This window comes from Lampris incognitus, chromosome 3, assembly GCF_029633865.1.
Source record: "Lampris incognitus isolate fLamInc1 chromosome 3, fLamInc1.hap2, whole genome shotgun sequence".
In the NCBI taxonomy this organism is placed as follows: Eukaryota; Metazoa; Chordata; class Actinopteri; order Lampriformes; family Lampridae; genus Lampris; species Lampris incognitus.
In genome coordinates, this window is record NC_079213.1 from 81,619,099 (window position 1) to 81,740,994 (window position 121,896).

The 121,896-nt window shown below is 43.9% G+C and overlaps 8 protein-coding genes and 2 long non-coding RNA genes across 12 annotated transcripts; 4 read left to right on the forward strand and 6 right to left on the reverse strand.

Annotated features, from left to right (window-relative positions):
* Positions 1 to 36,983: 36,983 nt before the first annotated feature.
* Positions 36,984 to 38,863, reverse strand: LOC130110829 (laminin subunit alpha-4-like). Its single transcript, XM_056278030.1, has 7 exons — positions 38,751 to 38,863; positions 38,358 to 38,507; positions 38,044 to 38,209; positions 37,797 to 37,924; positions 37,510 to 37,603; positions 37,242 to 37,364; positions 36,984 to 37,154 (listed from the first exon to the last, which is right to left on the reverse strand). Exons 1-7 carry the CDS (start codon positions 38,835 to 38,837, stop codon positions 37,009 to 37,011), a joined length of 894 nt encoding a protein of 297 aa, XP_056134005.1. The 5' UTR covers positions 38,838 to 38,863; the 3' UTR covers positions 36,984 to 37,008.
* Positions 38,864 to 40,977: 2,114 nt separating this feature from the next.
* Positions 40,978 to 43,304, reverse strand: LOC130108960 (uncharacterized). The gene is made up of 5 exons (XR_008809954.1): positions 43,206 to 43,304; positions 42,896 to 43,000; positions 41,307 to 41,440; positions 41,084 to 41,201; positions 40,978 to 40,991 (listed from the first exon to the last, which is right to left on the reverse strand). It is a non-coding gene; the product is annotated as an uncharacterized LOC130108960 (long non-coding RNA).
* Positions 43,305 to 51,074: 7,770 nt separating this feature from the next.
* LOC130109219 (uncharacterized) lies at positions 51,075 to 51,640 on the reverse strand. Its single transcript, XR_008809984.1, has 3 exons — positions 51,581 to 51,640; positions 51,294 to 51,448; positions 51,075 to 51,119 (listed from the first exon to the last, which is right to left on the reverse strand). It is a non-coding gene; the product is annotated as an uncharacterized LOC130109219 (long non-coding RNA).
* A 13,132-nt stretch (positions 51,641 to 64,772) lies between these two features.
* cts12 (cathepsin 12) lies at positions 64,773 to 68,246 on the reverse strand. The gene is made up of 8 exons (XM_056276828.1): positions 68,216 to 68,246; positions 67,287 to 67,432; positions 66,994 to 67,113; positions 65,801 to 65,965; positions 65,480 to 65,701; positions 65,222 to 65,390; positions 65,022 to 65,127; positions 64,773 to 64,872 (listed from the first exon to the last, which is right to left on the reverse strand). Exons 1-8 carry the CDS (start codon positions 68,244 to 68,246, stop codon positions 64,773 to 64,775), a joined length of 1,059 nt encoding a protein of 352 aa, XP_056132803.1.
* Positions 68,247 to 70,183: 1,937 nt separating this feature from the next.
* On the forward strand, positions 70,184 to 76,966 carry ankrd29 (ankyrin repeat domain 29). Its single transcript, XM_056276829.1, has 10 exons — positions 70,184 to 70,198; positions 71,250 to 71,360; positions 71,691 to 71,789; positions 72,546 to 72,644; positions 73,615 to 73,713; positions 74,207 to 74,305; positions 75,708 to 75,806; positions 76,430 to 76,525; positions 76,653 to 76,751; positions 76,880 to 76,966. The coding sequence occupies exons 1-10, from the start codon at positions 70,187 to 70,189 to the stop codon at positions 76,964 to 76,966; spliced, it is 900 nt and encodes a 299-aa protein (XP_056132804.1). The 5' UTR covers positions 70,184 to 70,186.
* Positions 76,967 to 77,986: 1,020 nt separating this feature from the next.
* LOC130110442 (vacuolar protein sorting-associated protein 4B-like) lies at positions 77,987 to 87,598 on the forward strand. Its single transcript, XM_056277547.1, has 11 exons — positions 77,987 to 78,118; positions 78,290 to 78,401; positions 78,701 to 78,851; positions 79,107 to 79,165; positions 79,255 to 79,374; positions 79,475 to 79,631; positions 79,754 to 79,902; positions 80,034 to 80,115; positions 81,851 to 82,070; positions 85,578 to 85,718; positions 87,439 to 87,598. The coding sequence occupies exons 1-11, from the start codon at positions 78,098 to 78,100 to the stop codon at positions 87,538 to 87,540; spliced, it is 1,314 nt and encodes a 437-aa protein (XP_056133522.1). The 5' UTR covers positions 77,987 to 78,097; the 3' UTR covers positions 87,541 to 87,598.
* Positions 87,599 to 91,315: 3,717 nt separating this feature from the next.
* plekhb2 (pleckstrin homology domain containing, family B (evectins) member 2) lies at positions 91,316 to 105,353 on the reverse strand. 3 transcript variants are annotated; one of them, XM_056276123.1, is made up of 8 exons: positions 105,237 to 105,353; positions 104,338 to 104,389; positions 102,756 to 102,908; positions 102,545 to 102,647; positions 102,290 to 102,329; positions 97,920 to 98,006; positions 94,605 to 94,719; positions 91,316 to 92,890 (listed from the first exon to the last, which is right to left on the reverse strand). In XM_056276123.1, the coding sequence occupies exons 2-8, from the start codon at positions 104,372 to 104,374 to the stop codon at positions 92,754 to 92,756; spliced, it is 672 nt and encodes a 223-aa protein (XP_056132098.1). In that variant the 5' UTR covers positions 104,375 to 104,389; positions 105,237 to 105,353; the 3' UTR covers positions 91,316 to 92,753. The 3 variants fall into 3 exon arrangements, with proteins under 3 accessions (XP_056132098.1, XP_056132097.1, XP_056132099.1); XM_056276122.1 differs by having other exon boundaries at positions 94,605 to 94,722; XM_056276124.1 differs by having other exon boundaries at positions 94,605 to 94,722; positions 102,756 to 102,926; positions 105,237 to 105,319.
* Positions 105,354 to 105,913: 560 nt separating this feature from the next.
* ing5a (inhibitor of growth family, member 5a) lies at positions 105,914 to 112,693 on the forward strand. Its single transcript, XM_056276151.1, has 8 exons — positions 105,914 to 106,146; positions 108,568 to 108,639; positions 108,841 to 109,007; positions 109,185 to 109,296; positions 109,394 to 109,493; positions 110,383 to 110,518; positions 110,654 to 110,715; positions 110,859 to 112,693. Exons 1-8 carry the CDS (start codon positions 106,110 to 106,112, stop codon positions 110,896 to 110,898), a joined length of 726 nt encoding a protein of 241 aa, XP_056132126.1. The 5' UTR covers positions 105,914 to 106,109; the 3' UTR covers positions 110,899 to 112,693.
* Positions 112,694 to 112,718: 25 nt separating this feature from the next.
* On the reverse strand, positions 112,719 to 113,978 carry cep19 (centrosomal protein 19). The gene is made up of 2 exons (XM_056276152.1): positions 113,689 to 113,978; positions 112,719 to 113,065 (listed from the first exon to the last, which is right to left on the reverse strand). The coding sequence occupies exons 1-2, from the start codon at positions 113,816 to 113,818 to the stop codon at positions 112,719 to 112,721; spliced, it is 477 nt and encodes a 158-aa protein (XP_056132127.1). The 5' UTR covers positions 113,819 to 113,978.
* Positions 113,979 to 114,267: 289 nt separating this feature from the next.
* Positions 114,268 to 121,657, forward strand: pigx (phosphatidylinositol glycan anchor biosynthesis, class X). The gene is made up of 6 exons (XM_056277454.1): positions 114,268 to 114,401; positions 114,689 to 114,779; positions 114,871 to 115,006; positions 115,171 to 115,384; positions 119,464 to 119,564; positions 121,499 to 121,657. Exons 1-6 carry the CDS (start codon positions 114,338 to 114,340, stop codon positions 121,643 to 121,645), a joined length of 753 nt encoding a protein of 250 aa, XP_056133429.1. The 5' UTR covers positions 114,268 to 114,337; the 3' UTR covers positions 121,646 to 121,657.
* Positions 121,658 to 121,896: the final 239 nt, after the last annotated feature.

Sequence of the window (121,896 nt, forward strand, 5' to 3'; positions counted from 1 at the left end):
CCACATTGTAGCTAAAGTTTGTCCTACAAAGTGACGACATGGCTGGGCCACTCCATACATTCACAATGCATGTACAAATGGATTTAGTGTTTTTAAAGCATCACAGAAAAATGGAAACAGCTTTGAAAGATTCAATTGTTTTGAAATTTTAGTAAGGGTCTTCAGCTCTCCCTGTTGACCTCTACGCTTGGGTTTCTGTCATGGATTCCAACAAATGACATAAGCAGTGTTTTCTTTCAAAAATGGTAGACAGAAATTGTCTATCACTGTACCAAAAACCATTTCAGTACTTGGTACCACAGGGTATTCAAATATGAAGAAATGACCATAAAACAAGATACACGCTGCTCTTCCCTCCACTCTGCATAGTGCATGTAAGATGGCAAGAAAAGCCAACTATGCATTAGGGCAACATTAGTGCACTCTCTATGAATAAATGATAGATGGATGAGCAGGGGGTTCAAGCTTAGTGAGTCAAACCACTGTAGTGCAGTCAGTCTCTACACCCTGACCACCACCACCGAAATCCCAAAACGGTTAAGTGTTTTCAGCAGCTTTTTGACTGTGGTTACTGTTATGCAGACATTTTCATCTGAGATGAAAATGGGTTTAAGGTTTATTTCATCGGGACAACTCAGATACTTTGACTCTAAGTTGTCCATCATAAAAAGCAACACTGATGTGACTAAATTTCTACTGCATGTATGGTGTTACAGCAACTTTCATGACTGATATTACTCATCTCGTACACCAGATAGTGGACGCAGACAGAACCAGAGTGCACTCAGTAGAGTGGAGATCTCCGCCACGCACACACTGACACAAAAAGTGTTTTTTTCTGCCGTTGTAAGACTTTTGCACAGCGCCCAAGTCGACTGAATGGGAAACATGGAAAATGTTTTTTTTTAAAAGTTGTTATTATGCAGTGCTCGGGCTAAAAAAAAATTTTTTTTTACCTAATAAAAACGTTTTACATGTCAGTCTGTAGATGTGCAGCCTCCTAAGTGGACCATCACAGGAAAGTGACCAACATGAAATGACAGAGATCATGCTATCGTAATTTCAAAGCTCCTATTAAAAGACTTCAAATGTGTTTAAGCACTGCTGTTTTCATGATATAAAAAGAATTGAGGCGTCCGGGTAGCGTGGCGGTCTATTTCGCTACCTACCAATACAGGGATTGCCTGTTCGAATCCCCGTGTTGCTTCCAGCTTGGTCGAGCATCCCTACAGACATCGTGTCTGCGGGTGGGAAGCTGGATGCAGGTATGTGTCCTGGTCGCTACACTAACGCCTCTCCTGGTCGGTCGGGGCACCTGTTCAGGGGGGAGGGGGGAATAGCGTGATCCTCCCGCGCGCGCGCGCTACGTCCCCCTGGTGAAACTCCTCACTGTCAGGTGAAAAGAAGCGGCTGGCGACTCCACATGTATCGGAAGAAGCATGTAGTCTGCAGCCCTCCACGGATCGGCAGAAGGGCTGGAGCAGCGACCGGGACTGTTATGTTATTCTCAATAATAACGAGGCAGATAGTGAGGTTGCTGTTAACAAGTTTACTTCCGAACAAAACCCACACACTTCTGTATAACCCCTTGACCTTGTATCAAATTGGCTACCACACTTAACTGTGGTTAACCCGTTATACAACATCTCCCCCTTTTAAGTAAGAAACATCTTTTTCTCTCTCTCTCTCTAGCATTGAACAATAACAAAATTCTTAGTCTTATTTTTTCACATCAATAATCCCATTCGTTTCTTTTGAACTAAAACTCCTTTAACTGAAATAGCAACACATGTAACACTAATGTTTCTAGCTAACGTGCAGCTTTATAAGTCCCATCTCTTGGGCGGGCGTGAGTGTCTGCCTGATCTTGTAACATAGTATGTGGTGTCTGGATCACCTGCCGTTTTGTCCACACTACCTGCGTCTGTGTCATCTTGGATGTTTGCATCAGATGTTGGCTGATGAGTTACATGCAGATGTGTGCGGTTTCTCCTCAACAGTCCATTCTCTGTTCTGACAAGGTAGGGCCTCGGGGCTGCTGTCTGTTGTATGACAGTCCCATGAGTGTTCTCCGTAGTGATCCATACACTCTGGCCTAGATGCAAGTCAGGTACGTAGTGTACTCTGTGATGTTTGTTGTAGAGTTGCTCTTGTTTTTTCTTGCCTTGTGCCTGTATACTCCGGAACTGCTTGATGTTGGGCCAGTGTGGAGAAAACGTTTTGGGCACTTGAGGCAGAGTGGTCCTTAGCTGTCTCCCCATGAGAAGCTGTGCTGGAGAATAACCGTTCTCCATTGGAATGGCTCGATAACTGAGTAGAGCTTTAGCATAATCTCCTCCCTCTCTCCACAAGCCTTTCACCATGGCCACAGCTCTCTCAGCCTCTCCATTGGCTTGTGGGTATCTTGAGCTGCTGGTTATGTGAGTGAATCCATACACTCTGGCAAAGTCTTTGGAAACATTACAGGCATACTGTGAACCATTGTCTGACATCAGCACATCTGGGACCCCATGCCGACCAAAGATGTTCTTCAGAGCTGATATGACTGTGTTAGCAGATGCAACATGGAGATGGGCAACTTCAATGTATCGGGAGAAATAGTCAACCACTATAAGGTAGGTGGTCTTATCCCAGATGAATATGTCTGTCCCCACACGTTGCCACTTTCACTCAGGTACAGGAGTCGTTGACAGGAGTTCCCTCTGTGCTGTTCTGTGTTTTGTGCATATGGGACAGTTTTCAACTTTCTGGCTAATGTTAGCTGAAAGCCCTGGCCACCAGGGCTGAAAGCCCAGGCCCTGGTTCGGCACTTCACTATCCCTTGGTGGCCCTGATGGAGAATGTTGATCATTTCTTAACGAGCTGGGGATGGCAATTCTTTGTCCTTTCAGGTGACGATCCCCAGTCAAGGACAGGTTCTGTTTCTCCCTCTAGTAAGATGCTATATCAGGTGGCAGGTGGGTTTTGTCAGGCCACTCAGTGCAACAGTAGTGAATTAGTGTAATGCAGATGAGGTCTTTTTTCTGTCTCTCTGCAAGCTGGTGCAGTCTAGCTTCAGTAGCTGGGAGAGACTGTCTGATTGAGTCCACGAATATTTGGACGTCTACTTTCTACTCCTTCTCTGCCTGAGTGACTGTGTACTCCACTGGTGCTCATGACAGTGTGTCTGTGATGATGAGCAGCTTTCCAGGCGCATGTACAATGTCATATGAGAATTTCAAGTCTCAGTCAGAATCTTAGGATTTGAGGAGAAAGCTCATCCAGTGCCTTAGTACTTAGTAGGGGCAGCAGAGGTTTGTGATCTGTATAAATTGTGAACCTCATGCCAAGCAGGTATGATTGCAGACGCTCACATGACTAGGTCACTGCTACTGCCTCCATCTCAATCTGAGGATAGTGTTTTTCAACATCAGACAAACCTCTGGAGATGAACATAACTGGCTTCCAGTCACTACTCTCTGTGACGCACTCTGGCTATAGTTTGGACTAATGTGCGCTCAGCTCTAACTGCAATGACTCAGACAGTTTTGCATCTCTTAAACCAACAACTATCCTGTCTCTGATCAGTTCTTCTCTTAGATCTCCAAATGCACAATGCTCTGCTAGGCTACGGACATCAGTAATAAATGCTTCAGCACTTTCCCCTGGCTCTTGCTTGCGCCTGTCGAACCGTGCACGTTCAAAAATAATGTTCCTTTTGCTCACACAGTGTGTCTCAAAAGCCTGCTTCACATCTTTATAAGATTTTCTCTGATCATGACTTGAGGGCAAGACATTCAATATGTCCTCAGCTTCGTCCCCTAGAGTGTACATCAATGTATTTACTTGATATACTTGTATCTGTTTATCCAGGCTTGACGCTATTCTGAAGCGCTCGAAACGTTGTATCCACTTTGGCCATTCGCTTGCATTATTAAACTCAAGCCTAGGTGTGTTGTGATCGTCGTGATGTACCTGCTGTCCGAGTGGAGCTCAAGCTGATGGTATCCAGCTGTCAGGTCAAGCTTGGAGAAGATTGTCGCTCCGTTCAGCTCGTGGATCACGTCATCCTTGGTCGGGGTGATGTGACATTCGCGCTGGATGGCGGTGTTGGCTTGTCACATGTCGACATATATTCTCACCCTGTCTGGATCTTTTGGCTTGGGTAGTGTAACAATGGGTGAGACCCATGGCGTAGGGCCTGTGACTGTTTTAATGATGTCATCATCTTCTAGCTTTTTCAATTCCTCTTCGACTTTCCCTGTGTGGCTGACAGATCAGCTGAATGTCGGTGTTGATGTGCAGCTTAACTTGAAAGTATTTTAACTTGCCAATGCCTTGAAACAGCCCTGGGTAGCTGTCTACCAATTCATCTGCTACTGTTCGGCTGCTTGGGGAGGTCACACTGTTCACGATTTTGACGAGGCCTAGCTCCTCAACTGTTTTGTAGCCTAGCAGAGAGCAGCTGTCACCAGTCATCACATAGAATTTGGCTTTATTCTTTTTCTCTCCTGCTTCTGTGTTGCATGTGAATGCACCGGCTATGGGCAGTGGTTTAGTGCAGCCATAAGGGAATATCCTAATGTCAACTGGGGTGAGTTGTGGGCATGGTCTCAGTGTACTGAGCACCTTTTCACAAATAATATTCACTGCAACCCCTGAGGCTATCAGTGCTGAACTCCTAACATCATTCAGTCTAATGAATGTCTGTGGTTGCATAGCGTTGTTGCTGCCACTGGCTGCAAACACATATGCCTCGTCACTGCTAGATGAATCTTGTGTCTTAACACTATGTGTTGTTGTGCTGTTGATGTTATACACTTTCTTGTGCGTTTTGAATTGCTTACTGTCTCTGGGTTTCATGTCAAAGTCTTTTCCAGATTGCGTTTGCTTTGACCTGCACTGCTTCGCGAAGTGATTCGACTTGCCGCATGCTTTACAGTCTTTCCCTTTTGCTGGCCATTCTCCATTGTGAGGGTATTTTCCACCGCAATTCCAGCACTGGTTGTTGGGTTTGGCTCTCTCGGTGCATGGGCTGGTAGCTGGTCACCCCTGTCTGATGCACTGCATTCACTGACGCAGCTACACTCTGTTCCATGCCTGCTGCTTGCTGCTGGGACAATTCCAGCGATCTCCCCGTACTCTAGGAGTTCATCGTCTGTGTAGCCTCGTTGAAGAGCAGCTTTGAATCATTTGCGCTTTAATCTCCTTGTCAACGTCGTTAAACTCACAATTTTGCTTTGCTAGCATACGTAGTGTTGTACAGTATGTGTCTAAATTTTCACCTGGCTGTTGCACTGCCTTTCTAAACATGTACACTTGGTATTACACATTCTTTTTAGGCTTGAAGTACTTTCCTAGCTTCTGCTTTGCCTCAGCAAACTTGTCTGTCTCTGCTGCTAGCATGTCATAAATGTCATGCACGCGCTCTCCTGCTAAGTGTAGCAGCAATGCTTTTCGCCTTGCATCGCCTGTAATGTTCATGGCAGTAGTATAATTTTCAAACTTCTGCACCCATTTGGTCCAGCATGGTCCTACTGAGCTTGGACCCGTTTCTGTGTCGAAAGCTGGCAAAGTGACGGTGTTTGCGAGTGACATTTTGAATTCAGTCTTTTGCTAGCCACTCATTCAGTCTCTTGTGTTTGCCACTCGTGGTCGTCCGTTGGTTAGCTTAGCACTTCGTTTTTGTTCGGTTTAGTTTTCCTATTTTTCTTTACTTGCGTGCAGAGTGTGTCATCTGTCGTCCTTTTGTTGTCCTTTTGTCCTCGTTGCCAATGTGATGTTCTCGTGTGTAATACAAATAGGCAGACAACTTATTAAACAAACGCGGAACTTTACTGGAGAAGCTCAGGTTCAATGCATACAGCTGTACCGTGAACTACTGACTACTTGATTTCCGGGTTCTGCCTCACGTAATGTATTGCACATGACGGCAATATGTCACTGTCGTAAATATTAATCACTGTAATGTTGTACATATCCGTGAACATTACGCGTGCGACTCCGCCTTCCTTTTCGGCCAGCTGTTCCTCCGTCAGCTCCCCTCGCACGTCCGTACTGCCTTGGCTAGCTCCAAGTTGTCCACCACCAACAACTTTCGGGAGCTGGCCGCTGTGATGTTCAGTATTAGGGGAATACACCTTTAAGGACACAGGGAATTATGGGATAGAAAACAGAGCAGCCACAGGGAGCGGCAAGGTAGACGAGAGCCAGTCGGATTATGTGCACGTTATGCATGGAGCGAAATAAACATGCCGAAGTTCCACGGCTAATTCAGAAACGGTGTTATCATCTGTGAGAGTGAAAAGTAGGTCATTACAGCCGCGGAGGCTGACAGGAGTTTTCTGGCCAGCCGACAGCAGTGTACAGTCTGTTCGAGTTCCTGAGGATGCCGTTTGGGCTCAAGGGGGCTGCGCAGCCACCTTTCAGCGGCTCATGGACTCTGTGGCTGCGGGATATGCCCATTGCCGGATTTAGATGAAGGGAGGCCCTAGCCTATTCCACTTGCGAGGCCCCTCCCAATCCCCCGCCCTCACGACTAGAGGAAGATCGAAGAGCGTTTTAAACAAAACCGAGTAAAACTGAGGTTAATGACGGCTAAAATTCCGCAATTCACAATTCCTCCTCTGAAGCAGCAACGGCTAGTTGGTTAGTCAGTAACCCACTGGTGGGCCGCAGAGCACCACCCAGTGGGCCGCGGAGGTACTGCTCAAATAGTTAGCCAGAATGAAAATATTTGTCTGTCAAGTAGTGATTTCACGTCTAATTACACAATACCTAAATGGGAAAATAACCGCACATGACTTGAACGTCATCAGTTAGAGACAAACGTTTTGTCGCTGTTAGTCCCGGTGTCTGAAGGAGAGCGCAAGCAAGCATTTATATTTTATTTCGACTACAGTAAAACGATGGATCGGTTTTTAAAGAGAAAAAGGTGATGAAGGCGAGATTTCTGCAACAGTTAAGATATCGAAGCGTGTGGTCAGAAAATACGACCCTGAATACATTGTTTGGATTCACAATGGCAGGTAGTGATGCGGAGCCGAAAGCACAGTGTGTCGAATGTGGTGAAGTCCTCTCAAATGAAGCATTAAAACCGTCAAAGCTGCAGAGACACTTAAACACAAAACACCCTGGATGTGTTGGAAACCCAAAAGAATATTTCCAAAGGAAGCGAGACGGGCTTCAAGCACAACAGAAGGCCATAAGTACGCTAACGACGCAATCAAAAGCTGTTCTGAAAGCGAGTTACCTGGTAGCTGCTCGTGTAGCTCGTAGCAAGCAAGCATTGACAGTCGCAGAGGATCTCATCTTGCCTAGCGCCGCAGGTATGTGCCGAGAGTTATTAGGGGAGGCAGCGGCAAGGAAAATCCAGACCTATCGAACGACGAGTAGGAGAATTGTTGATATGAGCGATGACACCGAAAGCCAACTTCTGGAGAGAAGAAAGGCAAGCCCACATTTTGCCATACAGTTGGACGAGTCCACTGACGTTAGCAACGCAGCTTTATTGCTGGTTTTTGTGAGATACAGCTGGGACGGTCATTTTCACGAAGATCTACTTTCTTTGCAAAGCGCTTCCCACCAGAACCACGGCAGGTGAATGCTTCCGCTGCCTTGATAATTACTTCACTGAAAAAGGACCAGATTGGAAACATTGTATCGGTGTCTGCACGGACGACGCTGCATCGATGACAGGAATACATCGTGGTGTTGTCAAGCAAATCCAGGAGAGGGCACCGGAGGCGAAGTGGACGCGTTGTTTCTTACATCGGGAAAATCTGGCTACGAAGAAGATGTCACCCGCGCTGCATGACGCCATGAATGTTGCTGCGAAAACTGTCAACTATAAAAAAAAAACGCAGTCAACTCGAGATGTTTTGCTGCTCTGTGTGAGAGAATGGATGCAGATCATGTGCAACTCTTGTATCACAGTGAAGTAAGGTGGCTTGTGTAACGGGGGCAGTCCTATGGTGTTCTATACTGGTCAGCCTGCTGCACATTCGTCACTCTCATCATTAGCTCTGCGTTGTGTTCTATTTTGGGTGGGGCCCCAGGTGTTGTGGGGGGCCCTCGGTCTCTCATCATCATCATCATCATCATGATCAAGGAATGAGGGGGGACACACAGGACTCTATTTGGCCCACCTTGCCATTTATTTTGGTTTCAAACCCTTCGACGAACGTCCAGTCCTCCAGCTGGAGCGGTGTTTCTTACGGACGTGGGGGTCGAAGCTCAACCACTGCCCGGACTTCACTCGTGTGCGTTAGAAGGAGAAACCGTCCACGGGACTCCGATGTAAGAAATGATTAACAAGTATTTTATCCCACAGCTTGCAGTATCTTCTTACAGGGATACTCAAGGTTACATTCTCCTCAACCAGCAAAACTGTGCTACGGTAAGAAACACGCGTGGCTCGGCTCGATCGCTGCTTGAGACTCCTCCCACAAAACAAAAATGGCCTCTTCCGTGTACCCACAAGACCTCTCTCTTAAAGCGACAGTACAAGTATATGACGGTCGTTATAAAACATACATAAAAGTTAATAATGACATAAAATAAAATGTAGTAAACACAAATAACAGCACACAGACAGGATTTGGTGATATTTCATACTCAAACAAAATAAAATAAAAACATTAATTTTAACCTGGTTACATTCACCCCTCCTGAAATTCACCAACATCCTGACAGCAGGATAAAAAGAGAAAGAGGAAAGGAAAAGCCCATCACTGACTACTGGCACAAGTGAAAAGAAGGACCTAGTCCTCCAGTCAACTTAGGAGCTACCTCGGTTACGAGGTCCAGAAAATAATGAGGTTGATCTAGTCTCAGAATTCCCTTAGATCAATGTGACGCCTGATACGCCACACCATGCACTTGGCCCAAAACAACCCTGTCTGATAGACACCTAATAACTCACATTAAACTAGTTTGAATGACTCCAACCTCCATCAAAGTTCAAACCCTCACACTCCGTAGAAATGGCATCTGAGCCATAGATTCTATTAACCTGTTCACTGACCTCACCACCCTCCCTGTGCGTGTCCTAACCCGACCATCGCTCTCTACTTGTGTGCGTGAGACAGTGCAAGCTGCAACATCTGTATCGAGTGAGGGTGGTGCCCCTGTGTGCGAATCAGTGTGAGATATAACACCTACTACATCGAGTGAGTGTGATGCCTCTATGTGTGGTGCATGTGTGTTGTGTGGTGCGTGTGTGTTGGGTGGAGACTGAGCAGTGGCCCCCATAGGACTGACTACCAGACTAGATGGAATGAACTCTTCCGCTTCTGCCCACTCAGATCTAGGCGAGTCTCCAAGTGATGAGACTGCTAGCCCCACTGCATCCCCTGAGACCGTCAGGCCATCTGCACTGTCCTCCTCATCGGACTCTGCGCAGTCAAGCAACTGACTGGTTGTATTGGACTCCTCACCCTGATCTAACTCAGGAAGGGGCAAGAAGTTGACCTCCAACAAATGGTTCCTGTGCACCACCCTGGTGTGCCCCTCTGCATCCTGAATCTTGTAGACGTGGATATTGGGGTTGACACCGACAACCGTGTACACTCCGTTCTCCCATTTGTCAGCCAACTTTCTCTTCCCTCGCTCACTCTGGTTCGCAACCAAAACACGATCCCCGACAGACAGGACAGTGCCCTTGGCGTGTCTGTTGTACTGTCGCGCCTGATGCTGCTGCTCAGCCGTGGAGTGCTTCTGAGCGATCTCCATTGCACTCCTTAGACAGGAAAGCAGAGACTGAGCATAAGAGTCATAGTCAACAACGTGAGGGTCACGCAAAACCTGCCTGAACATAAAATCCACCGGCAGTCTTGGGACACGCCCATACATCAGGAAGAAAGGCGCGTAACCCGTGGTCTCGTGAACAGTGGCATTGTACGCGAGCGTGAGAGAATGGATCTGCTGAGGCCACTGTTGCTTCTGCTGAAGCAGAAGGGAACGGAGCATATTCCCCATCGTGCGATTAAACCGCTCTGTCCCGCCATTACCCATAGGATAGTAGGCCGTCGTGTGGGACTTCGCTACACCCGCCAACCTGAGAAGCTCGGCAATCAGGTTGCTCTCAAAGTTTGTGCCCTGGTCAGAATGTATTCTCTCCGGAAACCCGTAAACACAGAATACATGATCCCAGAGTTTCTTGGCGACCTGCTTCGCTGTCTGATTGGCGCAGGGGAACGCGTGAGCAAGCTTAGTGAAGTGGTCAGTAACCACTAGGACATCGACCGACCGCTGCTTACTGTCCTCAGCGGACCAGAAATCCATACACACAAGCTGCATCGGTGCGGAGGTTTTAATGCTCTCCAGGGGCGCGCAAGCAGCTGGCTCTGGGGTCTTCCCAACCACACATCTCCGACAGCATCTGACATATGCTCTGATATCCCTCTCCATGTCAGGCCAATAAACACGCTGCCTTGCAAGAGAGAGAGTACGGTCCTGGCCCTGATGACCAGCGTGATCGTGGATGCCAGACAGTGCCTTGTCTTTCAGACTCAGAGGTAAAACATACTGAGACCTCCTCTGCTTGGACACTGGGTCCTTTGTCACCCTGTACAAGACACCATCATTGACCTCCAACTTCTCCCACTGTTTCAACAGCCTGAGGACCTTCTGGTCAGCACCATGCCTCTCACGTCTCGATGGCCGCTTCCGAACAGCGACAAAGGGCAACACCTTGGAGATGCAGGGGTCCTGCTCCTGACTCAACCTGAGTTCCTCGGTGGATAACATTGGCAGTGTATCCTGACCACCCGACAGATGCTGAACGTGCTGGACCAAACTGAGTGCTGTGAATACTGATGCATCAGGCCAGTCAAATTTGGCTTGACAAAAAGCCTTGACCTCAGCTGCATCACAAGCAAACCCAGATCGCGCACTACTCACTGTTTGGGACTGGCAACTGAGTCTGAAAACATCCTGCACAGAGTCCCCCTCAACCCCGTCGGCTTCCTGAACAAGGGCCGGGTAGGGCTCCCTAAGTAGCCTCTGACTGACGGGCTTGGAAAAAGGGTCGCGACTCAACGCATCCGCCACCACGTTTTTCTTCCCTGGCAGGTGTTTGAGATCGAAGGTGTAAGACGCCAACTTAGACACCCAGCGGATCTCACACGCGTCAAGCTTCGGCTTCGTTAGGAGATAAGTCAGCGGATTATTATCTGTCCAAACGGTGAAGCTTTGACCCTTCAGCCAGTGGCTGAACTTTTCACAAACACTCCACTTCAGCGCCATGAACTCCAGTCTATGAGCTGGATACTTCCGCTGTGAGGCACTGAGGGACTTACTCGCAAAACCAACAGGTCTGGCCTTGGACTCTCCTCGGGGCACTTGAGACAGCACCGCGCCGAGTCCGTCCAAAGACGCATCGACCGACAAAATGAAAGGCACCTCAAAGTCTGGATGGGCAAGCACCACACACTCCAGTAACATCGTCTTCAACAGATCAAATGCTTCCCCACATTCCGCCATCCAGTCTGCGGAGGTAAGCTTACGGAAGCTGCCATGGGGCTTCTTATCCTTAGCTGACCTCCCCCTCCTCTTTTGTCCAGCTGTAAGGGCGAACAGGGGGCTTAGCCACGGAGGAGCAGTTCGGGAGGAAATGCTGGTAGTAAAATACCATACCAAGGAAGGATTTGATCCTACGAACAGAAGGCGTGCACCCATCACCTTCCATGAGATCCTGCACTGTCATGTTGGAGATTACCTCTACTTTGGAGGGATCGACAGACACACCTCCGCCATCAACCACGTGGCCCAAAAACCGCACCTGCTTCTGCAGCAGATGACACTTTTTTGGAGCCAGTTTCAAGTTGTTCTCCCTCAACCTCTGAAACACAGTGCGGAGCCTCGACAGAGCCTCAACCTCTGACGGCGCGAAGACAAGAAGATCATCAAGATAGCACAAAAGCTTCGTGAAGTTCAGATCCCCAAAGATCCCAATCATCATTCTCATGAAGGCTGCAGGGCTATTACAAAGGCCCTGTGGCATGCGATTGTATTCATGCAGCCCAAGGGGAGTCGTGAAAGCAGTGTACTTCTTGTCATCTTCATGCATTGGGATGTTGAAGAAGCCAGAGGTGAGGTCCATCGTACTAAAGAGGCAGTTACCACCCAGCGCGGCAAGACAGTCCGACTGGTGTGGCAAGGGATGAGCGTCTTTCAAGGTCCGAGCATTCAGCCATCTGAAATCAGTGCAGATCCGAAGCCCGCCATCCTTCTTCCATACCATAACCAGCGGTGAAGCGTATGCGCTCGAGGACTTCCGGATAATCCCTTTCTCCTCCATATCAGTGAGAACCTGTCTCAACTTCTGATAGTGGGCTGGGGGAACCCTCCTGTAGGGCAAGCGAAAAGGGGCGCTCATCCACCAGATGGATGCGATGTGTGTATCCTGTGACCTCGCCACAGTCCAGAGAGTCCCTGGAGAAGATGTCGTGGTACTCGGTGAGCAGCTGAGTGAGCTGGGACTTGCATGCCTCACTAACCTGACAGGAGCTGAGGTCAATGTCACTGAGTCCGAGCTCCGACAAACTCCTAGCCGGCTGGACAGGGGGACAGGCACTACCTGTGGCGTTGGACTCGTGCCTCCCCGCAACTGATTGCAGTCCCTGGAAAACATTAAAGTCCTCAATCGCCAAGCATGGAAACACATCAGCCAACTTGCAGTTCCTTTTCAGCGTGATGGCTTTGTCAGATGGATTGACAACAGTCATGGGTACCCACCTATCACCCCAGAGTGGTGTGACAAGTCGACCTACGAGGACACCACGTGGCATGGCCTTGGAGTCTGTCGGCTCTACAACAACAGTGCTTCCAGCTGACATAGGCACCTTAGCAGGAAGTCTGCCCCAGACTAAGTGCTCATGCCTCGGTAAGAGTGTCACGGCCTGGGTGAGCTTAACAGTACCTATCTTCTCAGGAACTGCACCACCCCTCCAGCGCTCTACATTCGTGAACATGGACAAGAACTGTTCAACGTCAGGACTAGATGGATGTTCCTGTCTGGACGCGATGTCCCAGTACTCAGTACCACTCTTGAGTACATGGGCCACATGTTTAATGACGTTTGTGCCGACTATCAGATCATCATGCTGACCGGGCATGACCAGAGTGGGTATGACAAAGGAAACACCATAAAGCTGCATGTTGAGGTCATAAAAACCATCAGGCCTAGTCTCCAGACCACCGCAGCCAATCAAGACAATGTTCTCTTCAGGCTGCTGCTTCCCAGGTAAAACACCCCCAGAGCGGAGCTTCTCTACTGCATTTTCACTGATACTGCATGACATAGAGCCAGTATCCAACATGCCATTAAGCTGCACACTCTGGTTGACAAGAACAGGAGCATAGAACAAGTCACTGAAAGCCTGAATCCTCTGTGTCGCCTGAATGACCATACGCGAACCCTGAGGTGCTTTGGCACACTTGTCTACATACAAGTGAGCCAGGTCGGAGACATCAGTGAGGGATACATCTACATTACCCACACCATCCCTCTCTAGGTGTGGGTTTAGTAGTTTAACGGACGAGACTGATGACCAGCTCTTCCACCAGGCTGAGAACGGAGCTGGTTGGGTGGCTGAGGGTGAGGACAGTCCCTCTTCCAATGACCAGGAGACAAACAGTTTATACATCGGTTCTCCCGGCTGCAGTGGGAAAATGTGGAGTGATCCGGAGACTTACAAACCCTGCACAACCGCTGCGGTGCATCTGGCACCTGCCCTGCAGCGCTAGCTGGCGGTTGAGTCTGCGTCGGTGTCCGGACTGCAGCGCTAACTGGAACCTGAGTCTGCATTGTGACCAAACGGTCTAGCAAGCTCACCAAACTCCTCATATAGTCATCACCGCCAGAGACAGGTGCAGGAGACGGTGTAGGAGACCTTGCACAAAATGGTGTAGGAGATGATGCATGAACCGGGACGGGAGATGGCACCACCGGCACGGTCGTGTTCAAGACGGGAGCCACGTCGACTACAGGGACATGAACCTGTGAATGGAACCTACGCTCTACCGCACCTGCTTCACGTTGTCCACCTGCAGCAACACGGGACTTCCTCTCCAGCATGTGCTCATCAAGCCTCTCTTGGATCTCGCTAGCAGACCATTTCCCTGCGGACTTGAACTTAAAAACATTGGCAAGAGACTGATCTGGACAGTGTTTGATAAACATCATGCTTACCTCGTGGCTTGGCTCTTCAATACTACGGCCTTGCCGCTTCAAGCATTCGTCAGCCACCTCCACTGTCTTATTAAGCCTAATCCAATACTCCATAGCATCCTCACTTGGCTTGGGCAGCGTACTGTAAAAGTCCGCCAGGGGCATGCTCGAGTATGTGAGGTCACTAAAGTGTTGCTTCAGTACATCAAAAACAATGTGGGGGTTCGCTATGTGGTCAAAAGATGTGTTGCGCAGCTTTATCCTCACCACGTCCCCTGCTTTCCCCATAAGCTTAGCTAGAATCTCATGTGACTGCTCACTAACTGGAATGGCTCACTTCCTCAAATACAAAGTCATAAGGCTCTCCCACTCATGAACTGTAAACTTATCAGAGCTATCGCCCCTGAAAATAGGAGGCTCCCTAGCGTCTGTCTGCATTACTACTCTAACACTAGGCACTGTCTCCGAACACTGTTCAGCAGACCTAGCACTGTCTGTGTGTGTGTTTCTAAGCATTTGTGTTTCCTGCAGCTTAGCAGTGATTGACTCTCCTATCTTCTCTGCTAACCGAGTAATGAGCATGGCTAACTCACCCACTGGCTGCTCGCTGTTACCTAGCACAGCCCCTTCGCTGATACCTGGCCTGGCCCGTTCTACGTAGCGTGTGGAGGTGAACTGAGGAGTGCCAAATGTGGTCAGGTCTCTAGGTCCTGGTGCTCTGGTGTCTGGTTCCCCGCCCTCTAAGAGCTGCCTGAAACTCCTACCTACACCTAGCCGTAAACCCCCACCCACATCTAACTGGTACCCCCTCTCCATAGCACACTGGCGATCCAAAAGATCCTGATCAGCAATGTTACCCCCACCTACGTACGAACCACCCTCTGCCATGTTCCTACCTCTAACACTCAGATAAAATAAAAAATAAATAAAAAAGAGAAAAGCTCAATTAATTTAAATAATTGAATCTAGAAATAACTAAGAGATTGAAACAATCACACACAATCAAAAAATTCACCAATAGATTAATCACATATGCACATATCTAGTAGTTTACATCAATAGATTATTCACATGAGTCCTTCAATCACATCAACATTAACTTTTTTTCCTTTTTTTTCGTGTGTTTTTCTTCCTTCAATATATACAAATGTCCTGTTCACAAGCCCAGTCCATGGTAACCACAGCTATGACTGTCCAGTGTCCACACAACTCAACTCCAGTCCACTGTAACATGAGTGTACAGTCTATAGAAATACCTGAGGACGTCTGGGGCTTGATGACGACAGCAGCCTCCCGCGGCGAGCAACTGATGTCGCTCTTAGGATCCAGTAACGGGGGCAGTCCTATGGTGTTCTATGCTGGTCAGCCTGCTGCACGCCCGTCACTCTCATCATTAGCTCTGCGTTGTGTTCTATTTTGGGTGGGGCCCCAGGTGTTGTGGGGGGCCATCAGTCTCTCATCATCATCATCATCATCATGATCAAGGAAGGAGGGGGGACACACAGGACTCTATTTGGCCCACCTTGCCATTTATTTTGGTTTCAAACCCTTCGACGAACGTCCAGTCCTCCAGCTGGAGCGGTGTTTCTTACGGACGTGGGGGTCGAAGCTCAACCACTGCCCGGACTTCACTCGTGTGCGTTAGAAGGAGAAACCGTCCACGGGACTCCGATGTAAGAAATGATTAACAAGTATTTTATCCCACAGCTTGCAGTATCTTCTTACAGGGATACTCAAGGTTACATTCTCCTCAACCAGCAAAACTGTGCTAGGGTAAGAAACACGCGTGGCTCGGCTCGATCGCTGCTTGAGACTCCTCCCACAAAACAAAAATGGCCTCTTCCGCGTTCCCTCTTCCGTGTACCCACAAGACCTCTCTCTTAAAGCGACAGTACAAGTATATGACGGTCGTTATAAAACATACATAAAAGTAAATAATGACATAAAATAAAATGTAGTAAAAACAAATAACAGCACACAGACAGGATTTGGTGATATTTCATACTCAAACAAAATAAAATAAAAACATTAATTTTAACCTGGTTACACTTGCAAGAGGACATGTGCTTAATCGCCTGTTTGAACGGAGAAAAGTGCATGCTGTTACGTCTGCACACATCGACAGTGCTGCATTTGATTTGGTGCTGTTCTATTGTGCTGGGATCGATTGGTGATGCCTGCGGGCTCTGGATTGTTTGATCGGGCCTGCCTTTGATGCTGTGTCAGTCTAAATAAAGAATGCCACGGAGAGGTTGTGTCGAGCGACAGCGCTGTGTCCTGACGTGATTTCTAAATACAATATTGGCGACGAGGATGGCTGATATCTCTCTCCCACCACCTGCCCCCTTCCTGGCATTACCTGGCGAGCCTCCGGTACCATGGACTCGCTGGCTACATAGTTTTGAAAATTACATCATCGCCTCAGGGCTCGACGACTTGAGCCAGGCTAGGAAGACGGCTCTGTTGCTACACTGCTTGGGAGCAGAGGGTCATCGTGTGCTCGGGACTCTGGGGAACGTCACAAACTTTGACGAAGCTGTGGGACTTATGAGCACCCATTTCGCTGCTCCACAGAGTGCCCTCCTTCGGCGATTTATATTCCGTCAGTGACACCAACTGCCTGGTGAGTCTGTGCGGCAGTACGTAGCTAATTTGCGAGGGCTAGCTAGCTCATGCAAGTTTGGCGCGCTTCAGGACGAGATGGTTCGCGACCAGCTAATCGAACACACCAACAACGCAAAGGTGCGTGAGACTCTCCTGCTGGAAAAAGACGATCTGCTGCTGTCCAGAGCAATTACCATCGCACTACAGGTTGAGGGAGCAGCTGAGTGTGCTGCTATGCTAAATACACAGCAAGTGGCCACCTCCAGTCAAGCTGCCAACGACTCCTCCCTTTACTCACGGCTGCCCCTCGGGACGCAACCCAGCCAAAGCGGGGGAAGTCTTGCAACTGCAACGACGGCGTTCTCGGCCCCGCCCTCAACAGTCCTGTGGTAACTGTGGGTCTCGGTCTCATGTTTCAAGGGCTCAGAACTGCCCTGCCCGTGGCCAGACATGCCGTAGCTGCGGTAAGCACAATCACTTTGCCAACGTCTGTCGATCTTCCCCGGCTGGGTCAGAGGGCCACACCCCCCAGTCTTCAACCGCCGTCATTCACAAGGTGAGCTCTGGGCCAGTGTCATTCAAATCATGCACAGTCAACATTAATGATGTGTGCATCCCCCTGCTGTTGGACACCGGTGCAGGTGTGTCTCTCCTGAATGTTGATACCTACAGTCAATTTTTCGGTTCACTGCCACTGTCCGCACCCTCAGCTGTCCTCTGTGGGTATGGTGACTCCAAAATCGATCTGGTTGGCTCTCTCCAAGTGACTGTCCGCTATGGAACCAAGCTGGTGCCCAATGCAGTTTTTCATGTGGCACGCCATGGGGCCAACCTGATGGGCCTGGACCTGTTCTCCGCTCTGGGGTTCTCCCTCTTAGACACAAGGGGGGCAGCAATCCTGACTGTTGCCACACCTTGGCAGCAGAAGTGGCCATCGCTGTTTATGGGGCTGGGCTGCCTCTCCGCCTTCGCCCATCAACCTCTCCTCAACCCTGCTGTGAAATCTGTCATCCAACTACTGCGCCGCATCCCGTTGGCTCTCCGTGATGGGGTCTCCGCCGAGCTGCAACAACTGCTGGAAGCTGGCATAATTGAACCAGTGGACGCGTCACCTTGGGTCTCAAACCTCGTGGTGGCTAAGAAGAAGTCGGGGGGCCTGCGTGTCTGCGTCGATCTATGTGCAGTAAATAAGGCAGTGGTCCCTGATAAGTATCCACTGCCCACCTCAGAAGAACTCACTGCTCAGTTCTATGGCTCTGAGGTGTTCTCCAAGCTCGACCTCAGACAGGGGTATTTACAGGTGCCCCTCCACCCCAGCAGCCGAAACCTCACAGCCTTTGTGACACATGCAGGAGTGTTTCGCTACACCAGGATGCCTTTCGGTCTCAGCTCCGCCCCTAGCTGCTTCCAGAAAATCATGGTCTCCGTGCTGGCTGGCATACTGGGCGTGGCCATTTATCTGGACGATATAGTGGTACACGGGCCCACCAGTGAAATCCACGACAAGCGCCTCAACATGGTCTTCGCAGCCCTGTCCAAGCACAAGCTAACTCTCAATGCTGAGAAATGTGTCCTCTCTGTGCCAGCCATCGACTTCGTGGGGTTCCGGCTGTCAGCGAGCGGTGTAACTCCACTACAATCCAACGTGGACGCCATTCAGGCCATCCCTGAGCCCAGCTCGGCCGCCCAGGTCGCCTCCTTCCTGGGTATGACAAGTTACTACTTGAGGTTTCTTCCCCAGTACTCTGCAACCACAGCCCCCCTGCGCCAGCTGCTGCGTAAGGACGAGCCATGGGTGTGGTCAAAGGCATGCAGTGACGCTGTGCGTGATCTCAAGACTCAACTGACTTCACCACCAGTGTTGGCTCACTTCGACATCTCCAGCTCCACCTTTGTGACCTGTGATGCATCAGCCACAGCGATAGGGGCTGTGCTGTCTCAAACCCAGAACGGTGTGGAGAAGCCCATCGCCTTCGCCTCCTGTGCCCTCAACCTGACCGAGCAGCGGTACTCCGTGGGTGAGCGTGAGGCGTTAGCCTGTATCTGGGTTTGTGAAAGGTGGCACCTCTACCTCTATGGCCGCTCCTTCACCCTCAGGACAGATCACCAGGCCCTGACAGCGCTGCTGTCCACATCTGGGACAGGCCACAAACCCCTGAGGTTGCACCGCTGGTCTGACCGCCTCCACCAGTACAACTTCAGCCTGCAGTTCACCCCAGGCAGAGACAATGTTGTCGCCGACCTGCTCTCTCGCTCTGTCTCCACCCCAGCTCCACAGACGGACACTGACTGTGTGGAAAAGGACATTGTCCAAATGCTACACACACCCCTTCAGGCCACTGTCTCTCTGCAGGAGCTGAGGGCAGCCTCCAAACAGGACCCTTTCCTCTCCCAGCTCCGCACCTACATCCAGAACGGCTGGCCTCACAAGGTCCCAGAGGAGCTGGCTGCGTTCGCCCGAGTCAGACAGGAGCTCTCCTGCTGGAACGACACCTGCGTGGCACGTGGATTTTGCACAGTGGTCCCAGCTGCTCTCCGTGCACGTGTTTTGAATACGGCGCATGAAGGCCACCTGGGCATTGTGAAACTGAAACAGCGCTGCCGAGACCTGGTGTGGTGGCCGGGGATAGACGGAGATATTGAGGCTCTGGTGAAGGACTGTTCTGCCTGCCTTGTGAGTGGCAAGACTGGCCACCAGGCTCCCCCACCCCTGCAACCTCTCGCCTGGCCCTCTCAGCCCTGGGAACACCTACAGTTGGACATTTGTGGTGAGATCCATGGAGTTCCCCACCACCAACGCTTCATGGTGGTCGCCTATGATCTACACTCAAAATGGCCTGAACTCACCACTTCCGGCACTGTGACCTCACAGATCATCATCGACTTCCTGGACTCTCTTTTCTCTCGCTGGGGCCTCCCAAAGACCATCACCACTGACAACGGCCCTCAGCTGGTCTCTGCTGAGTTCACTGCTTATCTCGAAAGTAAGGGCATCCGTCATATACGCACTGCGTACTACCACCCCCAGGCCAATGGCGGCGTTGAACGTTTTCACCAGTCACTGAAGAACGGCCTCAGAGCACACATGGCCCAAGGGTGCTCTTTCACGCAGGCCATCCGTCACACTCTGCTGCACTATCGGGCCACACAGCACTCGACCACAGGCGTCTCCCCAGCCTCTCTCATGCTAGGCCGGGAACTTTGCATGCCCCTTGACAGGCTCCGCCCCTCCACACCCCAGGCACCTCCCTCTGGGGTCAGAGCCTCAGTCACTCGTCAGCAGACGCAGATGAAGCAACGGTTTGACCAGTCAAAACAAACCAGGGTGCCAGACATCAATGTGTCAGACTGGGTCAGGGTCCGCAGGCCCCAAAGGGACAATAAAATGGCTTCATACTGGTCCTCTCCTCTCCAAGTCACCCGTCAGCTGGGCCCAGCCACTTACCTCCTCAGCGATGGCACTCGGTGGCACTCCAGTCGTCTATGGAAGGTGTCAGCTCCGCCACACACAGCTGGTGACACAACCTTAGCCATTCCCTCAGCATGGCGAGACGCCCCGGGGCTTCATGCAGCTCCTACATGGGCCCCAGACATTCCTGGGCCTCAGCTTCCCCTGCCTTCTCCCTCCCCACCTCGGCCTGCCCAGCCTCAGGCCGCCCCGCAACCTGTTTGCACACGTTTACGCCCTGGCCACCTAGAGGACTTTGTGTCAACCTTTCATGTTTGAAATCCTGCCGGGGGGGGGGGATGTTATGTCTGCACACATCGACAGTGCTGCATTTGATTTGGTGCTGTTCTATTGTGCTGGGATCGATTGGTGATGCCTGCGGGCTCTGGGTTGTTTGATCGGGTCTGCCTTTGATGCTGTGTCAGTCTAAATAAAGAATGCCACGGAGAGGTTGTGTCGAGCGACAGCGCTGTGTCCTGACGTGATTTCTAAATACAATACATGCATTTCTTGATGGGAAGCAGTCCCCTCTGACAGAGCATTACATCGATGATGACTTTTGTGCAAAACTAGTCTATTTATCAGACATATTTGATCAGTTGAATCAGCTGAATATGTCAATGCAAGAAAGAAACCACTGTAGAGCCGATGGAACGGAGAAGACCGTAGGTTCACACTTTAGCCGTGTAGGCAACTTTCTTTAATCAACGGTAAATCAGAGAGACAACAAAACCACAGCTCGACTGAGCGGAGGCGGCAAGAATACCCAGAAAACTGGCTGAACAACCATAACTTAACCCTGCGTTAACCTGCCAGGGCAACCCTGACTTAACCCTTAGTTCCTGGGGTGAATTCTATCCCCAATACGTGTCTACCACATGAGCCCCCCCAGAATTTGCCCTAGTAATCGAAGTCAGGCAGCCGCGGACGGCCAGTCGTCCCCCCACGGCGGCTCCAGTTAACAGGGGCCGGAGTGTCTCTGGGAGGCATTGACACGGGCCTGTGGAGGTCGGCCTGAGGAGCAGAAGAGGCAGCGTGGGCCTCCACGGGGGGAGGAGGCGGAGCCGGGGGACGACCGCCACGAGGAGGTTGGGCTAACTCCAACGGCTGCGTCAAGTCCAGGTGTGCGGGTTTAACTCAGTCCACTGAAACATGCTCGGCCATGCCCCCAAAATCCACCACCAGGTGCTTAGTTCCCCGTTCCAGGACGCAGAAGGGGCCGTCATAAGGGTGTTGCAGAGGGGGGCGGTGTGCATCGTGACGGATGAACACGTAGTCCGCTGACTGCAGACCTGGGGGCACCTGGGACACCGGAGCGCCGTGTTGGCGGTAGGGATGGGTGTGAAAGCTCTGACCCCATCCAGCAAGGAGGCTCGTTGGTCCACAGCTGACCAGGGACACGTTGCGTTGGGCATGAAATCGCCTGGGACTCGCAGCGGCGTGCCGTACACCAGCTCCGCAGAGGAGGCTTGTAGGTCTTCCTTCAGGGCGGTCCGCAGGCCCAGCATGACCCATGGGAGCTTGTCGACCCAGTTGCAGTCCTTGAGAGTAGCCTGAAGCGCAGCCTTCATGGACCGGTGGAAGCGCTCACATAGGCCGTTCGCCTGAGGGTGGTAGGCGGTAGTGTGGTGAAGCTTGACGCCCAGAGCCTCACCCACAGCATTCCATAGCTCTGAGGTAAACTGTGGCCCGCGGTCAGATGAAAGGTCGGAAGGCGTACCAAAACGTGAGACCCACGACCCAATAAAAGCCCGGGCCACATCAGCAGACGTCGTGGATGCCAGGGGAACAGCTTCAGGCCAGCGCGTAGTCCTGTCCACCACAGTGAAGAGGTAGGTGAACCCATGGGAGGGGGGTAGGGGACCAACCAGGTCGACGTGGACATGGTCAAATCGTCTCTCCGGCACTGCGAAGCGTTCCAGGGGCGCCTTAATGTGGCGGTGTATCTTAGCCCGCTGACAGGCAACACACGAGTCGGCCCACTCTTTCACGTCTCTCTTAAGTCCCTCCCACACAAACTTAGCAGAGGTCAGGCGCACGGGTGGCTTACCGCCTGGATGAGAGAGGCCGTGCACAGCTTCAAACACGGGGCGTCTCCAGCTGTCCGGAACGATGGGCCTGGGCTGTCCTGTGGAGACGTCACACAGGAGGGTGACACCTGTGTCGCTGAAAGGAACGTCCTGCAGTCGGAGCCCCGTGCCGGAGGTCCAGAGACGGAGGATGCTCGGGTCCGTGGCCTGGTCAGCGGCCATCTGTGCATAGTCCAGGCCTAGGTGGACCGCTCCAATCACTGCCCTAGAGAGGCAGTCAGCTACCTGGTTAGACTTACCAGCGACGTGCTGGGTGTCGGTAGTGAATTCCGAAATGTAGGAGAGTTGTCGCTGCTGGCGAGCGGACCATGGCTCGGCCGTCTTGGACATGGCAAACGTGAAGGTCTTGTGGTCCACGTACGCAGTAAACTCGCGGCCCTCTAGCAGCAACCGGAAATGCCGGACGGCGAGCCAGAGACTGAGGAGTTCCCTGTCAAAAGTACTATACTTGCGCTCTCGGGGTGTAAGCTGGCGACTGAAAAAGGCCAAAGGCTGCCAAGCCCCCCCCCCCACCCACCCACTGCTCGTGAACCGCACCAACAGCATAGTCCGATGCATCCGTGGTTATGGAAATAGGCGCTGTAGGTGAAGGATGCGCTAGGAGGGTAGCCTTGGAGAGCGCAGCTTTAGTCTCGGTGAACGCACGGTCCCGCTCCGCTGTCCAGTCGACCGCCTGGTTGGGGACTTGCCTTTAAGTGCCTCGTACAGTGGCCGGATGATAAAGGCTGCTCGGGGAATGAAGCGGTGGTAGAATGTCACCATCCCGATGAATTCCCTGAGCGCACGAGCTGTTTGGGGGCGCGGAAAGGCCGCCACCACTTCCACCTTTGAGGGCAGGGGGACCGCCCCGTCCCCAGTGATGCAGTGCCCGAGGAAATCAATGGCCGTCAGCCCGAACGGCACTTCGCCGGGTTGACGATCAGCCCATGCTGGCTGAGGCGTGTGAAGAGGGCGTGAAGATGGGACAGGTGTTCTTCCTCGGAGGCGCTGGCGATGAGTATGTCGTCCAAACAGACGAAGATGAAAGGAAGGCCACGGAGCACTGAATCCATCAGCCGCTGAAAGGACTGGGCCACGTTTTTGAGTCCAAATGGCATTCGTAGGAATTCAAATAGGCCGAATGGGGTAGTCACCGCTGTCTTGGGGATGTCCGAGGGGTGCACGGTAACTTGATGATAACCACGGACCAGGTCGAATTTTGAGAAGACGCGTTTGCCAGACAGGTTTGCAGAAAAGTCCTGGATATGCGGGACAGGATAGCGGTCGGGCGTGGTGGCGTCATTTAGTCGGCGGTAGTCCCCGCATGGGCGCCAACCTCCATCAGGCTTAGCGACGATGTGGAGTGGGGACGCCCACGGGCTGTCAGAGCGGCGGATGATCCCCATGCGTTCCAGGTGCTCGAACTCAGACTTGGCAATGGCGAGTTTGGCGGGGTCGAGACGCCTGGCTCTGGCGTAGACCGGGGGCCCCTTCGTAGCAATGTGATGCTCCACCCCATGCTTAGCGGTGGGTGCAGAGAAGGTAGGCTGGGTGAGGTCAGGGAACTCAGAGAGGAGGCGGTTGAACTTGTCTGCCTCTGAGAGAGAGTTGGCTAGACCTGTATAGGCCGCTCCCCCCCGCGTAGATGCGAAGGAGGAGAAGGTTAAGGCGTCGACCAGACGGCTGTTCTGAATGTCCACTAGCAAACCGTAAGCGCACAAAAATCAGCTCCGAGGAGGGGAAGCGTTACATTGGCCATGACGAACTCCCACGTGAAACGTTGTCCACCTGTTAGAAGACTAGACTAATACTTTATGTCTATCTCTGCGCAGATGAAGTGGATTATTAAACCGTTATAAAGAATCGTACTGACTACCGAACTTCTGCTGGAGGGAAAAATGCAGCCTCCGTTTATTCAGTAGTTTTGGGAGAAGAAGAAAATGAACAGCGTCTCAGTGACGTAATCAATCCGCGCATGCAAGCGCAACACCGCCCACTTGGGGACAAACAAAGTCGTAAACAAAATAATAGTACACAGTAACACATAGTCATACAAATACACTGGTGTCATATCTCAACACTCCCACTTATGAATCATGAGCTTACTGTATACCTTTTCATATTCATAGAAAAAAAAACTTGGTATAACCCATACCACTCACATTTCACACACCAAACATTGCCTTAGCAAATGTCTTCAGTTTTACCTTGGATGCGGGCTTCGTCATTACATCCATCTGGTGTAAAATCAAGTCATATTGAGCCGCCTTCTGTAGAAGCACTCGAACACTTGTTAGGTTGGCTGTCAGCGAAAATATCTCCCCATAATCCACCCTAGCTCTCTGGCTATATCCCTTTGCTACAAATCTAGCCTTGTACTTGTCGTGTCCGTCTATATGTGTCTTTATCGCATACACCCACCTTCCTCCCACTGTTTTCTTGCCCTCTGGCAATTTTGTAAGGGTGAATGTTTTGTTGTCTCTTAGAGACTCCATTTCCTCGTCCATTGCCCTGGACCACTTTTCTGATTCTGGCGATTCCATGGCCTCTTTAAAGGTCAGAGGGACACCGCACATTGCCCTGTATGCATAATCTATAGTAGTGAGTGAGCTGTCATCACTGTCGCCCTGACTATAGTCAATCAGGTATCTCGGAGGGTTGCGTTCCCTTTGGGGGTACCTCCCACTGGCTGAGGGTTGTGATGTCACCCTTGGGTGCTCCTCGTCATCATCCTCGGGTGCTGACTGTGTACCGTCAGTCTGTACATTTTTCTGTACTCTAAGCTGAGTTGCAGCTGTCTCAACAGACTTTCTCTCTCTTACCCAGTCTTCTGGGTGCAGACCTGGTGTCTGAGTATAATTTTCACTAGTTGCCTTGTGTATAAACTTAACTAGTCTGTGTTTCTGTACTTTCTCTTGGTCAGGGTAGTAGACTAGGTAGGCCGGGCTGTTCTTGTCGTGTCCTACAAAACGCCCCCTCTCACATCTAGAATCTAACTTTCCCTTGTCCTGCTGGTAAGCATAGCATTCTGTCCCGAACTTTTGCATTCTAGCCATGTTGCACTTTTTTCCTGTCATTGCCGTGTATGGCGTAGTGCCTGTGTGCTTGTTGAAGCATCTGTTTCTGGTGTGGGCTGCCTCCTGTACAGCATAATGCCAGAGGCTCTTTGGTAGACCACTATCTATTAGCATACACCTTGCCATCTCGAATAGTGTGCGTCCTTCTCTCTCTGCAACGCCATTTTGATGCGGAGAGTATGGGCAGGACGTCTCATGTCTTATTTTGTTCCGTCTCAACAGGGTTTGAAACTCCTTGCCTGTAAACTCAGTTCCATTATCCGACCTTATGCATTTCACTGTCCCATAGGGAGCTACATCTGCCAGAAATTTCTCGGTCGCTTGCACTGTGTCACTCTTTGTTTTTAAGAAATAAACACACACAGCCCCTGTGCACACATCTGTAAATGATTGCATGTACCTGAAACCATTAATGGACTCGTTTGCCACAGGACCGGCTAAATCAGTGTTTACCAACTCTAGTGGTGTCTTGGCTTTGTCTGTAGATTTCCTGTTCCTGTTTTGGGTAAACTTCCCTTCTATGCATACTGCACACTCTTTGTCAGGTTTACACACTTTACCCTTTATATGCATACCATCAGTGATATCCTGTAGCTTTATGATATCGTCATAGTTGCAGTGGCCCATTATCTCATGCCAAGTTTCTATATCATGGCTCACATGGCACTTTTCAACAACATATTCAGTTTGCAAATAGTACATTTTCCCCTGTACAAAAATGTCAAACCTGGTACCATCCGGTGACATCAGGGCACCTCTGCCCTCTTCGAAGAACACACTGGCTCCGTGTGCTGTCGCAGACTTCACAGAGAAGAGCTCTTGGGGGTACGATGGAATATATAGTGCGTTCCGCAGTGTCACTCTACACCGTCGCCCCTCACTGTCGAGCAGACATACCGTAGCATCTCCCCTGCCCTGCACCACACCAAAGGTGCGCTTACCGTCCGCCAGCTCCATGCAGTGTTTCTCTGGCTCGAACGAGCTGTCAAAGCTCTTGAACTTCTTCTTATCATTGACTATGTGGGAAGAAGCCCCACAGTCCACAATCAATCCTGGTTTGAACTGTTGCCGTCGTCCTGGTCCTGCTGAGTTGGTCTCTCCAGCCTGCACTCTGAAGATGTAGTTCTCTTCTTCCGCAGCATTCCCCGGTCCCTGACGTCGACCTGCTCCGTGACCACCACCGCCGCCGCCTTGCTCGCATGCACACCTGGCTCCATCAACGCGGTCCTTCTTCTTGCACACTTTGTCCGTGTGACCCTTGACCCGGCAGAAGCTGCACCACACGCTGCGTGAACAGTCCGATTTCCGATGGCCTTTGTCACCGCATCGCCAGCACACCGTTTGTTCATCATCTCCCTCACAGCGTTTCACTGGCTTTTTCTTAGGCGCTGCGTGGGCCTTCATCACCCTCTCGGACGTCTCGTCCGATGCTGTAGCATTAGCTACATCTTCTGCCGCCTCAAAGTTTCTCAATTTGGCCTTAAATTGTCCCAATGTCAACTCACTGTCGCCATGTGTCACCATTAGAGTGAATGGCTTATATCTCTCAGGTAACCCCCTCATCACCATGGCCGTCATTAGTCCCTCACTCGGTGCTTCTCCCGCCCCTTTGAGAGCCGTAATGATTTGTTCAGCTCGGATAATGTATTCGGTTATCGTCTCATTATCAGCTTTCTTTAGCCCAGTCAATGTTACATACAGAGTGACAATCCGGGGTCTGCCCTTACCAATGTAATGTTCCCGCAACACCCGTAGACTCTCTCTACCTTTGTTCTTAATTTCTCTGAAGATCAGTCCCAAGCTTGTGTTGTCCAATAAAGGCGCCAATGCGCAGTAGGCGTCCGCGTTCCGCTCTTCGTCTAGGGCCTGCTCTTCCACTGTCAAAGGTCCCACGGGCTCGGTAAGAATGGTGATTTTCAGCCCCACACCATGCATGCAACAGAGCATTCGCTCTTCCCACAGTTCATACTCATCGGCCTGTCCGTTGAATGTGGGCCACCTGCTCTTCTTTCGCTCCATCTCCCTAGGTAGCGTTAGCTTAGCTTAGCGTTCCGTTAGCTTCCCGATAGCCTCTCTCGATGCTAACTAGCTTCACACTTGCTAACTTGCTACTCCGTGCTAACCTGCGCGCATCCCGCCATCCGAGGTTATCACACTTTGTGTACATCTTTTATCAAGCTACTAAATAATCCAACGTTATCTGGGCCCATAACCTGTTAGAAGACTAGACTAATACTTTATGTCTATCTCTGCGCAGATGAAGTGGATTATTAAACCGTTATAAAGAATCGTACTGACTACCGAACCTCTGCTGGAGGGAAAAATGCAGCCTCCGTTTATTCGGTAGTTTTGGGAGAAGAAGAAAATGAACAGCGTCTCAGTGACGTAATCAATCCGCGCATGCAAGCGCAACACCGCCCACTTGGGGACAAACAAAGTCGTAAACAAAATAATAGTACACAGTAACACATAGTCATACAAATACACTGGTGTCATATCTCAACACCACCAAAACACAGTTCTACAGACCGCACGCTGTAGGTGTGGATAGGGCTGCCGTCAGCCGTCGCCAACTGGGGCCCCGCTCCCCGCCCATGATGTCGACGTCAGTAGCAGGGAGCACGCTTCTCTGTGCGCCCGTGTCACAGAGAAATCGCCGACCGGAGATAGTCCATGGGCCAGACGATATTTCGGTACACTCAAGGTGGCAAAACTTACTTATAATTTTTGAAAGGATCCATGTCTGTAGATGATATTTTGGTATGATAACCATTCCTGAGTGGCAGCTGTATCACAGTTATCAGCTCATGAAGTTAACCACCCGCTAAACTAAATTGCATTTTAGACGCTGGTGCATATCCTGGTTTAGCCTCATGGTCAGGACATTTTTCAATGTTCTATAATATTGTCTTTGGTATCATTTTAAAGGGGACCTTCTTAGCTTTCATTCAAGCCCTGTTGTGGATATTTCTCACAAATATAGAGGTCACTTGAGCTCTTCAACCCGTCAATAACACACATCTTTCTGCAATGTTCGCCTAAACTATATACTTTCTTTTAGCCCTGTGGCATCTAGGAATATCAGGGACACAAAACACAAAAACTGGAATACTCACAGGACTGTAAAGATTCAGGAAATGTATAATATACCCATACTATTTCATTGTGTGAGGTGATTGTGAGCCTTAAATGAGAACTAGACCAAAGCCAGTTAGGTCACAAACTGGTCTCTATACATTTGTTTAAATACACAATCAAAATACATGATAAAAAGGAATACCATAGTGAGGTAATGAACTATTTCAATATTTTAAACAACATTGACATTTACATATACTTAGTCAATGATACATGTAATCCCATATCATTAGTGGGTATATGTAATGGTAATGGGTAGGGTAATGGGTATATGTGAATATGGTTACATTATTGTTATCAAGCTCTGGGTAACCAAGTCCAGAATCAACATCCTGTGCATCAATAGACTACTACCACAGTAATACCATCAGAATCATCACACTGTCATTCATCAAACTGCTCGTTTCTCTCATCATCTGACTCCCCAAGTTCAAAGTCCAGTTCTGGACCATCCTGCTGTTTTTGGTTACTGCAGGTCTGTAACTTGCACATGTTTGTGCATGGAAGTCCATTTGACAGGCACATGCAGCTTGGCATTTTGCATGAATGCACACACTTGCATGTTAGCATTTCCAAGACCACATCTGGTGCAGGTGGGGAGCGCATCCAGTAAATGGCCAGCTTGCCTTCATCGTCTGTCCATCCATACTCAGTAGGGCTTGGCACCACAGGGTTAGCCTGCAGACAGCACTTCCATATTGCTGCCTGATAGTTGGCTCGTTGAACATGCATAAAGAGACAGTCTCTACATGGTGGCAGCTGGCTGGACTCAACCTCTCCCCTTTTGGTGCAGAAGAGCTGGTAACGCAGTTTGTTCACCTCAGCAGTGCTGCTATTAGCAACATACATCCGACAGGTGAACTGCTCAATTTTCTGGAACAGCTCATCACTCACATTCCATGTCTGTCCCAGTTGACTAAAAGTCTCTTGGCAGGAAGTGTGCTTTCTCACTATCTTCAGGGCATTCAGCTTCCCTCGACCAGCGAATGCACTGACAGTGTCGCAGCCTGTGAAGGCATGTAAGCCAATTAGGCTGTCACAGATGCTGTCTCCAAGTGAACTTGCCAGTTTGGTGATGTCGACAAACCGTGTGCGATTCTGAGTCCCACACTTCTGGTAGATGGGACAGGTGATGTCCCTCTGGAAGCCAAGACAAAGCACCATGACATCAGTGTCCTCAGCTGTGATGATAACTGACTTTGAGCCCGCATTTGCTGCATGCAATGCATGCTGGAGCAGACGGGTGTCAGCTTCTTCATGTGTGGAGTGCAGTTCTGCTGCTTCCTCACACCCATCTTCTGTCAACTTGTAGCAGGTTTCCTCACAGGTCATGTACAACACCTTGCCATGCAGCATAGCTCTGTATCGTGGGAGTTTCCACTCTTCCACCAGAAACTTGATGAGACTGGTCTTGTTGGAGGAACTGCACAGAAATTTTCTCCACTGCTGGACGTGGTGTCCCCCTGCAAGATTCTTGTACTGGAGAGTGATGTCTCCACCCCGGTTCAGTCGTTCAGCATCTTTGATCGAAGTCTGGTGATAGACATCAAAAACAACATCAATCCTCCCACTCTGTGCTCCCTCATGGAGGACCTGGGTCAAGGCTGACTCTGCCACCTGTGCAAAGGTTTTGTTGTTGCCATTCATTTTTTGGACCAGGCTCATCCCATCAATGATGGAAGTAGATGGGATTGGGATGTCTTCTGCAGGAGATACATTCTTTTCAAGCTCTCTGGCAAGTGCAGCCTTGTTTGTTTTTCGTAAGGACCCATCAGCATTTGCCAGTGCCCATGGTAGTGGGCCCAATGGGTAGGCAAGGACATCCTTCAGATTCACATTCCTGCTTTCAGCCACCAGGATCATGTGACTGAAAAGGTTTCTATCTGCCTTCAGAACCACATCCTGTGCTTTCTTTCCATGAGCTTGTTTTGTGCTGACATTGGAGAATGTTTTCAGACTTTGCTTGGTCATCTTGTCGTGGAATTTCACAGGTGGTGGGTCTGCATCTAACCTTGTTTGCTGGAATGCTTGGTAGGCCTCTTCTCCTTTCTCAAGAGCTCTCAAGAGATCTATGGTCACATCAGGTGGAGCCATGTTGCCAGTGGAGAGGCTAACCAAATCAATCTCATCAGGGGACATAGGATTGAGCCAGTTATTCTCCATAAGGTCCATGAGAGACTGGACATCTGCTTCATCTCTCTTGATCCTTGGACTCTGTAGATCTGGATGAGACCATTTGCACCTGCCTTGACCTGTCAGGTCTCTCAGCTGTCTGAGGTACATGCTTCTATACTCAGCTGTGAGATAATATGTGGTCACAGCTCCTGGCTTCAAGCTGAATCCCTTTGTCCCTCCAGCTGTTTGGGTGTCTTTGTTCACCGTTTCTTCTATAGCTTGGTCAACAGGGATTCGGCCAAAGGGATTGGTGGAGCCCAGTTGGACTGAGAAGCCTCCTTCCATGAATTCTGTGTACACATCTGGGTGTGTGATGGGCAGCTCAGACATCTGGGCGTAGTAGTGTGGGAGGTAGCGTGCATAATTCATCCTGTCATAAGCAAAGCACCATGGGATCATTGCTCGAATGCTAGCCAAGTGTAGCATCCAGTCTCCTTCTCTGGATGCTCGGATGAGCCCCAACAAGATTTCAACCATGTCCAAATAGGACATCCAGAAGTTTGAGAGGCTGCCGTTTCCACCTCTAAGGAACTCACGGTAGACTTCAAATAGATCCATGATGCGTGTACAAGAGCTGTTCTCGAGGACCTCCTTCAAAGCATGTTGTGAGACTTCTTTCCCAAGGCTGTCAATGGTCTTCAGTGTCTCATTCAGGTGAACCATGTCATTCCTGTGAGTTTCTTCCAACCAGGACAGGAAACCATTCAAGGTCAGTCGCATGAGAGCCTCATACAGGAGCTTGTGTAGTCGCACTGCCCTGTTGTACTTGCGGCCATCCATAACACCAGCAATTGAGCCTTCTGCAATCATGCCAGACTCAATGCAGAGGTCTTTGAGTCCAGCATCTTGGAAACGCTTTCCTATTATTGCCAGCAGTGTGCAGATGGTGTGGAATACCCCAAGCCTAACGATGATATCATGGAACTTGTCATGGTGTTTCCATGTGATCTCGACAGCCTTCGCATACAGGGCTTGGTCAAAGACACAGACAATCTTCCTCAGGCCTAAGCACTGCATGATGCTCAGTGACTGGTTAAGCACCTCGTTGACAGTAGACATTTGTGTCGCTGGAGCATTGATGGTAGGCAGATAGCCTATATTGTCGGGGATGACCGTCATCTCTCCTCGAGTCAGGATGTTGAAGCCTGTCCAGCTGCTGACTGACTGTTCTTCTTGTTGTGACATGCGTGCTAGAACCCAAAGAAGGTTTTTCTCTCTGGCAAGCTTAGTATTGGCTGCAGTATCGGCATCTGACTTTTTGCTTTGTGGTGGCCCTACCCGTTGTCCAGCATTGTAAGTTGGTAACATTGGTGGGGGTCCATCAATGCTTCTCTTCTTTGTTTTGGGAACAGTGGGCATGGGTTGGACAGGAAGTGGGTTGACTGGCTTTGCTTGCACAGCAATCCCATTGACTCTGTGAGATGTTCCCTCACCACTGACAGTTTCTTCAAGACGGTCGATATTGTCCCAGGCTAAAGTTGTGAATATGCCAGGATGGATGTTAGCTGGAAGGGCAATGCCACTCCCTGATGATGAGAGTTTCTGGAGACACAGGGCAGTGTTGATCTCTTCCATCTGTGAATAGGACACACTGTGACCAAGTCGGTTGAGGATGTTTATCAACTCTACATTTCCTGTCAACGATTTGACACTGAATGGCAGAACAATGTGCTTGGAAGGCTTGGTATTTCCACATGTCACTGCATATACTATGTCATGGCCAAATGACTGCAGAAGGCACTGCACTCTCTGGGATGCATGGTCAGGATCATTTGAGCCTGTGAGTAGAGAGTACAGGAAGATAATGAGCGACTCTGGAATGGTAGGACTTTCTGCTTCTGGTTTGACTTCAGGCGGCCAGGTTTGAGGAACATCTTGACTTTTAATGTCTGCTCTCAATTTGATGGCTGCTTTGGCTATAACATCTTGTGCACTGACACTTTTTAGGGTCTGCAGCTCCCTTTTGAGAGACTGATTTTCTTTGGCAAGTTCCCTCATGGACAAGTTATCGGGATAGAGGAGGAATTTTCCTTTCTCATCAGGGAATATCTGCAAGGCTCCAGCAAACTCACTCTCCAGGTTTCGCCTTATGTGCTTCTTGGTTGATTCCTTGACTTGGGCAATGCCTTGGGAGTTCATTGAAGCTACCAGTCTAGAAGAGAGATCAGTCATTGTCATCACTTGAGGATTGCCAAAAAGCTCCATCCTGATGAAGAGGAACAGCTCATTGTATGCCTTATTCACAGCAGCTTCATACTGGGCTGCAGCATCATCATCTTCATTGCTGGCAACCTCTCCTTTGGAAACCTCTTCTTTGGTGTAAAGTCTATAGCATGACCTGTGGTAGTGCCCTTCAGCTGCTACAAGGTCTCTACTCACAATGGCAAGGATTCTGCTGTCCCTTTTCTTTGTGGCTGCACTCCTGATCTTTGCATCAGCTCGCAGTTCTCGACACTGCACCAGTACTTCTCTCGTATTCTGTCTCTTGGAATATTTGCTGTTTTTCTGACAAAATATGCACTCTGCATCATAAGTCCTAGATGTACTTGGAGCATGTCGAGCTACTCTCTTAGATTGTTTCTCTTCAGCAGAGACACAACTTTTCTTTTCTTTTGCAAGGAGGCCATCAAGAATTTGCTTCATAGTGAAGATACTGCGACACTTTCTGTGGTAGTAGATTGCTGGAATCTGTCCCTCAGGAATGTCTTTTGCCAGTTTCAAAACTGGTGCATGATTTTGTATCTGAGCTGCCCTGAGCAGAGTTCTCCATGAGTCGACACTTTGTAGTGAAACCAGCTTATCTGTATCATCAGAACAGTGGATAATGCACTCCACCCGTGGGCGCTTTGGTATTGGGTAAAAACTTGCTTGTTCACCAGTGGCCATATTCAGTCAGTTTTCACCTGCCACATACAAACAAATACATGTAACTTAGGTGTATGAACACTACTAAAACAAAGTTTACTTTGCTTCACCAGCGTCATATTACCATTATTTATCTTACATAGCCACAAATAGATACATTACCTAGTTGCTATGCAACAGCTGTATTTTGTCCACATGAGGCCGCTAAAATCAACACAAGATGAAAGTTCCTCGTAGCCACTTTAACTAATCATATTAACATATACATTAAAAGAACATGCTAACATTATGGGAAATTAGCTTACAATCTTCTCCAGAGTGAGACAAGAAGATAGATACCAGTTTCCTCTATATGTGTTTAGTAGAAAGCTATCTGGTTGCACGTTAGCCTAGCTTAGCACAATGAATGGAAGTACACAGTACTGGTTATCCTTGGTTGTTGGCCAACTAAGAACTGTCCCTGAGTTTAAGCTAGGCTAATCAGTACAAGGGGTGTTGAAATGCTATATTTGTAAAAATCTGGGCAAATACACAATCGTGAGAGGCACAGAAACAGGTTTCCTGAAAGAAAAATGAAATAGCTGCTCATTTGGAAAGGTTATCATGTATTATTTTACTTCTGTTAGTGTACCAAATAAAATGGCACCAGTGAAGTTGTGTCACCTTGGGTGATATCGATATCTGGTCCGACCCATGGACTAACTGGCTTTGGTCTAGTTAGTTTCTTAGTAATAATGCCCTTCTAATTTAAGGTTCACAATCACCTCACACAATGAAATAGTATGGGTATATTATACATTTCCTGAATCTTTACAGTCCTGTGAGTATTCCAGTTTTTGTGTTTTGTGTCCCTGATATTCCTAGATGCCACAGGGCTAAAAGAAAGTATATAGTTTAGGCGAACATTGCAGAAAGATATGTGTTATTGACGGGTTGAAGAGCTCAAGTGACCTCTATTTTTGTGAGAAATATCCACAACAGGGCTTGAATGAAAGCTAAGAAGGTCCCCTTTAAAATGATACCAAAGACAATATTATAGAACATTGAAAAATGTCCTGACCATGAGGCTAAACCAGGATATGCACCAGCGTCTAAAATGCAATTTACTTTAGGGGGTGGTTAACTTCATGAGCTGATAACTGTGATACAGCTGCCACTCAGGAATGGTTATCATACCAAAATATCATCTACAGACATGGATCCTTTCAAAAATTATAAGTAAGTTTTGCCACCTTGAGTGTACCGAAATAGGAAATTTTGGGCTCTGGCCCATGGACTAAGATGGTGTCGAGGATGAAGAGTAGCCTGCTCGTATCGCCAACACTCATGGCCACTACTGAGTGTTGGCCACTACTGAGTGTTGGCCCTCTCGTTTCCCGTCGGCCTGTAGTTGCAGGGGGAACGGCACCGTTTAACTTTCGCACCAAATCGAGCGTGGTACATACAGAGTCCAGAGGGTTTGTAGCGGTCTGACGCTGTGGCGCCACCGTCGGGCCACGCCCGTGATGTCGGCGGGGGGCAGTGAAGGTAGGAGCCAGTACCCCGGCATGGGAGGAACGTTGTGTAGCGACGAAGAATCGGTCAGCCTCCTTTGCCAGCTCACGGGGATCAGTGATGGTGGAGTTAGCGAGCGCAGTCTGGACGTGGGGCGGCATGTTGCGCAGAAACAGCTCCATAAACAGGAAACATGGCTTTTCTTGACCCAGTAGATTTAACATCCTGCTCATTAGCTCCGATGGTTTGCCATCTCCCAAGCCCTGAATTGCGAAGAGGCGACGTGCTTTTTCCGTTGTTGACAGTTCAAAAGTTTCAAGGAGGAGATTTTTAAGTGCTGCGTATTTACCATCGGCCGGTGGGTTGGTTATGAAACCGCTTATCCTGGAAGCCGTAGCACACCCCATTGCTGCCACTACGTAGTAGTACCTGGTCTCGTCTGCTGTTATGTCTCTGAGCGCGAACTGTGCCTCAGCCTGCGCGAACCATGTAGCCGCGGAAGACTCCCCAAACTCCGGCAGTTTAATTGCAACGGCGTTCGTAGCCATAATGTGTGTGGTTTCAGAAAACTTATCCGAAAACCGACGTCGGGGTCACCAGTGTAGAGCCGAAGGAACGGAGAAGACCGTAGGTTCACACTTTAGCCGTGTAGGCAACTTTCTTTAATCAATGGTAAATCGGAGAGACAACAAAACCACAGCTCGACTGAGCGGAGGCGGCAAGAATAATCAGAAAATTGGCTGAACAACCATGACTTAACCCTGCGTTAACCTGCCAGGGCAACCCTGACTTAACCCTTAGTTCCTGGGGTGAATTCTATCCCCAATACGTGTCCACCACACCACCGTATTTTTGGTTTCAGACAAAAATGAGGGGTTCGAGAAAAAAATCAACCATTGGAACAGGAGACGTACTCAAAGAGGGACGAATGGATATGTTCCCACTCCTGAGTGAAACTTTGGAAGATTATCCTCCTGTTAACATTTCCAATGTTGTCACCCAGCATTTAACTCAGTTGTCAAATAAATTTTCAGATTACTTCCCAGAAGACCCCCGGAATGGAAATCTTTGGGTATTAGACTTGTTCTCAGTGGATCCTGCATCTGAAGACATGTCTTGTTAGTGTAACCGGTTATTTTCTTGCCCGGTGCGGGATTCGATATGGGATGTACTGTACCACAAGGCGACATCACTAACCGCTCGGCTAAAGGGTCAGACCCGTTACCTAGGGGCTAACGTGTGTTATTAGTAGTTTACATTAGCTAGGGATCTGACGTTGCCCATGACGAGAGAAGGTGCATACGGTTTATATCTCCTTCTCTCTCTCCGTGCATCGACGGAAAAAAAGGATTTTATCCTAAATTTATCTCTTGAAGAGAGTTAATCTTTTTTTTACCCCCCCCCCCTTTTCCCCAATTGTGCTTGGCCAATTACCCTACTCTTTACAACCGGCTTTCCACCCTCCCACCCTTAGATTGGTTGGGCAGCGACGGAGAGCAGCTAGAGTGAATGGAGAGAGGGAGCGACGATAGTGAGAACAAACGTTTTTCGAAGGTTTTCAGTCACCACAGCCACGAGAGGGTCATATAGTCACAACTGTGCACAACATTTTTTAGCTTTACAAAGCCCAGTACTTTGCGAGATTAGCCGCGGACAGACAGACAGACAGACAGACAGACACGCGCGCGCAGACATGCACATGCGCGTGACTAAACGTATAATCCCTTCAAGGCTGCCTCCTAGTGGAGATAAATATTTGCAAACCCTATTTGACCCTGGTCTGTTGTTATGTCCATGAGGTGGAGGGTTTGATACATTACTTTGTTGTAAGTTGTCTACACAAAAATGGTTTGGGAACTTGTCATTTAACATAACTACATCAATGCTGATCCAAGTTATGAGTTCTTTCTGATACATTACACACAACCCCCAAAAAAGAGTAGTACAGAGAACTAGTTTATTTGGTTTGCCGCTTATTATGTACATCTAGTACACTGGACATGTATTTATGGTCACAGGGTCAACAACTCTGGTGGCCGCATCAAATACAACAGGTTTCCCCTTGACCCTCACATTTCGCAAGCAGCCGACAAATGATGAGGACACCGAGACTCTGTTTGGCTTTATTGCACCTGAATGGAGGAGATAGAAATAGAATTATTATTTTTTCATTGTTGATTGTAAAATACAATATTTAATAAAATGTTAGACGGATTTACCAGATATGCCTCCAACGTAAAGGGAATCCAGTGTTGTGTAGTGTGGGTTTGTTGGGGAAGGGCCCACCTTCTGCTCTGATACAGAGTCCACCTCCAGTTGAATGAAATCATTCCCTCTGGACACTAAGGAATGAAAATCAATAATAGGCAATTTATTCTATATTCATAAGGCCATATGCAAGAGCATGCACACACACACACACACACATATGCATATGTATATATCACACAAAGTGTTTTAGTCTTTGGTTAGGAGGAAAATGTATACCTGTTACTGCATGAAATTTGCCATCACACAGGTTTCGTGGAGGAGTCACTGAGGTGCTGAGAGCGGTCTCACCATCATTCAATTCTACACCCACCTGCCACAAAGGTGAAGATGTCAATTCTTGATGGCAATTATACTGTCAAACATGACTCTCCCTGTCATGGTTTGTGGTAGTTATTACAGTTGTCTGTTGGGTCCGTGTCATAAGTGTCAACCGCAATATAGCTATTATTGTGAAATACTTTAACTTAACTTTTCATAACATCCGAATGTTTTAGAGGCCTCACCTTGTTTCCCATTAAGAACACAGTAAAGCTGGTCTTGTGACTTCTACAGTGGAAGAGAAGGCCTGTCAGATGCGTTGGTCGCAGCTCGAAAGCCAGCTCAAAATGAGAGCCCACAGTGAAGTACTTATCTAGATTACAAATACACGTTGGCAGATTTCAGTCAATGTTTTGCCCTAGTGGGCAATGAGTTCACAATCCAACAAGTATTGCAAAACACTGGTATTTTTGAAATAATGTATCATCAAACCTATTACAACATGGCCGCCATTGCCCCCAAAGTATGTGCCAGTCTCTGACAGACCATTAAAACAGGATGACACTCCATATGTGGCCCCTGCTTCTCCAATTACTATCTCGTTCAGTCTGAAATCCCGTATACATCCGACAACACTTTCCTTGGGGATGAAACGTTTCTAAGAAATACATTTCAGCTTTTAGTGTACAGTGGATAACAACAGCATGACATCAAGCAAAGACAAAAAAAATATCTGGTTTATGCAGTCAAAGGGAGACAAATGCTGATAAATATGGAAATGAAAAAGGGATTTCATAAATACACACTTCTGAAGTTTTGTGCGTTGGATCACTTCCTAAATATACAGGATTTTGCAGCTTTAAAAATGATCCCTCATTATTAGATAAGTAGCCATCAGTCACACGAAACCCATCCACGACCAGATGGAAAGTGTTTCTCTCCACACTGAACACAACCTGCACACACAGGAAGATTCCCAGTCAGCACAGTAAGTTATTTCAAAACTGTAATAACATTTACAACTACAGCTACAACTTGCCCCAGGCAGACCACAGTATCCATGAAACCGATATGCTTAAGGTCCCATAAATCAGCTTATTGGAAATCAAATTATCGGCGATCTATATCGGATTGAGAAGATACGGTCATGACTGTGCAAGACTTATCCTTTCTGTGAGTGCACTCAAAATTATAATTACTCTGTGCCAGTTTCCATCATTGCTCTTCTTCTTATGGTAGATGACTCTGTTGTGCCCCAGTGAGAGCTTAATCTTGCCATTGGTCATGTACAGAGCAACCAGAGAAATGTCTCCCTCCCCTGCCACATGCAGCAGTAGTCCTTTAGATGACTTGGTTCTGATCTCAAATGAGAAGTGAGGCCTAAAATGTGCAAGAAGAAAAGACAGAGTAGTTCATAATTCAACTGGACTTGTCGAATTTTATATGGTTAACTTTTTTTTTAAATTAATATGAGTATAATCATCCACTTTATAAAATATATCTTTTATTACATTTCTGGCTAAGCAGACAACATAAAGTGAAAAGATGAAAAACCTCATGTGGTAGGGGAAAAGCAGATGCAACCTACAAGTTCCAAGTGTTTTGCTCCAGAAACCTAACATTTGATTATTTGGATGAAGCAAGATCGCTCCAGCTGAAAACAAAAGATTGATCATCTCCGCCAATTAAAGGACTTTTAATATATTTCAGTGTTTGACCTGACTTACATTACCTGTAATTGAGATCTTCAGGAGAGACATTGTAAGTAAGCCAGCTGTCAAGTCTGGAGAGGTGATATTCACCATATTGTGCAGTGGGCTGCCGACACTGGCTGTCTGTTGGACTCAGCTGGACCTGGACCTGACCCAGAGTAGAGAGAAATGGGCCTGTTTCACCATCTAATTACGAATATCATCAAAATATAACTGATTGAGGGGGCATCTGGGTAGCGTAGCGGTCTAATCCATTGCCTCCCAACACGGGTATCCCTACAGACACAATTGGCCGTGTCTGCGGGTGGGAAGCTGGATGTGGGCATGTGTCCTGGTCACTGCACTAGTGCCGCCTCTGGTTGATCAGGGTGCCTGTTCAGAGGGGAGGGGAACTGGGGGGAATAGCATGATCCTCCCATGCACTACGTCCCCCTGGTGAAACTCCTCACTGTCAGGTGAAAAGAAGCGGCTAGTGACTCCACATGTATTGGAGGAGGCATGTGGTAGTCTGCAGCCCTCCTTGGCTTGGCAGCGGGGGTGGAGCAGCAACTGGGATGGCTTGAAAGAGTAGGGTAATTGGCCAAGTACAATTGGGGAGAAAAAGGGGGAAAAATTAAAAGTAAAAAAAAGAATAAATAACTGATTGATACCTAATATCCAAAGAATTTAAAATGATTTCAAGTTGATTTGAAGCTGATTTCTTTTCTCCACATTGAAACATTTCAATGTTGTGCTTACATTTTTACTTTTCTTTGGTATCTGTCTGAGGGCTGCTGGCAAAAGCATGGCATTATCTGAATGACTTGGACGGTACACGCCGAGGACTACATCGCCCCTCTGTGATGAGGAGCTCAGGTCAGCCGGTATGAAGCTCATTGTTGGCCTGCATTAGATTCAAGACGTTTACTGAACAAGGAAATCATAAGGAAAAAATGCTATTTTCAGTATTTAATTACATCTTTGCAATGTGAAAATCATTAAAAGCAAAATTACAAGGTAGCCGAACCTCCTGGTGTAAAGGTTAGCAATGCAGCCTTTGAAGGTCTTGCCCCCCAGTATTAGCTCCGCTGTCCTAGACTTTGTATTGTGAGGATGTGCGTGGCCCATATCGAAATTATCCACCCTCAGCTCCATCCTGAGAAAATCACAAGAGGTTTGATCATAAACAGTATGTCTAGGAAGGAAAATATGGTATATCATACGAATGCGATATTTATCACCGAGAAGATAGCATAGCAATATATTTTATTAAAGCTACAACGGTAAAAAAAAAGAAAAGGGAAGACTACTTACACTGAGGTATTTTTCATAGCTGTCACGTAGTGCCAACTACCATCGTTGTATGGTTTTTGTGACTTCAAGCCATGGTTATCACAAATAAATACCACAAAACCATCAGCCAAAAACAACTGAAAGTCCTGAATAGAAGCAGACCCCTGAGAGAGAAACGAAATTACGTACAACTTCTTAATTCGCCAGTTCTTGTCATCTCTACACTACATATTGCACTGTGGTAAATCATCTTGCTCTTGCACTTTAGCCCGAAATAAGTATTTGAATCTGGATCTGAGATATTTGGGGTCTGACCTGGTAGCTGGTCCTGAGAAAAGCTCCAGATTGTTCTGTGGTCCTGAATCCAAGAGAGACCATGATGGGCGGTTTCTCCCACAGACTCACAGATGTCAGAGAGAGAGAGCTTCCCAAATTAAAAGTGGCCATACGAACACCCTGCAAAACACAAAATGGGATTTTGTCTGTCCAAATGATACACATTTAAAATCTAATTCTCAAACCATGGTGATTTCTTTGATATAACTTACTAGTAAGGATTCTGGACATCCGTCACTAACACCGGTGGTCCAGCTATATTCCACATCCCTGCTATCAGCGTTCAGCTTATCCACACATCCTCTCAATGGTGGAGCTGTGATGTTATCTCTTAATTGGCCAAAGTGATAACCAGGAAGATACAGAGGATGCATACTTATCCTGTGTTAATGTCTGACTACTGCATTTTTGTTCTATCACGTTAAGTTTCAGTACCTTTCTCTGAGTTGCGTTGGCAGACCCCCAATATAAAAACTCCTGTAGCTTGTTTTAACATAGTCTGTAGAGATCGTCTTTTGTTCGTAGGCCACGGTGAAGTCGTCATCCAGTAAGATTATGAAACGTTTGTTCTGAAATTACAATGTGTTTTCTTTTGGTAGTGGAACAACAACGTGAAGGAAAAGTATATATATACACTACCGTTCAAAAGTTTGGGATCACCCAAACAATTTTGTGTTTTCCATGAAAAGTCACACTTATTCACCACCATATGTTGTGAAATGAATAGAAAATAGAGTCAAGACATTGACAAGGTTAGAAATAATGATTTGTATTTGAAATAAGATTTTTTTTACATCAAACTTTGCTTTCGTCAAAGAATCCTCCATTTGCAGCAATTACAGCATTGCAGACCTTTGGCATTCTAGCTGTTAATTTGTTGAGGTAATCTGGAGAAATTGCACCCCACGCTTCCAGAAGCAGCTCCCACAAGTTGGATTGGTTGGATGGGCACTTCTTTGAGCAGATTGAGTTTCTGGAGCATCACATTTGTGGGGTCAATTAAACGCTCAAAATGGCCAGAAAAAGAGAACTTTCATCTGAAACTCGACAGTCTATTCTTGTTCTTAGAAATGAAGGCTATTCCATGCGAGAAATTGCTAAGAAATTGAAGATTTCCTACACCGGTGTGTACTACTCCCTTCAGAGGACAGCACAAACAGGCTCTAACAGGTACTATTTAATGAAGATGCCAGTTGGGGACCTGTGAGGCGTCTGTTTCTCAAACTAGAGACTCTAATGTACTTATCTTCTTGCTCAGTTGTGCAACGCGGCCTCCCACTTCTTTTTCTACTCTGGTTAGAGCCTGTTTGTGCTGTCCTCTGAAGGGAGTAGTACACACCGGTGTAGGAAATCTTCAATTTCTTAGCAATTTCTCGCATGGAATAGCCTTCATTTCTAAGAACAAGAATAGACTGTCGAGTTTCAGATGAAAGTTCTCTTTTTCTGGCCATTTTGAGCGTTTAATTGACCCCACAAATGTGATGCTCCAGAAACTCAATCTGCTCAAAGAAGTGCCCATCCAACCAATCCAACTTGTGGGAGCTGCTTCTGGAAGCGTGGGGTGCAATTTCTCCAGATTACCTCAACAAATTAACAGCTAGAATGCCAAAGGTCTGCAATGCTGTAATTGCTGCAAATGGAGGATTCTTTGACGAAAGCAAAGTTTGATGTAAAAAAAATCTTATTTCAAATACAAATCATTATTTCTAACCTTGTCAATGTCTTGACTCTATTTTCTATTCATTTCACAACATATGGTGGTGAATAAGTGTGACTTTTCATGGAAAACACAAAATTGTTTGGGTGATCCCAAACTTTTGAACGGTAGTGTATATATATATATACATTTTTTAACATGTGCCTGCACATTGTTTTTAATGACAATAAATTGAACACATACATATATATACACACACACACACACACACACACACACACACACACACACACACACACACACACACACACACACACACACACACACACACACACACACACACACACACGTTACAGCGTGGTCTTACAAAAAGAGACACTTTTTCGTCGCTCTGAGCTCTGAGTTCCCGACCACCTTGTCTTCCTCGCAGCACAAGGTGACCTCGCTCCACGAAAACACAGAAGTAGGAATTCTGCAAAGGACAACAAGAAAAAAAAAGAGTTAAAAAACAATGTAGTGTTTTGGCATAGAGTGTCCATATGTGCTGGTGGTTAAACAGACACACTTGTTCCAGCTAATTGTTTGCATTCATGAATCTGCAATCAATATTAACTGAACAAGTGCTAGGCTTCGACTTTCTTTGTGCATGTGGTCAGGCTTGTCAGAGGACATCCTACTTCATTTGCAATGTAGAATAACAGGGCATTTGTCTCTCGGCTGTTGGTGTGAAACTTGAACAGTCTTCTCTTTATGTGGTCTGGGTTACTGATGAGTGCCATGCCGTAACCAGTTCCTTCATAATAAGAGCAGAACTCTGACTGGCGAACCCTAAACAAACCGAGAACATCTTCATCACTCATCCATTTATCACTTGCATAGACATAACCATACTGTTTTGTTTGGTTGTGGTTCTGTCCATGTTATCACAGGATGCTGTCACAACTAACTCTAAAACGGTCAAATGCACTAACAATACACACCACAACACTAGATAGCTGTATTAATATGCTGTATGTGGTTTTATTTTTGATTTTTTGGAATTTTCCCCATTTTTCTCCCCAGTTGTATCTGGCCAATTACCCCCTCTTCCAGGCCGTCCCGGTCACTGCTCCACCCCCTCTGCTGATCCAGGGAGGGCTGCAGACTACCACATGTCTCCTTTCATACATGTGGAGTCTCCAGCCGCTTCTTTTCACCTGACAGTGAGAAGTTTCACCAGGGAAGTGTAGCGCATGGGAGGATCATGCTATTACCCCCAGTCCCCCCCCCCCTTCCTCCGAACAGGAGCCCCAACTGACCAGAGGAGGCGCTAGTGCAGCGACCAGGACACATACCCACATCCAGTTTCCCACCCGGAGACACAGCCAATTGTGTCTGTCGGGATGCCCGACCAAGTCAGAGGTAACATGGGGATTCGAACCGGCGATCCCTGTGTTGGTAGGCAATGGAAGAGTCTGCTACACTACCCGGATGCCCTGCTGTATGTGTTTGGCTCTATGATTGTTGGCCTTATACATCAAGAGTTTAGTCCCATTTTTAGTGTTACTTACTTCACATATGGTTGCTTTTCACTGATATTGACTGCATGCTTGTAGTTGAATAGGCAAAAAGGGTTATCATTGAGAAAAGAGAGTTTGATGGCTCCATGGTATTTGGGATGGCGAAGCTCCACTGGAGGCTGGACAAAAGAAGTTGCAAATTTACAGTGTTGTGAATATAATGTGAACATAAGGGAGCTAAATCTGTTGATTCTGCTGACAGCTTTCAAATGATGTGAAAATGGACATTGTAAGAGAGAGGTGGCTGAAACAACAGCGTTAAGCCTTACGGTGAAACTGTCAGGATAGCCACCCACATAGATGACCACACTTTGTGGATCCAGATTGAGGACACCGATAGCCGTGTTTGGAAGTTCGTGCTTTAGAGACCGGCTGACGGGCTTCGACGATGTGAAGTTCTGAGTGATGTTAACTTCAGCATCTTGGTAAACCCTGCAGGAATTGTCAGCACACAAAGATACAATGTGTTAATTATGCTCCACCAGAGCGCTAATTAAAATCCCATTGCTGTTTCATTAAGAGTAACTCATGAAAAATACTTAAGATCTAATGAGGCAGTTTAGATCACTGCTATCATGTGCCATCCAGATAAATTGAAAATGAGCACATGCTTCATTCAGCACACCAGATCTTCACTGACAAAGTGTTTGGGGATACCTGTGGAAGATGACCCTGTCAAAAATTGCAGAGTCAGCAGCAGTTGTGGTTATCCGGCTGGTTTCTATCTTATGGACCACTCCACCCAGTTTATAGACACAGACAAAAATGTTATTTTTGATAGCCATTCCAATGTAGTCTCCAGAGGACTAAAAATGAAACAGAGTAAGAAGCCAGATAAGACAAACAAATGAGCAGATATCTAAATTGTTCACTAGAATTTTGTTGCATTTAAGTCATGTAATGTAAAGAATACTGGACAGCCACCGTGCATGACCGGTATTGACACTGTATTTCTACTGATAGCAGTGTGAGATTTCTGTTTATCTTTTATATGTGATCTTTTGGATAGGATGCTCTGATGCCGGCCACTCACGTTCTTGTTGCCCAGATAGAAAACGAAGAGGTTAGCATTGTTCTGTTTGTCCTGGCGTCGTTTACGTCTGCTATCAGCACTGGAAGGTGTCTTTTGGTGGCGGTTGAGAAATAGGTCAACAGCTGTGAACGCTTTCAAATCTTCAAGGTTTCTTGGAGTGTGAAGCTCAATATGACCTTTCCCGTTGAAAATAGTCGCACTTGAAAGCTGGTGGAGAAAGGACCAAAGATTATCAATCTATAAATTTTTAGATCTACTATCTTTATCCATGTATCGATGTAGTATTTATGTGTCTGTGTGTTTATGTATGTATGTATGTATGTATGTATGTATGTATGTATGTATGTATGTATGTATGTATGTATGTATGTATGTATGTATGTATGTATGTATGTATCTGTCCATCTGTCTGTCCATCTGTCTGTCTATCTAACTGTCTATTTGTACATATATATATATATATATATACACTACCGTTCAAAAGTTTGGGATCACCCAAACAATTTTGTGTTTTCCATGAAAAGTCACACTTATTCACCACCATATGTTGTGAAATGAATAGAAAATAGAGTCAAGACATTGACAAGGTTAGAAATAATGATTTGTATTTGAAATAAGATTTTTTTTACATCAAACTTTGCTTTCGTCAAAGAATCCTCCATTTGCAGCAATTACAGCATTGCAGACCTTTGGCATTCTAGCTGTTAATTTGTTGAGGTAATCTGGAGAAATTGCACCCCACGCTTCCAGAAGCAGCTCCCACAAGTTGGATTGGTTGGATGGGCACTTCTTTGAGCAGATTGAGTTTCTGGAGCATCACATTTGTGGGGTCAATTAAACGCTCAAAATGGCCAGAAAAAGAGAACTTTCATCTGAAACTCGACAGTCTATTCTTGTTCTTAGAAATGAAGGCTATTCAATGCGAGAAATTGCTAAGAAATTGAAGATTTCCTACACCGGTGTATACTACTCCCTTCAGAGGACAGCACAAACAGGCTCTAACAGGTACTATTTAATGAAGATGCCAGTTGGGGACCTGTGAGGCGTCTGTTTCTCAAACTAGAGACTCTAATGTACTTATCTTCTTGCTCAGTTGTGCAACGCGGCCTCCCACTTCTTTTTCTACTCTGGTTAGAGCCTGTTTGTGCTGTCCTCTGAAGGGAGTAGTACACACCGGTGTAGGAAATCTTCAATTTCTTAGCAATTTCTCGCATGGAATAGCCTTCATTTCTAAGAACAAGAATAGACTGTCGAGTTTCAGATGAAAGTTCTCTTTTTCTGGCCATTTTGAGCGTTTAATTGACCCCACAAATGTGATGCTCCAGAAACTCAATCTGCTCAAAGAAGTGCCCATCCAACCAATCCAACTTGTGGGAGCTGCTTCTGGAAGCGTGGGGTGCAATTTCTCCAGATTACCTCAACAAATTAACAGCTAGAATGCCAAAGGTCTGCAATGCTGTAATTGCTGCAAATGGAGGATTCTTTGACGAAAGCAAAGTTTGATGTAAAAAAAATCTTATTTCAAATACAAATCATTATTTCTAACCTTGTCAATGTCTTGACTCTATTTTCTATTCATTTCACAACATATGGTGGTGAATAAGTGTGACTTTTCATGGAAAACACAAAATTGTTTGGGTGATCCCAAACTTTTGAACGGTAGTGTATATATATATATATATATATATATATATATATATATATATATATATATATATATATATATATATATATATATATATATATATAGGGGTGGCACGGTGGTGCAGTGATTAACGCGGTCGCCTCACAGCAAGAAGGTTCTAGGTTCGAGCCCTGGGGTGGTCCAACCTTGGTGGGGTCATTCCGGGTTGTCCTCTGTGTGGAGTTTGCATGTTTTCCCCGTGTCTGCGTGGGTTTCCTCTGGGGGCTTCGATTTCCTCCCACAGTCCAAAGACATGTAGGTCAGGTGAATCGGCCATACTAAATTGCCCCTAGGTATGAATGTGTGTGAGGGTCCTGTGACGGCCTGGCGGCCTGTCCAGGGTGTCCTGCCGCCCAATGACTGCTGGAATAGGCTCCAGCATCCCCGCGACCTGCGACAACTTTGTTTAAAGAAACACTCAACGGTTGGGAAAGTGCTCAACAAATAAGGAGCAAAATAATCCGATTGACAGCTGATGATTGCTTATGGCATGAAACAGGCTTGTAATGTCTCATAAAGAATTTACTTGACTCACTGGATATATATATATATGTATATATAGATGTAGGAAAAAACTTTTAATACATAGCAGTACAAGCTTGTTTTGTAGCAGCAGCTGATGAGTGCGTGACACACGAAACAAGCTTGTACTGCTATGTATTATAGTTTTTTTTCTCCTACATCTATCATAATATTCCGCTACTCATTTGTTGAGCACTTTTATCAACACCATTGATGGTTTCCAAAAAAAGAAAGTTTTATATATATATATATATAACTTTTAACCCAGCCTCAGTGGAATGGTGAGGATACAAGGAGTAGAGGTGATGAAGACGTATGAGTTTAAATACTTGGGGTCAACTGTCCAAAGTAATGGGGAGTGCTGAAGAGAGGTGAAGAAGACCGTGCAGGCAGGGTGAAGTGGGTGGAGAAGAGTGTCAGGAGTGATTTGCAACAGAAGGGTACCAGCAAGAGTTAAAGGAAAGGTTTACAAGATGGTTGTGAGACCAGCTATGTTATATGGTTTGGAGACCGTGGCACTGACAAAAAGACAGGAGGCGGAGCTGGAGGTGGCAGAATTGAAGATGCTAAGATTTTCACTGGGAGTGACGGGGAAGGACAGGATTAGGAACGATGATATTAAAGGGACAGCTCAGGTTGGATGGTCTGGAGACAACGCAAGAGAGGCACAATTGAGATGGCTTGGACATGTATGGAGGAGAGATGGTGGGTATATTGGGAGAAGGACTCACTGGATTATATATATATATATATATATATAACTTTGTTAAAAGAAACACTCAACGGTAGGGATAGTGCTCAACAAATAAGGAGCAAAATAATCCAGTTAGTCAAGTAAATTCTCTATGAGACAGTACAAGCCTGTTTCATGCTATAAGCAATCATCAGCTGCACATCTTCCTTCCCCATTGGACAATGTGCATGTGATGTGCATGACGAGGCAGTAGATGGTATGTCCTTCCTCGAGTAGTTTTATTGACAGCTGATGATTGCTTACAGCATGAAACGGGCTTGTACTGTCTCATAGAGAATTTACTTGACTAACTGGATTTTATATATATATATACACTACCGTTCAAAAGTTTGGGATCACCCAAACAATTTTGTGTTTTCCATGAAAAGTCACACTTATTCACCACCATATGTTGTGAAATGAATAGAAAATAGAGTCAAGACATTGACAAGGTTAGAAATAATGATTTGTATTTGAAATAAGATTTTTTTTACATCAAACTTTGCTTTCGTCAAAGAATCCTCCATTTGCAGCAATTACAGCATTGCAGACCTTTGGCATTCTAGCTGTTAATTTGTTGAGGTAATCTGGAGAAATTGCACCCCACGCTTCCAGAAGCAGCTCCCACAAGTTGGATTGGTTGGATGGGCACTTCTTTGAGCAGATTGAGTTTCTGGAGCATCACATTTGTGGGGTCAATTAAACGCTCAAAATGGCCAGAAAAAGAGAACTTTCATCTGAAACTCGACAGTCTATTCTTGTTCTTAGAAATGAAGGCTATTCCATGCGAGAAATTGCTAAGAAATTGAAGATTTCCTACACCGGTGTGTACTACTCCCTTCAGAGGACAGCACAAACAGGCTCTAACCAGAGTAGAAAAAGAAGTGGGAGGCCGCGTTGCACAACTGAGCAAGAAGATAAGTACATTAGAGTCTCTAGTTTGAGAAACAGACGCCTCACAGGTCCCCAACTGGCATCTTCATTAAATAGTACCTGTTAGAGCCTGTTTGTGCTGTCCTCTGAAGGGAGTAGTACACACCGGTGTAGGAAATCTTCAATTTCTTAGCAATTTCTCGCATGGAATAGCCTTCATTTCTAAGAACAAGAATAGACTGTCGAGTTTCAGATGAAAGTTCTCTTTTTCTGGCCATTTTGAGCGTTTAATTGACCCCACAAATGTGATGCTCCAGAAACCCAATCTGCTCAAAGAAGTGCCCATCCAACCAATCCAACTTGTGGGAGCTGCTTCTGGAAGCGTGGGGTGCAATTTCTCCAGATTACCTCAACAAATTAACAGCTAGAATGCCAAAGGTCTGCAATGCTGTAATTGCTGCAAATGGAGGATTCTTTGACGAAAGCAAAGTTTGATGTAAAAAAAATCTTATTTCAAATACAAATCATTATTTCTAACCTTGTCAATGTCTTGACTCTATTTTCTATTCATTTCACAACATATGGTGGTGAATAAGTGTGACTTTTCATGGAAAACACGAAATTGTTTGGGTGATCCCAAACTTTTGAACGGTAGTGTATATGCATATATACAACTTAAAACTATTATAGATGGTATTGTATATTTATACACATAGATAGATAGATAGATAGATAGATATAGATAGATAGATAGATAGATAGATAGATAGATAGATAGATAGATAGATAGATAGATAGATAGATAGATAGATAGATAGATAGATAGATAGATAGATAGATAGATAGATAGATAGATAGATAGATAGATAGATAGATAGATGGATATTTTACTCTGTTAACAAAGTTCCTTGTCTCTTTTATCACATCCTTTATTCTTCTGATGCTGTCTGACATATTGGCACTAGGGGGCGCCTTATTGTGGAGATTGTGAATCTGAGTAAGGTTATCTGTCAAGGTAGGTAGCATGGTGTTCAAACTCTTCACTGAAATATAGATAGGAAACAAAAACACCCACTTATTAACAAATTCAGAGATGAAAGGAAATTTGCATCTGATATTAGTTTGGTGAAAAGGTCACAGCTGGCAGAAGATGGTTAAAGAAGACTGTTGTTTTATACAGCCTATGTTTGAATACTCACATGCCATTTCTGCATCACCCAACATACCATCTATATTTGCAGTGGCATCAGTAAGATTTAGTTTGTCCACTTTCTGAATGAGATTCCTCAGTCTGTCTGTTACATTGGTGACAGTGTTATTTGAAGCAGAGGTGGCTTCCTTGGCAGAGTCGAGGAGAAGCCCTATATCATCTGAAATGGAAAGGCAAAGTGTTTGGGTGAAGATGTTGTGGACTTACTAAACACAGGGAGAATGCATTTAACAGCCCAGAATGTTTTGTCGCCTCAAACTTCAATATGTAGCATGCACTTTATAATTTAACTGTATGAAAATGATACTGTACATAATCAAAACATCAACAAGTTTAGAATCAGATTAACAAACCTCTTCTGATCCTTTTGATATTGTCATTGATTGGTAGAATGTCCTTTCTTAGCAATTCTGCCTTTGTCCTTCTTTCATTGACATGGTCTTGGTAGGAGTCTACTTTATCTGATATGACTGAATAAAAGAAGAATTTAAACATAAAATTCATTAGCTCTTAAATTGTTGTAATTCTAAACTTAATGCGGTAAATGTTTGATGTAGTAAGAAAGCTAAATTGCTCTAAACAGTTGTCTCTACACACTTTGAAGGGAAGCCCGAGTGTCATTGGCGTCTGTCTCTAAATGGCTCGCACTTTCTGTGAGTCCTTCTGTCACATTGGCCACATCTTCTCCCTCGACATCCTACTTGACAATAATGGATGGATGGACTGCATTTTTATATTTTGCTTTTCAAGTTTACCAACCACTCAAAGCGCTTTATGGGAGGTATTTAAAACAAATTGCGTTTGGAATTAGTTTATTTCAAAATTGCACCAGCACTGAAGAAAGAATAATTACCTCAAAAGCTTGATCAACAGTTGCTTTGGATTGATTTGCTGCCACCTCGGCCTTTTCTATGGCATTTATAATGTTATCAGCTCCAGTTCCCACTATGACACTGAGCAGGCCAGAGGATGTATTGCTAACATTATGAAACAAACATTGTGAAACACAATTAATTAGCTGTGTGAACACTTAACAAGACTGAATTATATACAAAATGTAAAAGTAAACAATGTTTTTCTTAACGTTATTTACAATCATGTCTAATCACTTCTGTCCATCATCTTCTTTGTTTTGTTTTTTTCACACTCACAGTTGAAAATCTCTTGCCAGTTTGGCCAGCTCTGCTGCATGCTCCTCAGCCCTGATGAGGACATCAACTTTTGCTATATCTTGGGAGATATTATTGACCTTCTCAAAGAGATACAGCCTGGCACCATCTAGCTGAGTCGAGAGTTGCTTAAATTCCTGCAGGTTGCACATAATAAATTCAACTGGGAAAGCATACCTTTGTTTTATCAAAGTCAAAACTACAGCTCTAAAATACAAATATGCTTGTATCTCCTGAAGCACTCCAAAGAGGTCTTCAATGTTCCTTACCTGATCTTTAGTCATTTCAACTTCACGGTGGATCACATTTTGTTCCTTTTCCAGTAGAGCTCTACGTTCCTGGCAGATGATCAACAAGGTGGAGAATGCATATACGTTCTCAAACTGCATTGAGCCATGCATCAGAAACATACTGGCACAATAGAGTCACTGTTGTGTGATATTGCAACTGTGTTTCATGTTACCAGCAGGTCTTTTAGGGTAGCATCACTTTGCAGGTTAAAGCCCTGAACCCTAGCCACCGTGTCCTCTGCATTCGTCAATGCTTCAGCCAGTTGTGGCAGAGAAGAGCCAGAGGTCATCAGAGAGACTGCTGTGTGGTTAGTTAAAGCCTGGTTGGTGTTAAGGGGAACTGTCATGTTGTCCCTCATTGAATCCAATACTGAGGAGAACGCAGATTTCAGTTTTCATACAGATGATTTTGAATACGCCTATTATGATATTAAGCAATCGCCCGGTTACCTTCTAAACAGTACACTGTGGAGTTAGAAAACAACGAGACAGGAGACGTGAGAGTAGACGTAGTCGAGGTAGTTTACTAGCTCCAACTTTTCATGTCATACGTTCGACAACGACACTGAACTGTGTACCGGAAGCGGAAGCGCATTATCTCTTAGGTGAATGTCTCTAGTTATATAGATGTGGGTCACCACACAGGCCCCCCCAGAATTCACCTACACAAAACAATGCAAAACAGCAAAAGCGCAGGTCATGAACATAAAAATAGACTCTACAACAGAACAGTCAATGACATAGTGCAAAGTCACGGGGAAAACAAGTGACGAGTCGGGGGGCGGACCCTGCGGCCATAACGGCTGCGCTTCACAGGAGGGGAAACAGATGGGGCCGAAACCCGGGCCATAGGCAGGGCCGAAGCAGGAACAGAGGCAGGTGCCGGGGCCGACCTAGGAGGGCGTCCCCGCCGCGGGGGTAGGGCCAATTGCATTGGCTCCCCAATGTCCAAGTGAGCGGGCTTGAGACGGTCTATAGCAACCCGCTCCGGCCTGCCCCCCATGTCCACCACAAAGTTCTTATCCCCCGCCTCCAGGACGCGGAAGGGCCCGTCGTATGGGGGCTGCAGCGGGGACCGATGGCTGTCGTGCCTAATGAAGACGTACCTCGCCGATGGCAGATCCTTGGGGACGTAGGACCGGGGGAGGCAGTGTTGAGACATCGGAACGGGAGCGAAGGCACTGGCAGCGCTCCGGGACGCACTGAGGTGAGAGGCGGCTGACCAGGGAGCCGTAGCATCCGGAAGAAACTCCCCCGGAACTCGCAGGGGCTGGCCATACACCAGCTCAGCGGAGGAGGTCTGGAGGTCTTCCTTCGGGGCCGAACGCAGGCCGAGCATGACCCATGGGAGCCGGTCCATCCAGCCGCAGCCAGTGAGGCTTGCCCGCAGAGCGGCTTTCATGTCCCGATGGAACCGCTCACAAAGTCCGTTGCTCTGCGGGTTGTACGCCGTAGTGCGGTGGATCTTCATCCCCAGGTGCTCAGCAACCGCCGTCCAGAGCTCCGAGGTAAACTGGGAGCCCCGGTCGCTCGTGATGTCACCCGGTGTGCCGAAACGGGCCACCCAGCAGCCGATGAACGCCCGTGCTACCTCTGCTGCCGTCGTGGAGTACAAGGGAATAGCCTCTGGCCACCTGGTGGCCCTGTCCACAATAGTGAGGAGGAACGTATAACCACGGGAGGGGGGCAGGGGACCCACCAGGTCAACATTGACGTGGTCAAACCGCCTCTCTGGAACCACAAACGGCGCCAAAGGGGCCTTGGTATGGCGGTGCACCTTGGCGCGTTGGCACGCCACACACGAGCCGGCCCAGGCTCTAACATCCTTACGGAGCCCAGGCCAAACAAACTTGACGCTCACCAGCTTGGTCGAGGCCTTCACTCCCGGGTGGGAAAGGCCGTGGACGGTGTCGAAAACTCGGCGCCGCCAGGAAGTAGGCACCAGGGGGCGCGGTTGACCGGTGGAGATGTGACAGAGGAGGGTGGTGTTGGCCGCGTCGAACGTCACGTCCTCCAGCCGTAGCGCCGTAGGGGTCGACCGGTAGTCTTGAACGGTCGCGTCCTTGGCTTGGTCCGCTGCCATAGCGGCGTAGTCGAGTCCCAAGTGAACGGCGTTAACAACCGCCCGTGAAAGGCAGTCGGCGACGAAGTTATCCTTGCCCAACACGTGTTGTATGTCCGTGGTAAACTCGGAAACCGCCGCGAGATGGCGCTGCTGACGCCCAGACCACGGTTCTGAGGTTTTGGCCATACAGAACGTCAGCGGTTTGTGGTCCACGAAAGCGGTGAACTGTCGGCCCTCCAATAGGAACCTAAAGTGTCTGGTTGCGAGGAAGAGACCCAGTAGTTCCCTATCAAAGGTGCTGTATTTGCGCTCGCTCTCACGGAGTTGTTTACTGAAGAACACCAACGGCTGCCAGCCCCCCCCCCCCCACCCACTGCTCACACACGGCCCCCACGGCATAGTCGGAGGCGTCCGTTGTAAGGGCTATGGGGGCGGCAGCCGACGGGTGAGCTAGCAGCGCAGCGTTGGCCAGCGCGGTCTTGGCGGCCACAAAAGCCTCGTCCATCCCCGAAGACCAGTCCAGTTCGTCCTTAGACTTCTTACCCCGCTGGGCCTCATACAGGGGACGCATGATGTGGGCGGCACGGGACAGGAAACGGTTATAAAAGTTCACCATGCCCAGGAATTCCTGCAGCGACTGTACAGTGCGGGGGCGGGGGAACATGGTGACAGCCTCAACCCTGGCAGGGAGGGGAACGGCCCCCTGTGGAGTGATGTGGTGCCCGAGGAAGGTGATGGATGACTCCCCGAACTGACACTTAGCTGGGTTGATGATGAGGCCGTGTTCGCTGAACCTGTCAAACAGCTGTCTGAGGTGCGTCATGTGTTCCTCCGCCAACGCGCTGGCCACGAGGATGTCGTCTAAGTACACAAACAAAAATGGCATGTCGCGGAGCACAGAATCCATAAGGCGCTGAAACATCTGTGCCGCCCCTTTAAGGCCGAAAGGCATACGTAAAAACTCAAAGAGCCCAAAGGGTGTGATGACAGCCGTTTTTGGGACATCCAGTGGGTGGACCGGCACTTGGTGATACCCCCGCACTAAGTAGATTTTGGAATAGATGGCAGCGCCCGCCAGGTGGGTAGAGAAATCTTGTATGTGCGGTATGGGGTACCGGTCGGGGGTCGTGGCATTGTTTAGGCGACGGTAGTCCCCGCACAGGCGCCAACCCCCGTTGGCCTTAGTAACCATGTGAAGAGGGGAAGCCCACGGGCTGTCAGAACGGCGGACAATGCCGAGGCGCTCCATAGTCGAAAACTCCTCCCTGGCTATTGCGAGCTTGGCCGAGTCGAGGCGTCGGGCCCGGGCGTAAACTGGGGGGCCCACTGTGGTGATATGATGTTCCACGCCGTGCTTGGCCACCGCCGAGGAGAAGGTGGGTGTGGTGAGCTCGGGGAAATTTGCGAGCAGGCGTTGGTATGGATCCCCGGTGGAGAGTGCGTTAGCGAGGCACAGCGCTCCAGCGCCCCCAAGCGTGCAGGGGTATGACGCAAAAGAGACGGCATCAATCACGCGACAGTTTTTAACATCCACCAGCAGGTTGAAAGCACAGAGGAAATCCGCACCTAGGAGCGGGGTGGATACAGCAGCCATCACAAAGTCCCAGCCGAAACGTCGGCCGCCAAAACACACGTCCACATGTCTGATACCGTACGTCCGAATGGACGTGCCGTTGGCGGCGTCCATCTGGGGGCCGTGACTGTCGGTCATCGTGTCCACAGCTTGTGCTGGTAGTATGCTGCGTTGAGCGCCAGAGTCAACCAGCAGCCGCCGGCCCGACAAGGAGTCTCTGATGAACAACAGCTTGCAGTCACGGCCGGCGCCCATAGCCGTTAACGAGCGCCGGCCTTGGCGTTTCCCTGAACCCTGTAACTGCAGGCTTTGCGACACCGTTTTGCTTTTGCCCCAAACCTGGCATGGTAATAACAGAGCCCGTCGTCAGGTTGGCGGCGGGCTGTCACCGCAGCCGCGGTGTCCATATAGTCGTACACAGGTGGTGGTGGGGCGGTCTGGTGGGGTAGCAGGGCATGCACAAACTGTTGCCGGTTGGCCAGGAAAACCCTGTCTGCTTCAGCAGCCAGAGAACGGTAGTCCTTGGAGGCGGCGAGAGGAGAACTGGCCAGTGCTGTGCGTACAGGTGCGGGGAGCTGCCTCAGAAAAATGTGTGTGAAAAGAAAGGCCGGATCAGCCGATCCCAGCACAGACAGCATTTTTTCCATTAACTCAGACGGTTTGCCGTCGCCGAGGCCATTCGGGGACAGTAAACGGTCTGCCTTCTCCAGCTCCGACAGTTCAAATAGTTTCAGGAGGAATGTCTTTATAGTATCGTACTTGCCAGCAGCTGGCGGAGCTTCCAACAGCGTCATTGCTCGCGCCGTTGTCGATGCGTCTAACGCCGCCACTACGTGGAAGTACTGCGTTGCATCCTGCGTTATCCCTCTCAGCTGGAACTGGGCTTCCACATGTTGAAACCACGGCCGCGGATTATGCTGCCAAAAGTCGGGTAGCTTCACAGTAGCGGTGTAAATGCTAGCGTTAGCAATAGCCATGTTGTTAGCACCGGCGTCGTCGTTGTCAGACATACTCGTATTAGTAGTTCGATCACGTCGGGGTCACCAATGTGGAGTTAGAAAACAACGAGACAGGAGACGCGAGAGTAGACGTAGTCGAGGTAGTTTACTAGCTCCAACTTTTCATGTCATACGTTCGACAACGACACTGAACTGTGTACCGGAAGCGGAAGTGCATTATCTCTTAGGTGAATGTCCAGAGTTATATAGATGTGGGTCACCACAATACTGTATTTTCTGGACAAAACTATGCAAAAACTAAGACACTCAACCACCAAGTGTACCTCCCAGGTTATTTTCTCAAAATATCTCAGTTATGGGGTGCCCTGGTGGCTCGCCTGGTAGAGTGTGTACCATATAAGGCTGAGTCCTTACCACAGCGGCCTGGGTTTGAAGTCGACTCGGGCCCTTTGCTGCATGTCATCCCCTCTCTCTCAACAGTCACTATAAGAAAAATAAATAAAGGCAGAAAATGCCCCAAAAAAAGAATCTCAGTAATGCCATCCATTCCTTGTTTTAAAACATAATCTTTGTGCCAGAGTGAATCACAACACAAAACAGTAAAAACCTATCTCTCACATATGTGTGCTTCCTCTTGCTCTTTGCCAGCATGTTCTCTCTGAGTGGGGCATCCTGCCTTTCTCATTCCCTGAACAATGCGCTGAGCCTTCTCCGTCATTCTGGCCACTTCCCACTCAGGAGCAGTATTTGATTCACCAGGTTTCACCTCACTCAGCTGCTTTATGAGATCTGATAAAGTGTGTTGAGAGATACGACACTGGTACCAGTGCTTCAGCAAACAGCAACAACAAAAGAATATTGTGGGGCAGCAATATGCACAATGACTGTTAGGATTATTAAGAGGGTACAGTAATCAATGGTTAGATTTTGCCCAAGTTGCAGTTATTTGGTGGAAATTAAAGAACCTAATAATATCTGTTTATTTGACGTTAATGGACTAAATGCATGATTTTTGCCTGAAATCGATTTTTCAGACATTTGAGTAAAATCCCAAAGTACACCTCCAGAGCAGTTTGCACTACAACACCATCTGAGGACAGGACTGTTGTGTCATGCAAAGATACATTTCATTCAGCTCTTACTGTTCAATATGTTGCATACATTTTATTGCTGTGAAGAGAGCTTGAACTTCTGAGAAAATATCCCCTGCTTTCAGATTTGTTTCCTCCACTTTCTCCAAGACTTTCTCATAGTCTGATAAAGTTTTATGAACCTGTAAAGAAAGATGAAAGCAGTTGTAAAAAACTGCCAAGAACAGTTGTGTGCAGTTTCTTTACATTACTGACTTTTAGGTTCTCTATTCTCAAAAGGAAGCCTTGAGTGTCTGAGATTATGTTCACACCCATTATTTCAGCAGTAAACCTGAGCTGCAGGTTGGTTAGTGAAGTCATCTAGAGGGAAATGGTTGAAATGGCTTAAGCCCTGGTGTCAACAACACCCAAAGATACTGAAGGGGCCACTGAGCAAGGACAGCGAACTACAATATGCATGTGTGCTAAGCTACCTCAAAGACGGGTTTGGAAACTATCTAACATTAGCCAGAAATGTTACAAATTTAAATGCACAGCTGCTGCAACTTGTAGTTATCTTACTATTGTATTAGTCCTTTTAGAATTAAAACCATTCATACATGCATATACACTGCTCCCAGTGTACTATGAATGCCCATAGTGATTCATTTAATGTGTAATTACACCCTAACGTCCATTTTCAGTTGTGCTTCGCACATAATAATAATAATAATAATGCATTTTATTTGTGGGCACCTTTCAGAGCACTCAAGTACACCTTACAGAACACAGTAAAAAAAAAACAAGCAGCACTGTATCAGACAGCATAAAATCAAAACAAAGCAGGGTAGACAATAAAAAATTAACACAACAGATAAGTATAAAATCAACATCTGCACAAAACTCAATGAGTGTGGATCAGACTGAATATGCCACTTTGAAAAGGTATGGTTTGAGAAGGGATTTGAAGGTTGAAAGAGAGTCAATGTTGCAAATGTCTTGTGGGAGAGAGTCCATAGGTGGGGGCCAGAACGACTGAAGGCTCTAGTCCCCATGGTAGTCAAGCAGGCTGATGGTGTAGTGAGTTGGAGAGCAGAAGAGGATCTGTGAGTGCGGGAGGGCATGTGGATATGAAGGAGTTTGGAAAGATATGAAGGAGCTAAGTTATTAAAGGCCTTAAAGGTGAGGAGCAGGAGCTTGAAGTCAATACGGTATTTAACAGGCAGCCAATGGAAATGCTGAAGAACAGGAGTGATATGATCTATGGAAGGAGTTCTGGTAATGATACAAGGCAGCTGAATTCTGGACCAATTGAAGCTTATGAAGACGCTTGAGGGGAAGACCGAAGAGGATAGAATTACAGTAGTCAATACAGGATGTAACCAGGGTGTGAGTGAGTATGGCTGTGCTTTTAGGTGTAAGTGACAGCCAAAGACGATTAATATTGTGTAGTATGCAGACCGAGTAACATCGCTGATGTGGGCTTCAAAAGATAATGTGCTGCCCAGGATGACACCCAGACTCTTAACCTGAGGTTATGGGGGAACTATAGAATTGTCAATAGTAAGAGAAAAACTATCAGTTTTGGCCAAAGCAGATTTAGTGACAACTAGGAGGATCTCAGTTTTATCACTATTAAGTTTGAGGAAGTGGTATGAAAACCAGGATTTAATTTCTAGTAAGCAGTCAGAAAGGGAAGTGGGCAGAAGTGGGTGGAAGAGTGGAGGTAGGTTTGGTGGATAGATAAAGCTGGGTGTCATCCATGTAGCAGAGAAATTGAATGCCAAATTTCCTGAAAATGTGGCCAAGAGGTAGTAGGCAAATAATAAATAGGAGGGGTCCCAATATAGAGCCCTGGGGAACACCGGTAGTAACAGGAAAGGACTGAGATCTCACATTTTTAAGTTGCACAGGTTTCTTGAGAGTACTGGAGTTAATGCAGATGTTTTGAGAGATGAGGGAACAAGACCAGAGGTAAGGGAGAAATGTATGATATCAGTTATTAAAGAGGATAAAGAAGGTAGTTGACTGGTTTAGATATGATCTAAACCAGTCAAGAGAAGTGCCAGTTATTCCAATGGAAGCTAATCTTTCTAGGAGGGTGTTGTGTGAGATGATATCAAAGGCTGCACTCAGATCAAGGAGGACAAGTATGGTTAAGAGCCCAGAGTCAGCTGCCATCAAATGATCATTAGTGATTTTCACCAATGCTGTCTCCGTACTGTGCATGGAGCGAAAACCAGACTGGAATTGTTCAAACAGATTGTTGTTAGTCAAGTGAGTGTGTACCTGGGACGCGACTGTTCTTTCAAGTGTTTTAGAAAGAAATGGTAAATTTGAGATTGGGCGACAATTATTCAAATTGTTGGGGTCTGCACCAGGTTTCTTGAAAGTATTGGAGTTATTGCAGCTGTTTTGAGAGATGAGAGAACAAGACCAGAGGTAAGACAGAAATGTATGATATCAGTTCTTAAAAAGGATAGAGAAGGTAGGCAGCTTTTACTAAATGAGTAGGAAGGGGGTCTAACTGACAGGTAGATGATTTGGATTTGCGAATGAGACCATAAATTTCTGCACCCTTTCACTGCTCTGTTTGCTAGAGAGTTACTTTCCCTATGTATACTGTTATTAATGCTTTTAATATGCAATATGTGTATTATGGCCTTTGTACCGTGGCTTTATCTAGGCCAATTTGTGTTGATAATGTATTGATGCATGCACAATAATCCAGGTAAGAAAATCAAAGGAAGGTGAATCAGTTCATCTGGATACAACGTTTACTGACAGTTTATTGACGTTGTATCCAGATGAACTGATTCAACCTTCTTTGGTGTTGATAATAGCATCCCATTCTATTCTGTTCTATTCTATTCTATTCTATTCTATTCTATTCTATTCTAAAGTTCATATCAGTGCAATGCAGCATTATTTGAATCTTATCTGTTCAACTATATGCACTGCTTGTCTAATACTAATTTTTAAAGTGAGGAAAACTACTTACAAGTACGGTGTCTATCACTTGGCCTATGTCTTCCCTGACAATGTCCGCATCCGCTTCAAAGTGTCCAATCTTTGATACCTGACCATTCACAGTAGTAATATAACTCTCCACCAGAATCTGCAAGAGAAAACCAGAGGTGGCGGTGGTCCTGGACAAGAGCAGCCCTTAAGATTTTTCATCCTAAGAGTCCTAATGATACATTTTTGGTAAGGATTCTGATCATCTACCTCATAAATAAAGCTTTGATTGGTGCTTTGTTGGCATTAATATCTGTATAAATCAATACCTTAGTTTTAGAGATGCCAGCCTCCAGTCTCTTTAGCAGGGTTTGTGGGATATTGGCTTGACTGGTTTTCTGCACTTTCTCGCTCAACCGAGCTAGCTTATCATCATCCATGCTCTCCAAGTCATTTAGTAAGGCCTGGTTACAGCTATCACACTCTGTGCACAAATACAGTTAGAGGACGAAGCAAAGTATCTGGATAGTTTTATCAGCATGCATTGCAGTGGTGATTTAGCAAAGACCAAAGTCACTCCTGCATCAACATCAGAAGGTTTTTTTTCTAGTTTAGGATCTACCCTTGAGTGTCATAACATGAGTGCAGAAGTTTTGTAGGCAGACAAACCGTAGCAATGGTCACCAGCATCAGCATCAGCAAATAATAGGCACTCTGTTGAGAGAGAAAGAAAACTGAGACTGTAAGAAACATTTATTATTAGGGTTAACGCGTTAGGCAAATAAAACAGAACCTGCAATCTGACACAGAGTTTTCCATTAGGGTAGGAGGACCATTTGCATTAAAGCAGGTATTACTCTATTCTTGTGAGATTAGATTTACCTCCAGTCAGGGAATCACAAATGTTTAAGGAGCTCTCATCATTGCAGTTGCAAGGTCGACAGCCGCTTCCATATTTCATTGGATCACCATAGTAACCAGAAGCACATCTTACAGAGACAAGACACCACAGAAGAAGAAGGCTTTAGGGTACTCATAGTGCCCGACCTACGTTTTGTAATAAAACATGTCATTTATATTCATATTCTGTTCAGCGGTCCATGATGGAGTACAGTACACGAGTACACTCTACTGATGGCCATGATTTGACAAAGTAAATGATACTGGTGTTTATTTTATCACAGTATAAATTGCTGACGCACCTCTCACACCTGGTTCCACCATAACCCAATTTACAGATGCATTCAACTGCTCCAGAGCTGATGTTCAGACAGGCCAATGAAAAACTACAATAAGAAAATCAGCCATTAACCATCAGCATTCATCTTTTATTGAACATTTTACAGCTTTCCAACAATGAGGTTGTTAAGTAAATATCACTTTACTTTGAGAAAATCAAGAAGCTGGTCAGATACTGACTTGTTCCAGGTAAAGGGGCATGGACAGGGATGGCAGGTCTTCTGAGCCGCATTGCCAAAGTAACCTTCTTTACATCTCTCACACTGATCGCCATCAGTGTTAAACTGACAGTTCTGGAGGGCAGTCAGATGAAACATAAAATCCAAGTATTGCATCTGGCTTTGCATTGTGTCCACAAATACCAGTGTCTTTCAATGTTATGAGAAATCGCTTGGTGATTACATGTGTGGGATAGGGTTAGATGTGAGTAGGAGTCTGTACGTTTGTAGTGTGTGTGTGTGTGTGTGTGTGTGTGTGTGTGTGTGTATATATATATATACACTCTTGTACTTTTATCTTTGTGAGGGCCGATTTCAGTTTTTAACCATCAGTTTGAGGACATTTTGGTCTGTCCTCACTTCTTTAAGGGTCTATTCCAGGGTTTGGATTTGGGTTTAGGATTAGGGCTAGAATTAGGATTAGGTTAAAGTTAAAGTCAGGGTCAGGGTAACAGTTAAGGGCCAGGAAATTAATATAGTCAATGAGGTGTCCTCACATAGATAGAAGTACAAGAACACGTGTGTGTGTGTGTGTGTGTGTGTGTGTGTGTGTGTGTGTGTGTGTGTGTGTGTGGAGGAGAGAGAAAGTAAGAAAAAAAGAGAACCCATTACACATTTTCCTGTATATGGATTACATTCATTGGAGAGGCCATTACAGCTACAAGGCACACATCGCCCCCTGTGTGGTCCAGTCAGCTCTCTGTAGAAACCAACACTGCACTTCTGTAAGGACACAGATTAGCGACAGGTCTCACTTCCTGTCGTTGTAGACTAACAAATATTAACACCTGTAGTTCAGTTGTTGACCAGTTCAGGTGCTTGCCAAACAGATATTAACTTCTTGTAAATGTTCAATCAATTGCACTGTTTCAACTCATCTAAGAGTGTGTCAGGCTTTAGATAGACAGGGAACACTAACTCGTGCATACCTTCAAAAGCATGTCAGTAACAAAACATATTACTATAGACTTCAATTTTCTTTCTCTAATAATTAAGAATGGCAAACATGTATTTAGATTGTCTAATATAGCCCTCTTTTTTATGTAACATGTAACATTTCATGTAACAAGCACTAACCCTGAACCTTCGCCACTATCCATCTTCAAAACAATGGCTGTGTCACAATAGATACAGATACATCTTTGAAATGGAAATTTGAACATTTTGGTGTCCATTTGAAGTAAATGGAACATTTTTGACAAAGTCATGGCTATGAAATGATTTTGACCTTTTTTTGTGTGACTTTAACCATGACCTCGACCCAATTATCTCCAAAATTTAATAAGGTCATGCAGGGACCTTTGTCCACCTTTACATGTGATTTGCTTTCTGTTTTATCTGAACAGTTATTAGCAGATAAACAAGCAGATAGACAGACAGACAGATAGATAGACACATAGTTAGACAGACAGACAGACAGACAGACAGACAGAACCAAAAACAATTCCCTTTGGGGTAATAAAAAAGATTATCTCTTAATTAACAATAAATAAAAACAAGACAGTTGTCAAGAAAGAAACAACAAATAACGTCTGTAGAGCTGCTGTACCTGAGTGATGGCACCTGGGGGCTGGTTGCAGTATTTTTTAGGGTTGTGTGGCATTTGATGGTTCTGGCTGTGAAAGTCATGCAAACCCTTGCCATGTTTCTGCGTTGCCCTCCGTCCAGTTGCACCTGTGCAGTGTAACACACAGCAGACCCCAAAGAGCCAGAGTGCCCGGCAAAGCCACCAAGTATCCTTGCTGTACATTTTAAGCTAATCAATGAGCTTAAGACTCGTCTTAGCCTAGCGGTGGACGATCTGGATGCAAACTGCGGACAATTCCTCCCTGACACGTGTAAAACTTTGGTAGTAGAAAGGTGGGATTTTCTTTTCTATCTCCGTTGTGGTGTGCAGAGGTAGACATGCAGCAAAGCTGGACTGTGTGGAGTTCAATGTAATGGTACGAAGAGGAATCTCATCATAAGGTTCAAAGTTTAGCTAGGTGTGGCTGCACCTGCACCCCTTGGTGCTTTCAAAGGCAGCAGACTTGTCTTGCGTAGGAGGAGAGCTGTAAAGCTGCTCGAAAACATGACGCAACTGTTCGTTCACACGTTTCCGTTTTAATAAGATCCCTTACCCAGCGCTTATGTGAGGGAGTTGGGTTTTGACACGGCTGGTTGAAGAAATGTGCCAAACCGAGTTACAAATTAATTACAAAGCAGCCTTTTATTTTGCTCTCAGGTCATTTCAATTGGACCGGCAAAGGTAAAGACATGCTGAGATAAACCAACAGACGTATGAAACGTAGTAATGACAATGTGACCCGGACAAAATGATTTCAATGGGATTTATAGCAAACTTGAAAAAAATTCGGCAGCATTCTCTACCAAAGAACAACTGCAACAACAATGGGTTATTGTAAGAAAAATGCACAAAATATTTTAGTCTCCAGACAAACGAGAGAAAAAAAACGAGATCACAGATAAAATCAAATTTGGTAATAGAGATGCCCTGACAGACGGTGATTTGTTTGAAAATATCAAAAGATGGACACCTACTGACACCAATGATGAGTGAGGCGTTGTTGCCACTATCAAATCAAACAGGTTTCATTGCAAATATTTTGCTCAGAGGCAAAGTGAAATCCCCACAACCACACCACAAACTGTGTTGTAATAACACATGACAGGACATAACAGCTGTTCCAGAATTGGTGATTTATCAACCAAAACAATCAATGTAACTTGTGTTTACATAGGTTATCTATATATTTTCATATACATGGTATCTACTTGAGAATAGAAATGTTTCTGTTGTGACAGATTAGCAATTGTGCTAGCTAAAGAACATTATAAATTGTATGCAGTCTTATTATATTATAAAACATTATGTTATATAATAATGGATAACATTATAGGGAGTCTTTTCAAAAAATCAATATAAAAAAAATGGCAAAACCCTGTTCTCTGGGGATGGGGGTACTTTTGAAATTATGAAATGTGACCTAGGTAAGACATAAATGCTATTATTTTCTTAAACGTCAAGCACACAAACCATGAAAACATACACCCCCAAGAAATTGCGTGAGTCTTTGGCATCATATCCCTCACAGGATAGGGTACAGGGCGTAGCTCGCGATGCCACAGGTGTTGCTGCCATCCCGGATCATTCGCATATAGCCCCCCTCCCCCCAACTGGTACCCCAACTAGGGAGACAGACACAAGAACAACCTCACATCAGTGAAACAGCTATGAAGGAAATACCCAAACAAGTGATCTCTGGATGAAATATTAGCATGAAATCTAAAACCTGCAACATAACCAATATCACTGACAGGTTCATTTGAGTCTTTACCTGTTCTTGATTAGCCAGTAGTCTTGGCCTTTTTCGGAGCCGTAGCCAACGAGCAGAACAGCGTGGCTCAGATTGTTTGGGTTACAGTTGGGCTCCTCATATATTCCTGTTGATGATTACATGACATAAATTGCCCACTGCCCAGTGTATTCATTCATTGTAACAAATGATATACAGTATGTTATCTGAAGGCAATAAACCTGAGCTGTAGAACAGGAAACTTGAATGATATGCATCTATCGCGACTGTGACTGGACCAATTGTTGCCACAGCATCGGCCAGGGCCTGCTCATCTCCTTTTGGTATGAACCTGTAGTCTGTGATACGGGCGACTGAAAGACTGCTATCATAGAAACAAGGTTGGGTGTCCTATGGAGAGAAATGCGAAAGTGAAATTTGAGGCAATTCTCAGGGCTGCTGTAGCAAATCTGGGAAGGAGCCTTCAGACAGGGCTTTACCACTGAGGTGTATGGATAGGTGCTTGTAGCCTGCAGCCCGTTGTGGATCACATAGTCGTAGGCATTTGCCATCCAGGCACCATTACAGCCATAGGTGCCATAAGGCCTGGAACAGTCTACCAGGTTTTGCTCACTCAGGGATATTAGCTGACCAGTTGTCTTATACATTTGTCCCTCGATAGCTCCCGTAGTGCTAAATGCCCAGCAGGAGCCACAATACCCCTGTGAGGAAAAATGAGACACAATGCATCTATGGTGTTCAATATGATGGCTTTATGCATGTGCTTAAACTTATATAAAAATCAAGTAGGAGTTTCTTACCTGATCTTTGACCTCGGTGACAAAACCCATAGCCCTATAGTCAACAGCCACCGCCCCTAACATCTCAGCATTTTCACGCAGTATTTGAGCCGAAACATTTTTCCCTCTCTTCACAAATTGGGCATTTATGATAGCACCTTGCAAAGTCTGGTATTCTTGTCTGGTCTGCAAAGAGCAGAGAAACCGATTGCTCAGCAAATATGGTGGTGTCATGTAGGTTATTTCTAGAGTTGGACCATCCAATTCATTTAAACAACAAATATGATTAATTCAGTAAACTTATCTAGTACACCATTAGTTAGTACAACAACTCAAAGTAATAACTAGAAAGAACAAGATCACAGATCAAGTTCAGATAAATGGAGATGGCCGATCTCTGTTTGTGATGGCTGCCAATTTTAATTTTAGGGAGTTGCAGTCCACATCATATGGAAATTAATAATGTAATTACTGATAGGCAACTTGGCCATATGTGATGTATAAATACATTATACGAATTAACTTGACGAGCCACTTAATCACATAGGACATAAATAAAATCAGTGGGCCTCATTCATCAATCATTCATGTATACAAATTTGTTCTTACACACTCATGGATTTCTTTTTTTACCCTGAATTTGTCTGACAGGCAAAGGCAAAGCCTGGTGGTTTATTTGTCTTTATGCATGCTCAATAATGATGGTTATTTGTAATTCCTTCCCCCTAACATCTATTGTCTACCTGTTGCAATGAGCCATCCCCCAGGCTTGCAAAGACATCAGTGTTAGCCAACTGGTGTCTAAATTCAGGGGTTACCCGGGTTCTATACCAACCTCTGAGACAATGTTCTGGGCTAAAAATTCCCATGCGTGTGAAGGAACGCGTTTGTATGTACGAACAATTGATGAATGAGGCCTGTTTTCTAGTTTCTTAAAACCACAGCCTAAAATCAATGTTGTAAAGGGAATACAAGTTAACTTTGTAAGCATACATGAGAAATAAGAATTAATGGCATCTTAATCGTGTGTTTCTTAGTACATATGGTGCCTCAGGAACTTCAAGAATTTAACTTCAGGAAACTATTTCTCCATTTTTTTCCAACAACTTTCCAAGTGCATAGTTAATGACACTGAAATTTGTCAGTGGACCAACTTGAAATACCCAACACAGCTGCATTAGTTGTGCTTGTACATGGCAGTAAACAATAATTACCAGGTCTCCATATCTATTCATTGCCATAGTGAACTGCTTTGTCCCAAAGAAACCCCCTTGATTGTTTTCATCGATCAGCCTCAGGTTTTCCTCCCAAATGCCTCTCCTCTCAACGTCGTCCTGCTAAAAAAAAAAAAAAAAAAAAAAAAAGACCCACAGATAAAATCAGTGTCAAACATATTGTAAAGGCACGAGCCTTTGCTGGAGAAATGTAAGTGTTTGCCAAGATGTTTGTGAATGAGAACGCACAATGACATATTGTGGGTGTTTGGATTTGAGAAAGAGAGATAAACCTTTTCATCGTAGGATATGCCATGGGTGCTCTTCCATATCTGCCACTCAGACAACACCTCCTCATCTGAGTCTGCTGCCACGTGCAGTGGTCCACAGAGGAGGGCAAAGAGGAGAACCATTCTCACCATGCAACTGGCCCATTGCACTGGATGGACCAGAGGATCAGACCATGTCACACTATATCAAGTAGTTTGTGCATTTGATATTGCGCTAACACTAATGAATCACTCTATCAGTGGCAAAAGGATTGGAATAGTTATGTGACATTATTGAAAATAGTTCTTCTGATTATTTATTCGCATACAATTTCGTTAACTTGTTAGAGAAGTGTCAGTGGTTGCAATAAATATCCAGCCTCCAACCTGTGCTCAAGAATTAGTTAGGTCCAAGCAAACTAGACTAGAAGTTACCACTTGTGCACTAACTTGTTATATGCATTAATGGCACAAGGTTTGCAACCCAGGCAGTTGTGTAAGACTGGTGAAGGTCTGTCGAGCCTGAAATCCTTTGAAAATGGTATAACAAGCCCAAAACGCACCATTTCACATGCAAGTAAACCGCATTTTATTGAGATTTTAGGTGAGGAATTAACTCTATTCCATACGGTGTATTAGTGTATGCTATTAGGAGGGAAGCTAGCTCAGGGTAGTCAGCCCCAGAGTCATCTCCGTATTGTTCATATTGAAGTAAGAGAGACCATCTCACAAACAGAAATCATACCGAGATGCAAAAGGTACATTTGGAGTTTACCAAAGCATAATGTGGCGGTATATCTTCAAATTACTTCAATTTTTCATCAAAGCTTGACTATGCACAAATAGCAAACAGTCTAATCAGAAATACAATAAGATCCCATGTCACAAATCTGTCCCCTTTCGCTTGCCTCCTGCTGTATTTTGTATTGAATGAAAGTGCCTGTCCTACTCACCTGCAGAGATGGGAGGCTGTTTGGTCCACATGTCGTGAGGGTAAGTCTGTACTGTGACACAGCCATACTATCAGGCTGTCTTTTATAGCTGTGCACAAGGTGTATTTTCCCACTGTAATTTTCTTAATCCTCTAAACAACCATGCAAACGCCTGAGAGGGTCATTAGTCAACAAAAATGAGATGCTTTCCCTGCTCCTCCCCGGCAACACCTCTATGATTATTATACTGTGAGTAAAAACTACTATAACGCACATCCCCCAATCACCAGCTTACATCTGAACACAACACCTGACATCAGTTCCCTGCAACCTTATCTTTTCAAATGTAAAGGACAATAACCAGTGTTTTTGCAAGTTTCAGCCCATTTACTCCAAATGGAATATAATTAACATTATGCTTGACGAACACCGTATAGTTGTTTAAGATTTTTAAGATATTACCTGATTTCATTTGATTCAAACGTTTAGATGATAAACCTTTAAAATGTCACACACACAAACACACACACACACAAGCACATATACATACAAACGCACATGTGCGTGCACACACACACACATACACATAAACACACACAAGCACATATATACACACACATACATACAAACGCACATGCGTGCGCACACACACACACGTACACATACACACAAGCACATATACACACACATACATACAAACGCACATGCGCGCGCACACACACACACACACATACACATAAACACACACAAGCACATATACACACACATACATACAAACGCACATGCGCACACGCACACACAGCATTCCCAATCTTCTTGTTGCTTTTTGTGAGTACACAGGTTATGGGCAAATGAATTGTGTTTATAAACCAATCTTTTTTCCTTTTTTTTCCCCAAGGACTTATTTTGATGACTTTCAACTTTTGTTTCTCTCATCCATCCCAAAGACAAGAACCTGTGCTTTCACCTTCACTCAAAAAAGACTGAAAACACATTTTCCCCTTGGCCTTTGCTTCTAATGGGCACTTTACTGTCTAGCTTCTAGCTAAATAGTTCATTTGATTTGTGCATGTTTTGTGATTTTACTCCTCAATTTATGTAGTTTTGACTTTCTGATTTCATCCCTCAATCTTGTTATTGGATTTCAGGTTTTATTTATTTATTTATTTATTTATTTATGTTTGCCTTGTCTGCTTTTATTTCTTTCTAAAGCACTTTGTAACATTAATTTAGAAACGTGCTATATATATAAAATTATTATTATTATTATTATTATTATTATTATTATTATTATTATCCTGCGACCCTGAGAGCAGAAAAACCACTTATCCTGCTCTCAGGGTAGCGGGGATGCTGGAGCCTATTATTTATTTTTCTTTTCTTTTTTTGTCAGTGTAAAGCACATTTTGATGTTTTGAATTGTAGTAAGTGTGCTGTAGTATATAAATAATGATCGCTCGATCGATTGCTTGCTTGCTTGATTGATTGATTGATTGATTGATTGATTGATTGATTGATTGATTGATTGATTGATTGATTGATTGGTTGGTTGGTTGGTTGGTTGGTTGGTTGGTTGGTTGGTTGGTCGGTTGATTGGTTGGTTGGTTGATTGTGCCAGCAACGCGAAGCTACATTCCTTGTGCATGTAATGGAAATGGCAATAAAATAATTTCTGATTGTGATTATGTGCGCTAAAAACCCGTTAACCAACTAGAAAACAGCGGTATGGTCCTTTAAAAAGGAGCCGCGACCGATTGACTCAACAGCGGCCACCAGCGGCCAGACATGTGTACACCGCGCTGCACTGCAGTGGAGGACTCGGCCGACTCGTCCGGTGTGTCGTTATCATGTCAGCGGTCGGGGCGCCGCCAACACCCAAACACGGTGCGGCAAAATAGGCGAGGACCAGCCATCACTGCCTCTGTTATTTTCACTTATTTTAAATGCATGACTGCGCAAGAAGACACATGACTCACGAATGAGGTCTGCAAAATGTCTTTCAAGGTAAATCAACGTTGTGCGTTTTCCTGCACACATTTTTGGCCTAAGTATGAAAAAAAAGAGATCATACCAAAGACCAGCCTGCCTCCTTTGAAAGTATAGGCTGTATTTCCATTTACCTAGTGAGATTACTTTAACAACGAGGCGGATCTGTCTTTAACCCTCAGTCAGGCTGTCGATGTAATCTCGAATTAGACTGGATCGCCCTTCATTGAGTTTATAGCAACTCTTAACTGGGAGTTGTGTATGGTGATGCCTTCCGGTGTGCGCGGGGGGGGGGTACATGGGTACCTGTGTGTGTGTGTGCGCGCGCGCGTGTGTGTTGGCCTATCGTGTGTGTTGGCCTATCGTGTGTGATCCTGTCGTATCTCATATGGCCTTGTATTCTCAAATTTCTCCTAGATAATATCAGACCAGAGGTGTTTTTTGCGTGTGCATTTATTAAGGCGCTGCAGGACTTCACAGAAACCCCCTTCATATATGGATTACCCTGTAAAAGACGTGTGTCTGTCTGTCTGCTGGGGGCGCTGAATTAGTTTTTACTGACTGGCCTGCCCAGGAGGTTTTCATTCCTGAGCCACCATTCAGAATCACATTCTGCTTTCTTTGACCATACTTGGAATTGGAAATGTGACTTGTTAGGTTGCTAAGTGGTCTGCTTAGATCTAACCGATTTTAGAATTGGTTTTAATTGGCCAGTAATACAAATATATGCATAAACATTAGTGTGGTTTTCTCTGTATATTGAAAATTTGGACTTCTCTATGTTGGTTAGATTAGCACAAGCATACCATAAAGTCTATGTATTACATATGTGAGGTGGGATCTAATGTTTACATTTGAAAAGAAATGCCACTCTATGATTAAGAGGGCTTTGTATGACATTATGAAAGTCATGACCGTACCACTGGGGTCAACGACATTTCATACCTTTAATTAAAAAAACAAAAACAAAAAAGACACCATTTCAGGTACCATTGTTGCTTGTTTAAAGTGCTATAAATGTCTATAATACTTGGTGTCATGTCAGTGGTTGCCTGTATTTATCCCACAGAAGGAGACGCCCCTGGCTAATGCTGTGTTTTGGGCAGCGAGGAAGGGGAACTTGGCCCTACTTCAACTGCTGCTTAACAGTGGGCGCGTGGATGCAGACTGCAGAGACAGTGTACGGACAATACATGCCCCGGCTCAGCCACACACTTTAACCATAACCCACCTGTGGTAGTGTGTGTGTGTGTGTGTGTGTGTGTGTGTGTGTGTGTGTGTGTGTACCCATACCACAGTTTTAAGAGTATTTTTTCCATTTGTCTGTAATCATTGTATTTTTCATACAGAGGCCGTATTAGTTAATTGAGAATATGATGAGTATATTGGCACGCTAAGCATCATAGCTCTGATTGTGTATTCATTGTGTGTTTCTGTTTAATGCGCCATCTAAGGATGCAGCTCAACCTGGCCAAGTCTTTCACTCACTGGTTGCCATGTTTTCTTTCAGTATGGAACCACAGCACTGATGGTGGCTTCATACAGTGGCCACTATGAGTGTGTCAAAGAGTTAATCATGCAAGGAGCTGATATTAACTACCAGAGAGAGGTATGATGGTATGATGTGAAATTTGGCTGAAACAACAGAGGACTTTGGGCACATTGTTTTTGCACTTTTCTGAATCAACACTGAAATCCACAGTGAAGTCAAAATGCATCTGTAAGTGGGTATTGTACATGGTAACATTTACTGAATACGTTAAAATGTCTTGGATGCCCTTGAAAGTATCATCGAATCGGTGTGTGTGTGTGTGTGTGTGTGTGTGTGTGTGTGTGTGTGTATATGTATGTATATATATATATATATATATATATATATATATATATATATACATACATACATACATACATACATATATACTTGGTAATGGCAGCCAATAATCAGAGTAAATTGGCAAAGACTGTGAACATGGACAGTAATTTTTTTGGAGAAAAAAACAATTAGTTCTTACCCGGAGTCTGGAGGAAGTAATTTTTCTGAATTCAAAATGTCATTTCCATGTTGACTTTTAGCTTGACTGAATGCTTTTCTCTCCATCTGAACTGTGAGGTGTTCTTATGCTGCCCTTGTCTCTCTTTGTTGTGTTTATTCATTGTATGTGCTTGCTTGTGATTTAAACCAAGTGTAGATAGTCAAATTTCTGTGAATAGACAGCAAACATATTCTATTCTATTCTATCCAGTAGATTACATCCAGGGCAACTCAAATACTTAGTTACTGTGGCAAGTTGTTATTTCATTTTAATGACTATTATTTTAGAAGTGAAGCTAGAAGAAATAAAAACGTGTAAATCTGTGTCCTCAGACAGGCTCTACAGCCCTGTTCTTCGCCTCCCAGCAGGGTCACAATGACATCGTGAAGCTTCTCTTTGAATTTGGTGCCTCTACAGAAATCCAGACAAAGGTAAGACACTGACTTGTCTTATGGTCAGTGTAGTGAACAGGGCTGATATTTTTGCCGTCTCTTACACCATCATTATGAGGGTTATGGAGAAACAAGGACAATATGATGATACACAGAGTATGCCATGCAGTTTGTTTGTAGTATTACATGTTATCTGCTGCTATGGCCCTCTCCCCATCATCTTTTGTATAGGTTCCTAGCTCAGTGTGTGTAGCTCACTTCTATCACAATTTCTTCGTTTGACTACATTTCTTAATGTATTTTAGAGTTAGACTGAAATTGAAACGGTAATATTTTCTACCATCACTTTATTGCTTTATTGCGTTAATCATCATACACTTTCTATTGTCTCTTTCTAAGTATAAATGGTAGAAATCATTTTTTCTATTTTCTCTTTTTTTTAGGGCTATCCCCAGTTCAGTTTCTCCCAGCCAATCATATTTCGGATGCTCATGATGTCATCAGAAGTCAAACCAAACTCAGTAATCAGACTCAAGTTTTCATGTTTAAAAACCTTGAACACGGTAATAAAACAATTTATAAATGACTAATATTGTTGGGGCGGTGGGGTGGGGGGGGTTGGCACTTATTACATACAGCCTGTCAGATCAAATCGTCAAATTATGAAACCCCGCCCATTCATACTGCCAACCCTTGCTTGTGCCTGTCACTCAAAGGTCAGCTCATAAATGTTAATGAGGATTAAACCACTCCTTCACAGTTCATGAGACAACTGAGAAGAGTTGTGGATAAAGGTGCCAACCCCCCCCCCCCCCCACCGCCCCAACAATATTAGTCATTTATAAATTGTTTTATTACCGTGTTCAAGGTTTTTAAACATGAAAACTTGAGTCTGATTACTGAGTTTGGTTTGACCTCTGCATTTTATATGGTGCTCTTTGCTCTGAAATAAACTACAGCTGCAGCAGTGACCCAGCTTCTTCTTTTGCTCTCTGGCATGTGTTGGCAGGACGGAGGCTCATCTCTCACTGTTGCTTGTCAGTACGGCCGTTCTGAGGTGGTGGACACACTCTTGAAGAATGGTGCCAATGTCCATGACCAGCTGAATGTGAGCCCCCATATGCATCCACATCCACAGCATGTACTCTGTCCATCCCCACATACTGGTCTGAAAGCCTCATTGGGGCTCACAAATATGATGGTCAGTTGAGCGCAATTTCCTGGTGACTGGAGTCTAACTTGTCAGGTTTCTGTCAGCTGCTGAGTCAAACACCATAGACATTTGCAGGATAAGAGTCTCTCTCATTTTGGGAATAGGAAAGAGTCCATAAAAATGACCTGACTTCTCTTATGGATGCATGCAATGAAAAAGCTCTTCTGGGTCTTATTAGTGTCATATTAGTTTTAATTGTCAGTGATGCATTTCTTGTTGTGAACATGTTTCATTTTCCTTTTGGGGCTTTCTTTTATAATTGGGCATACTATATTAAAACAAAATTTTGGACTCATACATTTCAAATGAGCAGCTCAGTTCTGGTTCATTGTTTGAAAACTGGCACGTTGAACTGCTGAACTGAGTTGGCTGTCATGTAATGTTTCAGGATGGGGCCACTGCTCTTTTCCTCGCTGCCCAGGAAGGTCATGTGAACATAATACGTCAACTGCTGTCATCTGGAGCCAAAGTTAACCAGACGAGGGAGGTGTGGTATTCACTAAATATTATAGTAATTTGGAAAATGATCCTGAGGGATACAATAACTGGTTAACTCAAAAGAAGGTCACGTGCAGCTGCGTATGGAGTTTGCATGTTCTCAGTGGCGCCCCCAGAAATTATTCATAGGGGTGGCCAAATGGGGCCACTGAAAATCTTGGGGTGGTACACCAAAACCAAAAGCCATGACTGAATTTCAGGAAATCTATTATGCTGTTGTAGTATACTGTATAGGCTAGCTGAAAACTGCCAATATGAGAGCTAAGGAATCGCATACTGAATACTTTGGTTTCTTATTTTTTTTTACAGTTAATGTTACTAAATATCTGGTGTGCATAGAGTAATACCGGTAGAGTTAACATTTTGAGTTCCACAACAATTCTGTTTTAATGTGTTATGTATCTGTACATATTGTAATGTGTTAGACGACTCATTGTTATGTTGTATATGTCCAAAAATGAAAAACAAAACAAAAAAGCATAATCATGGTCAACAATATACATTTTATTATAGCCTGCTCACAACCTATTCATATCCCTGCTTTATTAGGCTACATTAATTTCAATACAGCTTTAGTCACCCGTTGCTTTGTTTTTGTAAACAAACATATTATAGGCTATGTGCAAAAATGAAAAAATACAAAGCTTGAAACAGAAGCTGCTCGGCTGCTGTCAGAGGCAGACTGTGCACGAGGGAGGGAGTGTGCCACAGTGACGGACGATCAAAAGCGGCTGACTGCCTGGCTATGCGTTTGTTATTTTCTTTGACATGAATTATAATGAAAAATATACATTATTGATTTAAATGAACAGCACCTAATGTAAAATATCAGATAGAAGCATATTATGCATAATCAGAAGCATATTCTGCATATGCGACTCATGGCTGTGGGGGCCAGGGATAGATAGTATCAGGGTGGCCCTGGCCACCCCTTGGGGGCGCCACTGCATGTTCTCCCAGTGTCTGTGTGGGTTCCCTCCAGGTACTCCGGTTTCCTCTCACCATCAAACAGACATGCATGTTAGGGTTAATACTTCTGCCTGTGCCCCTGAGCAAGGCAATGGAAAGAAGAACTGGAGTTGGTCCCTTGGCGCTGCGGCTGCCCACTGCTGCTATACAATAGGATGGGTTCAATGCAGAGAACAAAATTTCATTGTAACCATACAATGACAAAATAAAGTGGCTTTCTTCTTTCTTCTTCATATGTTCAATAGTCTCTCTTCTCTCTTTCACTTACACTCTCTCTTCCAACTGCTCTTTCATGTCTTTCAATGCCGTCTCCTGCCTGCTTTGGACCCCTTACTTGTTGTCCTACATTCTCCTTCTCCTTCTTCTTTGCTGCGTCCTTCTCCATCACCTTTCCTCTCGCCTCCCCTCCATCTTCTCTCCAGGATGGCACTGCCCCCCTGTGGATGGCAGCCCAGATGGGTCACAGTGAGGTAGTGAAGGTGCTGCTCTTGCGTGGTGCAGACCGGGATGCCGACAGACAAGTATGTCACACTTTAACACTTAATTCTTGGAGGCTGACAATAGACCAGGTGCATAAAGATGTCTTTCTCCTGGATCGACACCATTCAGTCCTCCTGTCCCTTTCCAAAGTTGTATATTAGGGCTGAACAATACTGGGGGGGAAAAAACATTGCAATACTTTTTTTTCTGTGATAAGCTTTATAGTCACATGATTTCACCAGAGATATGCGGTTTTTAACTTTCAAAGCTCCTTTTGTAAAGAATTTGGCACTCCAGTGAGGGTTAAGGTGGTTTTTAGAGAGGAAAATTGGGCAGTTATAAAGAAGAAGAAGTCATAAAATCAGATTAGTATATTTATTTGTCAGATATGCCAGAATATTTTTGTTCGGGAGTATCTAGATTTGGTTTTCAGTCTGCCCCAAGTTGCCATACATTGCATCCCTTGTATTGTGATTCCTATGTGTATTGCGATGCTGATTCTGAAATGATATATTGTTTAAATGGGACAAAGTAATGATCCTGAGCCAGGAGGTCACCACCTTTACTTACCTAGTTGAGTTTAAAATGCTGTCAAATTACTTTGAAAGGCGGTGTAAGAGACTTTTGTTTCTTGTCCAATGTCACTGCTACGCTCTCCCTTAAGGATGGATCCACACCCCTGTTCAAAGCAGCCTTCAAGGGAAACAACGGTGTCATCGAGGAACTCCTCAAGTTTTCTCCTTCACTTGGCCTTCTCAAGGTAGAAGCTGCAGCGATGTTTGGTCTTCATTTCTTGTTTTTATTTTTTACATTTGATCATATAATTTCAATACAGTAGTTGACGGAAAGCATTAGCAGGTTTTTTTCTGGATGTCTGATATTTTCAGAATGGTTCCACAGCCCTCCATGCTGCTGTTATGGGTGGAAATCTTAAAACCATATCACTTCTCCTGGACGCCAGCGCAAACCCCACACTACCCAACAAGGTGCGTCAGCTGCATTTGAGTTAGAGCATGATGATGAAGTAACAACTAAGTATATCTACCAGGATTTTGTTCAATAATGACTCAAATGTGTTTTTGTTATGTTTGTTTTTTGTTGTTTTTTTTCCCAGAACAATGAACTGCCCGCAGATCTCACAAAGAACGATCGCATCCGAAGGGCTCTACGTCCACAGCTTGTAAACGGAGGCAGCACATGACAGCCCCACATCTTAACCATTAATTCACTACAGGCGAATTCCTGTGTATGGAGGAAACCAAAACAACACATCAATGTAATCCATCTAGATATACATGGTGCTTGCTTTTGATTGCGGTGGAAACGAGATCGAGTACAACCTTGACTACAGAGAGTGGAGGCGTAGAGATTAAGATAACGTGCAACCAAAATGCCATGAGCATCATTTCCTGTGTGCTGTTGTTCGATATGCATTTTCTCTATTTATTTACGTGTTTTTATTTGCTTAAAACTTTTAAAGGTGTTGCAATATTTATATATATTTTGCAAAGTATAATTTGCCTTTTTGATTAATGTAATAAAAAGTGTAAATTTGCTAATTAATGGAGATGTGGCAATTTGAAATGACATTTGACATGGGTGTGACTAACTCTTGTGTGAGCACATATTCAATGTCCTAGTAGTGCGTGTGGGTATATATATATACGCCAAGCTTCACTAGACGTCAGTGTTGAGTCAGGAGAGAGAGAGACAGACAGATAGTAGCTACTTAACGTCGTGCTGGGAGTTCTCGTGTCAGCCGTATGCCCCACCTAATCCAACTCCCCTCACATCATACACGGATCTGCAGGGCTGTTTACGAAAACGTGTGAATGACATCAATTCTTTAAGTACGTACAAATGTTGTGTTTGTGTTTGACGAGAGATGTATGAAGCGTCTTGGTGATGACGTGCGGTGGCTGACGGCCGAGCAGAGAAATAAAAGGTATGATGGGACCAATAACATTATCACGTGGACACCACGGAAGCGGCGCTCAATATGCGGAAGAGAGAATTGAGGATTTTTAGGAGAGCGAGAGAGAGAGAGAGAGAGAGAGAGAGAGAGAGAGAGAGAGAGAGAGAGAGAGAGAGAGAGAGAGAGAGAGAGAGAGAGAGAGAGAGAGAGAGAGAGAGAGAGAGAGAGAGAGAGAGAGAGAGAGAGAGAGAGAGAGAGAGAGAGAGAGAGAGAGAGAGAGAGAGAGAGAGAGAGAGAGAGAGAGAGAGAGACCAAAATGACCCATCATCCACAGCGGTAATTATTCAAAGATTACGTGAAGGCTTCTTCGGAGTTTAGAGTGGGCTGTCAAAGCCGACCAACACCACAGAAGCACACATGGCCGGGGGTAATTTACAGGTGAGTGGCGGAAGACTGTGGTGAAAGAGTTGAATTTCGCAACGCCGAACTGGCAACGCGAGTTAATAAATTTGGTTAAGGGCCGTTTGGTTTGTTTTCGCCGAAGAAGAACTTTTTAACTCTCTGTAAATGAATCTCTTCCTGTTCCCGACGGCTCAAATGTGTTCGCAGAAAGCAATAGATCTTGCGAGCAAAGCTGCAGAGGAGGACAAAGCCAAAAACTATGAGGAAGCCCTTCGACTGTACGAGCATTCAGTGCAATACTTCCTTCACGTTGTCAAGTGTAAGTAACCCTCTTTTGCTAATGAGTCAACCCGCCAGGTTTGATCAATAGAGATACACTTTGCAGATAAAGCAATTTGAAAATAAAAAAGGAAAAGCTACTATAATAACAGTTTTATAGCTTTTATATATGATAAGAAATTAAATGCACCAAATTAAAACAAGAGAAAAACACAAGATACAGTGAGAACAGTAAGCAAAGTGCAGTATAGAGCTAAAAACGACGGTAGATTAAAAGTAAAGCTTGACCAAAAAGTTGGATTTTGAGATTTAGATTTTAAAATAATGTTTTTGTGTCAGATGAGGCCCAAGGGGAGCGAGCAAAGAAGAGTATCAGGGAAAAGTGTGCAGACTACCTGGACCGAGCAGAGCAGCTGAAGGAATACCTGAAGAAGAAGGACAAGACACCTCCTCCCAAGCCTGTCAAAGAGTCCCAGTCCAATGACAAAGGGTGAGAGGGACTGATGGGTCTGTGTAACAGATGAAGGTGGAGCTCGACTGTTTTGGGCACTTTTTTTTTTAGCTCTAGTTTGATGTCATCGCTCTGTAACCTCCCTTCCTCCGTCTCATTTCTGGCCACGAAGGGGTTATGCAAGTATAATTTCAATAGGGATCCTGTTTAAAACGTGATTACCCTTCATCCCGTTAAAATGTTCATAATCCCTTGCAATGTTTCTTGCCGGATGCTGTTACGGTTTTGTTTCAGGGGTGAAGGTGAGGACAGTGATGAATCGGAGAAGAAGAAATTCCAAGATCAGCTGTCAGGTGAATTGTATAGTAATAGTATAGTATAATTGTATAGTAACAACAGTGAACTGACACAGTTAAACAGAAAATCCATCTCTCTTTTGTAGGCGCTATTGTCATGGAAAAGCCAAACATCAAGTGGGATGATGTAGCGGGACTTGATGGGGCCAAAGAAGCCTTAAAAGAAGCTGTCATATTGCCCATTAAATTCCCTCATCTCTTCACAGGTAAGGAAATCGAGGCAACACTAAATATATTAACACTGAAGTGGCATGTACCTGTGATTACACAGTTCAGAGCAATATCTTAATGCGTTTGTTTTTCCAGGAAAGCGGACTCCTTGGCGGGGGATCCTACTGTTTGGTCCTCCAGGAACAGGAAAGTCCTACCTGGCTAAGGCAGTGGCCACAGAGGCCAACAACTCTACCTTTTTCTCCATCTCCTCTTCTGACTTGGTGTCAAAGTGGTTGGGAGAAAGTGAAAAGTGAGACCTGTGTTCCACACATGACGATAACACTTGCAGAGTAGGCAGGCTGTGACGCAAACACATCTCATTTCATTTGGTTCTTATCATGCTGTTACTTTAACTGCCTGTTCATGTTTCAGGTTGGTGAAGAGCCTGTTCAGTTTAGCTAGAGAGCATAGGCCATCTATCATTTTCATTGATGAGATTGACTCTCTGTGTGGCTCTCGGAGCGAGAATGAGAGTGAAGCCGCCCGCAGAATCAAGACGGAGTTCCTTGTGCAGATGCAGGGTGAGAAAGAGGAGCTTCTGAACATATTTGCTAAACGTCTGAACTGACTCTTATTGCATTTTTACTGTAGACTTAGTACAGCATCAGCTCTCTGTTATGTGTGGAAAGTATCATTCCTGTCATTCTCTCAGGTGTTGGAAATGACAATGAAGGAATCCTGGTCCTGGGAGCCACAAATATCCCATGGACCCTCGACTCCGCTATCAGGAGGAGGTCAGTCCAGTGATCAATCAATAGCTTGGTAGGCTTTAGGAGTGTAAATCATAAGTTTCATCACGATACGATATTACATGAATTCTTTGGACAACGATATAATAATTGCTAATATCACAGTCTGCCACAATATGATTTCAATTCGATTCAATTCAGGGGCCTGTGATCGATATGAGACAATGTCATATGCCCAGTTAACACAATCAGTTACATTTATATCAACTCACAAAAGGCAACTACAATATGATTTGATAATTTTATTACTGAGCTCTTCTAGACATGTAAATGAAAAACAATCTTTTTTTTCTTATTGATTTTTTTTTTTGCCCCCTTTCTCTCCCCAATTGTATCTGGCCAATAACCCCACCCTTCCGCGCTGACCCGGAGGTTGCTCCACCCCCTCTGTCGATCCGGGGAGGGCTGCAGACTACCACATGCCTCCCCCAATACATGTGGAGTCGCTAGCTGCTGCTTTTCACCTGACAGTGACGAGATTCGCTAGGGGGATGTAGCACGTGAGAGAATCACTCTATTCCCCCCAGTTCCCCCTCCCCCCTGAACAAGCGGCCCAACCGACCAGAGCAGGTGCTAGTGCAGCGACCAGGACACATACCCACAACACATACCCACAACACATACCCACATCCGTCTTCCCGCTCACAGACACGGCCAGTTGATCCTTCGCTAAGGCCCGCCCCCCTTAGTTACTGTTGCTAAGTCCATCAAGCTTTAACATTATTTTACGGTTAATAAAAGTAATTACTTACCTTGGAGCAGACAAAGCTGTGCTTGTTGATTTTTGAGGGGTTCAACTGGATTTGAGGACGTCCACATAGCTTTATCCACAGCCTACACTTTTCAGGGTGCGGGTTTGGTTTTGGAAAGGGGAAAAAAACGTACATTTCCTTCCAACCTCTCCGGGTAACGAGTGTCACTGTTACAAGTGCCCCAGGCACAACGTTTAACCATAACTAGAAGTCCACAAAACCAGCTCGAAAATGAAGAAAATCTGAAACTTTTGCATCGGAGTCAACGGAGCGCCGCCATGAAAGTGTCGGACCTCTGTCCTATGCTGTGCTGTGACTAGCCAGTCTGCATTTAGGGGCATGGCTTAGCGAAGGGTCAATTGTGTCTGTAGGGATGCCCGACCAAGCTGGAGGTAACACGGAGATTCGACCCGACGATCCCCATGTTGGTAGGCAACAGACTCAGAATCAGAATACTTTATTCATCCCTGAGGGGAAATTGGGTAGACCACTATGTTCCCCGGACACCCACAATCTATTCTTTTTAATAAAAAGAATGAAAATGTACCTCCTGTTGACTATAAAGTGCCACATTTCTCATGTTTAAGTGCAAATAGTTTTTATCAGTTAACTTAAAAGAGCCCTTGACGACCTTTCAATTATGAACGTCATAAACCACGCACATCTATGCATCATCACCTTGGATTTACAAGGTTCTGTCTGTGTGCTCAGTAGTTTAGAGAGATTGAGCTTTAAAATGTAATGGATGGATGTTTTTACTTTGCAGCAATGACATTGGATCGTTGATCATTGAATTGATACCTCGATCCAGATCGATGGATTGTTACATCACCAGTAGGCCTAGAGTAACTCCTACCTTATGTTCCTCACCTCAGACACCGTGACTCAAAAGCTCCCTTTAATCTCACACAGAGTTGACTGAAATTTAACACTTGTGAGCTGCCATGAGAGTCTTCTCTCTGTCTTAGGTTTGAGAAGCGGATTTACATTCCTCTGCCTGAGCAAAACGCACGTGCCCTCATGTTCAAGCTGCATCTAGGCTCAACGCCCAATGACCTTACTGAGTCAGACTTTGGGACTCTGGGTGAAAGGTCAGAGGGGTACTCTGGGGCCGATGTCAGTGTTATTGTCAGGGATGCTCTCATGCAACCTGTCAGGAAGGTTCAGACAGCCACTCACTTCAAAAAGGTAAGCGGAGGGTTTGAAAGGCTATGATAAGTCATCCCTAAAGTGTCAGCCATATTAGTCTTTTAGGAATCCAGCTAGAAAAGTTGATAAGACATGTTGAAAAGTAGGACAGAATGCAGTGATCATCTGTATTTTGCTGCAAATTCCTCAAATTTCAGCTCAACTATGCTTACGTTTTGTTTGAGCCTTTAAAGGTCCCATGAAACAGCATTTAGAGCACTGCAAACTTTGCTGATTTGACGTATATATGAATCAAACGAAATGGTTGGGTAGGAGTTTGTGAGGGGAGGGAGTTTAATTTGACTAACAGTCAATAACTGATGGTCTTTTTTTTTTCAAGAATGTGGGCAACGTCGATGTGATTTGGGCTAGTTTCAATTTGGTGGCAGACGATCACTCGTCTTCTCTCAACTTCACTCCAATTCATTGGCCACTTTGTTAAGTGCAAGTTGGCATAACTAAATGTATAGATGTATTACCGGGAAAAAACATTATGAACAAAAAATAAAGTCTTTATGCTCAATAATCCAGGTAAGAAAATCACTGAAAGGTGAATCAGTTCATCTGGACACAACGTTTATTGAGAGAAACGTTTCATCACTCATCTAAGTGATCTCTTCATTCTCAACTGACTGCAGGTATCCCCACCCTTATAAACAATACAGTGGCACAGTGTTGTACTACTCGAGTCCAGGACTCAGACTTGAGTCCGACTCGAGTCCTGAAAGACTCGTGATGCGACTTGGACTTGAGCACTGATGACTCGGACTTGGACTCGAGCATTGACTGTATTCGGACTGGGAAGTTGGAGAAGAGGACTTGGACCTTGGACTTGTTAATTGATAAAGACTTTTTTTTGTTAGGTTTTTTTTGCAATAGGCCCTAATAATTTGGCATAAGATATTGATAGCTATATTAATACCATAACATTGATCACCACATTTGAATAGAATGTGGTGATCAATAGCTTTTTTACAGTGCCAGAGTGGCGCACTGGAACCCATCTTGGAACTCGACTCAGACTCAATCTTGATGACTCGGACTCAGGTAATGGGGACTTGACTCGGACTTGACTCGTACTCTTCTTTGGGGACTCGGGCTCGAACACTGGGGACTCGAGACTCAACTCGGAATTGAGGTTTAGTGACTCGACTACAACACTGCAGTGACATAATGACCGAAAACAACAATAAATGTCATATGCAAATTGCCATGACCATTAGCTAGAGTTAAAATGGCCATGTGTACTATTCACAGAGAATTTGAGAATAGTTGCAGTCACAGCATTGTAAGATGGCAACAGATGTACTCTTAGCCCCCCTCGGTTCAGGGATGGCCGTGGATTCCTGGAGTGCAACTATTCCCAAATCCTCTGTGAATAGTACACATTGCCTTTGTAACGCTAGTTAATGGTCACGCCAATTTGCTTATTAAACCAATTGTTTTCAGCCGTTATTCCACTGTATTATTTATAAGGGTGGGGATACCTGCAGTTAGTTGAGACTGAAGATGTCAATTAGATGAGCGATGAAACATATCTGTCAATAATGTTGTGCCCAGATGAACTGATTCAAATTTCTGGTAAAAAATAAAGTCAAATAATTTTTGAAATTTCCTATAAAATAGTTTTAAATAGATATAAATTAAGTACAGATAAGAAGTAACGAGACTGAAAATACACTTTTCAGTTCATGGGACCTTTTAAGAAAGAGAAGGCCTAAAATGGCTTTGGCATTAATCAAACTAACATAGGGCCTCTGTTCTAAGTGCAGCTAACTCCAGCAATGTGGGCAGAATGCCATTTGTTTGGCTCCAAAGCTTTATATTTACCAGTCCTAAGAAGATGTTTGACATGTAAACTATAATTTCTAATGCCTTTAACACCTTTACTGTGACCTTTGTAGAGTAAATTTTCTCCTTTCCTTAATGGTCTGTTTTTTTTGGGGGGTTTTTTGGCAGTGACATTATACTGATCATACTGGAACCGATTTTCAAGAATAAGGGTGATGTGCAAAACTGTAGTAACTACAGAGGTATAAAGTTGATCAGCCACAGCATGAAGATATGGGAAAGAGTAATAGAAGCTAGGTTAAGAGGAGAGGTGATGATTAGCGAGCAACAGTATGATTTCATGCCACAAAAGAGCACTACGGATGTGATGTTTGCTTTGAGAATGTTGATGGAGAAGTATAGAGACACACTGTAACTCCAGAAGGAGTTACATTGTGTCTTTGTGGATTTAGAGAAAGCATATGACAGGGTGCCGAGAGAGGAGGTGTCGTATTGTATGAGGAAGTCGGGAGTTGCAGAGAAGTATGTAGGAGTGGTGCAGGATATGAATGAGGGAAGTGTGACAGTAGTGAGGTGTGTGGTAGGAATGACAGATGGGTTCAAGGTGGAGGTCGGATTACATCAAGGATCGGCTCTGAGCCCTTTCTTGTTTGCAATGGTGATGGACAGGTTGATGGACGAGATCAGGCAGGAGTCTCCGTAGACTATTATGTTCATGGGTGGTAACATTGTGATCTGTAGTGAGAGTAGGGTGCAGGTTGAGGAGAGCCTGGAGAGGTGGATGTATACACTGGAGAGAAGAGGAATGAACGTCAGTAGGAGCAAGACGCAATACATATGCGTGAATGAGGGGGAGGACAGTGGAATGGTGAGGATGCAAGTAGAGGTGACGAAGGTATATGAGTTTAAATACTGGAGGTCAACTGTCCAAAGTAATGGGGAGTGCGGAAGAGAGGTGAAGAAGAGAGTGCAGGCAGGGTGGAGTGGGTGGAGAAAAGTGTCAGGAGTGATTTGTGACAGAAGGGTACCAGCAAGAGGAAAAGGGAAGGTTTACCAGATGGTAGTCAGACTAGCTATGTTGTATGGTTTGGAGACAGTGGCACTGTCGAAAAGACATAAGGTGGAGCTGGAGGTGGCAGAGTTGAAGATTCTAAGATCTTTGTTGGGAGTGATGAAGAAGGACGGGATTAGGAACAAGTATATTAGGGGGACAGCTCAGGTTGGATGACTTGGAGACAAAGCAAAAGAGGTAAGGTTGAGATGGTTTGGACATGTGCGGATTAGAGATGCTGGGTATATTGGGAGAAGGATGCTGAATATGGAGCTGCCAGGGAAGAGGAAAAGAGGAAGGCCAAAGAGGAGGTTTATGGATGTGGTGAGGGAGGACATGCAGGTGGTTGGTGTGACAGGAAGATGCAGAGGACAGGAAGAGATGGAAACGGATTCTGCTTTGGCGACCCCTAACGGGAGCAGCCAAAAGTAGTAGTAGTGGTAGTAGTAGTAGTGACATTAGACTGATAACACATAGGCATGTTGGACCTTTCTTACTGAAATATTGGATTTCTGAAGGTTGTTGATGCACACTCATTGGTTGTCTAGTGTTATTTTTCCTTACTTGAAGAAGTGTCACTGAACTTTTCATTATATTTCATTACACAATCCTCGTGCCTTGGTCAGGACCAACGTGTCACTGTGTCTCTACTCTCAAATACATAGGTCCGAGGGTCATTGTGGAACAGTCCCGATGTGGTGGTAGAAGACCTCCTGACTCCATGTTCCCCAGGTGACCCCAACGCCATAGAGATGAACTGGATGGAAGTTCCTGGTGACAAACTACTGGAACCAGTTGTTTGTATGGTAAGAATATAGTTTGTTCCAGTGGTGGCTAGCGGAAAAAAATATAGCTGGGGCTGTGCCAGTATGCAATGTGAAGTAATGTATGGTAGGTGCCTGGGACTTGGGTAAGAGGAAAATTAAATTTATGAAAATGAATGTGGGAGAAGGGCGGGAAGATTTTTATGGTTAGGTTTTGCAATATACACCAGCAGCCACTGCTTTGGTCTCTGCATGCAAAATTGAATACAGGTAGTGCCCAGGTTATGAACGCCCGACTTATGAATGCCCGTACTCATGAACCGACCTCCGTAAAGCCTATTATTTAAAAAAATTGAGTTGCACACAATGGTTCCCACTAACGAATAGACGGACTACTTTGCGCGATGCTCAAAACACTGTGCATTTTAGGCAGTTCATTGGCCCGAGAGAGAACAACGCCACGCAGTCATCACCATTTTTTTTTTTTTTGATTTGCTCCCCATTTCTCTCCCCAAATTATCCGGCCAATTACCTCCACTATTCCGAGCCGTCCCAATCGCTGCTTCACCCCCTCTGCCGATCTGGGGAGTGCTACAGACTACCACATGCCTCCTCGAATACATGTGGAGTCGCCAGCCGCTTCTTTTCACCTGACAGAGAGGAGTTTCACCAGGGGGACGTAGTGCGTGGGAGGATCACACTATTCCTCCCAGTTCCCCCTCCGCCCCAAATAGGCGCCTCAACCGATCAGAAGAGGTGCTAGTGCAGCGACCAGGACACATACCCACATCCAGCTTCCCATCCGCAGACACGGCCAATTGTGTCTGTAGTGACGCCCAATCAAGCCGGAGGTAACACGGGGATTCAAACCAGCGATCCCCATGTTGATAGGCAACGGAATGGACCACCACACCACCCAGACGCCCAGATCATCGCCATTTTAAGTCGGATCGCATAAACATTGTTGTGTGCGTTGTGTTTTCACTAGATTTTTTGTGTGTTTACCCTCGTAATCGTGGCTTCAAAGCATAAATCTGATGCAAGTGATGGTGAAGCACCGAAGAAAAGGAAAATGATCACGATTGAAATGAAAGTGGAAATAAGAAAGCATTCAGAGAGAGGTGAAACGCATCATTTTTTCACTTACTCGGCGAGGCGGGGAGGCGAGCCCCAAGCGGGCTCTTGTTTCTGGTGTCAAACCAGCCGATCCCGACCCGCTCTGGGGACAGTGGCAGGTGGGGAGTTTGAAATGTAAGAAATGCTTCTTTAATCAAAGAAAGTTGAATCAGTTCATCTGGATACAACGCTGTATGTTGATTTTCTTACCTGGATTATTGAGCATGCATAAAGACATGCTTTAATGTGTTTTGTACCTATACACACATTCTCTCTCTCAATTATACATACTGTACTGTAGTTACATTTATTATTATTATTATACATTTATTATTATTACTGAATTATTATGTTTATGATGTTTTAGGTCAAATATATACTATGTACTAAGACAAACATTTGACTAATTGATGCTAGCTGTGAACTGTACGTAACTGTTCCAATTTACATACAAATTCAACTTGTGAACAGACTCAAAAACGGAACTCGTTCGTAACCTGGGGACTTCCACTTCCTGTGTTCTATCCACGAGAAGGAAATTGAAAGTCAGCTATTAATCAATCAATAGTTTTATTCACGATGGCTTATGGACCATTATAGTGGTGAGAATGTGCTTTCTGACACCTCTTTAACCCTCTGTGTGCAGTCTGACATGCTGAGGTCATTGTCCAACACCAGGCCGACTGTGAATGATCAGGACTTGGAGAAGCTGCAGAAGTTTACTGAAGACTTTGGTCAGGAAGGCTAACAATACTAAACCTTAACTAATACTAAATGGATCTGCTGCTGTCCATGTCCTTTTCTACATCCACTCAGGCTCAAATTTACTTCTTTATTTCCTATTTGCAATGTTACACGTTTCTTTTACCTGCTGCTCGTATTGCACTTGTTGATTTTAGACTTTTCGTTGAAGGACTGGTGACATTTAACAAAACATCTGTTCTTAAAACCACAAAGATCGTAACTGTTTCAGTGGGTGAATACATAGTATTTTTATACATGCCTTACAACACTCAGTACTGCTTACCTTTACCTTTTAAGGAGGTTGGTGGGACTCCATTCATTGTGTTTATAAACGTCTCCTGGGTATGGCAATGCAGGACGATGGGTGGATCCAAGTCAACTTAAAAAAAAAGACCTTACCAAAGCCCCTTCATAAAAGCAGCATGGTGTTCCATGAAATCGAGGGTTAATTCATATTCGTAGTATAATGCATTGAAAATACTGTGTGTGCTTAGACTTGTCTATAGATGGCAGGCTGAAGGCTGAAAAGAAGTTGTAACATTACGCGTTCAAGTGTTCCATGTCCGCGATTCTTAAAATAAATGCCGACCAGAAAATATTAATTCTTTTAATAAAAATAATCGCTTCTCTCATAACTTATCAGTTAAAAGTTTAGAGAGACTGGAATTTTTAGTACAGATGGTTTTACATATCTTATTTCAATGATTTTGGCCCTTTTTCATCCTATTCACTCACTCGTTTCCAAAGAGAATGTAAAATGCTGTAAAAGGCCCTAAGTGTGCTATGGGCTTGTTTTAACAATTCCCGGTTTTAGTCAGTCAGAGATGGCAATTTTAGTGACATTAAACATTCTCAAGTAAATAATAGCTTGGACCCTTTTAAATCTAACCGTCTGTGTCCTTAGTCTTCCTACATATGAGAAATGAGTTTTGTATGTTGTCCAGCAAAAAAAAGATCCCACACAGAAATGGAAGAATATCTTAACACTCAAAATGGAAGTATTTTACTCAAAGCTACCCAAAGTGATATTTTGTGTAATATTCTTAATTAATCTAATAAGATATAGTGTATACAACAAGATAAGACCTCTGACGCTTCTACACGGCTTAATTCCACCGCTATCACCTCCTTATCGGTTTTTTTGTGGGTTTTTTTTTTGGTCCTTCAGCAATGGCTTGGTGGTAAGGGTTACAGCAAAATGTATGGTCCATTGCTTGAACGAGAAAAAAAATCGTGCATACATTTTTATCATGCCTCGTAGCAAGTGTCATTTCCTGTGCGCAAAGAAACATCTCATTCGCTAAATTAATAAATTACCCAGTGTCGTTTCAGTGCATCACCTAAACAGGAGTGTTGCAGCTTGTCTCAAAAGTAGAATTTTGTGTGCGTGTGTGTGTACAAGCACGTGATTGTCTTGAATGGTAAGAGGAGGGGTTGTGAGGGTGTGACAGTACCACAGGCCAGGGAGGTCTCCCCACTCTCTCACTATCCCTCCCCTCTCCCTATTCAACTGGATCACACACACACACACACATCAGACCAATGTAAGCAAGGTGCAGTCACCAATAATAATGGATTATATTTATATAGCAATTCATCTTGACACCCAGAGCACTTCACAGAGAAGGGGTAAAATCCATCACAACCACCACCAGTGTGTAGCACCCACCACGTGAGGTTCATTTGCCTAGAGGCCGCTGTCCAGCACCGTCACAAATTGTGCCCTTAAAACTGCGTTAAGCACTATTTTTTTATGTTAAAAATGAATCAGATGACTCCCTGTAATGTGAAAGGTTGCCAGTACTGCTGAACCCACTGAGAATTGACACCCTAGTCTATCGTTTTTCTTTTACTTTCAGTCCATTGTTAAGTTTTTCTCAACTCTCCAGTTGGGAATGCGGTGCAGGGTGAAGCTTGCAGAGAGGAGAGGATGCAAGCACGATAACATAGAAATATGTACAAAGTTAACAAGTTCTTAGGCTAACATGTTGCTGAACAACTCCGCACTTCCACATCCAGAGGGAATAGAGCAACATCTGCGTTACTTTTGTGTCCTCAGCTGACAAAATGGATAGCGAGCATGTTGTTTTGTCTCATGTCTGCCACCATAATGACAGGGTGTTTTTTTTGTTTTTGTTTTTTTGTATTATTTTGTAAAGGAAGGGAGGGATGAGAAGTGGCTTAGCTATGAGTGTCTGTTTTGTAATTGTCACCATAACATCTGCCTTCTAGTGGTCAGAAATTGCTTAGTGCCCGTTTACAGTTTTTCTCAGTTGCTTAAATGCAAACCTCAAATGATTATCTAAATTCACTGTTGAAACTCCACACCATTTACTCATTTGCCCATAACACTAAACAATGACTGTTTTCACATAACCAAGCACATTTTTGCAACCCTGTAAGTACAAATGTCATGCAATGGACACAGGTCGACGAAGTCTTGCTAATCAAAATCATTGTTCTCAGTTGGATGCTGTCATTCGCACGTGCATGCATACCGATGTATGCTCATTGCGCAAATCCTTACATGCACAATACTAAAAACTACAGTCAAGTCACGGACACTGATGTGGATGAAATGTTCTGGGCAGAGAGGAGAGACTGGATGGCCAGCGAGATGCTACAGTCAAATTAATAGTATTTCTCTCAGTATTTCCTATTACTTTTTGTGTGCAGGACAATCTGATAGCAAAATTTGACACTGTAGTCTATAGACTAATTACAGTTTTTACAATTTGGTGATCCTCAGGTCAAAATACAGTACATTAGGTAAGTAAGACACATTCAGGGTTAACCATGTCATATGGATGCTGATATTTCCTGTTTTTGTTTATGCATTGACAAGACAATTTCATTTGGTGTCAGTGATGTACTAATTGACAAATTTATTGGACTGTGAAAAATAAATTCAACATTCTGAATGCATTAGGGACTTTTGCAGTAGTGTTGCAACACTACTGTTCCTAACACTAACTGTTGTGGGGATTGCACTTAACAGTTTTGAGAATGTAGAGAATTGAGAAAAACTGTAAAGCATACCTGGGTACATATTAACATTTGTATTATACAGAAACATGCACATATAGATTATTAATGGCAAAAGGTGATGGTAAAATTTGGTTTACTGATTATTTTAGTATTGTAAGATGCAAAAAGAGTTAGTCTGCATAGCATTGTATAATAACTGAACATTCTTGTCTTGAATTAGCTTTATCAAATGACAGCTCAAGCAAAAATGACAAATTTGTTAATGACCTTAAGATGACAGTTGTGCAATAATGCTCATTTAAGCATTTATCTATCTGCCTCGTGTAAGCTGTATTTCTTACGTTTTGCCAAATTAGAAATACTCGTCAGAAATAATGAATTAACCTTTCAATAAATTCCTACATGGTGTTTTCTTTGGGTCTTTTTAAAGATTTTATATATTTCATTTCCCATAACTCCTTTGTGATAAGCGGTATGTGTTCTTCTTATTCTTAAAAGCTATATTGCCTAAATCTCCATTGTATTTAGCAGTATTCATGATGGCGCTGTTCCGAGTACCCTATGGACCAGATCAATACAATTTTGTCCTTTGTGCTCAATTGAAATGTATGTATTTCCAGTCAATATTTCCTTTTGGGATCTCAAATGTTTACATGGTTAAATAAATAGTTCATATGACTGATGAGATACCACGTGGAGCTTTTGTCATATGTCACCCCATGTCTATTCTGGAAATAGAAATTTGCAGGTTTTGTTAGAGTCACAACAATAAAGACATGACACACTTGTGGCTTGTGAATACATTTAGTAGTTAAAATACACTTCTTAATGGTCAGATATTTTTACTTCAAATGTTGGGTAAATTTTTAATATGATTAATGTTCTAAATGATGACAATGGGTTTTTAACTTCATTTCACATCTTTTAAACAAGCTTAAGATCACTGGAGAATGGATCAGCACAAGATAGTTGGTTTTTGATTTGAAATGAAACAGAGAGGTACAAATGTCTTACGAGTTTTGAATCAAAACACATTATTGGAGTCATGAACTATTCAGCTAGAAAAGCCGACGTAGATTTCCCTTCTACAGTATGCCTTAGCTAAGCAGCACAAAGTGGATATTAGAGTGTTTAGGTAAAACTATAAATAACAAGAACAATGGCAACATATGAGTAAAGTCATATTTTGCCATTATTAAGTTGGAGTGGGGTGTCAAAGTCAAATTCAGGTCAATTAAATGTAATGTAAATCTAAAGAGACCACCGATATACCATGATAAACCTGATGCCTGTTTGCTTCAACCAGAATGAACCTCTACGAATCCATCCACACATTTCAAAAGTCAAAGAATCAACAGCTGCCAGTGGAGAAGAAATAAATGGCATGCAAATATAAGTGATGAAAAGAGTGAAGTCCCTTTTTTACCCCCAAGCTCAGCCTATGTCAGTGTTTTCAACACACAACAGTTGTAGTGATGAGGTGGCCTCACATTCAGACAGGCCCAGCATGTCACTGTCCATCACAATGCAAAATAAAGCTCATGAGATTATTGTATTGCATGTGCACACTTCCTGACACTGCATGTCTCCTTACCCGCTCCCATCACAAATGAGCTGCGAATGTACAAAAATTCAGTATCTCAGTATCTGGCTTATTGCAAAGACCAATTACCAGGCAACACTGTAGGGCACAAAGTGGAGAAATGCAACAAAAAGTACAATGCATGAAAAAAAAAATCAACCGTGTAAAACATGAAAAAGCTCATTATATATATTCCTCCTAAGATAACACAGCAAAAGGGATGGCTGTATGACAAATCACAACAAACAAACTGATGGCTTTAAAAAAAAAAGGGACATCCAGTAAGGGGACCTGAAATGTACACGACCTGAAAGAAACCTCTTCTCCTGAGCTTAAATAAGTCTTTGTTTCTTCATACGTACATTCATATTCATACAAAACAAAGGGAGTGGGGAAATGCCACAACCAAGGGCCTATTAGAAAGTGCTAACCGCATATATGGAAGGCTTTGGTAAGGACACAACAGGATTATTTCACTGGCACATCACAATCATGCCTCATAGGTGGAGAAAAACCAAACATATACACTTACATTTTACTCCATCTCTATGAAATCTTACAGAGAAGAAGCTAAAATGCTGCAAATATAGGATAAAGTGTGCCACTAGATGTGTATTATTAGTTAGGTTGCAGCTCCTGTGCAGACACTAGAAGACAGAAAAGAGAGAGCCAAGAGCCAACCCAGTCGCAGCTCCTGCAAGCATGCCCAAAGCCACGTCTCCTGCATCCTCACGCTGGCGTTCTCGAACAATGACCTGGTTCACCCCAGGATGAGGATACGCTCCTACAAAACACAGTGAAAAGAGCTGGAGAAATGCAAATTTGCCATACTAAATAAGATCAGATAAACCTTTATTTATCCATCCATCCATCCATTTTCCCGAACCGCTTATTGGGCGGCGGGCGGGGAGACACCCTGGACAGGCCGCCAGACTGTCACACAGGGCCGACATACACACACACACACACATTCATACCTAGGGACAATTTAGTATGGACGATTCACCTGACCTACATGTCTTTGGACTGTGGGAGGAAACTGGAGCCCCCGCAGGAAACCCACGCTGACACGGGGAGAACATGCAAACTCCACACAGGATGACCCGGGACCACCCCCAAGGTCGGACTACCCCGGGGCTCGAACCTAGGACCTTCTTACTGTGAGGCGACTGTGTTAACCACTGCACCACTGTGCCGCCCCCCTTTATTTATCCCCAAATGGAAATTAAGTTGGCACGGCAGCCATGACAAAGTCAACAGTTAAAGAAATGGCACAAGGAGAAAATGGGCAATAAAAAACATACTGTATAAAAAAGTAAAAAATATAAATAAAAATGTATGGACAATGACAACAAATTGACAAAATGTGACAAGATGTACTATAAGTAGCGGAAGTACGAATAATAACCTCTGAAATATTAAGTTCATTACTGCCAGTTGAAAAAATGATGAAAATGTTTGATTGGAACCAAGAAAAAAAAAAACCTTCAACTTAACCAGTCATCTTGAAGATGAACTGGCCCTATTATTCTGTCATTCCCGATCATACCTCAAGAACATCCTATTAATTTTATACAGTAGCATTCATCCACCCATCCATCCATCCAGCCATTATCCAAGCCGCTTATCCCAATCGGGGTTGCAGGACGCTGGAGCCTATCCCAGCAGCCACTGGGCGGCAGGCAGGAAGACATCCTGGACAGGCCGCCAGTCCATCACAGGGCTGACACACATACACATTCACACCTAGGGACAATTTACTACGGCCAATTCACCTGACCTGCATGTCTTTGGACTGTGGGAGGAAACCGGAGCACCCAGAGGAACCCACGCAGACACAGGGAGAACATTTAAACGCCACACAGAGGATGACCCGGAATGACCCCACCAAGGTTGGATTACCCTGGGGCTCGAACCCAGGACCTTCTTGCTGTGAGGCAACCGCGCTAACCACTGCACCACCATGCCCCCCGTGGCTACAGTGCAACCCAATGCATTTCTTGATGAGTGGTATGATGTGCCAAGGGCAAGGTCACACTTATCAATGAGGGATTTTAATTTAAACATTTAGGACCAATAGTCCTAAATAGCATTACTATTAGTAGCATTTATTTTTCTAAAAATAAAACTAGATCTTGCCAAAGATTAGACCACCAATCCTGAATTCACTTTTGGGAGTAAAAAAAATAAATCTTCATTTCTAACACCAAAGTAGGTCTTGTAAGCAATTAAAACTCGTAAAATTGCAGTTGGTCACTTGTAACAGCTGTGTGCCGTTTATCAGGCATCAAGAAGGACTGATGGAAATGTATACTACTTTCATTCAGATGACCCAAAATAAACAGTCATTATTCAAATGGATTTTTATTATGCTCATAAATTGACTTATGAGGTTTCCTTCAACTTGTGAAATATCCCATACTTTGTTTTGTTTATTTCTGACCATTTTTGGTTTACTTCTGGAATCATCAAAGGAAAATATGAGCCGCTTTGCTCACCTTGGTATTGATAGGGATATGCAACAGCATAAGGCTGCCCATCAGCAGAATACATGATCTGGGTACCGTGTGGTGGAGGTGCAGCATAGTCGCCATATGGGCCCTGGGCATAAACCTGCTGGGGGGAAAAAAACAAAAAGAAGAAGGAATACAGTATGTAACTACAGGTTAATAAATTGTGGGGAAAATAAGTATTTCAGTAACTTAATTCATATTTTTGACCTCAAAAGTATAGTACTGCCATTATCATTTTTGCAGATCTCCAAACACTGGTCATGACTTTCTACCTATTCTAAACAACAACAGCTTTATCTGTTGCTTTAGGGAAAATGCTTAACCATCATTTACTTGCCTTATGTCTCCTAATGCTGTCAAAATTTTGTTAAAAACTCTTTTAAGATTTTGCTTGTGTTCTTCTATTTATTGACAAATTATTGCATTAAGGAAAAATTCCAAGATTAAGTGGTAAGTAAACCTTTTAATACATTTATTTGAGCTGGACACATGTTGGTATGGGTCTAGAATAGTAGAACGGATTGCCCTCATGATAAATTCAACAAAAAACATTACATGACAGCCGTTTTGAAGGAGAAAATCCATGCTTCTTACTTCTAGGGAAAAATCATATTACAATAAGCTGTCCTTAATTTCTTCATCAAAGAAAGCTGAATCAGTTCATCTGGACACAATGTTTATTGACAGAAACGTTTCATCACTCATCTAAGTGACCTCTTCTGCAGGTATCCCCACCCTTATAAACAATACAGTGGCATGGTGACCAAAACCGAGACCATCCCTGAAGGGGGGACTAAGAGTACATCTGTTGCCGTCTCACAATGCTGTGATTGCAAACAATCCCAAATCCTCTGAATAGTACACATAGCCATTGAAACTCTAGTTAATGCTCACACCTATTTGCATATGACGCTGATCATTGGTTTCGGTCATTATGCAACTGTATTTTTTATAAGGGTGGGGATACCTGCAGTCAGTTGAGACTGACTGCAGGTAAGCACTATAAAAATGCCAGAAAGAAAAGGTATAAAATAAGGTATGTTTTATATACAAAAAATACAGACATCTTGAATATGGACGCATCAAATATGTCACGACCCATGTCACATAGGAGATACTGCTGGGGCACATGCACATTAGACCAATAAAATACACAGATCACCCAAAACATTAAAACCACTGACAAGTAAGTGAATAACATTATCTCATTATAAATGGCACCTTTCAAGGGGTGGGATATATTAGACAGCAAGTGAACAATCAGTTCTTGAAGTTGATGTGTTGGAAGCAGGAAAAATGGGAAAACGTATGGATCTGAGCGACATCTGACGATGGCCAAATTGTGATGCTAGACGACTGGGTCAGAGCATCTCCAAAACAGCAGGTCTTGTGGGTGTTTCCGGTATGCAGTGGTCAGTACCTACCAAAAGGGGTCCAAGAAAGGACAACCGGTGAACCAGTGACAGGGTCATGGGCACCCAAGGCTCATTGGTGCGTTGTAAGTGAAGGCTGGCCCGTCTGGTCTGATCCCACAGAAGAGCTACTGTAGCTCAAATTGCTGAAAAAGTTAATGCTGGCTATGACTATGATAGCCCGGTATCAGAACACACAGTGTATCACCGCTTGCTGCGCATGGGGCTGTGTAGCCGCAGACCGGTTAGAGTGTGCATGATGACCCCTGTCCACCGTCAAAAGCGCCTACAATAGGTTCGTGAGTGTCAGAACAGGACCATGGAGCAATGGAAGATGGTGGCATGGTCTGATAAATCCCATTTTCTTGTACATCATACGGACGGCCGGGTGCATGTGTGTCATTTACGTAGTGAAGAGATGGGACCAGGATGCACTATGAGGAGCAAGCAAACCGGCAGAGGCAGTGTGATGCTCTGGGCAATGTTCTGCTGGGAAACCTTGGGTCCTGGCATTCATGTGGATGATACTTTGACACGTATCACCTACCTAAACATTGTTGCAGACCATGTACACCCCTTCATGGCAATGGTATTCCCTGATGGCAGTGGCCTCTTTCAGCAGGATAATGCACCCTGCCACACTGCAAAATTTGTTCAGGAATGGTTTGAGGAACATGACAAAGAGTTCAAGGTGTTTCCTTGGCCTCCAAACTCCCCAGTTCTCAATCTGATCGAGCATCTGATGAATGTGCTGGAAAAAGAAGTCCGATCCATGGAGGCCCCACCTCACAATTTACATGACTTAAAGGATCTGCCGCTAAAGTTTTGGTGCCCAATACTAAAGGACACCATCAGAGGTCTTGTAGAGTCCATGCCTCAATGGGTCAGAACTGTTTTAGTGGCACAAGGTGGACTTACACAATATTAGGCAAGTGGTTAATGTTTTGGCTGATCGGTGTATTAAGCCAAATAGAAATGTGACCCGTCAGCATTAGCCAACTAAACTCTCAGGGTAGACTTGTGGGAAGTTTGGGCAAGGTATTCTACTCCCAACACTGACACATTCAGCCCCAAAACAGCACCATTAGTGTCCTCTTACTCCCCACCTCATTTTTATGCCTTTTTCAAAATGTGAGTTGGTGGAGACTGTTAAAACAAGTGCCTACTTACTGTTTAAACTAGGGACACATCAATACTGGTGTTGGATATTGAGCCAACATCAAGCTAAAATGGAGTATCAGCATCGAAATTCTACAAAAGACTAAAATCTGCTACAAAAAGCCATGTGTAACCGGGGATTGCTGGTTCGAATCCCCGTGTTACCTCCGGCTTGATCGGGTGTCCCTACAGACACAATTGGCCGTGTCTGCAGGTGGAAAGCCGGATGTGGGTATGTGTCCTGGTCGCTGCACTAGAGCTTCCTCTAGTCGGTCAGGGCACCTTTCAGGGGGGGAGGGGGAACTTTGAGGAACAGCGTGATCCTCCCACACACTACGTCCCCCTGGTGAAACTCCTCACTGTCAGGTGGAAAGAAGCAGCTGGCGACTCCACATGTATTGGAGGAAGCATGTGGTAGTCTGCAGCCCTCCCCGGATCGGCAGAGGGGGTGGAGCAGCGACCAGGACAGCTCGGAAGAGTGGGGTAATTGGCTGGATACAAGGTAAAAGCAATTCCAGTTTATCTTTAATTATTGGTAATTACAAAACTGTTGTAAACAAAGTCATGATGACCGGTTCTGAAATTTAATATGTAATTACTGACCAAATGTTAGTTTAACATTTTTTACACATTTTGAGGATGAAAAAGGATGGCTTCCATTTCAAGTTCTGTACATTTAGAGATGTACTTTCATCATTATTTTCTTATGTGTAACCCCTTTACCCCTTACCTGAGGTGGAGTAGGGTATTCTGAATAAGGGGGAGGAGCAGATGCAACCACTTCTTGTCCAAAGCCAATTTGAGGAGGACTAATCATCTGGGGGGAGGAAAAAAAAAACTACATGAGGCTCCCTTAATGAAATTTGTAAATGATCCTCCTAGAATATTGGTTAAGAGTAACTGGACTAAAAGGATACAGCACTGAATTTCAACCTTTTGTCTTTACCGCTATGGTAGTGTGAACATTTTTGATAGTATATGTCTTGCAGCCAGAAAGTGGAAGGTAGAATATATTTGGCATCTTTTTCTGTAATTTTTAGCTTTCTAATGAAATTATTATAACAGAGAGCGCTGCGCTGGTAGTTCTTACAGTGCCTAGGATTATGAACTGAGTTTATTTCCTTGGTAAACTATAGGCAACCTGAGTAACGTCTAAAAAAACAGTTAACAATAAATTCCACATTATATAGCATCATGTTGGCCGTTTTCTTTAGCTTTATTTCATCATTTCCCCTTCCTACTGATTTTGGAGTAGACCAGAAGGGAACTTTTTGAGGGCGTCGGGCCCAGAAACTGCAAAACTAGACCAAATGAAATCATTAAACAATATCTGGAGAAACTGATTTTTAACTATGAAAGCTACATTTACTAGGTTATCATTTGTTTTACCAGTTTGCTTGCATTTAGACAAGGTGTCACAACTACCGTAACAACGTTATGGATATGTAGCATCTGTACTAAGTTAGAAAAATACTGTCTCTCAATTCACTGATCTGATTGGAGCATGAACAGCATGTAGAACGGTAACTGGACACAATTAGCTGTTGGTAACATTACAGTATAGAAGTCTGTTTCAAGCGGGTCAGGGGAGGGGGACAGCAGTGGACAAGACACCTGTGGACAGGCCTATAATGCCCAGGAGACCGCTGAGCATTACTTTATCAAATTTGGCCATGAACATCAGACCCATTAAGTTTGATTTTTGAGTTTCCTTTGTACTTTTATTTTGTTATCTCCATAGTTTGAACACGCTATTTTCTATTTGGGTCCGCTCATTATACTTTGGTTAATCAGTTACCATTATTTTACCATTTTTGTCACGTCTTCCAGTTGGTCATAACATTGCTAATGTTTAAATATGAAAATTTGATTTGAGCAGGAAAAATACAAGCAAATTAAGATGAAATTAGCTTCACTGAGCAAGATCAATCCATTTATTCAATATAGCTAATTTTACAAACAAAATCATTTTTACATTTATTTAGCAAATGCTAAATCCTCACAATTGCCTCACAAACAAATATTACATTATTTAAGCCCATGAAGTCTGCCTCATTCATTTCTCATAGCAGGCTGAACTTTGGCAAGGTATTGCAGATAAAACTAGCCCTTTTTTAAACTCTGGCAGGAATGTTCATATCAGTGGATATCGATTGACTTGTCTGAGGTTAGGAAAAAAAAAGACCTAAAGCTTTCTCAAACTGAGTTGTTTTCAAGTTTAAGTCACATTGTTTTCCATTGTTCCATTACATCCAATAACAGAAATATACAATCAGATGATTTAACGAGTATTTTCAGATTTCCCACTAATCTAAGGGCCAATTCATAGTTCCGACAGAACATTCACAGATGGATGTCCAATATGATCTGCATGGATCAAAATGATGTAAAAGCGGACCTTAGTCTACATCCAAATACGATCAAAGAAAGCTGAATCAGTTCATCTGGACACAACGTTTATTGAGAGAAATGTTTCATCACTCATGTAAGAGACCTCTTCAATCTAAACTGACTGCAGGTATCCCCACCCTTATAAACAATCTACTACTACTTAAGGCTGCTCCCATTAGGGGTCGCCACACCAGATCATCCGTTTCCATCGCTTCCCATCCAACCCGAGCTGTCCCTCTAATATACTCGTTCCCCCGCGACCCTGAGAGCAGGAGAAGTGGTTAAGGTAATGGATGGATGGATAATCCTGTCCTTCTTCATCACTCCCAATGAAAATCTTGGTATCTTAACTCTGCCACCCCCAGCACCGCCTCCAGTCTTTTCGTCAGTGCCACTATCTCCAAAGCATATAACATAGCTGGTTTAACAACCATCTTGTAAACCTTCCCTTTAACTCTTGCTGGTACCCTTCTGTTTCAAATCACTCCTGACACTCTTATCCACCCTGCCTGCACTCTTTTCTTCACCTCTCTTCTGCACTCCCCGTTACTTTGGACAGTTGACCTCAAGTATTTAAACTCATACACCTTTGTCACCTCTACTCTTTGCATCACCATTCCACTGTCCTCCCTCTCATTCACGCATATGTATTCCATCTTGCTCCTACTGACTTTCATTCCTCTTCTCTCCAGTGCACAGCTCCATCTCTCCAGGCTCTCCTCAACCTGCAACCCTTCTCTCGCTACAGATCACAATGTCATCTGCAAACATCATAGTCCATGGAGACTCCTGCCTGATCTCGTCCGTCAACCTGTTCATCACCAATGTCAATCACCATTCCAAACAAGAAAGGGCTCAGATCCGATCCTTGATGTAATCCCACCTCCACCTTGGACCCATCTGTCATTCCAACCGCACACCTCACCACTGTCACACTTCCCTGAAACATATCCTGCACCACTCCTACATACTTCTCTGCAACTCCCGACTTATACAATACCACACCTCCTCTCTCTCGGCACCCTGTCAAATGCTTTCTCTAAATCCACAAAGACACAATGTAACTCCTTCTGGCCTTGTCTATACTTCTCCATCAACATTCTCAAAGCAAACCTTGCATCTGTACTGTGCTTTCATGGCATGAAACCATACTGCTGCTTGCTAATCATCACCTCTCCTCTTAACCTAGCTTCTATTACACTTTCCCATATCTTCATGCAGTGGCTGATCAACTTTATACCTCTGTAGTTGCTACAGTTCTGCACATCGCCCTTATTCTTGAAAATCTGTACCAGTACACTTTTCTTCTCCACCCCCCAGGCATCCTTGTTTTAAACAATCTAGTTAAAAACTCCACTGCCATCTCTTCTGAACATCTCCATGCCTTCACAGGTATGTCATCTGGACCAACTGCCTTTCCACTCTTAATCTTCTTCATAGCTTCTCTCACTTCCTCCTTGCTAATCCACCGCACTTCCTGATTCACTACCCCCACACCATCCATCCTTGTCTCTCATTTTCTTCTTTCATCAGTCCCTGAAAGTACTCCTTCCACCTTCTCAACACACTCTCCTCACTTGTCAGCACATTTACATCTCTATCCTTGATCGCCCTTACCTGCTGCACATCCTTCCCAGCCCGGGCCTTCTGTCTAGCCAATCGGTACAAGTCCTTTTCTCCTTCCTTGGTGATCAACCTCTCATACAACTCACCATACGCCTTTTCCACCCTTATGAACAATACAGTAGCATAATGACTGAAACCCACGATCAGTTTCATATGCAAATAGGCGTGACCATTAACTAGAGTTTCAATGGCCATGTGTCACAGAGGATTTGGGAATGTTTGCAATCAGCATTGTAAGATGGCGACAGACATACTCTTAGCCCTCCCCCCGCTTCCTCGGTTCAGGGATGGTCATTCCCTCTTAACACAGACGGCCTTTTTGACTTCCTGTTCAAACCAGCATTCCTCCCTATTAAGGATGTGCACATCCTCATCCTTGAAAGGGTGGCCACTGGCCTGTAGATGGGTGTAGACTGTGAAGTCCTGGCCTGACGCGTTAGTTCTTTGTGCCATCCTCTTGGCCAGCGTCTGTTTAGTTTCCCCAATGTACAAGTCACAGCAATCCTCCCAGCACTTAACAGCGTACACTATATTGCTCTGTTTGTGCTGGGGGACCCGATCCTTGGGGTGGACCAATTTCTGGCACAGCGTGTTTTGGGGTTTGAAAGCAATTGAGACACAGTGTTTAGAAAATACGCATCTCAACTTTTCCGACACTCCCACTACATATGGAATCACCACTGGTTTACTCTTAGGCAGCTGTTGTTCTTCTCCTCTCTTCGAGTCAACTCTTCAGTTGAGACTGAAGATGTCACTTAGAGGAATGATGAAACGTTTCTCTCAATAAACGTGCCCAGATGAACTGATTCAATTGACTTTAACTTTCTTGCCTGGATATTGAGCATGCATAAAGACATCCACATAGGATGTTTTGTGTACCACACAACTTTTCTATCCATGCATTCCTACAGGTGTACCCAGTTGTTACACAAAATATGGATCGCAAATAATGTAGGCCTGCAGAACACATTGGTATGGTTAACGTATAAAAGCAAAGGTCTGCGGGCTGTCAATCCATGCACAGATATGCACCCTGTACTTGGAGACTACTTGAGCACTTTAAGATGTAGCAAACATACTCACCACATTAATTCTAGCATCTTGAAGAGCCATCATCCAAGCCCTGTAACCAACAGTGGAAAATTAATCAATCAGGATTTGAAGACAAATGTAATACTACATAACACTACAATAATATAATCATGGAATTCAAATTCCAGCCAAAATGACTGACAACAATTACCATTAGTAAAACAAAGCTAAGGCACACAATAAATAAAATATACTCAAAGTGAAATCATGCAAAAAGGAAGAGTTAAGAGATCTAAACTGTCTTACATTGCATCATCTGCACCATCTGCACAGAGGCTGATGACACGCCCATCTCTACAAACTATCTGGAGCAAGGCATCACGGCTCTTTCCATCTGGTGGGTTCAGCTCTAGAGATGCACAGATCAGGAAAAACACCCAAGGAGGGCCAATTAAAAATCAGAGACAATGTTGTTCAAAACGAGAGTTGAGGACGCCAAGCAACGGATGAAAGGTACCTTGACATGCAGTAGCACTGCGAATGTTAATGCAGTCTACTCTCATGTGAATATCATCCTCCATGTCTCGACGTTGTTGGTCATCATAGAAAACCAATCGTCCATCAGCCCACAAGTCAAACCAGTTTCTCTTCCACCGACGTAAAATGGTACCTTAGAAATATGTTAGATCTAAAATCAATCCAAAACAGTTAAACAACTTATAAAAGAATCAAACCACTATCGCATCATTCCATTTTTTACAGCATGGACAGACCGACTGTGCTTTACCAATTCCACCCTTGTTAGAGGGTTTGCATTACTGAAGAGCCTGTAAGAACTACTGTATTTCCCGGACTACAAGTCGCACTAGCAAAAAATTTGTTGCTGCAAGGGAAAAAAATGTATATATAAGTTGCTTCAGTGTATAATGCTAAGATTGCTAAGATTTTCACTGGGAGTGATGAAGAAGGGCAGGATTAGGAACGATTATATTAGAGGGACCGCTCAAGTTGGACGGTTTGGAGACAAAGCAAGAGAGGCAAGATTGAGATGGCTTGGACATGTGCGTAGGAGAGATGCTGGGTATATTGGGAGAAGGATACTGAATATGGAGCTGCCAGGAAAGCGGAAAAAGAGGAAGGCCAAAGAGGAGGTTTATGGAAGTGGTGAGGGCAGACATGCAGATGGCTGGTGTGACAGAGGAAGATGCAGAAGACAGGAAGAAATGCACGATGAGCCGCTGTGGTGACCCCTAACAGGAGCAGCCGAAAGTAGTAGTAGTAGTAGTAGTAGTAGTAGGTGTATAAGTCGCATTTATATGGTGGCACAGCACTGATACGCAGGTCAGGGTTTTTTTTTTTTTTTTTTAATACCTGCACCCATCCGACCCGTTATGAGCACCCATCAGTACCCCCGACCCGCTAAAATATGCGTTAATCAAGCACCCGAACCCGACCCGACCTGCAAACCTCCAAATTTAGACTAGGCTACAGCAAAGTAAGCAGTGGTTTTTGGGCGGTTTGCTCACTGTAATACAGTAATTGCAAGGCATAGCCTATTGCATTTTAGCCTAGTCTATTTTAAGCCTGGCCTTATTTTAATCAGGGTCTAGGCTACTAAAAGAGAGTTCTGGCAGCGTAAACACAAACGCTACGACACCACTTGGGGAAAAAACTCATGGGTGAATCCTCAACACTATAAGACACATGTATTGACCAAAAGCACGATTTTAAATTGGTGTGTGTTTTTGACAGAGACAGAGAGAGAGAGAGCGAGAGAGACAGAGAGGACTAGTAATGCACTGCCTATTGCACGCAATATTTCTGTAAGTTTATAACTTCCTCACTGCTACTGCTTACTCACGTGCTGCTTTGTCACTTTTTGACAAGCCCGCCCGGACCCGTGATATTTTCTACAAAGTTTACCCAAAACCGCCCGCGGGTTGTGTTTTCGACTGAGTCACAAGATTAACCAGTGGTATCTAGTGGCCTTAGTTGAAATGTAGTGCATTCGTCCCACAATTAATAAATCGCTTTGGAATATAAATCCAACACCAGTCAGACGAATTATAAAAACAGCAATTTATTGTCAGACTACTCACTCTGTCGGTGGAGCCAACCACTTTTCACAATGGACATCTTGTGAAGCAGGACCTGCAACAATACAAATATAAGAAACATTCAGCATCTACCAGTCAACCATGAAAAATCAGCAACAGGGTGAGTCTTGTGCCTGGGCCAGACATAAGCAAAATCTGCGCAGGCAGCCCTCATCATTACTAGCACAAGACCATGTTGAAGTTTTTAAATGTTATACAGACACACACCAAGAATGCTTCGCAAATATCACTTTTCAAAAGTGGGGTGTCAGTCCTCTCAAAAAGTCTGTGAATGTTCCCATTCATCCAGGTCATGGATATCCAAAGGAATTGAATCAAGTGCACTTGATTCAATTCCTTTGGATCCTCTCAAAAACTTGAATTACACAATGTACTTCACTTTGGTAGAAAGTGTGCATTTAGTATCAGTTTGCACACATATCTAAACGTGCATATTTCATCTGCAATAATATTAGATAAAAGGAAAGCCGTGTAACATCAGCTTTTTACAACGAAACGTGTTTTTCATCATTGTGAGCGTGTGAAGCGGTCGCTCCAATTGACCAACGACGATCATCGATGCCAAATGAACTTGTCTCTAACATTAACAGTTCAGCTACTTTGAGATAAATTAATTGAAAATACCAAGATTAATTGAGAGCTACTGAAACAACCAACGAATTCTAAACACGCAGGTTAACTATGCCATATAGTCCGACAGCACCCATCTAGTATTTGAAAGCAGTCGGCAAATTTTAGTTTGAACGGTGAACACGTCACGAGCGAAGCTAGTTAAGCTATCTTAAGCTACAAATGCTCGTTCTAACGTCGAAACAGCTGCTCCTTTAACAAGAAAACGGTGGCCACACTTTCTTAAAAAACGCATTGGTTAGGTGACTTACTTGATTGTGTATCAGAAGGAAAGGTAGAGTAAGGCAAATGATGCTGAGTACACAACGCGCTGTTGTATGTAAAAACAAGCGAGTTACTTCCTATGACCCAAAAAAGCACGACCGTTTGACCGAATACGGCCGAAAAATTACCGAACGAGACCGAATGTAAACGGTAACTCTAGATTTGTGAAACTCTCGCACATGCGCACTTGGCTTGACAGTGGTGGATGGCGGTGGAGCGTTAGAATGGAAGTAAACGGTGGGTTAAGGTTAGGGTGAGGTTAAGTTAGCGCGAGACTCTCTCAAATTCGCAAACCTAGGGTTACCACGACCGGGCCCGGCTGGTTTGTTTTGAATGACGTAACCAGTATCAGCTGAAAGCCTCGGAAAACGCTAGCAAACGTACTATCACGTGTCCTCTGTGTATGTAATGGAAAACAGCGAAGAAACAAAAAAAAACCGTTATAAGTTGTACACACACAGAGGCAACACTACAGAACTCAAGAAGAGTAATGTCCAACAGCTGTGTAAGGTTCATTTGAACTCGTATGTTCAAGCATTGGCATCAATATTCGGATGCCAGATGAACAAAAACCTAAAATTAATAACTACTTATACATGGCGCAAGACGTGAGCACACACACACACACGCCAGTTTACAGGTGCGCACTGCGCATGTATCGACTTCCAGCAGTGACTGAGATATGTTTGTCCATGACGAAGTTGTCAGCTCCCTCCATCTTAACCCTGGGACATCTGAATACAGTCTGCAAAACTAAGGGGTAGTAGGCTTGACGGGTTACAAAACGCGCGCAACACTTATCTGGCGCTACCAACTTGGAAGATAACTCATTAGCAAGCTAGCTAGACAGCTAAACTGAAATGGCGACCGCAATATATTTGGAACATTACCTTGACAGTAAGTTTATATCAAGTAGGCTAAATCATCCGCTGGTATGAACTATTTTGAACAGATCGCGAAATTCGTGGTTTGAGCTGCATCCATCACTTGTTAACTTCTGTTGGATGATGGCACAATACAGGGGGCTAATACTTGTTAGCTCATTAGCGTTAGCTATCATTTCGTTAGCTAGCAGATTATAAACGCAGGTTTCTCATCGCAGCATATGTGGGTTCGCGTTAAGCAAACTTGTGTTGTCTGTGAAACGTTTTGTTGCGCGGTGCATTTGACCTCAGCCCAAGAGCTACCTTCCAAGTTTTATAAATTGCATCTATTTGTGGCTGGAAAGCCAAACATTTTTACACGCCACTCAGTTCTCGCTACCGCGCATGGTTATCACCAGCTAGCTAGTTGTAACACTGGAGACTCGTCAGTATGAAATAACTGTAACGGGCAATTTTTATGCCGCTTGTTGTGTGGCTCAAATGTAGACATATTTTGGCCCACGTAAGACTTGGGCTCGATCTGCGCACAGCAACGATTTTAACGCATTTGCAACCTGTTGTTGACCGCACTTCCTGTAACAAGTGGCGCGCTGGTTTGCTCAATTTACCACTCACTGTTAGTTAATGATGTCACATGTCAATGATTTCGTGTGCATGTTTGCAGACTAGTTAGTTTATCATCCTCACAGCTGGATGCCATGTAACAGAAAAGTAGATCCCAAATCAGGGACATAACATTGAGTATTTGTTACTTTATGACTGACTAATATGTTGCTGTTATTATGATTGCTGTGGAACTGAATATCCCTATATAGTCCGCATTAGTTTTTTCGTAGCTGGAAAGAGAAATATTATTATTGCATTTCAGGTGACAGGTTTTGATATAATTACACAGTCCTGGCTGTACAGTATGAAACCTATGACTAATTTATGATTGCCGGGACGAAATCAAACTCTTGAGAATAAATCTCTCCAGCCCCCACGTTCATCCTTCGTTTGCAATTGATCCCGTTTTTTTTTTACAAAACCTTTCCCTGCCTTGTTTTATTTACAGAATCTCCTTGCATTATTTTTTTTACAGTTACGACAATTGTTATGATTGCAATTGTTTTTATTTGATCTTTGGATAGCTTACTACTACTATTGCAGTGTTTGTGATACAGGAATTTAGGCCTGTTCTGAATTTTTGAAAGTATAAATATCTCCACTAGGTGGGGAGAGTTCATCCTCAAAAATGTTGCTTTGACTTTCATTGGTGTAAGAAGACTCTTGGCGACAGAGCAGTAAAACCCCACACAGAAGCCACAATAATACACTTCATAAATGATTAAGTGCCAAATTAAGTGCCAAATGTTGACACCTGGATGTATTAGACCTTGCGGTCAAGTGACTTATCATGAAGCCTAAATGGTTACGATTGTGTGGTTTAGCTGATAATAAGCAACAGTGAGAACTAAGACTGACAATGATACCTTCTGTGTTCACATCATAAGAAAGTTGAGAGATTAAAAGTTCACCCTCTACAAGATACATGCTTTATTGAATAGTTTTGGGTTATGGAATGTTAATTTTAGATTTGGAATATGTATTTTTTGAAATATCACACCAAAACAGAAACACACATAAATGCATGTCTTTGTGCATGCTTAATAATCTAGATCAGAAAATCACAGAAAGTTGAATCAGTTTATCTGGACACAATGTTTATTGAGAGATACGTTTCATCACTCATCTGAGTGACCTCTTCAATCTCAACTGACTGCAGGTATTCCCACCCTTATAAACAATACAGTGGCATAATGACCAAACAATATGCAGAGCTGGCAGAGCAATATAGTATACGCTGTTAAGTGCTGGGAGGATTGCCATGGCTTATACATCAGAGAAACCAAACAGGCGCTGGCCAAGAGGATGGCACAACACAGAACAGCTAACGCGTCAGGCCAGGACTCCGCAGTCTACACCCAGCTACCGGCCAGTGGCCACTCTTTCAAGGATGAGGATGTGCACGTCCTTAATAGGGAGGAATGCTGGTTTGAACAGGGAGTCAAAGAGGCAATCTGTGAAGAGGGAATGACCATCCCTGAACTGAGGGGGGCTGGGGGACTAAGAGTACATCTGTCACCATTTTAAAATACTGTGATTGCAACCATTCCCAGATCCTCTGTGAATATTACATATGGCCATTGAAACTCTAGTTAATAGTCACTCCTATTTGCATATGAAACTGATCGTTGTTTTCGGTTGTTATGCTGCTGTATTGTTTATAAGGGTGGGGATACCTGCAGTCAGCTGAGACTGAAGGAGGTCACTTACATGAGTGATGAAACATTTCTCTCAATAAACGTGTCCAGATGAACTGATTTAACTGTCTGTGGCACATAAATACACATACCTCTGGTGACATTCACTTACATGCAGTTCTCCTGACAAGGTATTGAGAACCTACCATGTGAACTACAGAGGAATTTCACTTTGATGCGGGACCTGGATGATAGGACTGAAGGTAATATCCGTAATTTCATTTTATGAAATAATATAATTTTAATTGAATTTAACTTGTTTCTAGTCTTGTGCCATGCAACTTTGCACACATCATGTCAATAACACTTGTTTTGACCTTGACAAGGTGTATTCATCACACACACCAGTATTGTGTTGTTTGCAATACTTTTTACAACATCCTATCTTAACTGCAACTGTCCAGAGAAAAAAGGAGAAATTGACAAACTGGCTGAGGAGTACATATCCATTGTGAAGAATCTGGCAGCAGAACAGAGAGTGGAGCATCTGCAGAAGATCCAGAACGCTTACAGCAAGTGCAAAGAATTCAGTGACGACAAAGTCCAGCTTGCCATGCAGACCTATGAAATGGTCAGTCCATCAGTCCGTTGCTCTTTTAGTGACTTATTAATATTTAATTACTTGTCAGTTCTACTTATTTTTCTTTACTGCTGCTGGGCTATCATGTCAGAAAGATGTCTGTTCATTTAAGTTGTCATACAAAAATATGCCCGAGGTTCTTATCTACCTGAAATCCTTTCACTGTAGGTGGACAAGCACATCCGCAGGCTGGATGCAGACCTGGCACGATTCGAAAATGAGCTGAAGGAGAAACTGGAAGTAAGCGGCTATGAAAGTCCAGATGGAAGAGGACTAAAAAGTAAGCTTTATAGTAGAAAGGCATTAAAGTGGGAAATGTTTCAGAAAAACAAACCAGACTTTCACTAAAATTTGAAAGTACATTTCTTTTTGCTCAGAGAGTGAATCCAAAGCGTTTAGAGAGAAGCGTGGGTCCAGGGGGAGAGGAAGGAAAGGCTCTGATGAAGATTCTCCCAGGAAGAAAAAGATTAAAAACAGGTAATCTACACAGGATTGCATATTATATAAATATAATCCACAGATTGCCACGCTTATGGCATGAAACAGGCTTGTACTGTCTCATAAAGAATTTACTTGACTCACTGGATTATTTTGCTCCTTATTTGTTGAGCACTTTCCCTACCATTGAGTGTTTCTTTAAACAAAGTTATTATATAAGTATATACATTTTTTAAATGTGAAAAATCATCAAGGTCAGAGCTAGTCCTCTGTAATTGTTAGGTAGTGTAGGTAGTTAGAGGTGAATTTTGGTTCTAGTATGAATTGTGGCATTAAAATTACTGTTTATAAGCTTTACTGTGTTAAATGCAATGGTTTTATAAAGTGAGCGCACACTTATTTGGGTCATTTTGAAGTAATTGTGGGGAATTATAATTTCAAGATTTCTCAAGTGGTGGCCATAGCTTTCTTGCACTGCTGCAGATGGGATGGCCTGCCCATAAGGGAATAAAAACCCTTTCTCTCGGAGACTTGTTTGTAATACGAAGGGAATGTTTGTCCCAAGTGAAATGAGGCTGTCATTATCAACAACCAGGGTGTTTAACTGGCTGAAGGAATGATAACAAAAATTAAGCAAAATCTTAGAACAAAATTGCAAAATAGACTGCTGGCAATACAAGACAAACTATCCTTGGAGATTCTTCACCAAGACTATTTCTTGCATCATCAAGAATAGTTTATGGCAGATAAGATATTTCTTCACAGGTCATTGACATCAGTGTTTGACCAGAGAGGCTTCTACATCAGTCAGACCCATAATGTACTATCCAGAAATGTTTTTCTGACTTGAAGCAATTAATTTGACTACAGCTTATCATTTTGGATTTTCTTTTAGTGACGTTTTTAATGTATTCTCTTTTAATTTTAGCCCAGATTTGAGCGATGCACTTCTCCCAATGCAGCCATCAGATGTTTTGGACATGCCAGTTGATCCTAATGAGCCCACATACTGCCTGTGCCACCAGGTGTCATATGGAGAAATGATTGGATGTGACAACCCAGATGTAAGTTTATATAATACCTCTATCTTAATTATTTGGCTTTTTTGTAGCACGAGCAATTTAATGTTGAAGTGTAATTGAATTTGTGAATGATTCTAAAAAAAATGTATGTTACCTTTTCTTGATCCTTATTTTCAGTGTCCGATTGAGTGGTTTCACTTTGCCTGTGTGGACCTTGCTACAAAGCCCAAGGGAAAATGGTAAGAACCTTTAACGATGATTGGAGTGTATTCTATTCATGATGTTAAACTTGATGAATTTTCATTATATGTTTAATAATCACTAGTCATATTTGCAGAAACATCATTCTAAGTGTACAAATGTTTTTTTACCCCTCTTTCAGGTTTTGTCCTAGATGCACCCAAGACAGGAAGAAAAAATGAGATTTTTATATATTGAAGATACTTTTCAAATTTATGTATTTTGTTGTAGTCAATAGTGTAATATATATTTCTTTTTTTTATAACTTCTTATAAATGGTGGATCATACACAAAGCTTTTATTGAAATGCCCAATCCGGAATGGGAGTATAACTTGTGACACCATTACTCCTCCACCGTTTGGCTTTGGTTTTATCGGGCTTAAAACAGTTTTCTTTGGCTAATAGATTTACAAAGCTTCTTATTCAAGTTTAATTATGTCACCGGTAAACATTAGTTTAAAAGTATTTTTGTAGTATAAATGCTAAATTTACGTTTTTATTTGTGGGTCCGGTATTCAGCCTCGGTGGAATTAAAAAACTGCAAGTTCTTGTTTGTCGGCAAGTCCTTCCCTTCAAAAGAAAATCCATATACTTCAGACAAATATACTCAAAAAATCCCGGATTGTGGCTTAAACATACTTGAAACGACGATTTATAAAGTAAAATTATTTTTCATACAAATTATTTGCCTGCTGAGAATCTACCATTTAAACCCCCAAATCCTTATTGAAATAGTGGTGGTAAAAGAAATTTTAATGTATCTAAATTTCAGTTACCTTCCTCTCTGGGGCATGCATAAGCACTGCATTAATGACTGCAATTGATACCTGTGTAAAACTTGTGTTTTTGTTAGCTTAAACCAAACAAGATAAGAAATGTTTGTTCATTCTGTCCTGTCTTGAACTAAAAGTAGTAAATCTACTGTTAAGGGGTTACAGATGGTAAACTACACTTTATATTGATTTGCAAAAAACTTGTGACATATTTGAATGTATTGTGGTACTATTGATCAGTCAATCAGTGTCTTGTCAACTGAATGAGGTATTGATGCACTTTTGAAATTTGCAGATCATGAGGTGTGATACTGCAGGATTGGTTTTAGGATATTGACAATTTATCTCATTTAAAACTTTACCATATTGGATTAACATGTTCGCCTAGTGTGTGTATATATATATATATATATATATATATATATATATATATATATATATATATATATATACACATACACACACACACACATATATATTTTTTTGTATGATATTAAATAATATTTTGGACAACAAAGTTTCTTTCCAAAGATATTTGGTGTTTTTCTTATGTCTTGGTGACATTCATTTTGAGGATTATTAAAAAGGAGGTTCAGCATCTAGATGTCCATATTCAACTGTGAATATCACTCGTTTAATGTAAGTTTAAAAAAACATGTAAAAGAGCCAAAGTCTTTGTATTTTGTAAATTTCAGTATTTTATATCAAATAAACTTTAACTATGTGTGTTTTGATTTCTTCTAGTCAGGGCCTACAGAATTTGTGCAATTAATTGTACAAGATTTTCAAATGTTTTGTAAAAATTATCAAATGCATCTTTGTCTGCACATGATAAGTAACTGCATACACAACACTTGCCTATTTTAAATTGGAAAATAGTACAATAATACTAGTAGTGTAACAGCTGTAAGACATTTTCAAATTAAAATTAATTAGCAGAGGGCCATATGAACTTCCCAAAAATTCCATCTGAAGAGTCCTCCTAGGTAAAGAACAGATCTTTGAGAGGCTCAACACCCAGTCTGGTAGAGTACAGCACAAGTTGAGTTTTTGAAGTAAGGCCACCCCCATTCAATTTATGCAATATAGCTTTTGTAATTGTGGTCAAATCAAGTTTGGTAATCTACTGTGGCACCTTTGTAAATAAATATCTGGTATGCTGCCTACAGCCACTGTTCGGATGATGTTGAAGGGGGCAGGGACCAGCCAAAAATGGGGTTGGTTTGTTTCAGAATCCATCATCTGACTCTTCATCCCAGCTGCACCTGTCTTGAGTAGTCTTGGCAAACTCCACTTGAAGGTCATAGACAAAGTCAAGGTCATCTTTGTGCTTTCGGTTACGCTCAAAGACTTCATCCATTTGACCCTTCTTGAGAGCCAGTAACTGATCATCTAATTTATTAAGGTCTTCGTTTGGGTCCACACGGAATGAGGCAAGACTGTGCTCTAGACTGTATCCTAACATGTGGTCCCGCAGTATAATATGAAGCCTCTCCAGCAGACTTAGTGAAACCCCCTCCAAATACACCTTGTGCCGCATGTGGTTCTTGAGCCTTTCAGCAGCCGTGCCACAGTCTGGGATAGGGAGAGGGAACATCATATGGATTACTATACAGACTCAAACTATTTAGTTGATCAGTGCTTATACAACCTGTAAGCAAACTGCCTAGAGAACGTAAACGAATATGGTCTGTTTCCAAAATATGCTAAAGGTATAGTTCTGCTTTGTCACCTGGATAAACCGAAGTGTATTTAGTGAAACCAAGTAGCAGTTACCTAAGGGACAAAATAAGCTTATAGTCACCATTAGGCCAAAGGCCTGCTTGCATATGGTATCCTGTGCTTGGAATAAAAAGGTCCACTTTTTAAAGCCCCCCCCCCCCCATTTTTAGTAGGCTGACTACAGCCTATCCAGAGGCGACTTTTTTTCTTTTCTCTTTTTTTAATTTAAGAAAATAGTTAAGGTACTCGAGTGTTGGGTTGACGTCTTGGTATGCCTTCTTCAAAAATACTACATACACCTCCCTTTCTCCACTTCAAGGGAGATGTGATGTGATGACGAAACCTCAAATTGCCTGAGTCATGTTAAATTTGTTATAATGTGTGCACTCATCTGACCTGATCAGATCCAAGCCAATACTAACGCAGGTTGCAGTGTTTGTAGCTGGCTTGAAAATTTTAATATGGTTATTTCTTACCTGAAAACTTAGAGAAGCTCCGTACAGGTATTATTCTTTTGCGCATCTTATTTGTTTCTTTGTGTTCATAAATTAAGATAACGGAGGGGGGATTAAACTGCACTCCGCATCGTTTTGCTTCAAATGTCATCGTAAGTTATTTGTGTCTTGCATTACTTGAGATTTCAAGCTGGCTACCTCATCTAGCTGCCGCGCGGATTTCAACAATAAAATATTTTTTAACAAAGGTAACTCAAAAAGTATAACAAGTAACTTATTTGTCGTATTGTGTTTTAGTTAAGAACCGTTGGATTCATCATCAGAAGACGTTTTCATGAAATCATACATTGAAACGCTCCTTGGTCAAGGATAGACCATTTAGCTGGCTTGAGTGAGGGTAACGATTTTATGTCAATTTTTAATTATTATATATTGCTTGTAACTATGAGTAATAATTTATTTTATTGAATATAGATAGAATTTTATATTCTATATTTATATAATTGTCTAAATTGCAGTTATGATACGTATGCTTTCCTACTTCTGTTAAGGCAACATTACAGCTGCTAAAAAAAGGGTCCTTGCAAAATTGTCTTCCGTATAAACAACTCTAGTGAGGACGTTAAGCAGCGAAGACCACAATGTATTGGGACTAATTATTTGATCTCTCATGAATTTCCTATTCATCATCACATTGACTTATTTTTCGACATGTCACTGTTGGGCCAAAAAAGGTCATTATTATTTCCAATATTTATCGCTTTCGTGTCACTCTAAAGTTTGTCCCTCATAAATTTAGGTTAATTCTGGATGTCGCGTTAGACGTTGCTGGCGAGAAATTTGCTTTATTTTTATTTCTCTTTAAATATGAGGCTTTTTCTTTTTCCCTCATTCCACGGAGTTGATTTTGCTCCATTTAGCTCATATAATTGCATAGATATTTGTTTTTACCTGTTATATCTGGAATCATCCACTGTTGTACCCCCTTGATTGTGGTACTGACTAAAATTTCCACTTTTAGATGAGCGGCACGACAGCATCTGTGGTCTTCCCAAGCAGTTGCTTGAGTCATCATCTATTTCATTGGAGATCAATAAAAAGGGTTTTCATAGGTAATGCCACTTGATTTTCTGAAGGAAAGAGACACTCTTAAACAGAAAAAGGTGTTAATTCAATAATTAAATTGTATTTGATGTCTTTTAGGGAGCTGGTAACCACTGTTGAATTCAGCCCTGATGTTCCCAGTGCCCTTAAAGTTTTGTTGGTTCATAGATTCCCTTCAGGAATTTATGTTGATCCATACCAACTTACATCAATGAGTGAGCACAGCCTCTTGCAGGTGAAACTGTCATATGATGATAAGAAATTAAAAAAAAGACTGTTGTTTGTCAAAAACTCTCAGCAATTTAACTCAGACATAAAGGAATACATTGTAAAGTTCAGTTGTTTTAGAATCCAATATACAAGCTGCTTTCGTAAAATATTTTTCTTTCTCTCTTACAGATTTTACTAGATTCAACTATTGACCTAGAGATGCCTGCTCATAAGACTATGGGATTTGTGGCACTTGTGTACCCTACACTGGATGAAAAAAATCCCAGACTTCTAAAAGTAACTGTTCCAGTGCATGGGCGGTACCACGAGCCTTCTGTTGATGGTAAAATGTTTGCATCTGTCACCTTGGAGCCTCCAGACCTACTACTGCGTGCCAACATGTGTAAGTGATTGCATATTTGCCATCTGATCCCATCCTGATTCCAGCTCATCTTAAAATCTGCTCCAGAGAATGCGCAATAATAAAAAAAATAATTTCCCCACTTAGAGTCCTACATTTTGATTGTTTAAGTTCCTTTCCCCAAACCAGGTTGTGTTGTACTTGCTAATGTATAGATCATAATAAGATGTAACGTAGATGGGTGGTTTTTATTTGGATGTCAGTAAAGAAGGACTGGGTTAGTAATGTGTTTGAGCCTGCTGGGAGTTAACATGGAAGGGGTTCTTCCAGGATGCTAAAATGCACTTATTTGAGCCACCTCGAGGAGGTATTGGTTTAACTCTGTGGGGAAAAAAGTTAAGTACAGACCCACTTGAAACAGGGAGGACATTATACAACATCTGAAATCCTTCTCCTGCTGCATTGATATTCTGCTGCATTGATATTCTGCCAATGGGCTTTTTCAAAAATGTTTCTATTTGCATGGCCTCAGATCTCCTACAAATTGTCGGCATGTCTCTTCTCTCAGGTTTCTTCTAACAGGCCATGAAAACTGCAGTCATCAAGCCACTCTTAAAAAAAGAATAATCTAGACACTTAACCAATGAACATAGAAACAAGTAAAATAATTGAAAAGGCCGTTTTCCAGCAGCTGAACAACTTCTTGGCACTAAACGACTGAGTTGATGTCTTCCAGTCAGGATTTCGATCACACCACAGCACTGAGGTTGCTGTTGTTAAAGTCTTTAATGACATTCGCTTAAACACAGACAGTGGCAGAATCTCAGTCATGATATCGTTGGATCTCAGTGCTGCATTTGACACAGTCAACCACAACATATTACTAGACCGACTGGAAAACTGAGTGGGAATTTATGGCACAGCACTTAACTGGTTTGAATCCTTCTTAAAAGACTGGAAGCACTTTGTGTTTGTAGGCAATTACAAATCTGAGCAGACAAAAATGACCTGTGGAGTTCCCCAAGGCTCCAGTCTGGGGCCTCTTCTGTTAGACATATTTATGCTCCCACTAGTTCAGATTACAACAAAATATGTTGCCATAATTATGCAGGCAACACACAGATTTAACCAGGGGACTATAATCCCATACAAGCGCTGAGTAAGTGCATTGAACAAATCAACGATTCAATTAAACAAAGATAAAACTGAATTAATTGTCTTTGGAGCCACAGAAAAACAATAAAAAGTCAGCATTCAGCTACAATTGGTAATATTAAAAACCACAAGCCAAGACAGAAATCTTGGCGCAGTCATGGACTCAGACGTGAATTTCAATAGCCACATGAAGATAATCACAAAGTCAGCCTACCATCACCTAAAAAATTATATATCAAGATTTAAAGGATTTATGTCTCAGCAGGATTTGGAAAAACTTGTCCATGCATTTATCTTCAGTCGACTCGAGTACTGTAACAGCGTGTTTATAAGTCTCTAAAAAAAATTATCAAACAGCTGCAGCTGATTCAGAATGCTGCTGCTCGATTCCTTACTAAGACCAAAAAAAGGGGATCACATCACTCCAGTTCTTAAGTCTTTACACTAGCTTCCTATCTGTCACTGGTTTTAACATACTACTCTTGGTTTATAAAGTACTGAATGATTTAGGGCCAAAATACATTTCTGATCTTCTGTTACACTATGAACCATCCAGGCCTCTCAGATCATCTGGGACAGGTCTTCTTTCTGTCCCCAAAGTGAAAACATGGAGAAGCAGGGCATCTAGGTAGCGTAGCAGTCTATTCCATTGCCTACCAACATGGGGATCACCAGTTCAAATCCCCATGTTATCTCCAGCTTGGTCAGGCATGCCTACAGACAACTCGGCTCTGTGCATAACTGTAGTCCACTGACTTCCGGTTTCTACTGCAGCGGTCATACCAGTTTCCTGTTTATTGGCGTGTGCTATTGACCATGGCATATTTTTCGCGATGCCTGCAAGATTTACCATGGATAAATTTCAAAGACGTGCACAGAATTGTCAACAAACTTTCACCTGCACTTACCAGCAAAAGGGTGAAAAGTTGTATATATCAAGTTACGTCCACAATTATGAGGATGAGCGGATGGACAGAATTGTGGGCGTAACTTGATATGTACAACTTGAAACTTTTCACCCATTTGCTGGTAGGTCCAGGTGAAAGTTTGTTGACAATTCTGTGCATGTCCTTGAAATTTATCCATGGTAAAGCTTGCAGGCGTCATGAAAAATATGCCATTGTCAATAGCACACGCCAACAAACGGGAAACTGGTATGACCGCTGCAGTAGAAACCGGAAGTCAGTGGACTACAGTTATGCACAGAGTCGATTGGCTGTGTCTGCGGAGGGGAAGCCAGATGTGGGTATGTGTCCTGGTCACTGCATTAGCACCTCCTCTGGTCGGTCAGGGTGCCTGTTCAGGGGGGAGGGGGAACTGGAGGGAATAGCCTGATCCTCTTATGCGCTACGTCCCCCTGGCGAAACTCCTCACTCTCAGGTGAAAAGAGGCGGATGGCAACTCCACATGTATCGGAGGAAGCATGTGGTAGTCTGGAGCCCTCCCTGGATTGGCAGAGGGGTGGAGCAGTAACCAGGATGGCTCAGAAGAGTAGGGTAATTGGCCAAGTAATACTGGGGAGAAGGGGGGGGGAAATCCCCCCCCCCCCAAAAAAGGGAGGGGAAACTTTCAGTTTTTATGCACCACATATCTGAAACAAACTCCCAGAAAACTACAGGTCTGCTGCAACTTTGTTCTTTTAAGTCAAGGCTGAAGACTTTCCTGTTTGCTGCTGCTTTTTATTAAATGAAATTTGAAGCTTTTGATTATCATCTTACACTGCACTGTAACTTTTTCCTCTCCTGTTTTACCTGTCTTAGCTTATCTTTTAATCATTTTATTTGTATTTAAATGTATTTATTGCCTTATATTGCTTTTACATTTTGTCTTAATACCTTTTATGTTTTATGTAAAGCACTTTGAATTGCCTTGCCTTGCTCACCCAGTGACTCGCCAACACTCAACATGGTAACATTAACTTTCAATTTTGTTATCGAATGGTGATTACTGTAGATATCTTCTTCACAATTTGTGGGATAATGAACCTTTTATGGATTCTATGTGAGTGCTCATCCTGAGGTATGGCACGAGGGATTTTAAGGCCTACATGATATTCTGTGTACTGATAAAGTCTTTTGAACTTTGTGTACTACCTCAACATTCAGTATTCATTACGTCTTGGATCACCTCGTGTATTTCTCCATTAAGTGTCCAACTTCTAAACTGGTGCTGAGGGAAAAAAAACATTTGAAAAAAACCGTTCCACTTGCTTTTGGCATTTTTATTGTTTATAGAAACACTGAGAAAATTGTTTGGGAGACAAGAGTATGGGAGATGCAGAGGAGAAAGCTCCGGCCAGGTTCATTCTGAGGTCTAGGAAAGAACATACCTATGATTTATCCTCTCAACTATCTGGAGAAATGCACAGACTCTCAAGTACACACACGCTACTTTACAGTTATGTAATGTTCTTAAAATGCATAATTTGATAAGCAATGAACATTTAGAACATTCAGTTAAATACTGAGTTGCGGATCCCTTGGTAGAAGTTCTTTAATAACCAAGAACTGTATGAAATGCACAGCTTTTCTAACAATAATTGAAAATGTGTATTGACAATTATTTTGCCTCTGATTGTTATGTTACATTTTTATATTAAAGGAATCATAAATGTAAAAAGATTTTTTCAACATAGAATGATTGAAGTTTTAAAAAGATCCAAGTTGTGATTAGTTTTAGTTTCATCACATTTTTTTTGTATTCCAAATGAGGTGATATTAGTCTCATTTGAAAGAGTCAAACATTAGCACACAGGCCTGCTTATCCTTCTTTCTCAGATTTGACAGAAGTCCTGTAGATATTTCTGCATATTTTGTTTTTCCAAATCCATATTAGCAAGGCCGTAGTGCAACCCATGCAAAAGGTCAGTGGCAGGGAAAGCAAGGGCTATGGCAATAAATAAATGTAATACAGCTTATAACTTGGTGGTGAAAGCTATGCTCAATTTTTTCCCCCCTCTCTTTAAGGTGCGCAACTCTATCACTCAGAGTCTCATACTATCGTGGATGCACCCTGCACTGTGGACAACTTAAGCATGTGTCAATGGATTAAAATTCAGCCACAGCAGGTGTTTCACAATAATTGTTCACAAAAACGTTGTCTGTCTGAAATGAAAACATTATTTATCACAAAGTTGAATCAGTTCATCTGGACACAATGTTTATTGAACGTTGTGTCCAGATGAACTGATTCAACTTTCTGTGATTTCCTGACCTGGATTATTGAGTATGCATAAAGACATTATTTGTTTGTTTACATATATATATATATATATATATATATATATATATATATATATATATACACTACCGTTCAAAAGTTTGGGATCACCCAAACAATTTTGTGTTTTCCATGAAAAGTCACACTTATTCACCACCATATGTTGTGAAATGAATAGAAAATAGAGTCAAGACATTGACAAGGTTAGAAATAATGATTTGTATTTGAAATAAGATTTTTTTTACATCAAACTTTGCTTTCGTCAAAGAATCCTCCATTTGCAGCAATTACAGCATTGCAGACCTTTGGCATTCTAGCTGTTAATTTGTTGAGGTAATCTGGAGAAATTGCACCCCACGCTTCCAGAAGCAGCTCCCACAAGTTGGATTGGTTGGATGGGCACTTCTTGCGTACCATACGGTCAAGCTGCTCCCACAACAGCTCAATGGGGTTCAGATCTGGTGACTGCGCTGGCCACTCCATTACCGATAGAATACCAGCTGCCTGCTTCTGCTCTAAATAGTTCTTGCACAATTTGGAGGTGTGTTTAGGGTCATTGTCCTGTTGTAGGATGAAATTGGCTCCAATCAAGCGCTGTCCACTGGGTATGGCATGGCGTTGCAAAATGGAGTGATAGCCTTCCTTATTCAGAATCCCTTTTACCCTGTACAAATCTCCCACCTTACCAGCACCAAAGCAACCCCAGACCATCACATTACCTCCACCATGCTTAACAGATGGCGTCAGGCATTCTTCCAGCATCTTTTCATTTGTTCTGCGTCTCACAAACGTTCTTCTTTGTGATCCAAACACCTCAAACTTGGATTCATCCGCCCACAACACTTTTTTCCAGTCTTCCTCTGTCCAATGTCTGTGTTCTTTTGCCCATCTTAATCTTTTTCTTTTATTGGTCAGTCTCAGATATGGCTTTTTCTTTGCCACTCTGCCCTGAAGCCCAGAATCCCGCAGCCGCCTCTTCACTGTAGATGTTGACACTGGTGTTTTGCGGGTACTATTTAATGAAGATGCCAGTTGGGGACCTGTGAGGCGTCTGTTTCTCAAACTAGAGACTCTAATGTACTTATCTTCTTGCTCAGTTGTGCAACGCGGCCTCCCACTTCTTTTTCTACTCTGGTTAGAGCCTGTTTGTGCTGTCCTCTGAAGGGAGTAGTACACACCGGTGTAGGAAATCTTCAATTTCTTAGCAATTTCTCGCATGGAATAGCCTTCATTTCTAAGAACAAGAATAGACTGTCGAGTTTCAGATGAAAGTTCTCTTTTTCTGGCCATTTTGAGCGTTTAATTGACCCCACAAATGTGATGCTCCAGAAACTCAATCTGCTCAAAGGAAGGTCAGTTTTGTAGCTTCTGTAACGAGCTAAACTGTTTTCAGATGTGTGAACATGATTGCACAAGGGTTTTCTAATCATCAATTAGCCTTCTGAGCCAATGAGCAAACACATTGTACCATTAGAACACTGGAGTGATAGTTGCTTGAAATGGGCCTCTATACACCTATGTAGATATTGCACCAAAAACCAGACATTTGCAGCTAGAATAGTCATTTACCACATTAGCAATGTATAGAGTGTATTTCTTTAAAGTTAAGACTAGTTTAAAGTTATCTTCATTGAAAAGTACAGTGCTTTTCCTTCAAAAATATGGACATTTCAATGTGATCCCAAACTTTTGAATGGTAGTGTATATATATAATACTTTTTACAAATTATCAAAAAAAATTAAATCCTTTTTTTTTTTTGCTCTCAAATCTTTATTCTATAGGAGCAGAGCCATGTGAGCGTGCAAATCCCAGTTGGTGATCGGTCTTTGGTGACATTTGTATGCACCGGCACCCTTCTAATCACAATGATGTGTTGTGTGGCACTCTCAAAAATAATCTGGAAACATGGAGATTTTAAACAAGAATAAAATATATCTGAAGATTGTTGTGTTGTAGTGTTGTTATTCTGTTAAGTACACGGAGAGAGCCACGAAAATCTGCATGGCCAATAAACATGAACATGAAAATGCTCCATACCTAACAACTGTAAGGATACGAATACATAGCATCATAGAAAGTATGTGTTAAACCATTCTATTTTGGAAAATGTGAAAATAATTATTGGCATGTGTTGATGAAAATGTAAATAAAATTACGAATAACATTTATAACACACTAT

Excerpts from the sequence above, each read along its gene's own strand:
- cts12 (XM_056276828.1), bottom strand. The coding sequence starts at position 68,246 with ATGTGGACCAAACAGCCTCCCATCTCTGCAG. Across the intron at positions 67,114-67,286 it reads GCATATCCTACGATGAAAAG|GACGACGTTGAGAGGAGAGG; the intron begins GTTTATCTCTCT and ends TTTTTTTAGCAG. Across the intron at positions 65,966-66,993 it reads TGAATAGATATGGAGACCTG|ACCAGACAAGAATACCAGAC; the intron begins GTAATTATTGTT and ends TGCTCTTTGCAG.
- pigx (XM_056277454.1), top strand. The coding sequence starts at position 114,338 with ATGAATTTCCTATTCATCATCACATTGACTTATTTTTCGACATGTCAC. Across the intron at positions 114,402-114,688 it reads TCACTGTTGGGCCAAAAAAG|ATGAGCGGCACGACAGCATC; the intron begins GTCATTATTATT and ends TTCCACTTTTAG. Across the intron at positions 114,780-114,870 it reads AATAAAAAGGGTTTTCATAG|GGAGCTGGTAACCACTGTTG; the intron begins GTAATGCCACTT and ends GATGTCTTTTAG.
- LOC130110829 (XM_056278030.1), bottom strand. The coding sequence starts at position 38,837 with ATGACCAATGGCAAGATTAAGCTCTCACTGGGGCACAACAGAGTCATC. Across the intron at positions 37,365-37,509 it reads CAAATTTCATGCAGTAACAG|TGTCCAGAGGGAATGATTTC; the intron begins GTATACATTTTC and ends TTCATTCCTTAG. Across the intron at positions 37,155-37,241 it reads TTACGTTGGAGGCATATCTG|GTGCAATAAAGCCAAACAGA; the intron begins GTAAATCCGTCT and ends TCCTCCATTCAG.
- cep19 (XM_056276152.1), bottom strand. The coding sequence starts at position 113,818 with ATGACATTTGAAGCAAAACGATGCGGAGTGCAGTTTAATCCCCCCTCC. Across the intron at positions 113,066-113,688 it reads GAGCTTCTCTAAGTTTTCAG|ACTGTGGCACGGCTGCTGAA; the intron begins GTAAGAAATAAC and ends TCCCTATCCCAG.
- LOC130110442 (XM_056277547.1), top strand. The coding sequence starts at position 78,098 with ATGGCCGGGGGTAATTTACAG. Across the intron at positions 78,119-78,289 it reads TGGCCGGGGGTAATTTACAG|AAAGCAATAGATCTTGCGAG; the intron begins GTGAGTGGCGGA and ends ATGTGTTCGCAG. Across the intron at positions 79,903-80,033 it reads GTTCCTTGTGCAGATGCAGG|GTGTTGGAAATGACAATGAA; the intron begins GTGAGAAAGAGG and ends TCATTCTCTCAG.
- ing5a (XM_056276151.1), top strand. The coding sequence starts at position 106,110 with ATGGCGACCGCAATATATTTGGAACATTACCTTGACA. Across the intron at positions 108,640-108,840 it reads CCTGGATGATAGGACTGAAG|AGAAAAAAGGAGAAATTGAC; the intron begins GTAATATCCGTA and ends GCAACTGTCCAG. Across the intron at positions 109,494-110,382 it reads AAGAAAAAGATTAAAAACAG|CCCAGATTTGAGCGATGCAC; the intron begins GTAATCTACACA and ends TTTTAATTTTAG.
- plekhb2 (XM_056276122.1), bottom strand. The coding sequence starts at position 104,374 with ATGTCCATTGTGAAAAGTGGTTGGCTCCACCGACAGA. Across the intron at positions 102,909-104,337 it reads TGGTTGGCTCCACCGACAGA|GTACCATTTTACGTCGGTGG; the intron begins GTGAGTAGTCTG and ends CATATTTCTAAG. Across the intron at positions 102,330-102,544 it reads GATGGTGCAGATGATGCAAT|GGCTTGGATGATGGCTCTTC; the intron begins GTAAGACAGTTT and ends TGTTGGTTACAG.
- ankrd29 (XM_056276829.1), top strand. Across the intron at positions 71,790-72,545 it reads ATATTAACTACCAGAGAGAG|ACAGGCTCTACAGCCCTGTT; the intron begins GTATGATGGTAT and ends CTGTGTCCTCAG. Across the intron at positions 76,526-76,652 it reads CTTCACTTGGCCTTCTCAAG|AATGGTTCCACAGCCCTCCA; the intron begins GTAGAAGCTGCA and ends TGATATTTTCAG.